We start from the raw sequence: 107,717 nt of genomic DNA on the forward strand, positions 1-107,717 counted from the left end.
CAGGGACTCCTAGCATCGTACATAACTATGATGCTAGGAGCCCGACTCCCTGCACTGTGTTCGGTCCGGGACTTGCGGCCGAAATACGTCCGTATATTACGGACGTAATTAGTGTGTGTGCACATACCCTTACAGTGTCTACGCGAAACAGCTGTTGCCTATTAGTCTCCGGCTATACACGTTTTTTTTATTAAGCAATAAAGAAAACGTCAAACTGGGTGAGTGCCACTCTCTTTCTTTACTCTTCATATGCAGTGAATGGTCATGCTAGTTGCATGAACAAGAAAGAGAAGTTTTAACGCTCCTCGCTCTGTGATTGTAAGTGCCCTAGTGTTTTATCACTGTGCAAGGTCCCTGAATCTCTGCACTGACCACTCCCCCTGCACTTGAGTGACAGCTCTAGGAGACTGCTAGCGCAGTAGGCTTCAGGAGACTGCTAGCGCGGTCACTCAAGAGTAGAGGGATTGTCCAGTGCAAAGGGCCCAGGACACTGCACAATAAGGGAACACCAAGGCCACTTGCGATCAATCACAGCACGAGCTTGGATTAAAACTTCTTTTCCTCAGTCATGCAACTAGCATGACCATTCACCTCACTTAGACGTCACCTATCTATTTGGCAGCAGTTTTAAGGGGGGGGGGAAAACTGCTTACAGTCTCCCTTTAATGAGTGCCTTCCTTACACAGGGCGGCAGTCTGTGCATACTAAATATTTCTCGCCGGTCTCCTCCACTACGGCGCCTCAGAGAGTAGAAGACAGGGTTGGAAGATTCAAGATACACATACTGCCGAACGCCGCACTGTGTATGGAGGGAACTCATTAAAAAAGTAATGGTATAGTCGCCTTAGTGTGGCTTAGGGGTCCGGTTGCAACCGACGACCCCTATAGCGACGCCTCTGATCTATAGGATGTGCTGGAAAAACAAGTCCAATCGATAGAGGCCCCATCTCGCAATTTACAGAATATGCTCATAATGCCTTGGCGCTAGATACCACAGCACACCTTCAGAGGTCTCGTGGAGTCCATGCCTCGCCGGGTCAGAGCTGTTTTGGGAGGGGGACCTACACAATATTACGCAGGCGGTTTTAATGTTATGACTGAATGGTGTATAATGCCCACGTAGGACATTTTCATAAATTTGTTGCAATTTTCTCCTTTTTCGCTGACGGGAAATTCATACATCCTACTTAACTAGTAAAAATGATACATTTCCCTCAGCTTGCCTAAAGTGTGGTTTTCAGTCACATAAGGAACATTTACGAAGACTGGAGCATCATCCGAGTGGTATGCCAATCTGTGGAAGTAATACATACCACTTCCACTAACCTATTCCTCCATTTGGTGAATATTTGCAGATGAATAAAGAGCAGGTTTCTGAGAAAAGTGGAGGGAAAAACTTAGTGTGTTGCATCCTGCCACATTCCCCACACATGATACAACTGACTGCTGTGGTAAAATTTTGTACCCGCCAAAATAAAGGGTTATACCTAGAAGTGGACATGAAATAATGTAATAAAATGATAATATACTATACGATAAGTAATAATGAAGGCACGCAAAGCTATAAGGAGGGCACCACACTCTACAGTGAGAAGCACGAAGCTCCTTCTAGTCAGACAGACAGAAGGCGGGAAAAAAGGGAGGTCCGACCCTGACACAGGAGGACGCTCCGCCATCACTTCCTTTCCAGCTTTCCCCTCCCCGCTGCTTCCACATGACACTGAGCTCTGCACCCTCATAGCAGAAGGGAAGAGAGGACACCCCAGTACGCGCCTCGTCTCCAGCCACAGGACCGCGGTCCTCTCCACTGCATTCTTCCCTTCTGCACTGGGCTCACTCCCGGGTGCTCAGCTCCTCTTGAAGCTCTGTCTCTGCACGCAACCGCCATGCCTAACATCGTGCTGTTCAGCGGCAGCTCTCATCAGGATCTCTCCCAGAAAGTAGCGGACCGCTTGGGGCTGGAGCTGGGCAAGGTGGTCACCAAGAAGTTCAGCAACCAGGAGACCAGGTGAGCAGAGCTGGGAGGGTAATGTCCCGTCAGGTTGATGCGTAGCTGCGATTTCTCAGTAGGAATAGACGTGATAGCATTGCATCATCCGCAATGTGAACATGGCCATGCTGAGCCCGGGAGTCACATTGTCCTGTAGCTGCCAGTGTCTCAAGGGGGAGACCCATTCATAAAGATTATGCTCTCTAGCTGACGACCCTAAGTCAACTCCGTAGACGGAACGGATATAGATGGGCGCGCTAATCTCTAGGTAACCTGCAAGTCTCCTATAAATGATACCGTAGAAGTGATGTGTACAGTCTGCATGTTCTACTGCATGTCTCATCACATTTCTATGCCTTCCTTTTTCCAGGCATCTCATGACCTGGTTGTGTTTGTGCTGGGTCAGTGAATGATAAAGTTCTAATTGCTATTAGGGTTACCGCTATGAGTGCGTTTTCCAAGCGGTTTTATAGTGCTACATGGAGCTTTCCTTATTAATTTCCCATTCATTTGGTGAGGCCTGATCAGACCACATGCTTTTACTGTTTGGTTCCTGATCAGCACTGGCTAAGGCTGGAATTTATCGTCTACAGCCCCAGGGGATCTAGAGGGAGAGGGTCTATTATATTCAGTTACTGCTGTTCAACTCAAGTAACCTTCTCAGTCCAGCCACCATTGTAGATGGATTTAGTTATCTTCAGAACTTTGGAAGACATTTTTGTATCGATCTAATCAGTCAGGGCCGAGCAAATCCCAGGAGCCAGGTAGCCAATGCGCTTAGAAATAGGCTTCTGGTGCCTAACGGTTTGGGTTGCTTTCTATTGATGTCTGGCAGTTTCTATTTCCTGGTTACTAAAAAAAAAATCACATAGAAGATATCAAAAATAAATTGATCAATTCAAGGCTGGATTCATGTTTATTTTTTTGTTCTTTATGAAGTTTTTAAAGCCAAATCTGGGAGTGGATACGAAAGACAGGAAAAATCTTTCCTCTACTTTTTTCTTTTATTTTTTAACTTGTTTCCATGCCTGGCTTTGGCTCCAAAAAGCGGCGCCAAAACTGTGTGAATCCAGTTCGAGGGCCTCCTGCACGCGACCATAGCTGTGCGCACGGTCCGTGATTACGGCACGTGTGGGCAGTGGAGTGTCATCTGCGAGCTGTCCGCAATCACGGTCTGTGCAAACACAAGATGCACAGTCTTTTCAACGAGCCCAGACCGCAGTTGCGGACCGTATAATGGCGTCTTACTTTTTTTTTTTTGTGGTTTGGGCTCCCGGCAATGCACGGACAGTGGAAATCACGGTCGTGTGCATTATCCCATAGGATAGCAGGTATTCTATACTATCCGCAATTGTGTATAGTATACGGCTGCAAAACTACGGTCATGTGCATGACGCCTAAGGCTCACAATCTAGTTTCCCGGTTTCATGTACACACAATAGGTAATATCATAGAAAGCTATTATTGTTGTGTTTTGCAGCATGAGAACCAGAGGCCTTGGAGGAAATCCACATAAACACAGGGGAAATGCAAACTCAAGGTTGATGTTGCATTTATTTGGATTACAGCAGTGCTCCAAGATAATTCTTCTGGTCGTGTAGATATCTAATAATATATTTAAGTTTTTTTTGTAATGTATGGGCAATTAATTATTTTTTGCACTAAATGCCCTTTTTTTTCTTGTGTGGATTTTTTTTCAATTTTTTTTAATTTTTTTTAAATCCCATAAAGGGATAGTTTTTCTTTGTTTTTTTTAAATTTTTTATCAACTTTATTTTTTACTTCTAATACAGGGTGATTCAAAAAGTATGGTGCAAAACTAAAGGCCTGTAGTTCAAGTAGCATCAGTGATAAATGGCCAGTGACTGAATCAAAGCAAAACTTGGCTTAGTTGCCCATAGCAACCAATCAAAGTGCAGCTTTCATTTTAAAGAGCCAATTTTGAAATGTGTTTACATATTGTGACGTAATATGGTGACATTGAAGCAAGAAATAGCTTTTTTTTTGCATGGTAGAATTTTCAAGAACGGGGTCTGTGGGAGTACAGAAAAAAGTTCAGAATAAATTTGGTAAATGTGCTCCGCATAGAAAATGTATTTTGCGTTGGGTGAAGCAATTCGAAACCACTGGGTGTTTGTCGCGGAAAAAGTACGGGCACCCCAAAGACTTCGGAAGAAACCGTGAACAGGATTCGAGCCGTGTACGAGCGTAGTCCTTGTAAGTCGACCAGGCTGCAGGTGCCACAAAGCACAGTATGCCGTATTTTAAGAAAACATCTGTGTTGTTAGACATACAGATTGACTCTGGCATTGACTTGCAGGGCTGATTGGAAGAGGATGAATTCGCTGACAGGCTGGTGTGCAGCTGTCTTTCAACTCAGTTGGAAAGGTCAGTCGCCACAATGTTAGAATTTGGCGCTCAGAAAAACCATGTGCCCTTATTGAGCACATGAGGGACTCACCCAAAGTAAATGTGTTCTGTGCAATGAGCAGGCCCAAAGTCCACAGCCTCTTCTCTTTTGCTGAGGATACTATCACTGGCCACCCCTAACTGGATGTTCGCCGATACCTGAATGACACTACCGGAACGTTGGATCTGCCACTCCGGAACGATTCACCAATGTTGTGCTGTCCTCCACGATCGCCAGATAGAACACCCTGCGACTTTTCTGTGGGGCTACACCAAGGACTCTGGGTGTATCTACCCCCCCCCCTCCAGCCCAGAATCTGAAGGCCCTTAGACAATGCATCGCTGAAACCGTGTGTATTCGAGGATATACTGGCACGCATCTGGATGGAACTGGACGACCACCTAGGTATCTGCCGTGTCACCAGTGGAAATCACTTTGAACTTTTGTAGCGTATGGATAAAACTTGGACATAGTGTCTTCATGTTAATAAATTTACGTTCTTGGTTATGACTACCGAGGCTATAATTTTGCACCATCCTTTTTGAATTCCCCTGTATGCTAATACATTACTGTCACTATGGCACATGCTGCTGTAAGGGCAACACTTAGTATGGCCTAACAGCAGGCTTACAGAACAGATGGCACTGGGGTCCTTTCTCGGACCCCAGGGCTGGCTGTAAAGTGTTCCCCCAGTTTCTGATCGGGTCACCAGGAAACCCAGTGACGCGAACTAAAGGGAATCCCCTTTGATCAATGCTGCGTTCACAGACTGCAGCTATCAAAGGGTTGAACACCCGGGAATGGAGTTTCCTTTAATCTCCGCTGCTGTCGGGAGGCAGCTGTAAATAAAGCCTTTTCTACAGAAGCGCCAAAAGACGTCTCTATAGACTCACGACATGCGGCGTCCGCCGTCAAAATGCGTCTGGGAAGGGGCTAAAACAGCACAAGTAGTGTCCATATCCTGGTGGTCCCACAGTTCTTTAAAATCAAGCTCCATCTACAAAGAACACTTGTCCTCCCATCTGAAGTTAAGAACTGGGAGCTGGAAATGCTGCAGTGGAGGGTGGGCAAAATGGTTGCGAAGTCAACGGATGCTAAAGGCTCACCTGCACAGGAGGCTATGGCATCCTACTGTTGCATTAGCAACTGGCACGCCCTGCCTCCCCCGCAGCATTTCCAGACGTCCATTCAAAACTTTAGCCTGGAGAGGTCGGCGTTCTTTGTAACTGGAGCTACACTTTAAAGGAAACCCTTCACTAGCCCATACATGTGCATCATGTAATAGTCACTGCCACACAGACCTTGTCACTTTAAACTGTTTCTAGCCTCCTTTTCCGTTTTTTAGGTCTCGGTGTCGTTATGTTTGGCGCCCGATATGTAAATTACCCCCTGTGCTGTCAATGGGCTGTTTCTTTTCTTGGAAAGGGCAGACGGGCATGATACTTGGCGCTCTAAAACTGTCAAATCTGCTACGGACAGTGTTAGGGTGGCTTGTGCCGTGTAATCAGTCTTTCCTTCACTGTCTGACAAGAGCTTGTGAGAGGAGAGTGCGCACAGCGCCAGCGCCACTATGGAACATGAAGAATTAATTCTTCTCTTCTTTTCTGCTGCGCACGCTCTCCTCTCCAGCTCTTATCAGACTGTGAAGGAAAAACTGTGATCTCACACTTAGGCTAAGTTCACATTAACATTGTTTCCCGTTTAGGTTTCTTCCGTCAGAGGAAGAGATGACCGAAAATCCAAGCATCGCTTCCGTTTGAATTACCATTGATTTTAATGGTAATTCTGCCGCAGACTGCACTTTTGCTTCCGTGAAAAAAACTGAAACCTAGCGAATGGAGGCTGAATATGACAAACAAAAGAATTACCATTGAAATCAATGGTCATTCAAAAGGAAGCAATGCTTTCCGTTTAGGTTTCTTCTTTAAGAGGAAGAGCTGACCGGAAATCCAAACGGGAGAGCTCTAACGATATGTTCACACGGCCTATTTTCGTCCGTTTTTCGGGCTGTAAACGGCCGAAAAATCGGTAGCAGAACGCCTCCAAACAAATGCTCATTGATTGCAATGGGAAAAACGGCGTTCTGTTCAGACGGGCCATTTTTTCGCACGGCCGTTTTGAATAACGGCCGTGTAAAATAACTGCCGCAAGACTTTTTTGGAGCCGTTTTTCATACTCTATTGAAAAGCGCTCCAAAAACGGCCGTAAAAAACGCGGGTTGCTCAAAAAACGTCTCAAAATCAGAAGCGGTTTCCCTTAAAAGCAGCTCCATATTTTCAGACGTTTTTGAGTTTGCGTGTGAACATACCCTGAATGTGAAGCCTTAGTCTGCTGTATTCATGAGTTGAACACTCATTCTGTTGTGCCGTTTGGCTAAGGGCCTGTTCACATCACCATTCGCTTTCTGTCGGAGGTTTCCGTCGGGTGAACTTCGCAACGGATAGTGAAACTGAAAGCACAGCTTCCGTTTCAGTCACCATTGATCTCAATGGTGATGGAAACATCGCTAATGCTTTCCGTTCGTCACCATTCCGGCTGGTTTCAGGTATTCCGACGGAATCAATAGCGGAGTCAACCGCCCCCCCCCCCCCCCCCCCCCCGTAAAATATAGAACATGAAAGGTGAACTCTGGTGTGCAAGCACCTCCCTTTTTTTTTTTTTTAAATACATACTGGGCCACATGTAACAAATCAACGTCTCAACACTCCAACCATTGCTAATGCTATACTGAACCATGTGACGGGAGTTCTTCTTCAGTGATGCTATCTTTTGCTAAATGCTTAATTAATTGATTCACATGAGCTAGGGTAACTATGAATGTAAACCTTGTATGAATGGGAGCTGCCTGCTTGTAGCCTGATCTGTCATATCCGCTTGCTGCTGCATCCTCATCATGCTTTCGCAGTTAGGCCATGGACAGAACAAGCAGAAATAATGCGCCGCAAAATTCGCAAGGGTGAAATCCATGGCGACAATTCAGCTTCAGTTTTCCAGGATAAGGAACACAGGACACCGCATTTTTTTTGCTGGTTGGTTTGACTGTTTTTCTCAACATATCTGTAAAATATGTGACTACAAAAAATACCAGGGATGTCATGTGTTTTTTCTTAAAAGCCAAAAAAATAGATGCCACAAAAGTGTGTGAAGGAGGCCTTATAATTTTCTTCCTTTTTAGAATTCATTGGCTAAAAAAACATGATACATCAAACACTGCACCAAACTCTCTGAATTAGGCCTAATGGTAGTTGAATCTGAAGTTTCAGGCTTCTGAGAAGTTAGAATTTCTTAGAAGTTGCCTTGGTATTGTATGTGTTGGCTTTTTGCCTGCCAAGACTATCACCGTTAAGAATAATTTTTAAAGGAGCAATCAGTCATCTGTTTGGCAATGGATCCCATTAACTTCTCAAAAGATTCAGGTTTTTGTTATTCCCAAAACTGGCACATGACAAAGAAATAACTAATGCAAGTGTGAGCAGAGCCTAAGAAACACTCTTCACCGGTTCAGGACCGGGCTATTTTAAACCTTCAGGACCAGACACCGTTTAGCCATTTTTAGCACACGTTCGTTAAACGGATATCACTTTATTTGTTGGCTAGTGACATAATTTGTGTGTGTTTTTTTTTTCGTAGACCATGCTTATCTTTATGCACTTTTTATTTTTTTGCTCTTAGAATTTCTAGGCTTAACGTTTGAAAATAGTAAAAAAAAACAAATTTACACTTCAGCTATTTTTTTCTGGTTATTTAGTTTTACCCTAAAATAGACCTTTTTATTTGTGATCATCAATGTTTACCGTAAATTTTGATATAGCTAGCGTTACGACAAATTACTAAAGTGGTTTTCCCAGAAACCTTTATGACCTATCCACAGGTTGTCATAAAAGTCAAATGTGGGACCCACCACTGGGACCTGCGTCTATCTCTAGAACGGGGCCCCCTAAACCCTGTTCTACCTTTTTCTGCTCCCTCTTCCTCCCCGCCACTTACCGACTATATGGTCGGGAGTTAGGAAAACTGCGTAGCTTGCTGCGCTGTTTCTGTAACTCCCATACTAGTGAATGGCCGGTACAGAATCCACGTAGCTTTCGAGATACGATGTTTCCGTAACTACCATTCAGTTCTATGGGACTTACAGAAACAGCGTAGCTCAGCGGCTCCTAATTCATGGTAGAAATTCACCTGCTTCTGCCACAACACGGCGTCAGAACAGGGTTTAGGGGACCCTGGTCTAGAGATAGGAGCGGGTCCCAGAAGTGGGACCCGCATCTATCTGACATTTGACGTATCCTGTAGATATGTCCTAAATCGCCCTAATGGGGAAAGTTTTTTTTTTTTTTTTTTTTTTTTTTTTTTTTTTTGTTTTTTTTGCACTTTATTTTATTTCTTTAATTTTTTATTATGGTCTGTCTAAAGTTCAGAAAAGACCTTTTGGGGACTTTATTATTTTTTTTTAATCTTTAACTCTGTTTCCACTAATTGCAGCCCCAGTTACAGGGGAAATCCACCCCCTTAGGTCTTATGCAAACGGCCGTAGCAGCAAAAGCTGCTTCTATCTTCTCCGGGTCCCCTGAAGTCACAGACTTCCGGAGACCTGATGTTCATCTGCCCGATCGCTCGGGCAGCAAGCTAAAGCCTGTGACGTAAATACTCTATGGCGTGCGTCTTAAGGACCCCCAACTGCTGGACGTTTTATGTACAGCCGGCGGTCGGGAAGCAGTTAAAGGGGTTTTCCACCTTCTGATGACCTATTCCCCGGAAAGGTAATCCGTACATGATCTGTGTGGGTCAGACACCCGGGCCCTGCACAGAGCCGCTGGTCCGGTGCCTCTGTGCACCAGACATACATGCCGGAAGCTGTTGGCTCCAGCCACGGAATAGCGGCTGAGTGCAGTACTGCAGCTCTGCTCCTATTCAAGTGAATAGGAGCGGACCTGCAGTACTGCAGCACGGCCGCTATGCTACGTACGGAGCGAACTGCTTCTCGCTCTGTACGTAGCATTATGTGCCATAACAGGCTACCGGAGCGGCTCATCGGTGCGGGGTCTGGGTATCGGACCCGCACCGATGATATACTGATGACCCATCCGGTGGATAGATCATCAGTTGTCATAAGGTGGACAACCCCTGTACAGGAAACCTTTTAGCAAGATCTCCAGCAGCCCCATAAAAAGGTGAATGGGAGTGGTGTACTGCTCCATTGACATGGGGTGCTCTGGGACCCCTGTTATCGGAATTGGTGGGTATCCCAGTGGTCGGACCCCCACTCATTAGGCTTTATCACCTGTCCTGTGGATAGGTGATAATTTATCATTATGAGAGAACCCATTTAAGTGCTTCAGGTTCTCCTCACTGAATGCTGCCATCGCCTCCTCTCTGATATGAGTGATGGCTCTAGCGGTCTCCTGATTGGAGGTTTCTAAGTTAATACAGAATACAATGTCTCCTCACTGATGGCATGGACGTTACATGACTTGTCAGAGCTCACAAGCAAGAGATATGGGTTTTCTGTTTTTGCATTGCCACTAGCCGCTTATACTTTGTTTTATTTCTTTATCTGAGACCGGAAGAAAACCCACATTTTTGCACTTATTCGCCAATGTGTGCATAGAATCAGAATAAAACCCCATCTACATATACCAGAAACTATCTGCGTGGAAATCAGGTCATACTGCAGATTTTTTTTTTTCCACCGTGTCTGTACTTAACCTTAGGGTATGTGAATACGGTGCGGTCAAATCGCAGTTAATTATCACAAAATTGCCAGCAGGTTTTGCAATACCGCAACAGTGATATTTGACCGCACTGTCTGACTAGAACATTATTATTTTTAGTTTCTCTGTGTATACTGGAGACACCTGCCTAGGGGCCTGCGTCCGCTTCAGTTTACCTCCAGCATGTTGAAGAAAAGCCAGAGGCAAACTGATGCTAGAATGGATTCCATAGTTTCTATGGGATCTGTTCTGGCACGGAGGACATCCGTTGTGGCGCCGGACCTCCCTGGGAGCCGGATCTAAAAACGTTACCTGCAGAGTTTTTGGTTCCGGCTCCCATGGAGGTTCGGCGACGTATCTTATCTAGTTTTAATGGTGGCCGGATGAACGCTGGGTGCTGTCTCATCCACCTTCAGGCATCACCCAGCGGGAAGGTGGATGTGAGCTAGGAGTGGAATCCCCGGTCATAGCACTGCTGGTGATTCCGCTCCAGATGGAGACCATAAAACCCTCCCACCCAGGGCCAATCTTGGGGATGTGCGACCTGTGCCATTGCACATGGCGCATCACCCCTGCATGTGGAAGGGGGTGCTCCGCTGGCTCCCTTCCCCTGCTTGTTTCAGAAGCGCCCAGACCCGGCGACTCGGCAGTCTCTTTTCTGCCCGGCCGCTTCTTCACTCAGTGGCGGCGCTGCTGTTGCCGCTAGCAGCCGCTATGGCTACTACGACATCAGGCATGAGGGCGCCCATCAGGACAGGTGATGGGATCCCCCCATGGCCTGTGGCGCTGCTAGCAGCCGCTGCATCTGCTACAGCGGTAGCGATGCTCTATCTTCTAGCACCACTGTAGCTCCTTGAAGGAGCGTAATCCCCGTGTGGCCGGGGATTCCGCTCCTGGAGCACTCCGCTTGACGTGTCTGTCCATATATGGACTGTGACCTCAGGGGCAACTCCTGAAGCGGAATCCCCGTCCACAGCGTTGCCAACTCTGTGACCGGGGATTCCACTCCAAGATAAGCCAGTTACGTCACTGTCCATAAAGGGACACTAACGACGGGCTTCTCCTGGAGTGGAATCCCCGGTCACAGAGTCGGCAACGCTGTGTACGGGGATTCCGCTTCAGGCGCTGCCTGCAAGTGGGCTGTGCGGCGCTGCCTTCAAGTGGGCCATTATATCCAGAGGGCATTGCGGCATTATCTACAGGGGCATATGTGGGGGGGGGGGGCTGTATGGCACTATCTAAAGGGGCCACTGCGATATTATCTACAGGGGTGTGTGGCACTATTTATAATGGGTGGCACTATCTAAAGGGGCCACTGCGGTATTTACAGGGGGTGTGGCATTATATACAGAGGGCACTGCGGCATTAGCTACAGGGGGTGTGGCACATCTACTGAGGGCACTGTTGCCTATAGACATTTACTACTGTGTAAAAATAACAAATCTTAGGCCTCATGCACACGACCGTAGCCATGCGCACGGCCGTGATTTTCGGGTCGGCCGGGGGCGGAGTGTCACCTGCGAGCCGCCCTGAAAGCATGGTCCGCGCACATGGCCGCGGCCATTATTTGATATGAGCCTGGACCGCAGAACACAGCCGTAATAAGACCTGCCAGTTCTTTCTGCGGTTTGGGCTCCTGGGCCATGCACGGACCGCGGAAACCACGGTCGTGTGCGTGGCTCCATAGGAATGAATGGGGCCGTAATTCTCCCGTGGATTTTCGGGGGAATTGTGGCCGCAAAAGCACGTTTGTGTGCATGGGGCCTTACTGACTGCTTATTGAAGTGTGGGGGTTTTTTTTTTGGTGTATTGACTCTTTTTACATGTCATGCATTTGCTATCTACTGCGAAAGTATAAATATTCAGATCAAGTAGTACTGTGAACTGATAGGAACGTGTTCTTCTACGCTAGTAAATATTAGTTTTTAAGCAAGGATCCCGGGTGCCTTTGGTTGTTCACACAAGATTAGTGTCACAGGACCCGCAGCCGATCCTAAGAATTCATTTTACACAAATCTGATGGCATTTGTGCAAACTGAATTAAAAATTTACATTTTTATGTTATCAGTGTGTACTAATGCTTGGCATAGTGTTGTTGTTTTTTTTAAAGAAACTTTTAAAATGCATTAAATTTAATAATTGAACAAAAAAAATAATAGCATCCTTGACCATGATACTTTAACCCCTTCCCTCTTTAGCCACTTTTGACCTTCCTGACCGAGCCTCATTTTTCAAATCTGACATGTGTCACTTTATGTGGTAATAACTCCGGAATGCTTTCACCTATCCAAGCGATTCTGAGATTGTTTTCTCGTGACACATTGGACTTTAAAGGGGTTTTCCAGAAGTAAAAAATAACTTTTTTAATTAAACGAAACAATAAAAAACATTTAACTTTGTAATGTACTTACGTTTGATTTGCTGGATGTATCGTCGTATCCCCTCTTCCGTCACGTGACCGCTTGTCCATGTAAAATTTGCACTTCCTGTGCATACCCGTCCATTCGCGCCTAACTTCCGGTTTGCGGCTTCCGGTTTTCACAGTGTACGGTTACGTCATAAATGACGTAACTGTACCACGTGTTTTCTCAATCTGCTTAGAGCATGCGTGGTTGACACTACCACGCATGCTCTGTTAAATTATATGGCTGCGTCTTCAGCAGCAGTGTTTCATTGCGCATGCGCAAGTTTTAATATGTGGTGTCTGTGTGCACTGTGACGGCCGTGTCTGCCGTAGCTCGCTCTCTCCTTCTCCTCCTCACAGTCCGAAGCGTATGTGGGGAGGAGGAGGAGGGTGTTTATTTGCTCACTGTAGGAGCGGAATCCCCAAACCCGGGATTGAGGATTCCGCTCCAGGAGAAGTCACAGACTTCACTGTGTCCATATATGGACACAGTGACTTCTGAAGCGGAATCACCGGCGACTTGGCAGGGGATTCCGCTCCAGGAAGAGTCACTGACTTCACTGTGTCCATATATGGACAGTGACGTCAGGGAATTCTGAAGCGGAATCCCCGCCGATGTGGCCGGGGATTCCGCTCCAGGAGAAGTCACTGACTTCACTGTGTCCATATATGGACAGTGACGTCAGGGACTTCTGAAGCAAATCCCCGCCGATGTGGCCGGGGATTCCGTTCCAGGAGAAGTACCTCACTTTACTGTTCATATATGGACAGTGAAGTGAGGGATTTCTCCAGAGCCGTCCCCTACAGGAAAGTACGGAGGGTGGCATTGCCTACAGGGGGGGGGGGGGGGGGGGCTATGTGGCATTACCTACGGGGGGGGGGGGGGGGCTGTGTGGCATTACCTACGGGGGGGGGGGGGGGCTGTGTGGCATTACCTACGGGGGGGGGGGGGGCTGTGTGGCATTACCTACAGGGGGGGGGGGGCTGTGTGGCATTACCTACAGGGGGGGCTGTGGCAGTATCTATAGAAGGTAGTGTGTGGCATTATCTACAGGGGGCAGTGTGTGGCAGGAAATTGACAAATGAAATTCATCCGTTTTTAAAACGGACAAGGAAAAAAATGGGTGCAAAACGGGTTAAAAACGAAAGCATGGCCCGGAACGGAACAGATGCAAAACGGCCGAGAAAACTGACCAAAAACCGCCGTTTTTTAATAGGCCGACACTCAGACCCTCTCGTGTGAATAGAGCCTAAAGGTAGTTGATGACGCGCCGTGTCTTTACACAGTCGAAAGTGCTATCTTAGCAAAGACATGGAGCGTCATCAATCACAGAACACGCCCCCTCCTCTGACAATCTCGTCGTCCACACCTCATCCTTCTTCACACTTGTAGTTCCCGCAGTGTGTGTGTGTGTGTGTGTGTGTGTGTGTGTATATATATGTGTGTGTGTGTGTGTGTGTGTATATATATATATATATATATATATATATATATATATATATATATATATATACATACATACAAAATTTTATATATAAAAATAGTGAGACACACTAAGGCCTCATGCAAACGACCGTAGCCATGTGCACGGCCGTGATCTTCGGGTCGGCCTGCCCCGGAGTGTCACCCGCGAGCCACCCGCAAATCGCGGGCCGTGCACATGGCCGCGTCCATTATTTTCTATGAACCTGGACCGCAGAACACGGCCGTACTAAAATGTCCATTCTTTCCGCGGGGTCCAGGGTCCTGGGCCTAGCACGGACCTTGGAAACCACGGTCTTTTGCATGGGCCCATAGAAATGAATGGGGCCGCAATTCTCTCGTGGATTTTCGGGGGAATTGCGCCCACAAAAGCACGTTAGTGTGTATGGGGCCTTACATACATTTATAGTAAATTATGTAAAAAAAAAAGAAACGTTTTACCATTGTTTGGAGTAGTGTTTGGCGTTTGCTTCACTGTAAGGCCCTGTTCACACAGTTATTTGCAGGCAGAAAATTCTGCCTCAAAATTTCGCTTGAATTTTCAGCCAGATTTTGATCTGCCTCCATGCCGTTTGCCACGATTTTCGCCCGCGGGCATTGAGCGCGACGGGCAAAAACGCTGCGAAAAACGCTTTCTCTGCCTCCCATAGATGTCAGAGGAGTAAACGCCCGAAGATAGGGCATGTCGCTTCTTTTTCCCTCAATGGCCGCGGGCAAAAAACGTGGCAAACGGCGTGCAGGCAGGTCAAAATCTGCCTCCAAATTCAAGACAGAATCTTGATGCAGAATTTTCTGCCAGCAAAAAAACTCAGTGTGAACAGGGCCTAATACAGGATCTATTGAAACAGATCCAGCAGCAGGTGAGGTAAATGTGCTGACTGGATTGTGTGTACCAAGATGTCGGACTTAGGTGGAGTGGGCAGACTTAGGGCATGTTCACACTGCCTATTTTCGTCCTTTTTCTGGCCGTAAACTCCCGAAAAACCCGAAGCAGAACGCCTCCAAACATCTGCCCATTGATTTCAATGGGAAAACGGCGTTCTGTTCCGAAGGAGCGTTTTTTGATGTGTTTTTTTACACATAAAAAAACGACCGCGAAAAAGAAGTGCAGGAAGCCTCTTGAGACGTTTTTGGAGCAGTTTTCCATAGACTGTAGTGAAAAAAGCTCCAAAAACGGGAGTAAAAATCGCGATTTGCACAAAAAACTTCTGAAAATCAGGAGCTGTTTTCTCTTGAAAACGGCTCCGTATTTTGAGACGTCTTTGCCTGTGAACATACCCTGACATTTATCAGGCTGTGGAAGGGGCGGGGGAGGGAGATGGGTGCCTGTACTTGGATCAGGGATAGATGGAGGCACAATGGATAATGATGATTATTACGGTGTAAGGGCTTATTCAGACGAACGTGTAATGCGTCCGTGCAATGTGCGTGATTTTCACTCGCCTCGCACGGACCTATATTAGTCTATGGGGCCGTGCAGACTGAGTTTCATGCAGCGTGTGTCCGCTGCGTAAAACTCATGACATGTCCGATATTTGTGTGTTGTACGCGCATCACGCACCCATTGAAGTCAATGGGTGCGTGAAAAATCAATCGCAGCACACGGAAGCACTTCCGTGGTACGCGTGTGATTCGCGCAACAGCAGTAAAAAGTATGAATGAAAACAGAAAAGCACCACGTGTTTATAAACATACAAACGGAGTGTCATAATGATGGCGGCTGCGCGAAAATCACACAGCCGCGCATCATACTGTGCTGACACGCGGAGCTGTTATGTACCTTGTGCGCGCACAAAATGACGTGTTTTTTGCGCAAGCAAAAGGCACGCTGGTGTAATCCGGCCTCAGACAGTGTGCAGGGAGGGAGGAGCGTCTGCCTGTAATCTGGAATTAGAGCAGGGAAGGACATGTGACCATAGAAGGGGCGTGGCAGTATGCAAATAGCTGAGGTGCTTTGGAGGAAGGGGGAGGGGATGCAACTGTCTCCTCAGATGCAGCCGGGGATCATGGGTATAGTGGGTTACAAGACAGGAAACAGCCAGTAAGGGATGTAAACAAACAGCAAGGGATGTAAACAAACAGAAAAAGCAGCAGTCACGATGGAAATCAAACAGAAACTGGTTAGAAGTTTAATAGGGGGTATTAGGGAAGGCAAATCAAGGCTGGGGGACATTTTTTAGAATTTTTTTTTTTTCCTGGACAACCCCTTTAAGTTACTTTAAGTTACTGGCAAAATTTGCTCGATATGTTCAGTATTTAATTGTGAAAAACACCAAAATTTAGCGAAAAATTGCAAAAATTATTATTTTTCTCAATTTAAATGTATCTGCTTGTAAGACAGGCAGTTATACCACACAAAATTGTTGCTAATTAACATCCCCCATATGTCTACTTTAGATTGGCATCGTTTTTTGAACATCCTTTTATTTTTCTATGACGTTACAAGGCTTAGAACTTTAGCAGCAATTTCTCACATTTTCAAGAAAATTTCAAAAGGCCATTTTTACAGGGGCCAGTTCAGTTGTGAAGTGACTTTGAGGGCCTTATATATTAGAAACCCCCAAAAAGTCACCCCATTTTAAAAACTTCACCCCTCAAAGTATTCAAAACAGCATTTAGAAAATGTCTTAACCCTTTACACATGTCACAGGAATAAAAGCAAAGTAGAGGTGAAATTTACAAATTTCATATTTTTTTTATAACACAGAAGGTTTTACCAGAGAAATGCAACTCAATATTTGTTGCCCAGTTTCTGCAGTTTTAGGCCTCATTTACACGAGCGTAATATACGCGCGTGCTTTTCACGCGTGTCGTACGCACCTATATTACTCTATGGGGCTGTGCAGACGATGCGTGAATTTTGCGCTGCGCGAGTGCGTGGCGTAAAACTCACGACATGTTCTATAATCGTGCGTTTTTCACGCATCACGCACCCATTGAATTCAATGGGTGCGTGTAAAGCACGCATGCCGCACGGAAGCACTTCCGTGCGAACTGCGTGATTCGCGCAAGAGCTGTCAAACTGAATGTAAACAGAAAAGCAACATGTGATTTTCTGTTAACAAACATCCGAACGGAGTGTCTTAGACATAAGCGAACCGAACTTTACCGGGTTCGGCCGAACTCGTTTTGACCGAACCCGGCAGGAGACAGTCACTGTGCAGGGTGCTGAAAGAGTTAAACTGGTTCAGCACCCTGGACAGTGACTTCCGATTCCAATATAAGTGAACGTGTCAAAAAAAAAAAAAAAGTTCTGACTTACCGATAACTCCTGGCTTCTTCCTCCAGTCTGACCTCCCGGGATGACAATTCAGTCCAAGTGACAGCTGCAGCCAATCGCAAGCCAAGCACAGGCTGCAGCGGTCACATGGACTGCCGCGTCATCCAGGGAGGTGGGGCCAGATGTCAAGAGAGGCGCGTCACCAAGGCAATGGCCGGGAAGTTCTCGGTAAGTACGAACCTCTTCTTTTTTTTTTTTTTTTTAAACAGGTTACGCGATATTGTGTTCGGCATTCACTGTCGAGGGTGCTGAAAGAGTTACTGCCGATCAGTTAGCTCTTTCAGCACCTTGGACAGTGACGGGTGTCGACTAGCCTCATCTCTATGATGGCGGCTGCGCGAAAATCATGCAGCCGCGCATCATACACGGATGACACACGGAGCTGTCAAGTGCCTTTTGCGCGCGCAATACGCGGCGTTTTTTGCGCGCGCAAAACGCACACGCTCGTGTAAATGAGGCCTTAGGAAATATCCCACATGTGGCCGTAGCGTTCTACTGGACTGAAGCACCGGCCTCAGAAGCAAAGGAACACCTAGTGGATTTTGGGGCCTTATTTTTGTTAGAATAAATTTTAGGCACCGTGTCAGGTTTGAAGGGCTCTTGCGCTGCCAAAACAGTCAAAATCCCCCAAAAGTGACCCCATCTGGGTAACTACACACCTCAAGGAAATTATCTAGGGGTACAGTGAGCATTTTGACCGCACAGGTTTTTTACAGAAATTATTGGAAGTAGGCCGTGAAAATTAAAATCAACATTTCTTCAAAGAAAATGTAGGTTTAGCGATTAAAACAATACCCCACATGTGGTAATAAACGGTTGTTTGGAGACACGGCAGGGCTGAGAAGGGAAAGAGCGCTATTTGGCTTTTGGAGCTCAAGTTTAGCAGGAATGGTTTGCGGAGGCATCTCACATTTACAAAGCCCCTGAGGGGACAAAACAGTGGAAACCCCCCACAAGTGACCCCATTTTGGAAACTACACCCATTGAGGAAATTGTCTAGGGGTATGGTGAGCGTTTTGACCCAACAGGTTTTTTGCATAAATTATTGGAAATAGGCCCTGAAAATGACAATCTAAATTTTTTCAAAGAAAATGTAGGTTTAGCTAATTTTCTCATTTTCCACAAGGACTGAAGGAGAAAAAGCACCGTAAAATTTGTAAACCAATCTCTCCCGAGTAAAACAATGCCCCACATGTGGTAATAAACGGCTGTTTGGAGACACGGCTTGGCTTAGAAGGGAAAGAGCGCTATTTGGCTTTTGGAGATCACATTGAGCAGGAATGGTTTGCGGCGGCCATGTCACATTTGCAAAGCCCCTGAGGGGAAAAAACAATGAAAACGCCCAAAAAGTGACACCATTTAGGAAACTACACCTCTTGAGGAATTAATCTAGGGGCGTAGTGAGCATTTTGACCCCACAGATGTTTCATAGAATTTATTAGAATTGGGCAGTGAAAATAAAAACAATCCTTTTTCTTCAATAAGACGTAGCTTTAGCGCAGATTTTTTAATTTTCGCAACAAATAAAGGAAAAAAAGAACCCAACATTTGTAAAGCAATTTCTACCGAGTACGGCAATACCCCATATGTGGTCATAAACTGCTGTTTGGGCACACGGCAGGTCTCAGAAGGGAAGGACCGCCATTTGGAGTGCAGATGTTGCTGGATTGGTTTCTGTGCGCCTGTATGCCCAAAACAGTGGAAACCCCCAGAAGTGACCCAATTTTGGAAACTACACCCCTCAATGCATTTACCTAGGGGTGTAGTGAGCATGTTAACCCTGCAGGTGTTTTGTAGAAATTAGTGTGAACTCGATGTTGCAGAGTGAAAATGGGATTTTTTCCACAGATATGTGGACAATATGTGGTGCCCGGCTTGTGCCACCATAACAAGACAGCTCTCTAATTATTATGCTGGGTTTCCTGGTTTTAGAAACGCCCTACATGTGGCCCTAATCCAGGGGTCAGGAACCTTTTTGGCTAAGAGAGCCGTAAACGCCACATATTTTGAAATATAATTCCGCGAGAGCCGTACAATATGTTTAAAGGGCCATTGACAGATCAATCGCTCCAATGTTCACTTAGTACAGCAAGGAATGCTCCTCCCTGCTGTATAAAGCCACAACTGGACTGAAACAATGGTAATTAGCAGTAAAAAAATTAAATAAATAACTTACATTGTGAGCTTGCGATGCATGACATCAGTCCAGCAGTCTGGCTTCTTCTTTTTCCTGCGCATGACTGGAAGCTGGCATTCTTCCCACCTGATGTTGAGAGAATGCCAGCTTTGAGGCATTCGCAGAAGAAAGAAGCTGGAATGTTGGACATGTCACACAACGCATTGTCAGTTATGTCAATTATCTATTTTATTATTTTACAGCGAATTATTGTTTAGGTCCAGCGGTGGCTTAGTGCAGCAGAGAGGAACACTCCTTTGTGTACTAAGTGACCGCTGGAGCAATTGTATCTGTCAGTGGCCCTTTTAAAAGTGTTGGTCTTACAGAAAATGAACAAAAAAGAGAGGCTCAGACCCATCTGGGAGACCTCCAGAGCTGTAATAAAGCGCTCAGAACAGATTTTTGCCCTGATAGTGGTCCTTTAAATCAGTTTCTTATGCCCACAAGAGATTAATTTAAAGCCCCCAAGAGTGTAATATGGGTGGCAGATGTTTTTTAAGGCCATATTTTTATTTTTTTTTGGGGGGGGGGGCTATATTATGGATTATGTGGGATTATTTTCAGGGGTGAAGTGGGAAGGGGGGGTTGGTGGGACACACTGTATTACACAGCCCCTTTATTGATGCAGCTCACTGCTGCTGACCATGAGGCTGTGTAACAATTTCCATGTTATAATGTTCACCTTCAAAGCAGCAGCACAGCCAGGGGTTTCTGGAACGTCCAAGGGAGACACAAGGGAGGAGGCAGATGCCGCTTCACTAGGGGACGCAGGTGCGTGCTTGCAGACGGCGCGGCTATGCAGGGAGTTATGGGAAATGTAGTCCATGCTCCCTGCCGCTCACCACTGCCGCCAATGCTTATCAGGCCATCAAAGAACTACCGTATATGTCGGCGTATAAGACGACTGGGCGTATAAGACGACCCCCAACTTTTACCCTTAAAATATAGAATTTAAGATATACTCACCATTTCGTGCAGGAGCGCTTCACTATGGCCATCGGCGGCAGGACCCAGGACTCTCTGTCTCTTTGAACTCGCGCATGCGCAGATAGGCGAGGTACATGATGGGGTTAATTACTATTAATGTGAGGAACATGGAGGGTAAATTCATCGCACCTCGCGCCTCACATTAATAAGTGAATGAAAGCCGTGTTTATTTCATTTTTTTACAGCGTACACATCATAAATGATGCAAAAACATTGTTGTCCGCGCCATTACTGAATGTGTGTATTTTATGTATTGAGACTTATTTTAATGTTTATTGTAAAAAAGGTGAAGGTGTATATTTTTTTAAAAATGTAACCATACTTTGTTTTTACTTTATTTTTAAACTTTAATGTACTGACATATATCAGATATGTGCCAGTACATTAGCCTGTGGACAGATAGCACACAGGCTGTTGTTAGGACATACTTGGGTATATCCTAACAACAAGAGATATGGTCAGACAGCCCTGGGGTCCGTTAATAGACCCTGGGCTGTCTGCCCATATATGGTATGGCCCTCGATCGCGTCACAGGAATTCCCTGTGATGCGATCCAGGGGCATCCCCCCTTCTCACTTTCCCCTGAATGCTGCAGTCAGCTGTGATCGCAGCATTCACGGGAATAACGGCGGAGATGAGAGGTTCTCTGATCTCCGGCGTTATAGAGCGGGGCTGCGGCTGTGTAATACAGCCATTGCCCCGCTCCTGACAGGAAGTGCGCGCGCGGTCAGCATGAGGAGATGCGGCCGGCGCTGCACTAATGAGCGGCAGTTCAGGCACTGAAGACAACATGGGGGTGCTTTGTAGCGCGCCCGCCATGTTCTGTCTTCAATGCCGCAGATCATTAGTGCAGCGCCGGCCGCATCACATGATGCTGACCCCGCGCGCATATGTCAGGACTCAGGAGCGGGGCTGTGGCTGAATTACACAGCCGCAGCCCCGCTCTCATAGTCATGTGTACTATACTGAGCTGTGCGGCTGCAACGTGCATCCCTCCCATAGACAGGTAGGAGCCCTGTCTGCGAGCCAGATACGGCCATCAAAAGAGCCATATCTGGCTCGCGAGCCATAGGTTCCCGACCCCTGCCCTAATCTCTTGCCTGGACAGTCGACCAGGCTCAGGAGTGAAAGCGTACCATGTAAAATTGAGGCCTAATTTTGGCGATTTACAAAGTATTGGTTCACAACTGCAGAGGCTCAGATGTGAAATAATAAAAATAAACCCCTGGGAAGTGACCCCATTTTGGAAACTGCACTCCTCAAGGCATTTATTAAGGGGTGTAGTGAGCATTTTCACCCCACAGGGCTTTTCCACAAATGAATGCGCTGTGGATGGTGCAAATTAAAAATTTATATTTTTCCCTAGATATGCCATTCAGTGGCAAATATGTCGTGCCCAGCTTATGCCACTGGAGACACACACCCCAAAAATTGCTAAAAGGGTTCTCCCGGGTATGACGGTGCCATATATGTGGAAGGAAACTGCTGTTTGGGCACGCTGTAGGGTTCAGATGTGAGTAAATGCCATTTGGCTTTTGGAGCGTGGATTTTGCTTGGTAGTAGTTTTGTTTGGAGTCTTACTGGTGTTTCCGTTTATAATGTAGGGCATATGTAAGCCGGGCGGAGTATATAAGGGGCATAGTCAGGTGGTATAATAATGGGGTAAAAAAATAACAATTAAATAATCCATAGATGTGTGTTACGCTGTGAAGCAATCCTTTCTGCACAGGCCGGTGTCGCACTGATATATGGCGTCCTTTATTATCCCCCTTTTGATCCACACTCCGCGCCTTTGTAGTTTGGGGAATTTTGCTAGGAAGTGTTGTCCTGGTATAATACGGGCACCGTCGCTTCCAGCGGATATGTTTGGGCGCTCCCTTTCCTGGTTCCCTAATTTTAGGTCTTTGATAAATCGCCTCTTCAAACAGAAGAAATGTTCCCCTCGGGCACAACTGCATATTTTTTTATTTCCTGACTTATTGGAGCCATAACTAATTTTATTTTTCATAGACGTAGCGGTATGAGGGCTGGTTTGTTGCGGGACGAGCTGTAGTTATTATTGGTACCATTTTGGGGTACATCAACTTTTTGATCACCTTCTATCCTATTTTTTGGGATGCCAGGTAAACAAAAAAAAAACGCAATTCTGGCACAGCTTTTTTCGTTTTTTTTATACAGCGTTCACCACGCATTATAAACTAGGGATGCACGGTGCATCGAAACTTCGATACTGTTTCGATACTGTGCATCCCTAAACGGTTCGATACCGTTATTTCCTGTATTTCGATACTGAGCTGCGCAGCCGCACAGCTCAGTATAGTAATACATGAATGTATGGGAGCGCGGCTGCGGCTGTGTAATTCAGCCACAGCCCCACTCCTGAGTAATGATAAGTTTGCGGGGTCAGGATGATGCAATGCGGCCAGCGCTACACTAATGATCTGCGGCACTGAAGACAGAGCATGGCGGGCGCTCTACAAAACACCCCCGTGTTCTGTCTCCAGTGCCTGAACTGCCGCTCATTACTGCAGCGCCGGCCACATCACCTCATGCTGACCACGCGCACACTTCCTGTCAGGAGCGGGGCAATGGCTGTATTACACAGCCGCAGCCCTGCTCTATAACGGCAGAGGTCAGAGAAACCTCATCTCCGCCGTTATTCCCCTGAATGCTGCGATCACAGCTGACTGCAGCATTCAGGGGAAAGTGAGAAGGGGGGATGCCCATGGATCGCGTCACAGGGAATTCCTGTGACGCGATCGAGGGCCATACCATATATGGGCAGACAGCCCAGGGTCTATTGATGGACCCCAGGGCTGTCTTACCATATTTCATGTTGTTAGGACATACCCAAGTATGTCCTAACTGCCTGTGTGCTATCCGTCCACAGGCTAATGTACTGGCACATATCTGATATATGTCAGTACATTAAAGTTTAAAAATAAAGTAAAAACAAACTATTGTTAAATTTAAAAAAAAATACACATTCACCTTTTTTACAATAAACATTAAAATAAGTCTCAATACATAAAATATTCACATTCAGTAATAACCTGCACAACAATTTTTTTGCATCATTTATGATGTGTACGCTGTAAAAAAATGAAATAAACACTGCTTTCATTCACTTATTAATGTGAGGTGCGAAAATTTAACCTCCATGTTCCTCACATTAATAGTAATTAACCCCATCATGTACCTCGCACATTAACCCATTATGACTGAGAAACATGATGGGATTAATTACTATTAATGTGAGGCACGTTCAAAATTCATCACACGTCGCGCCTCACCTCAGAAAACGGAAGATTTTTTTTTTTCTATTACTGTTGGCAAAAGTATCGAAATCGCAATACTAAACAAAGTATCGGTATCGAAGTCCAAATTCTGGTATCGTGACATCCCTACTATAAACTACATGTTAACTTTATTCTGCGGGTCAGTACGATTCCGGCGATACCTAATTTATAGCACTTTTTTTATGTTTTACAACTTTTTGCACAATAAAATTACTTTTGTAAAAAGAATGTATTTTTTCTGTCGCCAAGTTGTGAGAACCATAACTTTTTTTTATTTTTTTTATCGACGGAGGTGTATGAGGGCTTGTTTTTTGCGGGACGAGCTATAGTTTTTATAGGTACCATTTTTGGATACGTGCGACTTTTTGATCACTTTTTATTCTAACATTTGTAGGGCAAAGTGACTAAAAAACAGAAACTCTGGTAACGTTTTTTACGTTTTTTTTTACGCTGTTCACCGCGTGCAATAAATAATATAATATTTTGATACCTCAGGTCGTTACGGCCGCGGCGATACCAAATACATATCGTTTATTATTTTTCAATAATAAAGGACTTGATAAGAGTAAAAGGGGGATTGTGTTATATTTGATTACTTGAAACTTTTATTGTTTTCAAACTTTTATTATTTGCACTTTTTTTTTTACACTTTTTTATACTTTTTTTTACACTTTTTCTCAAGTCCCACTAGGGGACTTGAAGGTCCAACGGTCAGATTTTTTTTTTCGTAATACATTGCACTACCTATGTAGTGCAATGTATTAGATCTGTCAGTCATTCACTGACAGCAAGCCGATTAGGCTTCGCCTCCCGGCGGGGCCTAAATCGGCTTCCGTAATGGCAGAGCAGGAGACCATTGTGTCTCCTGTTGCCATAACAGCAGTCGCCAGTCCTGATTGCCTGTCAGGGCTGGCGATCTGCTAGTAACCGCTACGATGCAGCAATCGCTTTCGATTGCTGCATCGAAGGGGTTAATGGCAGGGATCGGAGCTATCTCCGGTTCCTGCCGTTACAGGTGGATGTCAGCTGTACAGTACAGCTGACTTCCACCGCTGATGACGCCGGATCAGCTCCTGACCCGGCGCCATCTTGCCGGCAGCTACGGAAGCCGATCAGGCTCCGCCTCCGGGCGGATCTTGACCGGCTTCGGTGCTAGGCAGACCGGGAGGCCAGTATTAGGCCTCCGGTTGCCATTGCAGCCACCGGAACCCCGGCAATTTCATTACTGGGGTTCCGATGAGCTGCAAACACCTTAAGTGCAGCGATTGCGTTTGAGCGCTGCACTTAAGGGGTTAATGGCGGGGATCGAAGCTAATTTCGGTCCCCGCCGTTACAGCCGGATGTCAGCTGTAAGATACAGCTGAGATCCGGTGATGATGGCACCGGCTCAGCTTCTGAGCCGGTCCCAAACATTTGGCGTACATGTACGGCAAGATGCGGGAAGTCAATGCTTTCCATGACGTACATGCATGTACGGCAAATGTTCTCTCCTTTAATACAATACAAATAAAAGCTTTAGCCCTAGTAGGTGGCAGGTACATTTTAGGACAAAACACAATTTGCCTAGAAGGCAAATAACCCTATTTTCCACACTGCTAACAGAAGGTATTGAATTGTTCTATTCACAGAATTCTTAATAATGAAAATAACCTTTTATTAAAGGCACATAGCCTATATTCTAAAATCATCCCATCAGCCCAGAAAACGTTATCACTCATATATAGATGTAATTACCTGTTTCTACTAACTGTCTATACTAGAGGGAAGCTTGTTTCGCTGATATGGCTTCCTCAGGGGTGCCATTGCCCTATTGTACCCCTGAGGATGCCATCTCAGCAAAACATGTCTGGGGGGGCTTTATTGAATGTTTTTACCATACTATCAGTTCGGAATCCATTCTGGGATAGCGGTCTGCAGGAGCTTTCCTCCAGTATATTAATTCTATTCGCATGTTCTGACCATTACATCTATACGAGTGATAATGTTTCTGGACTCATGGGTTGTCTTTAGAATGTAGGCTATGTACCTTTTTAATAAAGGTTATTTTCATGAAGAATTATGAGAACAATTCAAAACCTTCTGTTAGTGTGGAAATTAGGGTTAGTTGCCTTATGGGCAAATTCTGTTTTTGTTCTCCCCTTTTAGCGCAAACAGTCATACAGCAAGTTCTCCCAACTAGAGATGGTCAAAGACCCCCCTCCTGAAATGTAATGGGAAACGAAAGTCCCCTCATCTCTGTATACATTTGAAGAGTCGGCAAAACTGAGCTTCACTCCCATAGCTGACCCTTAGGCCTCATGCACATGGCCGTGGCCATTATTTTCAATGAGCCCGGACTGCAGAACAAGGCCGTAATAAGACATGCCCGTTCTTTCTGCGGTGTGGGCTCCTGGGCCATTCATGGACCGTGAAAACCATGGTTGTGTGCATGGGCCCCATAGGAATGAATGGGGCCGCAATTCTCCCGTGGATTTTTGGGGGAATTGCGGATGCAAAAGCACGTTCGTGTGCATGAGGCCTTAGTAGAAATGGAGGGGTTTAGTAGGTGATGGACACCTGGTTTTTTTCTGCCAGAAAGTAGCAGTACCACTAGTCTTTGGACTGACTGCAGCAGTCAAGGCTACATTCCCACGACTGAAAAAAAAAAAAAAAGGTCATTAACTGGTTCCCGGCCGCTGGCTGTGTATTTACAGCCAGCGGTCGGGGTCCTTAAAACCGGCGCTATAGACTATTTACGGCGCGGGTTTTAACTTGCTGCCCGAGCAATCGCGCAGCTGAATGTCTGATCTCTAGCCGTCAGTGACTGCCGGGGACCCTGAGGAGAAGATAGAAGCAGCTTTCGCTACTTCTGTCTTCTCCAAACTCTTTTACACAGCACTCAATGAGCGCAGTGTATAGGAATAGGCAGCGGCCGCTCCGCTGTCTCTATTGGTCCCGGTGATCATGATCGCCGGGGTGCCGTTGGTGGCAGACTGCTGCTTGGTCTTACTAGACTCAGCACAGCCCTATTAGTGACAATAGTCACTATAAGAGGGCTGACTTCCCCTTTAAGGGTATGTTCACACGTACTGTTTTCAGACGTAATTCTGGCGTTTTACGCCTCGAATTATGCCTGAAAAAACTGCTCCATTACGCCTACAAACATCTGCCCATTGCTGTCAATGGGTTTTACGATGTTCTGTTCCCGCGAGGTGTAATTTTACGCGTTGCTGTCAAGACGGTGCGTCAAAGTAGTGCATGTCACTACTTTGGACGTTTTTGGAGCAGTTTTTCATTGACTCCATTGAAAAACAGCTCCAATAACGTCAGTAAAATACGCCGCGAAAAACGCGAGTCGTCAAACGTCTGAAAATCAGGAGCTGTTTTCAGGCGAAAACGGCTCCGTAATTTCAGACATATTTTGCAGCCCCAGTTACAGTGGAAAAAGATGGTGTAAAAAGAAATAATATATATGTGTGTCCCCCCAAAGGTCTCTCTTGACCTTTTGAGGGACAGACCATAGTAATAAAAAAATAAAAGTAAAGAGCAAATTTTTTTTTTATAATAAACATAAAATACCCACCCCAAAAAAAAAGTCCGTCCCCCGCCAATCCTTGTCGTAACACTAGCCCTGAGCCAATTGCCCTAATGTAGATATGTAACATATTAAAATTTCTGATAGACGATGACGAATACAAATAAAAAATTTTAGGGTAAAACTATGCTATTATTATTTTGTTTTTGCTATTTTAGTATTTTTAGGCTTAGTTTGAAAATAGTAAAAAACAAACAAAAAGGATGATAAAAAAAAGAAACCTGCATTGTCTACGGAAAAAAACATTGCAAAAATCACATCGCTAGCCCAACAAATAAAGTTCTAGCCATTTAACTAACGCGCGATAAAAATGGATAACCGGTGCCATGGCCCTGAAGACTCAAAATAGGCCGGTCCTGAACTGGTTAGAGGGGTTTTCCCCACGAGGGACATTTATGACATATCCACAGGATATGTCATAAATGTCAGGTAAGTGTGGGCCCAACCTCTAGGACCCTCACCTATCTCTAGAACGTGGCCCCCAAACCCCGCCCTACCTTTGTGTTTGTTGGCTGATTTCCGACCATTAAAGCGAAAACAGCATAGCTCGCTGAGCTACGCTGTTTTCGTAAGCCCCATATAACTATGGGAGTTACGGAAACAGCGAAGCTCAGCGAGCTACGCATTTTTTTTAACTCACGACCATAAAGTCAGGAAGTGGCCGTGAGTCGGCGATACCAGACAAAGCTAGAAGGGGGTTTAGGTGGTACTGTTCTAGAGAAAGGTGGGTCCCGGATCTATCTGACCGTTATGACCTATCCTGTGGATAGGTCATAAATGTCTCTCATGGGAAGACCCTTGTAAGGGATTGCTACCTAAAGGCAGGGGGGGGTGCTATCTACAAGACAGGACTCCCCGGCCAGAGATCTTGCGGTGCTCTGGCCAGGGATTCCATTGTTGAAAGCCCTGACTTCACTGTCCTTATATGGACAGTAATGTCAACGGCTTCCCTGGGCTCAGCGCTCAAAGTAGCGCTGTGTGCGGGGAGTCCTCGGCCAGGATTAGTTTTTACCGGCCGCTACAAGGATTGATTCCTGAAGAACGGCCGGTAAAAACTGATCCGTTGACTTCTATGGGAGCAGTCTGGCCGTGAAAACGGGCAAAAATAGGACATGTCCTATTTTTTGATTGCCGTTATTCACGGGCCGTTAAACAAAAAACAAAAACGTCTGTATGAATACACCCATAGAGCTTCATTGTTCTGAAAACGGCTGTGCCGTTTTTCACTGTCATGTGAATGTAGCCTACGGCTCTATTCACACGACAGGGTCAGAGTGTTGGCCGATTAAAAACTGCAGTTTTGGTCGGCCGTCTTGCATCCATTCCATTTCCGTTCCTGGCCGTGTTTCTGTTTTTAACGACCGATTTTTAACTCGTTTTGCTTTTTTTTTTTTTTTCGCACACTGGCATTACCTACAGAGGGCACACACTGCCCCTACCTTCCTGTAGATAGCGCCACTGCAGGAGAAGTTCCTGACTTGAATGTCCATATATGGAGAGTAAATTAAGGGACTTCTCCTAAATCAGTATCACTAGCCGCAGTGTCGGGGATTCCCTGACGTCACTTTGTCCATATATGCACAGTGAGGTCAGTAACTTCTGCATCGGAATCCCTGGCCACAGCTTCGGCAACGCTGTGGCCGCGGATTAGGGATTCTGCTCCTACAGGGAGCAAAAAAATACCCTCTTCCTCACATGCACTTCGCACTGTGAGGAGGAGAAGAGAGCGGGCGGCAGAAAGCTCGGCCGTCACTTGGATCGAAAAATTATGGCATGTCCCATTTTCACTGCCCGGTAAACAATCGGCCGTGTGAATAGCCCTATTTGGGGTCCATTGTTCCTGCTGCGGCCGTGTGACGGCTGTTCAGAAACAGGCCATCACACGGCTGGGAATCCCTGTCGTGTGAATAGGGCTTAAGTAAACAACACTAATATAGTGGAATTGGTGTCCAACCATTCAATTGGCATAGATGCCATATCATAAACACCAGTCGGACCTTCCTATTGAAAGGACATTGCTATCTGTTATGAACCTGGTTTGAACCATATCGTTGTACTCTGGCTGAGTACACGGGGCTCTGTCACAGTTCTCTGCTTCTAAACCGCCAAGAAAAGCAGCATACGGCCATGTCTCTCTGGCAAGTAGTCAAACCAAACAATAGAACTGTTAATGGGACCTGACCGAGAGTAGCGCAGCGGCCGGTGGGAGTGATCTTGGTAGTGGAGATCCAATTTTTTGTGTGTGTTTGATCCACCAGACAGAGCCTCACAACCAACAGGGAAGTGCCTCACACTTAGGCCCAATCACATAAATGTATAATTAGTCCGTAAATGTGGTGTCTGGTCAATAGACATGAATGGGTCCGTAATTACGGACCCATTAATTTTTATTGACCAGACACCTTTCCGTATATTTACTGGAAGGTGTCCAGGCCGTAGAAAGCCGCCGCAAAAGTATCTTGCTTTTTACAGGCCCTGCTCCTATACTTTGTATGGGATCACAGGCCGAAAATGCAAGTGGCTGTTGCTGGCCATGGCTTCAATCATGGGCAGGGATTATGGGCACAGCAGTGTGTGAGGTCTTACCAATCAGAGGCTCGCTGGCACTTGTGCCAGAGCGGTGGCCCGGCTTGGGTTTTGGCAGACGCGCCTAAGGGCATGTTTAAATCGGCGCTTGCTTCCATTCATCTGTTCCGTTCAACCTTTCCGTCAGAGGAACCTCAAGTCAAATGAAAACTATAGCTTCCGTTTGCATTACCATGGACTTAAATTGTATTTTTTCAGTTGGTATCACTTTGCCTCAGTTCCGATAGGTTTGAATTGTTTTTTACGGAAACATAGCGTAGTTGATGGAAACCTAGCGGAATGGATGCAAACAAACCCAAAAAATAGCATTGAAACAAATGGTATTGCAAACGGAAACAATACTTTCCCTTTCTTTCTGTTCATCTGTTACTCTGTCAGCAAGGTTGAACAGAACAGCGCTGATGTGAATAGGCCCTCTTTTTTTTCTTTTTTTTTTCAGAGTTGTGTTTTTTGCGGCGGAATCGCAGATTTTGACGGAAAAAAGACCACTTCTGCTTGTTTTCGTGCGTTACCTCCCTATTAACCCCTTCCCGCGATTGGGTGTGACTGTACGTCCAAATTCCAAGTCCTTTCCCGCACTCGGGCGTACAGTCACGCCCTGGAGATAAAGCGAGCACAGGAGCTGTGCGCGCTTTATCTTCAGCGGCTGTCAGCTGTTATACACAGCTGACATGCTGCTGCGATGGCTGTTACCGCCGATCGCAGCCATTTAACCCCTTCAATGCGGCTGTCAATGACGTCCGCCGCATTGAAGTGGTTTACAGAGGGAGGGAGCTCCATCTGTACCCCCCGCGATGGATCGCGGATGGCAATGGTTGCTATGGCAACCAGGAAGCCGTTGCCCAGGTACGGAAGCCTATTATGTCCTGCCCTAGGCAGGACCTAATACGCGAACTGTCAGTTGATGAATGACCGTTACAATACACTGCACTACATAAGTAGTGCAGTGTATTGTACCGGGGATCAGAAGATCAGATCTTCATGTCCCCAGGTAAGTGTAAAAGAAAAAGTAAAAAATGTGAAAGATAAATAAATAAATAAATAATAAAAACACTTGCCCTGTTTCCCTGATCAACTCCTTTATTAGAAAAAAAATGAAAACCTGAAAAAACCTATACATAATAGGTATCGCCGCGTTCGGAACGGCCTGATCTATAAAAATGTCACATTATTTTTACCGCACGGTGAACACCGTAAAATTTTTTAATGAAAAACAATGACAGTATTTTATTTTTTGGTCATCTTGTCTCAAAAAAAAATTTAATAAAGTGATCAAAAAGTTGCAAGTAACGCAATATGGTACCAATAGAAACTACAGTTCGTCACGCATAAAACAAGCCATCCCGCAGCGATATCAACGAAAAAATAAAAAAGTTATGGCTCTCAGAAAACGGCGAAACTAAAATATGATTTTTTTAGAAAAGAGTATCTCATGTCCCCCAAAATGGAACCAATAAAAATTACAGCTCGTTCCACAAAAAAACGCGCCCTCGCACAGCTCTGTCAATGGAAAAATAACACGTTATGACTGTCAAAATGCAATGATGCAAAATGACGGCCCAGACTAATTTTTTAGGCCCAGTAGAATTTCACTAAATACCCCATTGTCATTTGCTGGACCCCACAGGTGGACCTTGTAGATGCAGCGGAGATGAGGAAACTTTAGGGCCTTGTGCTGCTTATAGGGCTAATGAAGAAGTCCAAGATTAGGCAATACTGGAGCGCAGATATTTTGTATATTACCCAATAAACCCGGCCTGTGCATAAAGGATTGGTTCAAAGCGTACCACACCAATCCATGGATTATTCATTCTCCCCATTATTACATCATCCTATTATGACCTGATGTACTCCGCCCAGCTTACATATACCCTGATGTACTCCGCACAGCTTACGTATGCCCTGATGCACTCCGCCCAGCTTACATATACCCTGATGCACTCCGCCCAGTTTACATATACCCTGATGCACTCCGCCCAGTTTACATATGCCCCCACATTATAAGATAAAATACCACTAAAACACCAAGCAAAATCTGCGCTTCAAAAGCCAAATGGTGGTCCAACTATGCATGGCAGTGTGCCCAAACGGCAATTTATGACCACATATGGGGTATTACTGTATTTTGGAGAACCTGCATAACAATTTATGGGATGTGTGTCTACGGTGGTACAAGTTGGGCACAACACATTGTGCACTTAAATGGCATATCTGTGGAAAGCAGCAATTTTCAATCTGCAACATCTATTGTTTACTCATTTTTGCAAAACACTTGTGCGGTCAAAATGCTCACTACACCCCTAGATAAATTCTTTGAGGGATCTAGTTTCCAAAACGGGGTAATTTATCGGGGGTTCCACTGTACTGGTACTATAGCTCAATGCAACATGGTGTCAAAAAACTAATCTTGGGCGTGGCTTGGCAGCCGAGAGACATGGCAGCTTGAACTCGGAGCTCCGGCAACATCAAAGCTACTTTCAAAGCCAGGCTCTTATTCAAGTGATTTCGGCACTCGAAAAGTGGTTATAACCGCTCATGATGACAAGGGGCAAGAGAAGCCTTAAGCAACAAGGCAAACTGGACTTCTATTTTGAGAAAGACCGGGAGGGAGATGACGGGGCTGCTGGCCTCACATTACTTCCTTCTTCTTCAAGCCCGGGAAAACCAGCTTCACCTCACTCCGCAAGCTCTTCCCAGAAGATGAAACGATCCATACTTACTTCAACGGAATCTAGGAGGGCAACACAGACGATAATTTCAGGATCCCGATACAGTCCGTTGGCAGGGGATTCCTTGGAGGAGGTTAGTGACGGGGGCGCCACGAGGTCGACGCCATCTTCCCCTTCACTCAGCCCTGAGAAGCAGCGCCTCAAGTTACAGGAGCAGACAAGTCGAGGTGCCGAGGTAAGAGAGAGAGACTCTCACTCCCGGGGTTCGTCTTCGGGGATTCAACCACTCAGGGACATCCCCACAAATGATAGTCCAGCATCGGGCACCCTGATGAAGGAAATGCTGACGGCGTTTAGCACCTCTATGCATGCAGAATTCACTGCCTTACTAGCCCCCATTAATGCTACATTACAGGGACTGGGGCAAAGAACTCATCATATGGAACACAAAATGGGAGAGTTTGCGACATCTCATAATAATCTAGTGGATTCACATTCAGACATGGCAGCAGAAATTGAAAGTTTGCAAGCCAAAGTAATTGATCTGGAAGATCGTTCCAGGCGGAACAATGTGAAAGTGAGAGGAATTTCGGAGGAGATTCAAAACGTGGATCTCACCAAACATGTGCAAGCACTCATGATGGCAATATTACCATCAAGCTCAGCTACTGACATCATAATAGATAGGGCACACAGATTGCCAAAACCGAAGCACTTACCGGAAACTTTGCCTAGGGATGTCCTTATCAGGATCCATTACTATCACGTCAAAGACGCGTTGATGGCCGCGGTACGGTCAATGGGAGATATACCAGCACCATATCAACATATCAAATTATATGCAGATCTCTCTTTAGCCACTCTACGCATGCGCAAAAGCTTGGCACCGATAACGGCAACTCTACGTGATCACAATATCTCATATAGATGGGGTTTCCCGGTTAAAATTTTGATACGACATAACGGAACATTCCATGTTATCTCAAGTCTAGAAGAGGGACGAAAGTTCTTACAATCTAGAAATCTTCCCTACCCGGAGAGGATGGAGGATCAGGAGCGGTTGCATAGTCACATTGGGCAAGACTGGCAAGTGGTGCCACCACGAAAGAGACTTCCTCGCTAAAGAGTCTTCAATTTAACGTGAAATGGTTGCCATGTGGGGTTCTGACATGTCTCTGGGATTCGAGCCCTGAGAAATAGTCCCAGTTTCCATCAGCAGCTTATGCAGCTGTATATGTGTTCAAAATGTTTGTATGATTGGTGCGACCCTGATAGGGTCATGAGGCACCCAAATTTGTTGATTTGTTATCAATGTTGTTTAAATAATGCATTGTTGAAGTTGGAAGATAATACCATAGACATGCCTAGGCCTAAAGGGAGAAATACAAGGTTGTTGTATAGGGGTAAACAAGCAGTTCCTCTCAGATCAGATAAACAGTTAGGACCCATAGGGTCACAGGCATACCATAGTATGCCTCAAGGTCATACTCCCGCCTCTACTTTATACTGCAATGGTTAAATTTGTGTCTATGAATGTGAAAGGCTTGAACAGCCCTCACAAAAGAGCGTTTATGTGGAAAGAAGCTTTGTCCTTGAAAGGGGATATACTCTGTGCGCAAGAGACCCATATACTAGAACAGGATGCTCACAGAATAAAACATCCTCAATTCCCCAACATCATCCTTTCACACTACAATAAAAAACAGAGAGGTGTATTATTGGCAATAAGAAATACAGTGGCTTTCAACTCAATAGCGTTCTTTTCAGATCCAGGAGGGAGATACATTATCCAGATAGGAGAGCTCAATAATGTGCTTTTTACAATAGTGGTGGCATATGTCCCAAATACACATCAAATTCGATTCATTAACAAATTATTTACAAAAATTAATAAGGTTAGAAGAGGAGAATTAGTAGTTTGTGGAGACTTTAACACTATCCATGATCCCACATTGGATTCCACGAGTGGCCATAAAACCCAATACCAATCCTTAGCACCTGTCTTACTTCGGGAAAATATATATGACATCTGGCGTATTCAACATGACACAGAAAGGGACTATACCTTTTATTCCCCAGTACATAAGTCATACTCTCGTATAGATCTATTTCTAGTGGGCCGCTCCTTGATACAAAATGTGGAAAAATCCTCTATTGAATTGATTAAATGGTCAGATCATGCGGCTATTACTATGAATATTAGAGATGTTCATAGCACAACATCTCACTTCTTATGGAGAAACAATACATATTTGATGTCTAATCCTAAATATAAGGAGGAATTAGGTAAAGGAATAGAGGAATATTTTAAGCTGAACAAGAATTCTGTTAGTGACCCTTTTATTATATGGAACGCGCACAAAGCGTTCATGAGAGGTCTTTTTATAAAGTGGGGTCATAGAGCAAAAAAGGAAAGAGAGAGACAATTTGATGAAACGACAACACAATTGCGCCAAGTAGAAACCCAGAATAAAGTGAAGGTTTCCCAGTCCAACAATGAAAAGATAAGGAATCTTAGGATTAAATTAAAGGATTGCTTAATGTACAAATATGAAAAAAACCTGCAATCCATTAAGGCACAGTACTACTCTCAAGATAATAAAGCTAGTAAGCTTCTGGCGCATAGATTAAAGGCTAGAGCGGTGAAAAGTAAAATACCATTTCTAAAGGACCCAATAGGTAGCACTAAAAAATACTCACCTGAAGACATAGCGCAGGAATTTAAAGAATACTATGAATCCCTATATAATCTACAGTCTCACTCAGCAAATCCACAACCAACCCAACAAGTAGTCAAGGATTTTTTGACTAACTTACAACTCCCACGTCTATCTCCCCAGCAATTAGAAGATCTCAACCTTCCCTTATCAGAAATAGAGGTTTCCAAAATAATTAGGGCTCTTCCGCTCCATAAGGCCCCTGGACCTGATGGCTTATCTGGAGCCTATTATAAAACCTTTGAAGAAGTTCTCCTCCCTCATCTGTTTGAAATCTTGAAACACGCAATTTTAAAAGGTTCTTTTCCGAAAGAAATGTTGAGTGCAGTGATAGTGACACTTCCGAAACCAGGGAAAACACCAGATACACCACAAAACTTTAGGCCCATTTCACTCCTTAATTCTGACTTAAAAATCAATGCCAAAGTATTAGCAAACCGCTTATCAGATGTAATCCCACTTTTGGTCAACAGGGACCAGGTTGGTTTTGTCAAGGGTAGGCAAGCCACGGAAAATACCAGGAGGGTTCTTAATATATTAGACTATGTAGACAGGAAAGGAACCAAAGCAGTTATGGTGACTCTAGACGCAGAAAAAGCTTTTGACAGGGTTAATTGGTCATTTGTCTTTGCAGTTTTAGAAGAAATGGGATTTGAAGGTTCTATTACAAACGCAATCAAAGCTTTATATACAGTCCCGTCGGCAAGAGTTTTCGTTAATGGTGCCTTATCTAAAGATTTTGAAATAACAAACGGGACAAGACAAGGATGTCCATTGTCACCTTTGATTTTTGTCCTCTCTATAGAGCCTCTGGCTCAAGCTCTTAGACAGAAGCAGGAGATTTCAGGGATAAACATAGGAGGGCGTGAGCATTGTATATCCTTATATGCAGATGACATAATATTAACCCTAGAAAAAACAGAAACCTCAATGGCAGCAGCATTCCAGATCATACAGGAATTTGGACAAATAGCGTTTTACAAAATTAACATGGGGAAATCCCAAGCTATATCTTTGAACTGCTCACCAGCGGACAGCGAATTTTTGAAAAAAGAATTCCAGTTGGATTGGCAACAATCTCACATAAAATATCTGGGGATAAATATCACTCCCAAAATATCGCAGTTATATCAAGCCAACTATCATAGTATGTTATCCCAAATGGAATTAGAACTGAAACAACTAACAATAAATGAAGTCTCATGGATAGGACGCATAGCAGCTTTTAAAATGCTAGTACTTCCGAAATTACTATACCTGTTCCGGACACTGCCGATTAAAATGCCCTTTTCCTTTTTTAATAAAGCAAATAAATTGTTAAACGCATATATTTGGCAGAAGAGGAAGCCGCGAATAGCGGCTAGGATTTTGAATAAAGGGAAAAAATGTGGGGGCTTGAGTTTACCAAATATTCAGCATTATTATCTAGCAACCCAGATATCCCAATTGAAAGACTGGTGGGTGGGAGACACCTCCAAACATTGGGTACATATTGAAACATCAGTATCCCCCATAACCAATTTAAAAGCTCTTCTGATAGGAAAGCTACACTCCAATGCGCATCACTCTCACTTGCCATATTTTCTTGCTACCTCCTTACAAAATTGGAATAAATTCCACACACTTAGCGTTACTTCTACATTCTCTATACTCCCAAATGCACCGATAGAAGTACTAGAGCTCCTTATACCTGACCTGAACCTACGGTCTTGGAAGGAAAGGGATATGACACAGATGTCATCTTTGATAGAGGATAACCAATTGGTACAATTTAATTTCTTACATATCCAATTCAATATCCCAAATACGGAATTTTATAAATTTCTGAGAATCGGACATCTCATGCAAACGGATTGTCCGTTTGAGGTTACAGCCAATGCGGACATATTCAGAATGTGGTCTCAAACCGGAAGGCATTTTAAAGGACTGAGGCCTATATATGATCTTTTGGGAGCTAAAAATACATTTGAAAAGTCTTCATCCTATCTAGCTTGGGAGAGAGAACTTGGGAAGGTACATTCGGAGCAAGAATGGACTAGTGCACTTACTTTCATAGCAAAACATCTGAAATGTACTCTTCATTATGAATCAGGGATGAAAACGATACTTCGGTGGTATTACACGCCAGATAAACTTCAACGCATATATCCAGAGGCCTCACATTACTGTTGGAGGAATTGTGGAAGTAGAGGCACCTTGATACATATTTTATGGACTTGTCCATTACTCCAAAGCATATGGAGAACCTCATTCCAATTACTGTCAGATATAGTAGGGATAACACTAATTCCATCCCCTTCGCTAGCACTAGTTTTTTTAAACATTGAAGATATTCCGAGAGAATTTAGAATAATAGCCGCTCACATATTCATTGCGACCAAAGTAGCAATAACCAGGTATTGGAAAAGTATAACAATACCCTCAATGACAGAAATTATCGCACACGTTAATAGCACATGCTCACATGAGAAGATGATGGCATACAAGAATCATTCAATACCTAAATATGAGTCAGACTGGGATCCATGGTTAAAGAGTGTTCACAACATTATTTCTTAAAAAGGACAGAAAAATTTCTTAAATAGGAAATGCAAATTAGAAGAGAAGAGAATAGAGAAATAAAGAGAATAATTTGCTAAGCTTCAAAAGATAAGATAAGATAGTACTCACTACGGAAAGGAATATTGTACATCTCATAGGTAATGGGTTATCTCAAATGTAAGGCTTAAGTGCAAAGTTATAGTGTTTTCGCCTATTGGACTGTAACTTGATATGGTATGTCGGTATAATATAGTATAATATAAAATATTTGTCAGATGATGCAAGTTTTACATACCTTATGCATTGAATAACAAATGTCTGTTAAATATGTGTTGAAAAATTTCAATAAAAATTTATTGAGTTAAAAAAAAAAAACTAATCTTATAATATCTCCACTCCAAATACTAAATGGCGCTTCTTCCCTTTAGAGCCTTGCTGTGTGTCCAAATAGCAGTTTATGACCACGTGTGGGGTATTTCCCTACTCTGAAGAAGGTGCTTTACAAATGTTACGGTGCTTTTTCTCTATTTGTTGAGAAAATGAAAAATTTTGAACTAATGCTGCGTCTTATTGGAAAATGTAATTTTTAATTTTCACTGCCCATTTCTAATAAAATGAGACACCTGTGGGGTCAAAATGCTCTCTACACCCCTAGATATATTCCTCAATGGGTGTAGTTTGCCAAATGGAGTAACTTTTTTTTGCACTGTACTGGTACCTTAGGAGCTTTACAAATGCGACATGGTGCCGAGAAATCAAACCAGCAAAATCTGTACTACAAAAGCTAAATGGCGTGCCTTCCCTTCTGAGTCCTGCTGCTTGCCCAAACAGCAGTTTATGACCACATGTTGGGTATTTCCGTACTCTGGAGAAGTTGCTTTACAAATGTTGGGGTGCTTTTCATCATTTATTTATTTTCACTGCCCAATTCTAATGAAATCTATGAAAGACCTGTGGGGTCAAAATGCTCACTACACCCCTAGATTAATTCCTCAATGCGTAAAGTTTGCCAAATGGAGTCACTTTTGGGTAGTTTCCACTGTACTGGTACCTAAGGGGCTTTGCAAAAGCGACATGGCGCAGAAAAACCAATCCAGCAAAATCTGCTCTCCCAAAGCCAAATGGCGCTCCTTCCCCTCTGAGCCCTGATGTGTATTCATACAGTACTTTATTAGCACATATGGGGTATTTCCGTACTCTGGAGAAGTTGATTTACAAATGTTATGGTATTTTTTCTCCTTTATTTGATGAGAAAATGAAAATTTTTTACCTAAAGCTACGTCTTAGTGGAAAAAAATTACATTTTTCATGTTTACTGCCCAATTCTAATGAAATCTATGAAACACCTGGGGGGTCAAAATGCTCACTACACCCCTAGTTGAATTCCTTTAGGGGTGTAGTTTCCCAAATGGAGTCACTTTTGGGGGGTTTCCACTGTACTGGTACCTTAGGAGCTTTACAAATGCGACATGGTTCAGAGCAATGAATCCAGCAAAATCGGCGCTGCAAAAGCTAAATGGCGTGCCTTCCCTTCTGAGTCCTGCTGCTTGCCCAAAAAGCAGTTTATGACCACATGTTTGGTATTTCTGTACTCTGGAGAAGTTGCTTTATAAATGTTGGGGTTCTTTTCATCATTTATTTGTTGAAAAAATGAAACATTTTGAGTTAAAGCTACGTCTTATTGGAAAATGTAATTTTTCATTTTCACTGCCCAATTCTAATGAAATCTATGAAACACCTGTGGGGTCAAAATGCTCACTACACCCCTAGATGAATTCCTCAAGCGGTGTAGTTTCAAAAATGGGGTCTTTTTTGGGGTGTTCTTTATTTTTGCACCACAAGACCTCTTCTAACCTGACATGGTGCCTGAAATATAATTTAAGTAAAGGAAGGCCCAAAAATCCTCTAGGTGCTCCTTTGCTTCTGGGGCCTTTGTTTCAGTCCAGTAGCGCACTAGGGCCACATGTGGGATATTTCTAAAAACGTCAGAATCAGGGCAATAAATATTCATTTGTGTTTCTCTGGTAAAAAACCTTCAGTATTACAGGAAAAATTGATCAAAATGGAATTTCTGCAAAAAAAAATGAAATTTGCAAATTTCCCTTCCACTTTGCTTTAATTCCAGTGAAACGCATAAAGGGTTAAGAAACTTTCTAAATGCTGTTTTGAATACTTTAAGGGGTGCCGTTTTTAAAATGGGGTGATTTGTAGGGGTTTCTAATATATAAGGCCCTCAAAGCCACTTCAGAACTGAACTGGTCCCTAAAAAAAATAGGCTTTTGAAATTTTCTTGAAAATGTGAGAAATTGCTGCTAAACTTATAAGCCTTGTGATGTCCTAGAAAAATAAAAGGATGTTCAAAAAATGATGCCAATCTAAAGTAGACATATGGGAGATGTTAGCTAGTGACTATTTTGTGTAGTATAACCATCTGTCTTACAAGCAGATACATTTGAATTTAGAAAATGCTAATTTTTTGCAAATTTTCTCTAAATTTTGGTGTTTTTCACACAAATATTGAAAATATCGACCAAATTTTTTCACTAAAAGTACAATATGTCACGAGAAAACAATCTCAGAATCTCTTGGATAGGTAAAAGCATTCCCAAGTTATTACCACATAAAGTAACACACGTCAGATTTAAAAAAAATGAGGCTGTGTCATTTGGTCCAAAAGTGGCTGGGTCCTGAAGGAGTTAAATTCAATGGGAAAAATACTAATGCCTCATACATACTACCATTGTGCCACTCGGGCCGTTTTTTGATGCCATCCGAGTGGTACCTGGTAGTCTTCACGGACCCATTCACTTTAGCGGGCAAATCGGGTAGTTTGAAAATGGACGAGTCTCCGATCCGAGGAAAGATAGAACACGTCCTATCTTTCCTGGGATCACTGACGGGACTCGTACAGCACACACGGCCGTGTGCATGAAGCGTAAAGCAGCCATTACGTAAATACAATTGACATTCTGTAGATTAAAAAAACGCACCGCACATCCACTTCTGAGCGTTTTTTTTTATGTTGATCATTTACACAGCGTTTGTTCAAATCGAATCCACTTTGCTGCTACGGTATTATGCTGTGGATTTTCCGCAACGAAGTCTGTTGCGGGAAATCCTCAGTATTTACGCTGCGTGTGTACTTACCCTTAGGGTGTACTTACAGTACTAGTTTATACTGGGGTTTTCTTTTACAAAAATGGCTGTTTTGCTGTCGTTATGAAATATGCTGCAAAATAATTTGAAAACTCCAGTAAATACGCCTTTTTATCTTGGATGAGGTAAAAAAACACTGATGTAACCAGCAAAGCAGTATACATTATGGCCTATGAAAAACTCCTATCGCTGTAAGGCCCTGTTAACCGTTTTTTTTTTTGGCGCTGATTTTGATGTGGAAACCGCTTCAGAATCGGTGCCAAAATCGCCCTCACCCCATTGATTTCAATAAGAGGCAAAGGCGTTTTTTCCCATATGGCTTTTAGCCGCTCACGGGGGAAAAAAATGGTTTACACCTCCGACCTCCCATTGAAATAAGTGGGAGGCAGAGAAAAACCTGTGATTCTAGTTTCCAAGCGGTTTTTGGACCGGTCCCTGCATTAGCTTCAATGGCAGCGGGCATAAACCGCGTCAAAAAGCGCAGGCAAGTCAAAATCTGCCTCAACGTTCCTGAAGGGAATCTGAGGTGGATTTTTTCTGCCTGCAAATAAAAGGTGTTGACAGGGCCTAATAGGAGATCAAGACTTAACTTTATTTAACAAGTTTAAATGCTAGGTGATCTTTTCCTTGCTTCTGTAGTTGCCTTATACGGTGCCACGCAGAGGTACACAGTGCCTTTGGCTCATTTGTAAGGATCTGCCTCAGTAAATGCTTCATGTCAAGAAATAATCTTGGTGAACAATTGTAATTTAGTTTTTTAACTTTTAAGTGACCTTATCTTCATTTTGGACTCCACGTTGATCACAATTATCATCCTTCAGCTATGCTCACTCTCCACTCTACCACGTCCTTAGCTAATCTGGTTTAACAGCTTCAATCCTGCTCTGACTAGTAGGTATTGTTCTCCCTGATAAAACCAGAAAGTGCAATGGTTGGTAAACTGTACACTTGCACTTCCAAAGTAAGTGATACAATGAATACGTTTGTAATGAAAATCTTAAAGGGAAGTTGTCATGGTTTTTTTTTTTGTTTTTTTTTTTAGTAATCTTGCTTTTTATATAATGTAAAGAAATAAAAAATTTTTTATTTATGTTGTCACTTTCAACTTTTTAATGTATTAATACTTTTACTTCATGGGGCTGCCATTTTTTTCATCTCTGTATGTGTCGATTAACGACACATGCAAAGATTCTATACGGCACATACAATCCCATAGAGAATGGGAATGGGAGCCGTTCAGTTCTCAGGAGCGTACGCCGTTTGTGTGAGGACTGCGCTTGCGCAGTTCACACACAGACCAGAACGAATCTCGTTCCTAGAGAGAAATCCGGCGCCATTCTCATGTGGAACGGAAGCAGCTGCTGGACAGTAAGAGGACTACTTCCGGCCACAGCTTCCAGCCATATGTTCAACGAAGCGAAGGCGCAAGGAAAGGAAGAGGAGCGTAGGCGGCAAGAACTTGCTAAGACGCTCATAAAATGGCGGCACAGTGTAGGCGGTTTGAAGACCTTCAAACCCCTCCCCTGCCTGGCACTAGCCAGAAGAAGGGAGGGGGGGGATTGTCTGAGGACACTAGAGGAGTGTGTGTCCACCCCAAATTTGTGGTAAAGCAACCTCGTTGATTTCTGCTGCAGTGACCATGCTGCAATTTTGGGAACTGCTCCCTCTAGTGGCAAGCACATGGGGATATTATAAATTAGAATCTAATTTCTAATATTTTCCGACTATACTCATTGTTTAACTGAAAAAAAACCAAAAACAATTTCTAGCGACACATTCCCTTTAAGGAGGCTAGAAGGAAGCTACATTTCTGCTACATTGGTCTAGAATAGTTCTGTTTTGTTCCCTGGCTATCAGGAGTTTCAGTACTCTCAATTGTTGGTTCTGTGGTGTTTTTTAATCTTAAAGAGACTCTGTCACCAGATTATAAATGCCCTATCTCCTACATAATCTGATTGGCGCTGTAATGTAGGGAAGTGTTTTTTATTTTGAAAAACAATCATTTTTGAGCAGGTTATGAGCAACTTTGATTGGTCACTGTCATACACTTCTCTTTACAATGCCCACTTGGTCAAAAGTTAAACGCCCAGTTGGGCATTAAGAAATGAATTAGCATAAATGTAAAATTGCTCATAACGTGCTCAAAAATGATTGTTTTTCTAAATAAAAACCACTGTTATCTACATTACAGCGCCGATCACATTATGTAGGAGATAGGGCATTTATAATGTGGTGACAGAGCCTCTTTAAGTGAATGACCTAAGCATTTCACATACAGCTAGAGAAGCGTTATTTATCTAATCTCTTTACAGCATTACTAGCCTGGTCTTGCCTTAGCAAATGAATGCAAATGTTAAATTGCTAAAATTGTGTTTTTGAAGTCCTAATTTGAAAGTAAAATTCACCATGATGATCAGGTACAACTGCAGTCTACTTTCAGAATACATTTGGCACAACATGAGCACCTGCTACAAGGTCTGTCAGCAAGTAAAATAAAAAAAACGTGAGTAGAGCACGTGAAGCTGGCCATAAACCTGAGATCTCTTGTCTGAACGAGCAATTCTATCCGTCTCCACACTAGTTCAGCCATTTTTGGCATCGTTTTTCAACCATGGTCCACATACTTGTTTTCAGGATTTCCTTCGTATTGTACTGGTGCTATAATTGTCCATGTATTAATAATTTCTACAGATGTTCTTTCTAGGAGGTATCCTTGAGGACCGCAGTCGAGAATCGCTGCTTTACAAGAAGCAGTTACGCTAATTAAATGAAGGGTCCTATTTTTTTTTTATTTTTTATTTTTTTTTAAATCCTTACCTATTGGCTATTCTACATTCTCTTCAAAACTAGATGTGCCAAGGCATAGTGTTTTAGTAAAAGTGTGATAAAATTAAATTATTTATCCTAATGACCTTAAACGCTATTAGGAGTACAAGCACATCTTGTCCTGTTCCCATGTTTTCGCTGCTGTGGTAAATTTAACTCTACCGCTGCCATTGTGGTGCATACACCCTAATATTCTGTGAATCATGTCCCCTTCTGCCTTGTTTTTTTATCTTCAATTTGAGTTCTGTCACATTTCTGTAAGAATATTTTTCTAAAATGTTAAAAGCGATGTAACTTCTGAAAATTGGCCTGGAATTAAACAAAATGTAAATGATGTATGGTCATTTCAAGTTTCTTCTTCTGTACTAGTGTGTTTTGTGCAGTCAGTAATGTTCTTCATTCTCAAAGTGTAAACTGTAACTGACCAAGGTTAGTCGTGCTGTTTCCTTCGAGTTCAGAAAATTTGCCATGGAAAGACTAGACTAGTTTATATAATAAAGCAAAATATAGGTGTGGTGGACTTGGGTTCCTCTAGCCAGAAGAAAAGTGCAATAGTAAATCCTGCACTAGTAGTAACAAAAAATCACTGGGGTAGGACTGGAGTTTTGCTTAAAATAAAACTATTACTGATATAAGGTTAAAAGAACAAACGTACAAAAATACGAACTATTAGATGTTTGACCAAATTAAAGGTCCTCTTTCACTCCTGACTGTAGGAACAGTGGATGAAGTGGTTAGACCTTTCACTTGTTGATAAGGTATACACATATGAATGGCTATAGTGTATAAATCTTAGTTATACCACATGCTCCAGAAAATCAAGAATTCAAATTTATAGGGACCGTAGGTGTTAAAGTCAATCGTGTACGCACATAATACACGCCCAGTTGGACTTTTACATTAAACATGCCCAGTTGGACTTTAGCAAGCCTCATTTGCATAAATACAAAAATGGTCATAACTTGACCAAAAATGCTCTTTTTTTAAAAATACGTTACTGTAATCTACATTGCAGCGCCTATCTGCTGCAATATCAGATAGGGGTTGCAAAATCTGGTGACAGAGCCTCTTTAAAAAAAAAAAACGGCAACTTTTTTTTTTCTCTGACATTTTCTTTCGTCCTGAATTAATCAGGGGAGATATGGCCAAATAGCCCATCGAGCAGGCTTCATAAAGTATTTTTCAGCTGCTCTGCAGTGGCAGGAAGCTTTTACAACACCTGTTTCTCTCGTGTTGGTGGAACGCCTATTTCAGCGTCTAATGGCATCACTTATTTTTTTATTTTATTTTTTTGAAGCGGAAATTCCATCCGAAAAACCGACGTGGTGCGTTTTATTTATTTCCCAACCCCCCCCCCCCCCCCCCAGATGGAATCTTTTGCGGGATCCAGGTCTGATACGCTACAGTTTTTACGCAGCGTATCTGACCCTTGGGAATCCGGCCTAATGGCTTGCCCAAGAGCTTATTGGCAGAAGGTGTTTCAAATAAGGAGATAAGATTGGAAGTGAGTTTCACAGGTGCTTTGCCCATTAAAGAGGACCTGTCACTAAGTCATTTAAGTTTCACTGGTTTACTGATAGGAATAGCGCTGTCTCCCTGATTCCACAGTTTGTTTTTCTGGAGGTCCCCCCATTTCAGAGATACGGCCACCTGTTGTGTTGGCTCTCTCTGTGAATTTGCTGTAGTTCGCCAATGGGGTGGAGCTAGCTTCACTGCCTTCGATGCTGACCAGCTCGAGGCAGCTTGAGGATACTTCACACCCAGTTGGCTAACTTCAGCAACTTCTCAGAGAGAGCCATCACAACGGTGGGCCATATCTCTGGAATGGGGGTAATAAAAACAGCACTGAAATCTGGCAGATGGCACTATTCAGGTCAGTTACACTTGTATGACCCAGTGGCAGGTCCTCTTTAAATAAAGGCACACAGTCTGGTTACTGACTAATCTGTTCTTCAAAATTTGTTCTTGAAACAAATAGCCATGCATAAACCTGGAAGAGGCTACAAAAACATTGCAGACAAAATTAGGAAATTCAGGACTGTTGCTATCCTCCCTTGGAGTGGGCGTGCAGTTACGATCACTCAGATTACAACAGGTAAGATGTGGAAGATAACCCAAGCGTTACGGCAAAAGACCTACTGAAGACTACAAACTGCAAAAGTCTGTTTGATCCACACTTAGAAAAACAATGCACAAGAATGGTGTTCATGGAAGGACCCTACGAAGGAAGCCGCTGCTGTCCGAAGAAAAAACATTGCGGCCTGTCAAGTTTGCCTGAGACCACCTGGATGTTCCACAATATGCTTCTGGGAAAATGTTCTATGGGCAGATGAGACAAAAATTTAGCTTTTTAGCACAACGCTATGTTTGGAGGAAAAAACAATCCTGCAATTCAGAGACACCAGTATCTGCTGGCACTGAACCAGTCAGTCCTGCGGACCTGATGGGTACAGGATTCAGCATAGGACACATCTGTGCTGTATACAGAATACAGATCAGCTGTATCTCAAAGTAAAAAAAAATATTTAATTATAAAGCTGCACAAAACAAAAATAGCTTTTGAAGGTTTACATAGCCTTTAACCCCTACCCGCACCAGGACGTAACTGTCCGTCGTTGCGGGAGGTTACTTCCCGCACAAGGACATATAGTTACTGAGTTTTTCCTGGTGCACACTGTTGGCGACAGTGTGCACCGGGAACCGGGAGGTCAGCTGTCGCCGACAGCTGACACTCCCCTCTTGCCGGCCAGCGGTCCTTTGCCGCTGATTTCGGCGAATTAACCCCTTAAATTCGGCGATCGGGTGCAATCGCCGAATTTGAGGGGTTTCTAGCATATCGGCAGACCCCCGTCCGAAATCGCGGGGTCTGCCGATAGTTAGTATGGCAAACGGAAGCCAAACAATGGCTTCTGGGTCTGCCATGGACGGAAGCCCATCAGGACCAACCTACAGCTGGTCCTGATAGGCTTCCTGTCAGTGACAAAGTCACTGCCGTTATTGCGCACTGTGAACGCTGTAATAAATAAAGAATTTAAAGCGCCAAAATTGCTGTTTTTTGGTCACCTTAGCTCTAAAAAAGATCCTGAGGGGCCAAAATGCTCACTATACCCCTAGAAAAAGTCCTTGAGGGGTGTAGATTCCAAAATAGGGTGACTTTTTTTGGGGGGTTTCCATTGGTTTGGTCCCTCCGGGGCGTTGCAAACCCGACATGGCACTGAAAACCAATCCAGCAAAATCTGCGCTCCCAAATCCAAAAGGCGCTCCCTCCCTCCTGAGCCCTGCTGTGGGTCCAAAGATCAGTTTACGACCACATATGGGGTATTGCCATAATCGGGAGAAATTGCTTTACAAATGTTGGCGTGCTTTTTCTCCTTTATTCCTTGTAAAAATGAAGAAATTCTATGTTTCCACAGAAAAATAGGTGATTTTCTTCTTCACAGACTAATTCCACTAAATTCTGCAAAAAAACTGTGGGGTCAAAATGCTAACTCTGCCCCTAGAAAAATGCCTTGAGGGGTGTAGTTTCCAAAATGGGGTCACTTTTTGGCAGGTTCGACTGTTTAGGTACCACAAGACCTCCTCAAAACCAGACATGGTGCCTAAAATATATTCCTAAAAAAAGGAGGCCCCAAAATCCACTAGGCGCTCCTTTGCTTCTGAGGCCGGTGTTTCAGTCCATTACGACACTAGGGCCACATGTTGGATATTTCTAAAATCTGCAGAATCTGGGCAATAAATATTGAGTTGCGTTTCTCTGGTAAAACCTTCTGTTACAGATTTTTTTTTTTATTACAAATGAATTTCGGCAAAAAAAATGAAATTTGTAAATTTCACCTCTACTTTGCCTTAATTCCTGTGAAACGCCTAAAGGGTTAAAATACTTTCTGAATGTGGTTTTGAATACCTTGAGGGGTGCAGTTTTCAAAATGTGGTGATTTATGGGGACTTTCTAATATATAAGGCCCTCAAAGCCACTTCAGAACTGAACTGGTTCCTGAAAAAATAGCCTTTTGAAATTTTATTGAAAATATGAGAAATTGCTGCTAAAGTTCTAAAGCCTCGTAACGTCCTAGAAAAATAAAAGTACGTGAAAAAAAATGATGCAAACATAAAGTAGACATATGGGGGATGTTAACTAGTAACTATTTTGTGTGGTATAACTATCTGTTTCACAAGCAAATACATTTAAATTTAGAAAAATGCAAATTTTTGCTAAAATTTGACGTTTTTCACAAATAAATATTGAATTTATCGACCAAATTTTTTCACTAACATAGTACAATATGTCACGAGAAAACAATCTCCGAATCGCTTGGATAGGTAAAAGCATTCCGGAGTTATTACCACATAAAGTGACACATGTCAGATTTGAGAAAAATCATCTGTGTCCACAAGGCCAAAACAGGCGGTGTCTTAAAGGGGTTCTGTATGTTTAGGTTAAAGTGTTTCCCCACTCAAAATGCATTGAATGGTAAAGCGGAAAAATGTTATGGTAACCTTTTACAATTCATTTAACTCTTCATCCTCCTTGGGACTGTTTAAATTGTAACATAATGCAGAATCCAAAGGCCCCTGAGCAGCTGTCCTTTTTTTAAATACGAAGTAATGCCACGTGAGTGGCCACTGTAGGTGTCATTGCTGCGTACACAGATTAAGAAGTGACGTCTTTTAGTTTTCAGTGTAGGCAGACGTCTACTTCTGCATTAGTAGGATTCTGGGTAGGGCTGTCATGTGACTGACCCTAAAAGACCAGCAAAGGAAAAAGCTAAATGTGTCCCAAGTTTTTTGTATCAATAATTTGCACTCTTCTCCAGTCAACTCATTAAAGGGGGTTTTGGGGCTGAGGAAATAAAAAAGGAAAAGTCCTACATACACTAGACCGTATTCGTGGATGTAGTGAAGCAAATATTTTTTTTTTATTTTTTTTATTCTTACCAGTTCCTACTGCTCGCCCTAGTTTCAGTGATGCACTGGTTACTACATTTCCCTATGATGCTTTCTTCCCCTCTGCTTAGTGTAGAGCTATCCCATGTGCAGTACAACGGGGGGATTGAGTTTGTCATTAAGCATTTGTCGGAGCTAGAGTGGTGCATGCTCAGCTCAGAAATCTAGCCCTACCCAGTCCACGGCGTGTGATTTATGACGTGACATATGTTGGGTGAGTGTTTATGGTGCAGTGTATCTGGCGTAAATTCTAGTGGTAATCGTGCCAACTCGTAGGTGAGGTGCATTTCCCTTCCTTGCGCACAGACAGCAGATGCACCTCTTAACAAATAAGTCGCATCTTAGGCTGGGTTCACAAGACCTATTTTCAGTCGTAAACGAGGCGTATTATGCCTCGTTTTACGTCTGAAAATACGGCTCCAATACGTCGGCAAACATCTGCCCATTCATTTGAATGGGTTTGCCGACTTACTGTGCAGACGACCTGTCATTTACGTGTCGTCGTTTGACAGCTGTCAAACGACGACGCGTAAAATGACTGCCTCGGCAAAGAAGTGCAGGACACTTCTTTGCAACGTAATTTGAGCCGTTCATTGAAGTCAATGAAGAACAGCTCAAGATATACGAGTGTCACAGACGCCTCGCATAATACGAGGAGGGGCTTTTACGTCTGAAACGACGCAGCTGTTTTCTCCTGAAAACAGTGTCTTTTCAGACGTAAAAGCCACTTATCGTGTGCACATACCCTTACTCCCATGGGCTTTGTATTTAGACAGGCGTATGAAGCGCCAGTCTTGGTAAATCTGCCCTTTTTGTATCTCCTGTTTTGGAACCGCACCTATGTTTGGCTCATAAGAACTACATGTCTTTTGTAGACCCTACATGGCAATATTTCTGTCTCGCCCCAACATTTAATGGCTGCTCACATAAAATAGGTTGAATTCAATGCATAGACTTAATGGCATTGCAGTGCTCGAGTTGAACTGGTTTTTGTTTTTTTAAACCTATTGACACTACTGCTTGTGTAGGGAAATTATTGATATCTTATCTCGCCGTGTTCTCTACACACACTTGTTCAGGCGTAGTACAGTAACGAGGAGTCCATAAGATCAAGCCTGGTACACCGTGTGCAGTTACGTTTAAAAGCTTCAGTGTCAGGCGCTACTCTATGGAGTTGTAAACTTTCTTGCTTTGCTTTTTACGTGTGTGTGTGTGTTCCGTACTTTAACACCTTATGGTATAAGGTGTTGAAATATGGTCTATTCTTTTGCAGATGTCTTTAAGATGCAGTCAGTGGAGAGAAGTTTTAGGCCTAGTTCACACTTATAGTATATACTTACAGTATTTTGCTGGCAGGATAATAGTACACCGCTTATCCACCCCGGCCCCTGCAGGGAATTCCAGCTGAAAAACAGTGGTGCAGATTTTTGGGCAGAATGTCGGCTGAAAAAACTTTGAGGGTATGTGCACACGATGAGAGGCTTTTACAGCTGATATGACACTGTTTTCAGGAGAAAACAGCTGCCTCGTTTGAGCCGTAAAAGCTGCTCCTCGTATTATGCAAGGCGTCTGTGACGCTCGTAAATCTTGAGTTGCTCTTCATTGAGTTCAATGAATAACGGCTCAAATTACGTTGCAAAGAAGTGTCCTGCACTTCTTTGCCGAGGCAGTCAATTTACGCGTCGTCGTTTGACAGCTGTCAAACGACGACGCGTAAATGACAGGTAGTCGGCACAATACGTCGGCAAACCCATTCAAATGAATGGGCAGATGTTTGCCGACGTATTGTAGCCCTATTTTCAGGCGTAAATCGAGGCATAATACGCCTCGTTTACGCCTGAAAATAGGTCGTGTGAGCCCAGCCTCATGCTGCGGATTAAAAAAACACAACAGGTCAATTTAGTAACTGTTTTTCGGCGTTTTTTTTTTTTTTTTTACTCCGCGTTTGGATGATTTGCTCAAATCGCATCCACTTTGCCACTGCTGTATTACGCTGCAAAGGTGTTTTTAAAAAAAAAAAAAGTTTCGTTACACTTTAAGACTATCTATCAATCTAGTTTCAATATTAGGCAAACATAACCCAATTAAACATAAAACGTGGTTTTTAAATGGTTATTTATCGAAGGAAGACTTCTGTTAAGGCCCTGTGGGGAAAAAGTAATTGCCCCTTATCTACTAAATCAATCAGTTAACCAAATTCATTTGACAATTGGGTCTAATTTCACTAGCCGCACCCAGGCATGATTATTGACAGACCTGTTGAGTATAAACATCAGTTAAATGGAACCTGTCTGACAATGTGCAGCAGGCAAGAAGGCCTCCTAAAATAGCAAATGATGTTCTAAAGAGATACAAATTCAGATGTGAAAGTCATTGAACTCTACCAGTATGGAAAGGGTTACAAAGCCACTGCTCAGGTTCTGGGAACCACCGTGAGAGCTATTATCCAAATGGATAATACTTGATACAGGGGTGAACCTTCCCAGGAGTGGCTGGCCTGCCAAAATTTCACAAAGAGCGCATCAACGCTTCATCCCGGAGGTCACCAAAGAACAGAGATGAATCTCTAAAAACACTGCAGGCCTCACTTGTCTCTGTTAACCCCTTCCCCCTGCTTGCATTCTGGGCCCTAATGTCCAAGCCATTTTTTACATTTTTCCATTGTCACATTCGAAGAGCTGTAACTTTTTTTTATTTTTGCGTCAGCATAGCTGTATAAGGTCTTGTTTTTTGCGGGACGGCTTGCAGTTTTTATTGGTACCATTTGAGAGTAGATGCGACTTGTTGATCACTTATCACATTTTTTTTAAGTCAGGATTAACAGAAAACAGCAATTTTTCCATTGTTGTTTTATTTTTTACGCCGTTCACAGTGCGGGTTAAATAATGTAACAGCTTTATAGTCGGGGTCGTTACGGACGCGGCGATACCAAATATTTGTAACTTTTTTGCTTTATTGTAGTTTTTTTTAATAGTAAAGCATTTTGTAAGGGGAAAAAGTGGGTTTTTCATTTTTTTCTTTCACTTTTTTTTTTTTTTTTTTATTAACTTTATTAAACTTTTTTTTTACTTTTTTACTAGTCCCACTAGGGGACTTCACTATCCTCCGATCGCTATTATAATACACTGCAATACTTTTGTATTGCAGTGTATTACTGCCTGTCCGTTTAAAACAGACAGGCATCTGCTAGGTCATGCCTGCGGCATGATCTAGCAGGCATTTGCTCCAGGCAGACCTGGGGGCCTTTATTAGACCCCCGGCTGCCATAGAAGACAGACACCCGGCGATTTTATCGCCGGGTGTCGGTGGGAGAGAGTGATCTCCCTCCCTCTCTCCAAAACCATTCAGATGCGGTGCACGCTATTGTGCACCGCATCTGAAGGGTTAAACGGGTGAGATCGATACTAACATCGATCTCACCCGGCAGAGCAGGGATGCCCCCAGCCCTCAGCTGCCTCTGGCAGCTGAGAGCGGCTCCCTGTTCTGTTTACTTTTATTCTACAGCAGCGCCGTAGAATGGCGGCGCTGTAGAATAAAGCCCATTAATGACCGCCGTGAAAAGGCTTATCGGCGGTCATTAAGGGGTTAAAGAGGCTCTGTCACCAGATTATCAAATCCCTATCTCCTATTGCATGTGATCGGCGCTGCAATGTAGATAACAGTAAAGTTTTTGGTTTTTTTTTAAAAACGATAATTTTTGGCCAAGTTATGAGCAATTTTATATTTATGCAAATGAGCTTTTAAGTGGACAACTGGGCGTGTTTTTTTTGTTTTTTCGTATTTCCAACTGGGCGTGTATTGTGTTTTTAACAACTGGGCGTGTTTACTTGTTTTACTAACTGGGCGTTGTGAATAGAAGTGTATGATGCTGACAAATCAGCATCATACACTTCTCATCGTTCCCACCCAGCTTCTTTCACTAAAGACACACAGCGTGACGTCACCCACAGGTCCTTCAACCTTGTCGTCGGACAAAAGATACATCGGCTGAAAGGCGTCTAAAAGGTTAATATGCTCGTCTCTAGGGAGTTTGCTATGCTTACCTGCACATGGTGATGCTGCTGCAAATTCAACTGTACGCCTGGAGCTGTGGTGCCTTCTCTCTTCCGACGCCAAGGTTGAAGGACCTGTGGGGGACGTCATCACTCCCAGCCAGCTTCTTTCGCTGCAGACACAGCGGGACGTCACCCACAGGTCCTTCAACCTTGGCGTCGGAAGAGAGAAGACACCACCGCTCCAAGCGTACAGTTGAATTTGCAGCAGCCTCACCATGTGCAGGTAAGCATAGTAAACTCCCTAGAGACGAGCATATTAACCTTTTGGACGCCTTTCAGCCGATGTATCTTCTCTGACCGACGCCAAGGTTGAAGAACCTGTGGGTGACGTCACGCTGTGTGTCTTTAGTGAAAGAAGCTGGGTGGGAACGATGAGAAGTGTATGATGCTGATTTGTCAGCATCATACACTTCTATTCACAACGCCCAGTTAGTAAACACACAATACACGCCCAGTTGGAAATACGAAAAAAAAATACGGCCAGTTGTCCATTTCAAAGCTCATTTGCATAAATATAAAATTGCTCATAACTTGGCCAAAAATGATTGTTTTTAAAAAAAATAAAAAAAAACGTTACTGTTATCTACATTGCAGTGCCGATCACATGCAATAGGAGATAGGGATTTGATAATCTGGTGACAGCCTCTTTAAGCTCAATGTACACGATTCCACGATAAGAGACGCTGGGCAGAAATGGCATCCATTAGAGAGTTGCAAGGTGCAAAACACTGATGACCAAAAAGAACACAGGCTCATCTTACATTTCCCAAAAAACATCTACTTGACCCCTCAACTTTGTGTTTTGTTTTGCGGCTGAATTGCTTCAACAATGCCGCAAATAACGCAACAACTGCTATTTGTTGCAGGTATTACCTCCCAATTTAATTCAATGGGGAAAACCCGCAACAAATAAGTAGCGTTTACGCAAATACAATTGACATGCTGCAGGAAAAAAGTTTGCACCGCATGTTTCTTTCTGAGCGGTTTCTCCGCTTCGTATTTACGCAGCGCGTGGATGAGATTTGTTCTCTCATATCCACTTTGCTGCTACGGTATTATGCTGCGGATTTTCCACAACTAATTCCGTTGCGGAAAATCTGCAGTATGTATGCGATGAGTCAACTGACCTTTAGGCCAAATTCAGATGAACATAGGATACGTCCGTGTGACGACCTATTAAAACAACGGCCGTCACACGGATGCATGTATTTCAATTGGGACGTTCACTTGGCCGTTGTTTCAACGGACCATGTGAAGGGTCAGTTGAAAAATAGAACATGTCCTCTTCTCTTCCATTTTCACTGATCCCTCGATAGACTGAAGTCCATGGGGATCTGTGAAAATGGAACCCGCACGGGGGCAACTCTGACGTGAAGAACAGTCCTTTTGTCACGTCAGTTTCCCCACGTTCGTCTGAGGTGTCAGCTGACCCCCATGGTGTATGGAGTGGCCTAATTCCATTAGCCGGCTCCGTACTTCCCTACAGGATAGGTGAAAAATGTTTGCTCACTAGGACCCCACCACTGGGACCCCATACAAACTGGGGTTGAGTCCCCTGTTCCTCCTAACCTACACTTGAGTGGTCTGTATGAAGTGGCGTTCGAGCATGCTGTTTACGCAACTCCCACTGAGTGTCTATTTTTTTTTTTTTGCTTAACGGCCGTTCCATACAAATTCCTCACCATGTTCACACGGGTGAGGAGAAACTCTGGACTTGTGACTTGTCCATATTTGATAAATGTGTGCTTGTTGGAAAGCCCCTCTTGAAATTGCTGTAATTTTACCAAATTCTCTTGACCAAGAAGTTCTACAAATGCTGGACATCAAGTTACAGCATTTGTAAGTATTATTTGTTTAGTGCATTGTGACCTTTCCATATTCTTAGTGTACATTGGTAACATTGAGGCGCCTACGGTGTATAACATTACAGCGGTGCTTTAATCCATTAGACCACGCCTCTTCCCGTAGTATAAACTGAAGACTAATCCTCTTGGATCGGCACACGGTTTTAGAATGTTTTTTGCACACAAGCATTTCCTTTTGAAAAGAGAATTAGAACATTACGATTGCGCTGAATGAGTTGATGGAATGCTGGCTTCGGCTCGTGCATGAGTAACATTTGCTGTGCCAACCCCAGAATTGGCTGTTTGCGTGGCAAAGCATGTAACTGTGAAATAATGCAAGTTTAGATAGGAAGTATTTTTCTCCAGCTGAATCCAAGCATTCCTTTCCAGTAAAGGTGCTTTCCATCTATTACTACACGAACAGTCTTTAATAAACTGCCATCTACTGTCTTTGTATACTCTACTGTGTATTTTACGTTCCTTTGAGGAGTTTGGCAACTTTTAGATAGTGGAAACTTTGCTTTTTGCTTGGCAACAGCTTTGGTGGTGGTGAATGTATGAAGCGATCCTCACCATACACTTAATGATCAAGTTACTTGGAAGAATGTAGGACTCCAAGGAATTAATCTAGGGGTACCATGAGCATTTTGATCCTACCCACAGGTTTTTTGCTAAATTTCTGATCAGATTTTTTTTCCGGCTATGTGTGGATGGGGTTTTGAAACCCCAATCCACCACGTATTGTACTGTACATTGTTGAGGATTATTTTTTTGGGCAGAATCCGAACTTAAAATCTGACCATTCCACCGGGCCTGAACATTGCCTTAAAAAGCGCATAGCTAGAGATTTAACAAAACTACTGTAAAGGAAAGTTGTCCATACCAACCAATCAAAAGACCTATAAAAACTAGATTAAATCTGGTTTCTAAGGGCAACTGTTTAGAGAGGCTCTGTCACCACATTATAAGTTCCCTATCTTTTACACAATGTGATTGGGGCTGTAATGTAGATCACAGCAGTGTTGTTTTTATTTAGAAAAACTCATTTTTGACGGAGTTATGACCTATTTTTGCTTTATGCTAATGACTTTCTTAATAGACAACTGGGCGTGTTTTACTTTGAGTGGGCGTTGTGGAGAGAAGTGTATGACGCTGACCAATCAGCGTCATACACTTCTGTCCATTAATTTAGCCAGTACATAGTGATCTTACTAGATCACTATGTGCAGCCACACACACACACACACACACACACACACACACACACACACACACACACACACACACACACACACACGTTACTGACGTGTCCTAAGAGTTAATAGACATCACCTCCAGCCAGGACGTGATGTCTAGTCACAATCCCGACACTTCAGTAACGTTTGTGTGACGCACAGCACATCGAGATCACGCTGGGCTGTCACTTACAGCGTTGCGAGATTACGCTTGCTGTGCTGTAAATCCCACACAAACGTTACCGAAGTGTCAGGATTGTGAAGAGACATGTCCCGGCTGGAGGTGATGTCTATTAACGCTCAGGACACTTCAGCAACGTTAGTGTATGTGGCTGCACATAGTGATCTAGTAAGATCACTATGTGCAGAGTAAATGAATGGAGATGATTGGTCAGCGTCATGCACTTCTCTCCAACGCCCACTTGGTCAAAAAGTAAAAACATGCCCAGTTGGGCATTAACCCCTTAAGGACACAGCCTGTTTTGGCCTTCAGGACACAGCCGATTTTTTCAAATCTGACATGTTTCACTTTATGTGGTAATAACTCCGGAATGCTTTTACCTATCCAAGCGATTCTGAGATTGTTTTCTCGTGACACATTGGACTTTATGTTACTGGCAAAATTTGCTCGATACATTAAGTATTTAATTGTGAAAAACACCAAAATGTAGCGAAAAATTGCAAAAATTTGCATTTTTCTAAATTTATATGTATCAGCTTGTAAGACAGATGGTAATACCACACAAAATTGTTGGTAATTAACATCACCCATATGTCTACTTTAGATTGGCATCGTTTTTTGAACGTCCTTTTATTTTTCTATGACATCACAAGGCTTAGAACATTAGCAGCAATTTCTCGCATTTTCAAGAAAATTTCAAAAGGCTATTTTTACAGGGGCCAGTTCAGATGTGAAGTGGATTTTAGGGCCTTATATATTAGAAACCCTCGATAAGTCACCCCATTTTAAAAACTTCACCCCTCAAAGTATTCAAAACAGCATTTAGAAAGTTTCTTAACCCTTTAGATGTTTCACAGGATTTAAGGCAAACTAGATGTGAAATGTTCAAATTTCTTTTTTTTTTTGCAGAAATTCATTTTTCATCTATTTTTTTTGTAACACAGAAAGTTTTACCAGAGAAACGCAACTCAATATCTATTGCCCAGATTCTGCAGTTTTTAGAAATACCCCACATGTGGCCCTAGTGCGGTAATGGACTGAAGCACCGGCCTCAGAAGCAAAGGAGCACCTAGAGGAATTTGGGGCCTCCTTTTTATTAGAAAATATTTTAGGCTCCATGTCGGATCTGAAAGGCTCTTGCGGCACCAAAACAGTGGAAATCCCCCAAAAGTGACACCATTTTGGAAACTATACCCCTTGAGGAAATTATCTAGGGGTATAGTGAGCATTTTGACCCCGCAGGTTTTTTGCAGAAATTATTGGAAGTAGGCCGTGAAAATGAAAATCTACATTCTTTCAAAGAAAATGTAGGTTTAGCTAATTTTTTCTAATTTCCACAAGGACTAAAAGGAGAAAGTGCACCACTACTTTTGTAAAGCAATTTCTCCCGAGTAAAACAATACCCCGCATGTGGTCATAAACGGCTTTTTGGACACACGGCGGAGCTTAGAAGGGAAAGAGCGCCATTTGGCTTTTGGAGCTCAAATTTAGCAGGAATGGTTTGCGGAGACCACGTCGCATTTGCAAAGCCCCTAAGGGACCAAAACAGTGAAAACACCAAAAAAGTGACTCCATTTAGGAAACTACACCCCTTGAAGAATTCATCTAGGGGTGTAGTGAGCATTTTGAACCCACAGGGGTCTCATAGATTTTATTAGAATTGGGCAGTGAAGATAAAAAAAATCCTTTTTTTCCAATAAGACGTAGCTTTAGCTCAACATTTTTCATTTTCTCAACAAATAAAGGAATAAAAGAACCCCAACATTTGTAAAGCAACTTCTCTGGAGTACGGCAATTCCCCATTTGTGGTTATAAACTGCTGTTTGGGCACACGGCAAGGATCAGAAGAGAAGGAGTGCCATTTGGCTTTTGGAGCACAGATTTTGCTGGATTGGTTTCTTGACACCATGTCACTTTTGCAAAGCTCCTAAGGTGTCAGTACAGTGGAAACTCCCCAAAAGTGATTCCATTCACAAAACTACACCCCTTGAGGAGTTCATCTAGGGGTGTAGTGAGCATTTTGACCCCACAGGTGTTTCATAGATTTTATTAGAATTGGGCAGTGAAAATAAAAAAAATCCTTTTTCTTCAATAAGACGTAGTTTTAGCTGAAAATGTTTCATATTCTCAACAAATAAATGTAAAAGAGCACCACAACACTTGTAAAGCAACTTCTCCTGTGTATGACAATACCACATATGTGGTCATAAACTGCTGTTTAGGCACAGAGTAGGGCACAGAAGGGAAGGAGCGCCATTTGGCTTTTGGAGTACAGATTTTGCTGGATTGGTTTCTGGGCGCTATGTCGCATTTGCAAAGTCCCTGTGGTACTAAAACAGTGGATCCCCCCCAGAAGTGACCCCATTTTGGAAACTACACCCCTCAAGGTATTCACCTAGTGGTGTAGTGAGCATATTAACCCCACAGGTGATTGGCAGAAATTGGTGTGCACGTGATGTTGCAGAGTGAAAATGGTTTTTCAATAGATATGCCAATATGTGGCGCCCAGCTTGTGCCACTGGAGACACACACCCCAAAAATTATTAAAAGGGTTCTCCCGGGTATGGCGATGCCATATATGTGGAAGTAAACTGCTGTTTGGGCACACTGTAGGGTTCAGAAGGGAGGTAGAGCCATTTGGCTTTTGGAGCGTGGATTTTGCTTGTAGTAGTTTTGTTTGGAGTCTTACTGGTGTTTCCGTTTATAATGTGGGGGTACATGTAAGGCGGGCGGAGTATATAAGGGGCATAGTCAGGTGGTATAGTGGGGTAAAAAAAAAACAATAAAATAATCCATAGATGTGTGTTATGCTGTGACACAATCCTTTCTGCACAGGCAGGTGTCGCACTAATAAATGGTCTTTACTTATCCCCCTTTTGGTCCGCACTCGGCACCTTTGAAGTTTGGGGAATTTTGCTGGGAAGTGTTGTCCTGGTATAATACGGGCGCCCTCACTTCCAGCAGATATGTTTGGGCCCTCCCCTTCCTGGATCCCTAATTTTAGGGGCCTTGATAATTCGCCACTTGAAACAGAAGAAATGTTCCCCTCGGGCTGCACAACTGCATATTTTTATTTCCTGGCTTATTGGTGCCTTGACTAATTTTATTTTTTCATAGACGTAGTGGTATGAGGGCTGTTTTTTTTTGCGGGACGAGCTGTAGTTTTTATTGGTACCATTTTGGGGTACACGCGACTTTTTGATCACTTGTTATCCTTTTTTTTTTGGGAGGCCAGGTGACCAAAAAACAGCAGTTCTGGCATATTTTTTTAGTTCTTTTTATACAGCGTTCGCCACGTGTTATAAATTACATGTTACCTTTATTCTGCGGGTCAGTCCGATTCCGGTGATACCTAATTTATAGCACTTTTTATGTTTTACAACTTTTTGCACAATAAAATAATTTTTGTAAAGAGAATGGATTTTTTCTGTCGCCAAGTTGTGAGAGCCATAACGGTTTTAAATTTTTCGTCGGCGGAGCTGTGTGAGGGCTTGTTTTTAGCGAGACGAGTTATAGTTTTTATAGGTACCATTTTTAGGTACATGCGACTTTTTGATCACTTTTTATTTCAATTTTTGGAAGACAAAGTGACCAAAAAATAGCAATTATGTCAGTATTTTTTAGTTATTTTTTTTACGGCGTTCACTGTGCGGAATAAATAACATAATATTTTTATAGTTCAGGTCGTTACGGTCGCTGCGATACCAAATATGTATGGCTTTATTATTTTTTTCAATAATAAATGACTTGATAAGGGAAAAAGGGCGATTGTGTTTTGTGTTATTATTTGAAACTTTTATTGTTTTTTTTACAACTTTTATTTTTACTTTTTTGACACTTTTTTTGACACTTTTCTTTAGTCCCACTAGGGGACTTGAAGGTCCAACAGTTTGTTTGATGTTCTAATACATTGCACTACCTATGTAGTGCAATGTATTAGAACTGTCAGTTGTTCACTGACAGCAAGCCGATCAGGCTCCGCCTCTGGGCGGGGCCTAATCAGCTTACGTAATGGCAGACAGGAGTCCATTGTTAGGGCTCCTGTTGCCATGGTAGCAGTCGCCAGCCTTGCAATCGCGTGGCAAGGCTGCCGATTTGCTACAAACCTCTAGGATGCAGCGATCACAATGGATCGCTGCATCGAAGGGGTTAATGCCAGGAATCGGAGCTAGCTCCGGTTCCTGGCGATAGATCGGGGTGTCCGCTGTAACATACAGCGGACACCCACTGCTGATGACGCCGGCTCAGCTTCTGAGCCGGAAGCTGAGCCGGCGCCATCTTGCCGATGGTACCGGAAGCCTCCTGGGCCCCGCCGACGACGGGGCATAGGAGGATTCCGTTGCTGGCGGAACGGGAGGTAAGCATTAGCCCTCCGATCGCCTTTGCAGCCACCGGCAACCCAGCGATCATGTTGCTGGGGCGCCGGTGGCTATAAACTCCTCACATGCTGCGATCGCTATTCAACGCAGCATGTGAGGGGTTAATCGGTCGGATCGGAGGCTAGCTCCGGTCCTGGCCGATACCTCAGGGTGCCAGCTGTAACATACAGCTGTCACCCGGCGGTGATGTCGCTGGCTCAGCTCCTGAGCCAGCTTCATCTCCATGACGTACAGTTACGTCAAGATGCGGGAACAGTCCATCTCCCATGACGTAACTGTACGTGATTTTGCGGGAAGGGGTTAAGAAAGTCATTAGCATAAATCTAAAATCGGTCATAACTCCGTCAAAAATGATAGTTTTTCTAAATAAAAAAACACTGCTGTAATCTACATTACAGCGCCGATCACATTATGTACAATATAGGCCACTTATAATGCGGTGACAGAGCCTCTTTAACTTTTTTTTCCTTTGCACCAGCTTTGACAGTTTTCACATGGGACTTGCCCTTATTTGCTTTAGAAAGCGGTTACCCAATATCGTAGCATGTCAATTTGTAGAACTGCTCATGATGTGCATTTCCATTCATGTGACGTACCAAGAAGAAAAAAAAATAAATTTTGTTTCTTATGTAACACAAAATACAGCTAAACTGAAACATATTAAAAGTTGTCCACTTACCTGAGCAAGTACAGCACCCAAATTTTCTGCAGTGAAGCTGTTAAATATTGGCATAAACTAACGTTTTCTGTTATGTTCCCACGGGAGCAAGGAATGTGCATCAGATTCTCAAAAAACTGAGTTTGAAGTAGGGTTGTCACGATACCAGAATTTGGACTTGGATACCGATACTTCATGTGGCAATGTGAATTTCTATACCAAAACGATACATTGCCAACAGTAATAAAAAAAATTGCACGAGGTGTAATGAATTTTGAACGTGCCTCACATTAATAGTAGTTAACCCCATCATGTTTCTCAGTCATAATGGACAACATTGGGTTAATGTGTAAAGTACATGATGGGGTTTATTAGTATTAATGTGAGGCACATCGATGTTAAATTCCTCACACCTCGTGCCGTGCATTAATAAGTGAACTAAAAGTTTTTATTTTTTATAGCGTACACCTCAGAAATGACGCAAAAAAATTGTTGTGCAGGTTTATGACCACGCCAATACCGAATGTGTATATGTATTGACTTATTTTAATCTTTATTGTAAAAAATGTTTGTTTTTTTTTTAAATTTAACATCGCTTCTTGTTTTTTTTTGTTTTAAACTTTATTGTACTGGCATATAGCTATATGCTGGTACATTAGCCTGTGCACTGATAGTACACAGGCAGTTAGGACATACTGTAAATGCTGTGAAATTACCGCACAGAGTTCTGTTGCAGAAATTCTGCAGTGTTTTCACTGTGGGAACCCGGCCTTAGGCCCCATGCACACGACCGTAGAATTGTCTGTAATTACGGACCTGTTTGCTTCGATTGCACTAACACCTTCCCGTATATTTACGGGAAGGTGTCCGTGCCGAAGAAAGCCTCTGCAGAAGATAGGACATGTCTTATTTTTTTTGCTTTTAGGGACCGTGCTACCATACTTTATAATGGGATCACAGCCTGCAGATGCGAGTGGCTGTATGGGCAGGGTCGTGGGCAGGGGGCCTTAGGGTGCAGTCACGCTTCAAATTTTGTTGCAGAAATTTCTTCAACTGAAAATCTGTTCAATTCATCTGAATGTAGTTGTTTCTGCAGCAGGTGTATGGATTTCTACAAGTTCCATTCAGAAGATCTAGTGAATTAATCAGCTAAATCCCTTGTATCTGCCACTAAGTATATATGGGATAAATATTTAATTTACAAAAGTGAGACTCAAGGTTTCCTTGTTGAGGGATGGCATATAAAGTAATTGCACTAAATCCTTGAAGCCAAATTTTTATTTATAGTAAGTAACACCTTGTTTTGAACACAGTTCTCATGGTATTGAAGGAGAGGCACTCTAAAATCTTTGTAACCTCTAATAATCATAAGGCCTCATGCACACGACCGTAGCCATGTGCACGGCTGTGATTTTCGCGTCAGCCGGCCGCTAGTCACCCACGAGCCGCCCACGAATCGCGGGCTGTTCACCTGGCCGCATCCTTTATTTTCTATGAGCCTGGACCACAGAACACGGCCGTAATAAGAAATGTCCGTTCTTTCTGCGGTCCAGGCTCCTGGGCCATGTACGGACTGTGAAAACCACGGTCGTGTGCATGGGCCCATAGAAATGAATGGGGCCGCAATTCACCCGTGGATTTTCGGGTGAATTGCGGCCACAAAAACACGTTTGTGTGCATGGGGCCTAATACTGTGAATTAACCCCTTAAAGAACAGTGTTTGGATGGATTAGATGTATAATATTAGGAAATTTCATAAATGCCAGTTCAGAAGTTCATTCCACTCCTATGGCTTTTTGTCACGAGTTTTATTAGTCCGGCCACTTGCAGTTCTAATTCTGCTTGGGGCAATTCAAGACTTGTATACATTTGTTCTTGTTATGAGGTCTAAATGATTTATTGGTGGCACTTGCTTTAATTTATTTTGCCGCTAAATGTAATTACTCATTCTTTGTACCCTGCAAATATTTTTACGTATTTGTATTGCAGATTTATTTTCATTAAGCATTAATAAATCTATTGCTCATGTTCTATTCTTGTAGTGTAGAGATCGGTGAGAGCGTGAGAGGGGAAGATGTGTATATCGTACAGAGTGGCTGTGGTGAGATCAACGACAACCTGATGGAACTGCTGATCATGATAAATGCCTGCAAGATTGCATCTTCATCCCGCGTTACCGCTGTCATTCCATGTTTTCCATACGCTCGACAAGATAAAAAAGATAAGGTATTTTATTTTTTTTAAATCTAATCTATAATATGTTTTACATAGGTTTGAGCCTTTGGTGCAGCAGAGCGGCTCAACATACACCTCATAATAGGGGAGACATTTACAGTGTCATACAGACTCTTAGACCTTGCTAAGATTTGTGCAGGCCTTGCAGTAGAGGCTACTGGTGTTGTATGGTCGTACTGAGAACTTTGCAGCATCTCTGCTTTTGGCGTCATAAGCTTCAGAACCAGCCCTGCCCCATCTGCCAGCTGCATCATCCTCCATCACAGTTAAGCTTCTGGTCGGAAAGTCTAAATTACTGTAGGTACCCCAAATAATCCAAATCACTCTGCTTTTAATTTAGTATTTGCAAAATTCTAGGTTAATAGTAAGTTAGTCGTCGTCGTTTTTCTGGTCAGTTGCGGATTGTAGATTGTCTTCACACAGAGTTGACCTCGGCAAATTATTTAACCTGTCTCGCTTAGACATTCAGCTGTTCACTTAATGCAAAATGACTAACAGACATCACTGAGTTAATGATTGATTGAGTTTCCTGCTAAACTAAGAGACCCTAGTGAGGGACACTGACTGTAAATGCTCAAATTAGGAGCTAGATCTGCCTTTCACTGCATAAAGTGGCAGCGTTTTTGTTTGGGGGGGTTATTTATTGCATGTTCTAGACAGTCAAGAGAAACAAAGTACACCCTTTTTGAATTCTATAGTTTTATGTATTCGGACATATTAATTAAAACAACAAAAAAAAGCAGGTAAATTGGGTGAATACAATCTCAGAAGTCCTTATTTATTTAACAAACTAGGCCAAAATGAAAAAGCCATGTGTGGAAAACTGAGTACTCCCTTACTGCTTCCATAGGTATTAAGAGGAGAAGTATCAGCCAGGTGAGTAATTGATCATCAGGAAGTGTGACCATCTCTCTCTAAAAGTTTGGGCAGTATTTTGGTCTGAAGCATTTAGGCATGTGTTAACACTGCCAAAGAGGAAAGACACCAGCAATGATCTTAAAGAGGCTCTGTCACCAGATTTTGCAACCCCTATCTGCTATTGCAGCAGATAGGCGCTACTATGTAGATTACAGTAACGTTTTTATTTTTAAAAAAACGAGCATTTTTGGCCAAGTTATGACCATTTTTGTATTTATGCAAATGAGGCTTGCAAAAGTCCAAGTGGGTGTGTTTAAAAGTAAAAGTCCAACTGGGCGTGTATTATGTGCGTACATCGGGGCGTTTTTAATACTTTTACTAGCTGGGCGTACTGATGAGAAGTATCATCCACTTCTCTTCAGAACGCCCAGCTTCTGCCCGATCACGCTGTGACGTCACTCACAGGTCCTGCATCGTGTCAGACGAGCGAGGACACATCGGCACCAGAGGCTACAGTTGATTCTGCAGCAGCATCAGTGTTTGCAGGTAAGTAGCTACATCGACTTACCTGCTAACGCCGATGCTGCTGCAGAATCAACTGTAGCCTCTGGTGCCGATGTGTCCGACACGATGCAGGACCTGTGAGTGACGTCACAGATCTGCACTGCCAGAAGCTGGGCGTTCTGAAGAGAAGTGGATGATACTTCTCGTCAGAGCGCCCAGCTAGTAAAAGTATTAAAAACGCCCCGATGTACGCACATAATACACGCCCACTTGGACTTTTACTTTTAAACACACCCACTTGGACTTTTGCAAGCCTCATTTGCATAACTACAAAAATGGTCATAACTTGGCCAAAAATGCTCGTTTTTTAAAAATAAAAACGTCACTGTAATCTACATTGCAGCGCCTATCTGCTGCAATAGCAGATAGGGGTTGCAAAATCTGGTGACAGAGCCTCTTTAAAGAAACAATTGTTGCTGGCAATCAATCTGGGAAGGGTTATAAGGACATTTCCAAACCATTTAAAATCAATCATTTTACAGTGAGAGGATTATTCAGGAGTGGACGTCCCAGCAAATTCACCCCGAGGTCCGACCGTGCAATGCTCAGAAATTGCAAAAAAAAAAAAAGCCAAGAGCTACTTCTTGGACACTACAGGCCTCTGCATGTGAAATGTTCACATTCATGTGTCAAATTTAAAAAATACTGAACAAATTTGGCTTGTTTGAAGGGTTGCCACGAGAAAGCCTCTTATTTCTAAAAAGGACATGGCAGCACGGCTTAAGGTTGCAAAGTTGCACCTGAACAAACCACAAGACTTCTGGAAGAATGTCCTTTGGACAGACAAGACCAAAGTGGAGATGTTTGGCCATAATGCCTAGCGCCACGTTTGTGCGGATATGCTGCGTTTTGGTTTTCAACAAACACCTCATACCAACTGTCAAGCACGGTGCTGGAGGGGGTAATAATTTGGGCTTGTTTTCCAGCCACAGAAACTGGGCACCATGCAGTTGAGTCGACAATGAAATCCTCTGTATATCAAAGTATTCTAGTCAAATGGGAGGCGATATATCAACCACTAAAGCTTGGCCAAAACTAGATCATGCAGCAGGACAATGATTCCGAGCACACCAGCAAATCTACAACAGAATGACTGAAAAACGAATCAAGGTGTTGCAATGGCATAGTCAAAGTCCAGACCTTAACCCTGTTAAAATCTGTGGCGCGGACTTAAGAGAGCTGTACATAAACAAATGCCTACAAATGTCCATTAACTGTAGCAAAGTTGTAAGGGCGGATTCAGACTAACGTGAGCATTTTGCGCGCGCACAAAACGCTATGTTTTGCGCATTTGGCAGCAGCATGTCCGCTCTGTGTGTCCTGTTCATATGGATGCGCGGCTGCATGCTTTTTGCGCAGCCGCCATCATTATGACACTCCGTTTGGATGTTTGTAAACAGAAAAGCACGTGGTGCTTTTCTGTTTACATTCCTTTTACCGCTGTTGCACGAATAACGCGTGTCCCACGGAAGTGCTTCCGTGGGGCATGCGTGATTTTCACGCACCCATTGACTTCAATGGGTGCGTGATGCACGAGAAACGCCTAAATATAGAACATGTCGTGAGTTTTATGCAGCGGACTCGTGCTGCGCAAAACTCACGGACTGTCTGCACTGCCCCATAGGCTTGTTTAGGTCAGTGCGACCCGCGTGAATACCACGCGGGCTGCACGGACGAAAATCACGTTCGTCTGAATCCGCTCTAAAGAAGAGGCCCAAAATCCCCCCAGAACGATGTAAGAGACGGATAGTCCTACAGAGAACAATTACTTGAAGTAATTGTTTCGAAAGGTGGTTCTACAAGATATTGATTGGGTGTACTTAGTTTTTTCACACAGCTTTTCCATTTTGGCCTAATTTGTTAGAAATGAAACTGTGTAATTTGTCATGTGTTGATGTGGTTACCTAATTTTAAGACCTTCTAGGGACCAGATTTTTTTAAATTTATTTTATATGTCCTGATACGTAAAACCATGGAAATCAAATAGGTTGTACATTTTTGTTGTACTCATGACTATATAGTTTCATAGACTGGCTAAAAAAGGCATTTCTTCATGAAGTTGAACTTTTCTAAGCCCTAGTTACAGTGAAGGAAATAAGTATTTGATCCCTTGCTGATTTTGTAAGTTTGCCCACTGTCAAAGACATGAACAGTCTAGAATTTTTAGGCTAGGTTAATTTTACCAGTGAGAGATTGATTATATAAAAAAAAAAAACAGAAAATCATAGTCAAAATTATATATATTTATTTGCATTGTGCACAGAGAAATAAGTATTTGATCCCCTACCAACCATTAAGAGTTCAGCCTCCTCCAGACCAGTTACACACTCCAAATCAACTTGGTGCCTGCATTAAAGACAGCTGTCTTACATGGTCACCAGTATAAAAGACTCCTGTCCACAGACTCAATTAATCAGTCTGACTCTAACCTCTACAACATGGGCAAGACCAAAGAGCTTTCTAAGGATGTCAGGGACAAGATCATAGTCCTGCACAAGGCTGGAATGGGCTACAAAACCATAAGTAAGACGCTGGGTGAGAAGGAGACAACTGTTGGTGCAATAGTAAGAAAATGGAAGACATACAAAATGACTGTATCGACATCGATCTGGGGCTCCATGCAAAATCTCACCTTGTGGGGTATCCTTGATCCTGAGGAAGGTGAGAGCTCAGCCGAAAACAACACGGGGGGAACTTGTTAATGATCTCAAGGCAGCTGGTACCACAGTCACCAAGAAAACCATTGGTAACACATTACGCCGTAATGGAATAAAATCCTGCAGTGCCCGCAAGGTCCCCCTGCTCAAGAAGGCACATGTACAGGCCCGTCTGAAGTTTGCAAATTAACATCTGGATGATTCTGAGAGTGATTGGGAGAAGGTGTTGTGGTCAGATGAGACTAAAATTGAGCTCTTTGGCATTAACTCAACTCTCCGTGTTTGGAGGAAGAGAAATGCTGCCTATGACCCAAAGAACACCGTCCCCACAGTCAAGCATGGAGGTGGAAACATTATGTTTTGGGGGTGTTTCTCTGCTAAGGGCACAGGACTACTTCACCGCATCAATGGGAGAATGGATGGAGCCATGTACCGTCAAATCCTGAGTGACAACCTCCTTCCCTCCACCAGGACATTAAAAATGGCTCGTGGCTGGGTCTTCCAGCACGACAATTACCCGAAACATACAGCCAAGGTAACAAAGGAGTGGCTCAAAAAGAAGCACATTAAGGTCATGGAATGGCCTAGCCAGTCTCCAGACCTTAATCCCATCGAAAACTTATGGCGGGAGCTGAAGATCCGAGTTGCCAAGCGACAGCCTCGAAATCTTAATGATTTACAGATGATCTGCAAAGAGGAGTGGGCCAAAATTCCATCTAACATGTGTGCAAACCTCATCATCAACTACAAAAAAACGTCTGATTGCTGTGCTTGCCAACAAGGGTTTTGCCACCAAGTATTAAGTCTTGTATGCCAAAGGGATCAAATACTTATTTCTCTGTGCAGAATGCAAATAAATATATATAATTTTGACAATGTGATTTTCTTTTTTTTTTTTTTAGATAATCTATCTCTCACTGGTAAAATTAACCTAGCCTAAAAATTCTAGACTGTTCATGTCTTTGACAGTGGGCAAACTTACAAAATCAGCAAGGGATCAAATACTTATTTCCTTCACTGTATTTGATCCATAGGATTACAGGAAGTCTAACAGGAAATTTAGCAAAGTTAACATTTAATCATGGGAAAACCCACTTGATGGCTGTGGCCCCTTCAAAGTTTTTCCCTACACATTGGTGCTCCCAGACAACCGCTGTACGGAGAACTGCAGCACAGCCCCATTTACTTTGTTCTTGAAATCAGTGGGGGTCCAAGAGCTATTGTGCAATCAAAATGGTATAGCTTGTACTAGTGAGATGCAATTACATGATTGTTACTCGGACTAGCCGATTTTGGCCTAAATCACAATTAATTGAACATGTAACCTCGTTTTACGATTAATAAACTATTTTAACCCACACCCCTTTTGTGTGCCACGCCCCTATTTGCATGCCACACCATTGAATTAATATACATCCCTAAGCCTGCAGTATATAATATACCCCGTGATGCTGCCCCCCACACAGGGGATAGAAAAAAAACCTGCAATTTCGCCACACTTTTTTGCGTCCTAAGTTTATGCCGTTTACCGTGTGGTATAAATAACGCAATAACTTTATTCAGCGGGTTGCGATTCCAGCAACACCAAATTGATATAGCTTTTGTATGTTTTACTACTTTTATACCGTGAAAACACTTTTTTTTTTTTTTTGCATCTCCATATTTGAAGAGTCGTAACTTTTTTTTATATTTTTTTTATTTTTTTTTCTCGCTGATGCGGTTGTATGAGGGCTTTTTTTTTTGCGCGACGACTTGTAGTTATCGGTTCCATTTTGGAGTACATGCGACTTTCTGATCACTTTTTATCACTTTTTTTTTTTTTTTTTTAAGGCTGGATTCAAAGAAAACCGCAATTATTGCATGTTTTTTTTTATTTTATTTTTTACAACGTTCACCTGGCGGGTTAAATGATGTAATACGTTTCTAGTTGGGGTAGTTACGGACGAGGCGATACCAAATGTTTAACTTTTCTTTACTTTACTTTGTTTTTTAATAATAATAATAATAATAATAATAATAATAAAGCAGTTTGTAAGGGGAAAGTGTTTTGGTGTTTTTTTTTTGTTTTTTTTCTCCACTCTTTTTTTTTAAACTTTTTACCTTTTTACTAGTCCCACTAGGGGACTTTAATATGAGATTATGCGATCGCATTTATAATACATTGCAATACTTCTGTATTGCAGTGTATTATGTCTGTCTGTGTAAAACGGACCGGCTTCTGCTAGGACATGTCTCTGGCATGACCTAACAGGCATACACTACATGCAGACCTGGGGGCCTTTATTAGGCCCCCGGCTGCCATCGGAGGCAGACAGTGATCTTATCGCCGGGTGTCAGTGGGATAAGAGGGAGCTCCCTCCCTCTCCAAAACAACTCGGATGCGGCACTCGCTATTGAGCGCCGCATCGGAGTAGTTTAAACGGGTGAGATCGATACTAATATCGATCTCACCCGTTCGAGCAGGGAAGCTGAGAGCAGGGAGATTTAGCGGCTCCCTGCTCTATTTATTCCGATGCAGCGCCATAAGGCTATTGCATCGGAATAAAGCCAACTAGTGGCCGCTGTCAAAACTCTATGGGGCGGCCACGAACGGGTTAAAGCAGACAGCCTGACTATTGCGACTGTCTTGATGTGCTGTTTGCACCCATGTTCACTTGTATAACTTTGTGACAAACAGGAGTACGAAAAAAATGCATTCGGACAGGTATGAGTTTTAGCCAAATGTAAGCCGAGGATTACACACAACAATGTAAAAATAATAGCCCACGGTGTGTGCGAAGTTCATGTATGCCACATACATCTATATCAAGACCTTGTGCTCTCAAGAACATTAAAACAGAGGCCATGGAATATTGTCCGTCAACCACAAACGTGTTAAGAACATATACTGCAAACTGCTACTGTGCAACCAAAATTGCAATCTTTTTTTTGAGAGGGCACAGTATACGGTATATAAAAATTAACTCTTAATTTATACACAACCACCTTCACTCAACTTTGCATCAAACCGTGATTATAAGCAAAAATTGCATGAAAATTCTACTATGCTTGCATAAGGGGGCTGCTTGAGTACGCATTTGTCAGAGTATACTCTGCATAGAAATGTAAGTAGTTCATATAAACCACACGTCTACATTCACAGGTGTTTTGCCACGATTCTATGAAAATCGTGACGAAAACACTGCAACCTGTGAACACAGCCTAATCAATAATCACAATTCCCTAAACTTAATCTAATGTGTTGACACTTCTTTGTTTTTTTTGCTCTGCAGGTTTTTTTCCCCATTGAGTTATATGGAGAAAAAAGCCGCAAAAAATAGCAAATGTGATTGATTTAAAAAAAAAAAATTGCTACCTAAAAGCTGCAATTCTGCTGCAAAAATAGCAAATCTGAAAAAAACAAAACAGCCTTTTTTTCTTTTATATTGAATAAAAATAGTCTATATTTACCACCCCTGGCATTGTCCTAGCAATGGCTCCTTGTTCCTGATGCTCTCTGTGCAGCCCAGCCTCTTAGGATGAGGTTTCAACTTGTGATTGCTGCAGCCAATCACAGGCTATAGCGATCACTAGGGCTACAGCGTCAGGGTGTAGTTTCCAAAATATGGCCACTTCTTGGGGGTTTGTTTTACCATTTGACTTCAGAGCCCTGCTATTGTGGGTCAATTGTCTAGAAGGGGTTAAAATACTTTTAAATCTGGTGCATGCTATGTCATTTTATTTTTTTTAACCGCATTCTGGCACATTTTTCTTAGCAAATGTCCTCCGTGTGAGCTAGGAATAAGATCATAGGACTTTGTGGACTACCAAACTAGCCCTAACCTAAATGTTGTTGTTGGGACATGTTAGGTGCCCTGAATTAAAAATAAAAAAAGTGTATCTGTATGATTAGTGCAACTTTCTAATGACTTTTTTTATTTTATTTTTTTTTAACTTTACTTTTTGAGGTACAACTGCTTTTTATGCTATATCTAGCACTGAAACCTGTATCCGTCAGGTCTGCGGGACTGACCGGTTAAGTGTCAGCAGGTCCTGCGTGTCTGACACGCAGGATCGAGCGGTTACCGATCACATTGGTAACTTAGAACTGATCGATAACCGGTGAATCCACACTCGGGACCCGCTGACACTGAACCAGCCAGAGCCGCTGACCTGACAGATACAGGTTTCAGCGCTAGATACAGCTGCTCTGTATATAGAATAAAAAGCAGTTGTTTCAAAGTGAAAATTAATTTTCAATACAGTAATTAGAAAGTTGCACCAAACTGAACTTTTTTTATTTAAGAAAAATGTCTACGGTTTACATAGCCTTTTAAAGTTGACTGACCTGCACGCATTATTTCCTTTAACTAAATTAATAGATAAAATGGGATATTCATTTAGTCTCGCTTCAGATACATCTGGAAATGTGCTAATATTATACAAATATTTTTCACACAAGAAATTTCATGTTTGAAGTATCTTTGAATATGGGATGTTTACAGGCAATAGAAGTAATTTACTGCGGTTTAAAGAAACTAGATGACCATTTTCAAGGTCCCTTCTAACAAAGGTAAATATTGTTAGAATAATTGTTACAGAAAGTGGAGAGAAAACGTTGTCTAGTTCTTCTCAGACTGCAAGGCTGTTTTATCAGTCTGCAGCTGCATTATTTCCAGCAAACTCACATGCTCAAACTACTGCAATTGTTTACTCAGTGTTGTAAATATTTTATTTTTTACGGGACGACTTTTGTGTTGTAAAGAATGTGGGGAAAACGTTTTTTTTTTGGGGGGGGGGGGGGGGTGTGAACATTCCCATGCATGTTACATAGACTGGTTGTATTCTGCTATATACTTCCTTCTTGTGCCCAATCAATTGGGGGCCTTCTGCTTAGTTGTTTAGTTATCTGCACTACAAAAGTTTCAAAAAATGGTTTTGTAAATATTTCTATACAGTGGCCAACCCCTCTAAGAACAAGAAATTAATAAGCCGAAATAGTTTCATTTATTTAGAGGCCAAATTATTATTCAAGAGTAGACATTCACTTTAAAGGATGGTGCTCCGCCGTTGTGGTAGAAACACTCAGATAATACAGTGCTCAGCAATGCATGCTTAACCCCTTACCGCAAAATCACGGAATGTTACGTTGTGGGCGCTAGTGTGTTGGCGCTTTCTCACATTTACTGTACGTGATGGTAATGGAGCTGGCTCAGAAGCTGAGCCAGTGCCATCACCGCCGGGTGTCTGCTGTATATTACAGCTGGACACCCCGCTGTAACGGCCAGGACCGGAGCTAGCTCAGTCTGACCGTTTTAACCCCTTAGATGCAGCGATCAAAAGCGATAGCTGCATCTAGGTGGTTTCTGTCTGCACCCCTGAGATGTATTCAGGGATGCCGATGGTTGCCATGGCAACCGGAGGTCTAACAATGACCACTCCTAGTTTGGCGGGGTCTAAAAGGCTTGCTGTCAGGGTCAAGAAGATTGCTCAGAAGCTGATCATGCGCCATCAGCCGTGGGTGTCCGCTGTTTGTCACAGCTGACTGCCCGCTGTAATGGCCAGGACTGTACCTAGGCTCCAATCCGGCTGAAAAACCCCTTAGATGCAGCGATCAAAAGCGATCGCTGCATCTAGCTGGTTAGATCGCACCCGATGGTTGCTATGGCAACGATGGGCTGCCGTTGGTTGCTGTGGCAACCTGATGCATAACAAAGGCTTTTGTACTAGGCCAATTTGGCTCTGCCCAGAGGCTAAGCCTAATAGGCTTGCTGTCAGTGAATAGCTGACCGGTCTAATACACTACACTATGTAGGTAGTGCAGTGTATTAGAATAGCGATCAGGTCTTCAAGTCCTATAGTGGGACAAAAAAATGTAAATTAAGTAGAAAAAAACTTTTTTTTTTTTTTCTTCACATATGGGGTATCACCGCATCCGTAACGACCCCAACCGTAAAAATAAAAAAAAAGATTATGCAAACGCTACAGAACAGAGCAAAAACTATATACTTATGATAGCGCCAAAATCGTATCTACCTGCAGAATAAAGTACCCTATTTTTCTGACTATAAGACGCACCCAATTTTTAGACAACCGAAAATTGTAAAAGTAGTAAAATATGAAATTTTTTCCTAAGAAAAAAGCGATAGGTTAAAAAAACATTCTGAGAGCTGTAATTTTTATATTTTTGCATTGTGTGAGCGCTTATTTTTTTTGAGGGACGAGCTGTAGTCTTTATTTGCAACATTTTTTTTTGGTACATACGATTTTTTTTATTTTTATCGCTATGGTGACTAAAAAACGATTCTGCAGTTTTCCTTTTTTTTTTTTTTCTTAACGCATTTCACTTTGCGAGTCAAATAATGCAATGGAAAAAAATTTGACACATTTGTTATCGCCACGTCCGTAATGACCATCTATAAAGCTATTAAATTATTTAACCCGCTTGGCAAACGCCATAAAAAAGCAAAGGAAGAATTGCTGTTTTCTGTGCATTTTATTGTGCCTTAAAGAGGCTCTGTCACTAGATTTTGCAACCCCTATCTCCTATTGCAGCAGATCGGCGCTGCAATGTAGATTACAGTAACGTTTTTATTTTTAAAAAACGAGCATTTTTGGCCAAGTTATGACCATTTTTGTATTTATGCAAATGAGGCTTGCAAAAGTACAACTGGGCGTGTTTAAAAGTAAAAGTACAACTGGGCGTGTATTATGTGCGTACATCGGGGCGTTTTTACTACTTTTACTAGCTGGGCGTTCTGATGAGAAGTATCATCCACTTCTCTTCAGAACGCCCAGCTTCTGGCAGTGCAGACACAGCCGTGTTCTCGAGAGATCACGCTGTGACGTCACTCACAGGTCCTGCATCGTGTCAGACGAGCGAGGACACATCGGCACCAGAGGCTACATTTGATTTTTTAAAAATAAAAACGTTACTGTAATCTACATTGCAGCGCCTATCTGCTGCAATAGCAGATAGGGGTTGCAAAATCTGGTGACAGAGACTCTTTAAAAAAAAATTGAGTGATCAAAAAGTTGCATGTACTCTAAATTTGGTACCAATAAAAACTGCAAGACGTCCTGTAAGAAAAAAAAAAACTCATGCAACTGCATCGGCGGAACAATAAAAAATCACAACCCGCTGAACAAGTTTATTGTTTATACCACGTGGTATCAATAAATTTATACGTACCCCATAATGGTGCTATTAAAAAATACAACTTGTCCTGCAAAAAAAAAGACCTTATACAGCTATGTTGACGCAAAAATAAAAACGATGGAAAAACAAGAAAATAATTGCTTGGTCATGAAGGCCTAAAATTGGCTGGTCACTAAAGGGTTAAAAATTATATTTGCTTGCCAGCCCATTGCTGTAAAATATAGAAAGACCTAAAGCATTGTTTAAATGCGCACTGGGAAATTCCCCCACGTATTACTTTTTTAATTATTTTTTTTCCCACTGTATTTTATATCTTACTCATACATGTAAAACATCCTACGTTTTTTTTTTTTGTTTTTTTTTTTACCTGGATAGTTCCTATGGAAAACCACAAAAATGTAGGAAGTCTAGCTGGGCAATGTTCCAGATCAATACAAAATTGTGTGTGGTTTGCCCACTAGATGGCAGTCTATGACCATAAAACTGAAGAGCAGGGCTGTCCAAAAAAGGATATTTAATAAAAATGTGCTCACATCTTTCAAGTTTGTTGTTTTTTTTTCTTTTCATTGACCCATCAACCCCTGACGTGTATGTGTTAAAAAAATTTTTTTGTATATTATATGTATGTTTAATTTGATAGTTAGGGTTCAAACTCGTGTCAAAGGAATATCATGCAAAGAAATGATGTTTTCTTCAGGACACCTTAATGACACGTTACGGGACCTGTTGCATACAACTTGGGAGGTAACTACTGAAGCACTGCTAATGTTGCATGTGGAAGGTACTAGGAGAACACAACACAGATGTATTGTTGACAAACCTGCCAGGCTCTTGTCCTATAGTGTGGACCCACAACCAGCATATGCACACATTGATTCCCAATTCCTGCAATAGCCTAGGGACAAATTTTAAAAAATTTGAGTATAAATTCACACACATACGAAGTATCCTGTGGAGAGAGAATTTTTTTATTTTTTTTCCATGTACTATTGCTGCATATACCAATAAAAATTGACTCCCACAACCATGATTGCAGCATAGCCACGTCGAGCTGCACGTGTGACCCGATACTTCCATACTAGATGTGTAAAAGCAATAATGGCGTTTATTTTCATGTCTTTATTTAAACAGAGCCGTGCCCCGATATCTGCCAAGCTGGTAGCAAACATGCTTTCTGTTGCTGGAGCTGATCACATTATCACCATGGATCTCCATGCCTCTCAAATACAGGTACTTAGTGTATAAATGGCAATAGAAGAACCATTACTTTTGGATTCACATTAATTAGATCTTGTTGATCCAGAATAAAGGCCTATAAATTGTGTGCATTCTGTTACTAAACCAATGATTTTAATCTAGAATGAAACATGTAGTAGGTACAACATTGGACACGTAGATCCTGTGCTTCCAAACCTGCTCCCCTCGTGTCATTCCACTGGACCCTAGATTGTCTTGTTTTAGATACATTAAGAGCATTGAACAGTGTGCCCAGTGCCAGCATCCACATGTGACCAGAAGAAATGACTATACATAAGATCAGTGTTTTTTTTGTTTTGTTTTTTCCCCAGGTAATATTTAAAAAAAAAACTATAAAAAGTATTCGCCCTTCTTTCAGTTGTTCCCTTTCACTACCTATTAGTCACTCCAATCCTAACAAAAATGTAATATTAGACAATTCTAGTACTTATGGTTTTAGAATTTAAATACATTTTGGATAAAACTAGAGTCAAAGGGGTTTTTCCCGTGAGACATTTATGACCTATCCACAGGACATGTCCGATAGATGCTATATGGCCAATAGTCGGTTGTGAGTGATGCAACAAAGGATAGGCAAATTTTCTGTGCCACACACTGCAGCACTCGGCTCCCCTCTGATTTTGCTTGGTCTACTGCTTCGTAGCTGAGCTGTTACTCTTAGATGCTTTGGCCTCATTCACACTTGCATGTCAAACACTGCAGAGGTGCGAATCTTTCCATTATTTTTTTTAAATCTGTTGTGTTCCATTACTTGTTTTGGCTTACAAATACTGACCAACATACATACAAAGGGGAATGAGGCCTTCCACTTCACAATAATACTTACATTAACTAGGACACATCAGGAATGTCCGGAACTGACCTGTGGCATTCTATGACAGTGCCACCTTTAAAGAGAATCTTTCACCTCCCCATACATGTGCAGCATGTAATGGGCAGGGCTGCACAAACCCTAGGGCACTTTAAATTTTTTTTTCTACCTCCCTCCGTTATTTAGATATCGGTGCCGTTATATTTGGCGCCTGATATTTAAATAACCCCCTGAACAGTCAATGGGGCGTGTACTGTCAAGGGGGCGTGTTACTATGCCTGTGACACTGTCCAATCCGATATGGACAGTGCCACAGCATGAGTGTGCGCGATTGCATTATTTTCACCCGAACAGGCAAGGGGGCGTGTCACTGCTACAGACAGTGTGAGCTGGATAGGAGAGCGCTCATCTCTTCAGCTCTTGTGAGAGATCGGTCTTGTACTTTGTCTGCCGAACTGTATGAGCTGGGGAGCGCTTCCACTGTCCGTAGCAGGGACACACCCCCTTGCCAGTTCGGCAGACAATACAAGACTGATCTCCCACAAGAGATGAGAGCTCTCCTCTGCTGTGTTCGTCGCAGCGTAAAGTGCCTCCCATTCGTTTCAGTGGAGGCCAGAGGTTGAACTGTGGCAGGAACAGACATGGCACTTTTTTTTTTTTTTTCTGCAAGTGGCTTAAAGCCGCCCGGGAAAAAACGCCTCCGCCTCCCATTGACATCAAGGAGGTGGATTTGGACGTTTTTTGGCGGATTCAGGCTGTGTTTCAGTCAAAATCAGCGCCAGAAAACTTTGTGAATTGGGCCTTATACAGCTGAACTTTTATCTTGTTAAGATCTACTTTCTTAATACTATTCCTTTTTTTTTAGGGTTTCTTTGACATTCCTGTAGATAACCTGTACGCTGAACCTGCAGTACTCCAGTGGATTAAAGAGAACATCCCTGAATGGAAAAATTGTATCATTGTGTCTCCTGACGCTGGTGGTGCCAAGAGGTACTATGATTATTTTAGGATTAAAAATGAAATATTTATTAAGAGATTGCATTTAAAGCTAAAATAACCAACTGGTAGAGGTAATACTAGACTAAAAAGTGAATCCGATCCTTCTGATAAGTAGAAAGTAATCCCGTATGTAATTGTGGTTGCTTCTTGCCTGCCTTTCTTCTTCTTTTTTTTTTTTGTTAAATGTTGGAAGCACCACTGTCCACTAGAGGTCATCGATTTTCCTTTTACTTCTTTACATTATCTGCACGTCATACAACTTTAACTAAAGAGAATGTTTACTGTCCTGTTAACTGCAGAGCTCCACAGTGATACAAGTTTATTATGCATAAAGCAAATTATGTCTTTATTGGTTTGCAGAGTAACTTCAATTGCGGACCGACTTAATGTTGAATTTGCACTAATCCACAAAGAACGGAAGAAAGCCAATGAGGTGGACAGGATGGTGTTGGTTGGAGATGTGAAAGACCGGGTTGCTATTTTAGTGGATGATATGGCTGACACATGTGGCACTATATGCCATGCTGCTGACAAGTGAGTCTTGGCAAATTCTATATCAAACACGTTTATGAACCATGTGATTGACAGCAGACCTATCGTGGCAATAGCTAGGATAGACGATCACTCGGAGCTTCACGTGTTTAACCCCTTAGATGTTGTGCTCCATAACGACCGTGGCACCTACATTCTATAAATAAAGGGAAGAGCTCCCTTTGAGTAGTAATTGCCGAAATCTATATTCTCTCTTCTCTACACCACCCTTTGGCTGGTTTACTTTACTCCAATATCTTGCACCAAAATTGTGGTGCAAGCTCTTAACCCCTTAAAGGGAATGTGTCGCTAGAATTTTTTTTTATTTATTTATTTATTTTTTTCAGTTAAATAATTAGTATTTAAGTTATTACACATTTGTTTTAAATTGTTTCACAAGTCCGGAAATATAAATCTGATTCTAATTTATAACATTTCCATGTGCTGGCCACTAGAGGGAGCAGTTCCCAAAATTGCAGCATGGTCACTGTGGTAAAGCAACCTCATTGATTTATGCTGCAAATTTGGGGTGGACACACTCTCCTGAAGTGTCCTCACACAATCTCCCCTCCTTTCTTCTGGCTAGTGCCAGGAGAATGAAGGGTTTCAATGTCTTCAAACCTCCTACACTGTGTGCCGCCATTTTCTGAGCCACTGCACAGTGTAGGAGGATTAGATACAGGGCTCAGCAGACAGTATTAGGGTATGTTCACACGGCCTATTTACGGACGTAAATCGGGCGTTTTTGCCCCGAATTACGCCCGAAAATAGCGCCTCAATAGCGCTGACAAACATCTGCCCATTGAAAGCAATGGGCAGACGTTTGTCTGTTCACACGAGGCGTATATTTACGCGCCGCTGTCAAATGACGGCGCGCAAATAGACGCCCGCGTCAAAGAAGTGACCTGTCACTTCTTTGGCCGTAATTGGAGCCGCTATTCATTGACTCCAATGAATAGCAGCGCTAATTACGGCCGTAATTGACGCGGCGTTCAAGCGCCTGCACATGCCGGTACGGCTGAAATTACGGGGATGTTTTCAGGCTGAAACATCCCCGTAATTTCAGCCGTTACGGACCCCCGCCGTGTGAACATACCCTTACACGAACATAATACACACATCATACGCGAACATAAATTACCTGCTGCCGCCGCCACCTCCGCTGGTCTACGCTCATCTTCCTTGTGCCTTCGCTTCGTTGAACATATGGCCGGAACACATGCGTCATTTACTGTCCGGTAGCGGCTTCCGGTCCACATGAAAATGGCGCCGGATTTCGCTCTACGAACGAACTTCGTTTTGGTTTGTGTGGGAGCGGCGCATGCGCCGTTCCCACACAGACGGCGCACGCAACTGAGAATTGAATGGCTCCCGTTCGCATTCTCTATGGGGTTGTATGTGCCGTATTCCATCTCTGGGTGTCGTTAATCGACACCTACAGAGATGAGAAAAAAATAAATGGCAGCGCCCATAGAGAAGTAAAAGTAAGAATACATTAAAAAGTAAAACATGAGAACACCATTAAATAAACTTTTTTAAAATATTATATTAAAAGCAAAACCCCTTACCTCTTTGGCCACTTTTGACCTTTCTGACAGGCTCATTTTTCAAATCTGACATGTTTCACTTTATGTGGTAATCACTCCGGAATGCATGTACCTCTCCAAGCGTTTCTGAGGTTTTCTCGTGACACATTGGACTTTGTTACTGGCAAAATTTGCCCGATACATTCAGTATTTAATTGTGAAAAACCCCAAAATTTAGCGACAAATTGCAAAAGTTAGCATCTAAATTTAAATGTATCTGCTTGTAAGACAGGCAGTTATACCACACAAAATAGTTGCTAATTAACATCCCCCATATGTCTACTTTAGTTTGGCATTGTTTTTTGAACATCCTTTTATTTTTCTAGGACATTGCTGCTGAAGTTCTAAGCCTTGTAATATCTCACATTTTCAAGAAAATTTCAACAGGCTATTTTTACAGGGGCCAGTTCAGTTCCGAAGTGGCTTTGAGGTCCTTAGATATTAGAAACCCCCAATAAGTCACCCCATTTTAAAAACTGCACCCCTCAAAGTATTCAAAATAGCATTTAGAAAGTTTCTTAACCTTTTAGACATTTCGCAGGAATTAAAGCAAAGTAGAGGTGAAATTTCCATAGTACATTATTTTTTTCCAGAAATTCATATTAAATCCATTTTTTTTTGTACCACAAAACGTTTTACCAGAGAAATGCAACTCAATATTTATTGCCCAGGTTCTGCAGTTTTAGGAAATATCACACATGTGGCTCTAGTGTGCTACTGGACTGAAGCAAAGGAGCACCTAGTGGATTTTGGGCCTCCTTTTTATTAGAATATATTTTAGGCACCATATCCGCTTTGAAGAGGTCTTGTGGAACTAAAACAGTGTAAACCCCCCAAAAGTGACCCCATTTGGGAAACTACACCCCTCGAGGAATTTATTTAGGGTTATTTTGACCCGTCAGTTTTTTTGCAAAAATTTTTGGAACAAGGCCATGAAAATGAAAATCTAAATTTTTTTCAAATACTATGTAGGTTTAGCAAGGACTAAAGGAGAAAAAGCACCATCAAATTTGTAAAGAAATTTCTCCCGAGAAAAACCATACCCCACGTGTGGTAATAAACGGCTGTTTGGGGACACGGCGAGGCTGAGAAGGGAAAGAGCGCCATTTGGCTCTCAAATTTAGCAGGAATGGTTTGCGGTGGCCATGTCGCATTTGCAAAGCCCCTGAGGGGACAAAACAGTGGAAACCCCCAACAAGTGACCCCATTTTGGAAACTACACCCCTTGAGGAAATTATCTAGGAGTACAGTGAGCAGTTTGACCCCACAGGTGTTTTACAGAACTTATTGGAATTACGGCGTAAAAATGCAAATCTACATTAATTTATTTTTTAAATGTAGGTTTAGCTATTTTTTTTTTTTTTCATTTCCACAAGGACTGAAGGAGAAAAAGCACCATAAAATTTGTAAAGCAATTTCTCCCGAGTATGACCACATGTGGGGTATTGTTTTAAACGTCTGTTTGAACACACGGTAGGGCTCAGAATGGAAGGAGCACCAGTTGGATTTTAAAATGGTTTCTGGGCGCCATGTCACATTTGCTGAGCCCCTGTAGTACTAGTACAGTGGAAACACCCCAAAAGTGACTCCATTTGGGAAGCTGCACCCCCTGAGGAATCGTCGAAGGGTATAGTGAAAATTTTGATCCCAAAGGTTTTTTGCTGAATTAATTAGAATTAAGCCATGAAAATGAAAAAATACATTTTCTTCCAATAATTTGTAGTTTTAGATCAAGATTTTTCATTTTTATAAGGAAGTGAGCAGAAAAAGCACCCCAACATTTGTAAAGCAATTTCTCCCGATTAATCGGCTGTTTACATATATGGGAGCATTCAGAAGAAAAGGAGCGGTATTTATCTTTTGGAGCGTAGATTTTGCTGGAATGGTTTGCGGACGTCATGTTGCATTTACAAAACCACTGATGTACCAAACAAAAGTGACCCCGTTTTAGAAACTACACCCCTAAAGGCATTTATCAAGGGGTGTAGTGAGAATTTAGACTCCACAGGTGTTTTTCAGAAATTAATACGCAGTGGATGGTGCAAAGTGAAAATTAAAATTTTTCCACTGATCTGCCTATTCACCGCACAATATGTTGTGCTCCTAGAGAATCTTACCCCATAAATTAAGCGAGTTCTCCCGGGTATGGTAATGCCATACTTGTGGACATAAATTGCTGTTTGGGCACACTGTAGGGCTAAGACGGGAAAGACCGCCATTTTGAGCATGGATTTTGCTTAGTAGTTTTGTTTGAGTTTTGCTGGTATTTCAGTTTATAATGTGGGGGTATATGTAATCTGTGCGGAGTACATCAGGGTATATGTAATCTGTGCGGAGTACATCAGGGTATATGTAATCTGCGGAGAACATCAGGGTATATGTAATCTGTGCGGAGAACATCAGGGTATATGTAATCTGTGCGGAGAACATCAGGGTATATGTAATCTGTGCGGAGAACATCAGGGTATATGTAATCTGTGCGGAGAACATCAGGGTATATGTAATCTGTGCGGAGAACATCAGGGTATATGTAATTTGTGCGGAGTACATCAGGGTATATGTAATCTGTGCGGAGAACATCGGGGTATATGTAATTTGTGCGGAGTACATGAGGGTATAATAATTGGGTAAATAATACAATTATCCATAGGTGTGTGGTACGCTATGAAGCGATCCGTATGAATCTGACCAATCAGCGTCATACACTTCTCTCCATTCATTTACACAGCACATAGTGATCTTACCAGATCACTATGTGCAGCCACATACAGACACATTAGGGTTTGTTCGCACGATTAACAAAATACAGAGCTGTTTTCAAGGGAAAACAGCTCATGATTTTCAGGCGTTTTTTGAGCAACTTGCATTTTTGCTGCGTTTTTTACGGCTGTTTTTGGAGCTGTTTTCAATAGTCTATGGTGTTCTGCCTCCGGCATGGCCTAACAGACATTTGCTGAAGACAGACCTGGAGGTCTTGGTTAGGCCCCCGGCTGCCATGGAAACCCGACGGCGACCCGCGATTTCTCTGCGGGGGTGCCGATGGGGTGACAGAAGGAGCTCCCTCCCTCTGTCAAACACATTAGATGTCGCTATTGACAGCGTCATTTAATGGGTTAATCTTCCGGAATCTGAGCGTGCTTCGATTGCGGCAGGAGCCAGGCTGTGTATAACAGCAGTGTTCCTGCCGCTGATCGCGTGTGTACACTGTCCGTACCCGCGCGATCAGAGGACCGATATATCCGTCGTCCTGCGCGAACTAGCAGCTGCAGAGGACTGATATAGCCGTCCTTCGGTGTTGAGGTTAAGGATGCAGCCTTGTTTGGACCTTAAGGCTCAGAGCCCATTTTTCAAATCTGACATATTTCACGTTATGTGGTAATAACTTGGGAATGCTTAAACCTATCCAAGCGATTCTGAGATTTTCTCGTGACACATTGGGCTTTATGTTAGTGGTAAAGTTTGGTCGATATATTCAGTGTTAAAATGTTGCAATTTTTCACAAATAGAGAAAATTTAGAAAATATTGCATTTATCTGAATTTAAACGTATCTGCTTGTAAAACAGATGGTTATACCACCCAAAATAGTTACTAGTTCATATTTCCCATATGTCTACTTTAGATTTGCATCATTGTTTGAACATTCTCTTATTTTTCTTGAGCGTTACAAGACTTAAAAATATGAGACATTGCTGTTAATGTTCTAAGAAAATTTCAAGCCTTTTTTTTTTAACCCCCTTCCCGCATACTGGCGTGACTGTACGTCCAAAATCTAAGTGAGTTCCCGCACTCGGGCGTACAGTCACGCTATGCAGATAAAGCGAGCACAGGAGCTGTGCGCCCTTTATCTTCAGCGGCTGTCAGCTGTTATACACAGCTGACATGCTGCTGCGATGGCTGTTACCGCCGATCGCAGCCATTTAACCCCTTCAATGCGGCTTTCAAAGACGTCCGCCGCATTGAAGTGGTTTGCAGAGGGAGGGAGCTCCCTCTGTACCCCCCGGGCCTCCCCGCGATGGATCGCGGGTGACTATTGTTTCTATGGCAACCAGGAAGCAGTTACTAGGCTTCCTGGTTGTCAAGGTACGGTAGCCTATTAGGTCCTGCCAGAGGCAGGACCTAATACGCTAACTGTCAAATGAAAAAGGACAGTTACGATACACTGCACTACATAAGTAGTGCAGTGTATTGTACCGGGCATCAGAAGACCAGATCTTCAAGTCCCCAGGTCAGTGTAAAAGAAAAAGTAAAAAATTTTAAAAAAAATGTGAAAGAAAAATAAATAAATAAAAGTTAATAAGTAATAACACTTGCCCTGTTTCCCTGATCAACTCCTTTATTATTAGAAAAAAAACGACCTGATCTATAAAAATATCACTTTTTACCGCACGGTGAACACCGTAAAAATTTTTAATAAAAAACAATGACAGCATTTAATTTTTGGGTCATCTTGTCTCAAAAAAAAATGTAATAAGTGATCAAAAAGTTGCAAGTAACGCAAAATAATACCAATGGAAACTACAGTTTGTCACGCATAAAACAAGCCCTCCCGCAGCGATATCAACGAAAAAATTAAAAAGTTATGGCTGACAGAAAATGGCGACACTAAAACATGATTTTTTTTTTTTTAGAAAAGAGTATTTTTATTGTTGGATTGTAGTGAAACGTAAAAAAACTATATCAATTTGTCGCTGTAATCGTATCGCCCCGCAAAATAAAGTTAACATGTTGTTTATACTGCACGGTGAACACTAAAAAAAAGAAACTTGCTAGAATGGCTGTTTTTTGGTTTCCTCATCTCCCAAAAAATGGAATAAATAGTGATAAAAAATCGCATGTACCCCAAAATGGAACCAATAAAAATTACAGTTCGTTCCACAAAAAACACGCACTCACACAGCTCAGTCAACGTAAAAATAACACGTTCTGACTCTCAAAACGCAATGATGCTGAATGACGGCCCAGACTAATATTTTAGGTCCAGTAGAATTTCACTAAATATCCACATCGTCATTTGCTGGACCCCACAGGTGGACCCTGTAGATGCAGCGGAGATGAGGAAACTTTAGGGCCTTGTGCGGCTTATAGGGCTAATGAAGAAGTCAAAGATTAGGCAATACTGGAGCGCAGATATTTTGTATATTACCCAATAACCCGGCCTGTGCATAAAGGATTGGTTCAAAGCGACCACACCAATCCATGGATTATTCATTCACCCCATTATTACATCATCCTATTATGTCCTGATGTACTCCGCCCATCTTACATATACCCTGATGTACTCCGCCCAGCTTACATATGCCCTGACGTACTCCGCCCAGCTTACATATGCCCTGACGTACTCCGCCCAGCTTACATATGCCCTGACGTACTCCGCCCAGCTTACATATGCCCTGACGTACTCCGCCCAGCTTACATATGCCCTGACGTACTCCGCCCAGCTTACATATGCCCTGACGTACTCCGCCCAGCTTACATATGCCCTGACGTACTCCGCCCAGCTTACATATGCCCTGACGTACTCCGCCCAGCTTACATATGCCCTGACGTACTCCGCCCAGCTTACATATGCCCTGACGTACTCCGCCCAGCTTACATATGCCCTGACGTACTCCGCCCAGCTTACATATGCCCTGACGTACTCCGCCCAGCTTACATATGCCCTGACGTACTCCGCCCAGCTTACATATGCCCTGACGTACTCCGCCCAGCTTACATATGCCCTGACGTACTCCGCCCAGCTTACATATGCCCTGACGTACTCCGCCCAGCTTACATATGCCCTGACGTACTCCGCCCAGCTTACATATGCCCTGATGTACTCCGCCCAGCTTACATATGCCCTGATGTACTCCGCCCAGCTTACATATGCCCTGATGTACTCCGCCCAGCTTACATATGCCCTGATGTACTCCGCCCAGCTTACATATGCCCTGATGTACTCCGCCCAGCTTACATATGCCCTGATGTACTCCGCCCAGCTTACATATGCCCTGATGTGCTCCGCCCAGCTTACATATGCCCTGATGTGCTCCGCCCAGCTTACATATGCCCTGATGTGCTCCGCCCAGCTTACATATGCCCTGATGTGCTCCGCCCAGCTTACATATGCCCTGATGTGCTCCGCCCAGCTTACATATGCCCTGATGTGCTCCGCCCAGCTTACATATGCCCTGATGTGCTCCGCCCAGCTTACATATGCCCTGATGTGCTCCGCCCAGCTTACATATGTGCTCCGCCCAGCTTACATATGTGCTCCGCCCAGCTTACATATGTGCTCCGCCCAGCTTACATATGTGCTCCGCCCAGCTTACATATGTACTCCGCCCAGCTTACATATGTACTCCGCCCAGCTTACATATGTACTCCGCCCAGCTTACATATGTACTCCGCCCAGCTTACATATGTACTCCGCCCAGCTTACATATGTACTCCGCCCAGCTTACATATGTACTCCGCCCAGCTTACATATGTACTCCGCCCAGCTTACATATGTACTCCGCCCAGCTTACATATGTACTCCGCCCAGCTTACATATGTACTCCGCCCAGCTTACATATGTACTCCGCCCAGCTTACATATGTACTCCGCCCAGCTTACATATGTACTCCGCCCAGCTTACATATGTACTCCGCCCAGCTTACATATGTACTCCGCCCAGCTTACATATGTACTCCGCCCAGCTTACATATGTACTCCGCCCAGCTTACATATGTACTCCGCCCAGCTTACATATGTACTCCGCCCAGCTTACATATGTACTCCGCCCAGCTTACATATGTACTCCGCCCAGCTTACATATGTACTCCGCCCAGCTTACATATGTACTCCGCCCAGCTTACATATGTACTCCGCCCAGCTTACATATGTACTCCGCCCAGCTTACATATGTACTCCGCCCAGCTTACATATGTACTCCGCCCAGCTTACATATGTACTCCGCCCAGCTTACATATGTACTCCGCCCAGCTTACATATGTACTCCGCCCAGCTTACATATGTACTCCGCCCAGCTTACATATGTACTCCGCCCAGCTTACATATGTACTCCGCCCAGCTTACATATGTACTCCGCCCAGCTTACATATGTACTCCGCCCAGCTTACATATGTACTCCGCCCAGCTTACATATGTACTCCGCCCAGCTTACATATGTACTCCGCCCAGCTTACATATGTACTCCGCCCAGCTTACATATGTACTCCGCCCAGCTTACATATGTACTCCGCCCAGCTTACATATGTACTCCGCCCAGCTTACATATGTACTCCGCCCAGCTTACATATGTACTCCGCCCAGCTTACATATGTACTCCGCCCAGCTTACATATGTACTCCGCCCAGCTTACATATGTACTCCGCCCAGCTTACATATGTACTCCGCCCAGCTTACATATGTACTCCGCCCAGCTTACATATGTACTCCGCCCAGCTTACATATGTACTCCGCCCAGCTTACATATGTACTCCGCCCAGCTTACATATGTACTCCGCCCAGCTTACATATGTACTCCGCCCAGCTTACATATGTACTCCGCCCAGCTTACATATGTACTCCGCCCAGCTTACATATGTACTCCGCCCAGCTTACATATGTACTCCGCCCAGCTTACATATGTACTCCGCCCAGCTTACATATGTACTCCGCCCAGCTTACATATGTACTCCGCCCAGCTTACATATGTACTCCGCCCAGCTTACATATGTACTCCGCCCAGCTTACATATGTACTCCGCCCAGCTTACATATGTACTCTGCCCAGCTTACATATGCCCCCACATTATAAGCTGAAATACCACTAATACACCAAGCAAAATCTGCTCTTCAAAAGCCAAATTGTGGTCCAACTGAGCCTGGCAGTGTACCCAAACAGAAATTTATGACCACATATGGGGTATTACTGTATTCTGGAGAACCCGCTTAACAATTTATGGGATGTGTGTCTACGGTGGTACAAGCTGGGCACAACACATTGGGCACTGAAATCGCATATCTGTGGAAAACAGCAATTTTCAATCTGCAACATCTATTGTTTACTCATTTTTGCAAAACACTTGTGCGGTCAAAATGCTCACTACACCCCTAGATAAATTCTTTGAGGGATCTAGTTTCCAAAATGGGGTAATTTTTTGGGAGTACCACTGTACTGGTACTATAGCTCAATGCAACATGCTGTCAAAAAACTAATCTTGTAAAATCTCCACTCCAAATACTAAATGGCGCTCCTTCCCTTTAGGGCAGATTCACACGAACGTTGCGTTTTTGCGCGTGCAAACAACGCGGCGTTTTGCGAGCGCAAAAACCATTTGACAGCTGCGTGTGTCATGCGTGTCTGATGCGCGGCTGCGTGATTTTCGCGCAGCCGGCATCATAGAGATGAGGCTTGTCGACGCCCGTCACTGTCCAAGGTGCTGAAAGAGCTAAATCTTTCAGCACCCTCGACAGTGAATGCCGAACACAACAGCGAAAAACCTGTAAAAAAAAAAGATAAAGTTCCTACTTACCGAGAACTTCCCGGCCGTTGCCTTGGTGACGCGTCCTTGGTGACGCGCCTCTCTTGACATCGGGCCCCACCTCCCTGGATGACACGGCAGTCCAAGTGACCGCTGCAGCCTGTGATTGGCTGCAGCCTGTGCTTGGCCTGTTATTGGCTGGAGCTGTCACTTGAACTGAAGTGTCATCCCGGGAGGTCGGACTGCAGGAAGGAGACAGGAGTAATCGGTAAGTTAGAACTTCGGGTTTTTTTACAGGTTCATGTATTTTGGGATCGCAAGTCACTGTCCATAGTGCTGAAACAGTTTAACTCTTTCAGCACCATGCACAGTGAATGTCTCCCGACGTCGCGGACCGGAAATTTTTTGGCCGGCTTCGGCCAAAACGAGTTTGGCCGAACCCGGTGAAGTTAGCTTCGGTTGTCGGGGTTCGCGCCTCGCAAAGACACTCCGTTTGGATGCTTGGAAACAGAAAAGCACGTGGTGCTTTTCTGTTTCCATTCATCCTTTTGACAGCTCGTGCGCTGTTCGCACGGAAGTGCTTCCGTGCGACCTGCCTGGTTTTCACGCACCCATTGACTTCAATGGGTGCGTGATGCGTGAAATACGCAGTTATTGAACCTGTCGCGTATTTTGCGCAGCGAACAAACGCTGCGCAAAATACATGGACTGTGTGTACTGCCCCATAGACTTCTATAGGGCATTGCGTGCCGCGCGAAAACCACGCGCCCTACACGCTGCCAAATTACGCTCGTGTGAATCCCCCCTTAGAGTGTTGCTGTGTGTCCAAATAGCAGTTTATGACCACGTGTGGGGTATTTCCGTACTCTGGAGAAGTTGCTTTACAAATGTTATGGTGCTTTTTCTCTTATTTGTTGAGAAAATGAAAAATTTTGAACTAATGCTTCGTGTTATTGGAAAATAATGTAATTTTTCATTTTCACTGCCCATTTGTAATAAAATCTGAGACACCTGTGGGGTCAAAATGCTCACTACCCCCCTAGATGAATTCCTCAATGGGTATAGTTTGCCAAATGGAGTCACTTTTGGGTAGTTTCCACTGTACTGGTACCCAAGGGGCTTTGCAAAAGCGACATAGTGCAGAAAAACTAATCCAGCAAAATCTGCTCGCCAAATGGCGCTCCTTCCCTTCTGATCCCTGATGTGTATTCATACAGTGGTTTATTACCACTATTGCCGTACTCTGGAGAAGTTGCTTTGCAAATGTTACTGTGCTTTTTCTCCTTTATTTGATGAGAAAATGAAACATTTTGACCTAAAGCTACGTCTTAGTGGAACAAAATGTAATTTTTACTGCCCAATTCAATAATCTATGAAACACCTGGGGGGGTCAAAATGATCACGACACCCCTAGATGTATTCCTCTAGGGGTGTAGTTTCCCAAATGGAGTCACTTTTGGGGGGGTTAACACTGTACTAGTACCTTGGGAGCTTTACAATTGAGACATGGTGCTGAGAAATTAATCCAGCAAAATCTGCTCTCCAGAAGCTAAATGTCGCTCCTTCCCTTCTGAGCCCTGATGTGTATTCATACAGTGGTTTATTACCACATATGGGGTATTTCCGTACTCTGAAAAAGTTGCTTTACAAAATGTTATGGTGCTTTTTCTCCTTTATTTGATGAGAAGATGAAACATTTTGACCTAAAGCTACATCTTGGTGGAAACAAATGTAAATTTTACTGCACAATTCTAATGAAATCTATGAAACACCTGGGGGGGTCAAAATGCTCACTACACCCCTAGATTAATTCCTCTAGGGGTGTAGTTTCCCAAATGGAGTCACTTTTGGGGGGTTAACACTGTACTGGTACCTTTAGGAGCTTTACAAATGCGACATGGTGCAGAGAAATCAAACCAGCAAAATCAGCGCTCCAAAAGCTAAATGGCGTTCCTTCCCTTCTGAGCCCTGATGTGTATTCATACAGTGGTTTATTACCACATATGGGGTATTTCCGTACTCTGGATCAGTCGCTTTACAAATGTTGGGGTGCTTTTCCTCATTTATTTGTTGAAAAAAATAAAATATTCTGAGGTAAAGCTACATCTTATTGAAAAATAATGTCATTTTTCATTTTCACTGCCCAATTCTAATGAAATCTATGAAACACCTGTGTGGTCAAAATGATCACGACACCCCCTAGATGAATTCCTCTAGGGGTGTAGTTTCCCAAATGGAGTCACTTTTGGGGGGTTTCTTTTTTTTTTTTTGCACCACAAGACTTCTTCTAACCTGACATGGTGCCTAAAATATAATTTAAGAAAAGGAAGGCCAAAAAATCCTCTAGGTGCTCCTTTGCTTCTGGGGCCTTTGTTTCAGTCCAGTACCACACTAGGGCCACATGTGGGATATTTCTAAAAACTGCAGAATCAGGGCAATAAATATTCAATTGTGTTTCTCTTGTAAAAACCTTCGGTATTACAGGGAAAATGGATTAAAATTGAATTTCTGCAAAAAAAAAAAAAATGAAATTTGCAAATTTCCCTTCCACTTTGCTTTAATTCCTGTGACACGCATAAAGGGTTGAGAAACTTTCTAAATGCTATTTTGAATACTTTAAGGGGTGCAGTTTTTAAAATGGGGTGATTTGTGGGGGTTCCTAATATATAAGGCCCTTAAAGCTACTTCAGATCTGAACTGTTCCCTAAAAAAATAGCCTTTTCAAATTTTCTTGAAAATATGAGAAATTGCTGCAAAAGTTCTAAGCCTTGTAACGTCCTAGAAAAATAAAAGGATGTTCAAAAAATTATGCAAACATAAAGTACACATATGGGAAATGGTAACTAGTGACTATTGTGTGGTATTACTATCTGTCTTACAAGCAGATGCATTTGAATTTAGAAAAATGCTAATTTTTGCAAATTTTATCTAAACTTTGGTGTTTTCCACAAATAAATATTGAATTTATCTACCAAATTTTTTCACTAGCATGAAGTACAATATGTCACGAGAAAAGTCTCAATCGCTTGGATAGGTAAAAGCATTCCAGAGTTATTACCACATAAAGTGACACATGTCAGATTTAAAAAAATGAGGCTGTCCAAAAGTGGCTGGGTCCTTAAGGGGTTAAGGTATCTGTTCAGTTCTGAAGTGGCTTTGAGGGGCCTATAAATTAGAAACCCCCATAACACCTTTTTAAAAACTAGACCCCTCAAATTATTCAAAACAGCATTTAGAAAGTTTTTTTTTTTTTTTTTTAACAGTTTAGGCATGTCACAGGAATTAAAGCAAAGTGGAGGTGAAATTTGCAAATTTCATTTTTCTTGTTGAATTTAATTTTTTTTTATTTTTTTTTTCTGTAACACAGGAGGTTTTACCAGAGAAACACTACTAAATATGTATTGTCCAGATTCTGCAGTTTTTAGAAATGTCCCACATGTGGCTCTAGTGTGCTCGTGGACCAAAACACGGGCCTCAGAAGCAAAGAAGGACCTAGTGCATTTTGGGGCCCCCATTTTTTTTTTTTTTTAGATTATATTATAGGCAGCATGCCAGGTTTGGAGAGGTGTTGAGGTTCTAAAACAGTAAGAATCCCCCAAGTGTCCCCATTTTGGTAACTACACCCCTCAATGAATTCATTTATGGTTGTTGTGACCATTTAGACCCCATAGTCTTTTCACAGAATTTGATTGAATTGGTCTGGGAATTTTAAAAAAAAAACACATTTTTTTTATTTATTTTTTCCAATAAGATGTCGTTTTGGCTCGATTTCTTATTTTCACAAGGAATAAAATACCACACTTTGTTGCCCAATTTGTCCTGAGTGTGGCAATACCCCATATGTAGTGATAAACTCCTTCTGAGCCCTCCCATGGGCCCAAACGGCAAAAGACCACCATTTGGCCTACTGGGGATTTTCTGGTGTGAAGTCATGTATGCAGAAGCCCCTGAGGTATCAGTGCAGTTGAAACCCCCAAGAAGTGACCCCGTTTTAAAAACTACACCCTTAAGGCATTCATCTAGAGATGCAGTGAGCATTTTGACCGGAGACATACACCCCATAAACTGTAATGTGGGTTCTCACGGGTATGGCAATAACCTACATGTGGCTGTTAACAGCTGCCTGGGCACACAGCAGGGCTCAGAAGGGAAAGATGAGGGGGATAAGCTGTGCTTAGTGCATCAGGGTAAGTAAAACTGGGGTAAATTAAAAATCAAGGGATGTATGATAAATGTTAAAACATTTTCATACAGAGCCCTGGTTTTTCGGGACACGTGTCACTGATATATTGTGTCCTTCCTTATCCCCGTCTTATAGCAGACTTTGCACCTCTTTTGACTTTTTCCCTTCTTGCCAGTTTGGGGAACTTCTCCTAGAAAGTGTTGCCCTGGTACAATGCGTGTGGCCTCTCTTTCAGAAGTACTGGGTGCCCCCCTTCCTGGTACCTAAAGATTAGGTTGATAACCACCTCTTGAAATTCCAGGAAAGTTCCCCTCTGGCCTGTACATCGATGTACCATGTACGCATTGTACAATGCCATCTGTATGATGTACACGGCCAGCTTCTTATACCACACCGCATGGCGCTGTAGGGCTTCAGGACATGATCTGACAAGTCCACCCCTCCAATGTACCTATTGTAGTACAGGATACAGTCTGGTTTGGGGGTCTCTGTACTGGTACACGAGTACTGGTGTGGCCATGTATTGTCAATACAAGGACATATCTCGTCCTTGTACTTGACACACAATATGTTGCTGCTAGAATGTGCCCTGCTCCCCCCTTCTGAGTGTCTTAGGGAGGCCTCAGGTTTCTTCTAGCCGTGCCGCATGCCACAGTACTTCTGGAAGCGAGGCACTTCAAGAGTGGGGTGCTGGTATAAAAATTATCCAGATAGAAGTGGTAACCCTGGTCCAGCAGTGGGTGCACCAAATCCAACACAATTTTTGCTTTAACTCCCAGTAAGGGGGGGGGGGGCATTCTGGGGGCTGAATACTGGTGTCCTTCCCTTCATATATCCTAAATTTGTACATCTACCCCGATGCACTCTCGCACAGCTTATACATCTTCACGCCATACCTTGCCCTCTTACTCGGCAGGTACTGGCGGAATTGAAGCCTCCCATTAAAATGTACCAAGGACTCATCAATAGAAATACAATTCTCGTGTTGTATGCTTGGCAAAACCGGGCACTGAAATGGTCTAATAAGGGTCTCCGTTTATACAAACTGTCAAAACTGGGGTCATCTCGAGGTGGGCACTGCTCATTACATTTAAGAAGCGAAGAATTGCCTCTATTTATTTATTTATTTTTAGGTTCCAGTTCAGTTCATTTTAGAAACTAGACCCCTTAAAGTATTCACAACTGCATTTAGAAAGTTTATTAAAGAGGCTGTCACCACATTATAAGTGCCCTATCTCCTACATAAGGAGATGGGCGCTATAATGTAAGTGACAGCAGTGCTTTTTATTTAGAAAAACCATCTATTCACCACATTAGGAGTGATTTTAGATTTATTCTAATTAGCTTCTTAATGCACAACTGGGCGTGTTTTTACTTTAGACCAAGTGGGCGTTGTACAGAGGAGTGTGTGGCGCTGACCAATCAGTGTCATGCACTTCTCCATTCATTTAGTCAGCGCATAGTGACACTGGGTTGTTCACGATGTGCTGTCTTATACTGACATATTAACGTTACTGAAGTGGTTAGACAGTGACTAGACATTCCTTCCAGACAGGACGGGATGTCTATTCACAATCCCTGCACTTATTTAACGTTTGTTTGGGTACTTACAGCAGAGCAAGTGTAATCTCGCTGTAACCTGTCATTTCAACCTTCTTGCTTCTCCGTTGCCTCATCGCTCTTAAAGTGGGTGGGGATTAGGTGAAGGGGGATGTACCACTTTTAGATCAATACATGTACTATAATAAATTATAGCGGAGACCTAGGCTAACTCATAACTGCCGTAGATTGTCTTTTCTGGACAGGCAAAGCTGCGGCAGGTTTGTTTCTTAATAAATTTATCCCATGTTACTCCATTTCATTCTTAAACACCAGTCTAAATAAATCTCCCCAAAGTGGTTTTGGTTGTGGCGTTTATGTAGCCTTTTTGGGATGCGTGGCATCTAGGTATTTCCATACCGCCGTATGGAAAGACACCTGTAGAAAATGACACAAAATAAAAAAAGCCACCAACACTACTTACTACTTTTTAAAATGCTGGAGGGGAAAAAAAAATGTGGAGGTTTTATGTAACTGTTGAGCTCTTCAGCATTATCCAATCCACAGCTAAGGCTTTGTTTACACTTGCGTCATTATTTCCGTTCTTTACAGGAGCCATGATGGATGTGTGTGGTTTACTCCATTGACTTATAATGGATCCGTCATGTCTCCATTAGGTATCGTTTATTTTTTTGCTGACTACAATACCAAAGAGCAAGTGATGCCTAATGGAGCTAAGGAGGTGTGAACAGAGTCTAATGTATCTATGGAGATTACATTGCAGGATGTATGATTTTATGTAATTCTTGGCTCTTACTAATGTTCAAATCCTCAAAATAGTTGGGGTGTTCACGTACTTATGACTGTAGTAAACATGCTTTTATTATAGCAAATGTTTTTTTCTTTTTTTTTGTTCAAACAGATTACGTTTTATAAGGGCTTGTTCACATCAGTGTTGTCTTTCCGTTGAAGCTTTCCGTCAGGAGAACCCCTCAATGGAAAGGCAAACGGAAATCACAGCTTCTGTTTGCATCACCATTGTTCACAATGGTGACTGATACTTTGCGAATGGTTTCCGTTTGTCACCGTTGTGGACGGGGTCGATTTGTTTTGACGGAATCATTAGCACAGTCAACAATATTTTAGCCTGCTCTATTTACTTAAGAACATGGGTAATATATTTAGTAACGTAGCTGTGTGCTTTCCTTTTAAAAGGTTGCTCTCGGCTGGTGCCACTAAAGTTTATGCCATTTTAACGCATGGCATTTTCTCTGGACCTGCAATTTCTCGGATCAATAATGCAGCGTTTGAAGCTGTGGTGGTAACCAACACAATCCCTCAAGAAGATAAGATGAAGCACTGCTCAAAGATCCAGGTACCTTATTAACAGTCAGAAAATGCAGTATTTGATCTCCCTGACTAAAGACTAAGTTGTGGACAGTGTGGGGTTAACCAGATGCAGAAAAAATGATTTCTTCGACAACGGACGTAAGGAGTCTGTTTGCATATAAACGTTTAGTGTCCTCTTGAGGCCTTAGTCACACGAACGTGTCAGTTTTGCGCGCGCAAATGTTCAGTATGACATGTATATGGTGCGTGGCTGCGAGATTTTCATGCAGCCGGCATCATTATGACACTCCCTTTTTATGTGACGACACAGTAAAGGAGGGGATTTTGTTTCCCGTCTCTTCTTTACCAGCTGTAGTGCGAATCACGCGCGTCACCCGGAAGTGCTTCCGTGTGCCGTGCGCAATTTGCACGCACCCATTGACTTCAATGGGTGCGTGCTGCGTGAAACACGGGCAAGTATAGGACATGTTGTGAGTTCTACGCACCGCACATACACTGCATAAAAATCACTGAACGGCCCCATTCACTAACATAGGCCCGTGCGACGTGCGTGAAAATCACGGACGTATAACACGTTCGTGTGAATAAGGCCTCATGGTAGCAAAAATCACAATACAAGTTTTACATTTTTGCACTACATTCATCTGGTGCCTCTAACTGTGCCAGGACAGAGGTGTCATGAAAAAAAATGTGCCTTGATCTGTCGTTCTACCTATATGCTAAAAGTCTAGTTGTGATTGGGCAGGATGCTTGTCACCAGCTGCCTGAATGGTCAAGGTCCTTTCTGGTCCTCTTCGTTGTGCAGAAGCCATGTGGGAGCATGCCGGAGAGCTGCTTAGGAGGGTGTTATGTTTACTTCCCTAAGTTCCACAATTGCTGTAGAAGCTGTACTGTCGCGTAATAGTCAAGTCACTAAAAGTCTAATCGGAACATGAACTTTACTAACATTTTTTTCTTTTCTTTTTGTTAGGTCATTGACATATCCATGATTTTAGCAGAGGCGATTAGAAGGACTCATAACGGCGAATCTGTGTCATATCTCTTCAGCCATGTCCCATTATAAACTATGTTACTTGCATGCAACAATCCTCTTCTGATTTTTTTTTTTTTTTATATAAGCAGATTAAACCAAAAGCCAGGTAATAAAATGCCTGTTAGCATTTTAAAGAAACCGTACTTTTCTGCCCATCTTTGGAAGTGTGTGGCTTAGAAAGAAGATAGTATTTTGACCACTTTCTCCCTATGGCAGTGCTGAAACAAACCCCTGGGTTCAAACTGGTCATACCTTTTTTGTTTTATATTTAATAAAATCTTTGTGGATGTTTTGGATACATTTATGCTTGTGTACTTGCACAAGATTTATCGGTGAATATTGCCGGCTAGTTTTGACACTCTGAATGTTACCTTTTCCAGTAAAAAGCTTTGGGGTGTTGAGTTGTTGGGAACAGTAGGAAAATCTAAATCCTATTTTGTACCGTATGCAGCTCTTAATATTGGCAGAAATATAGTAACTGGATTGTCTTTACTATAAAAACCACCCAGTCTGGTAGAGTACTCATGTTTAACTTTATTCTAAATCCTATTCAAAGTAATTAAGAAAATCTAACGCTTGTGGAGAAAATAGCAGAGATTATTTAAGATGAAGTTTTACTGATCTGTGCTCTAAATCATTGCTTCCAAGCACTTTGGAGAGCCACATTATGGATGGACGCTTATAAGGCCTGGACTCCACTGCAAAATTTGGTCTCACGCACAACTTCAATGTTTCCCTATGTGAAAAAAAAGTTGCAACAAATAATCTGACCATAATGTAATCCCTGCAAATGTCGCAGTGGAGCACCAGTCTATTGTGTAAAACCGATTTCACATCTGGCAGCTTATCATTTAAACCTATTCTGACTGAGGATCTATGAGCCAAAGATCCCTATTAATTGTTGGAACAGAGGGCACATGGGGTGCTACTCATCTATTGATACTTCCCCCTTGGTCATGCCATAGACATTTCTATAAGTTATGTTGACAGGTAAACTAATGAGACTGCAATATACATGACATCTTACAACATATCTGAAGATGTTTAAAGGTAATCTTTCTGATCATGTCCTTGTATGTGGTGGTTAAAGTGAAGGAAGGTTGGCCTTCCGTCTATTCTGGTAGTAGGTTGGCAAAATGTTCACTGGCATTTTTGGCTACGTTCTTTTATCTACCATATGTCGGTTACATTTTTTTTTACAGCATAGTGGTGAAGAGAACATTACCAATTGAACATTTATTTAAATATTGCATATAACACAGTTCATAATGTGTTTATCACACAATAGAAGCTGGTAAAGTGGTTTTGATGACAACTGAGTAATGGGTAACAATGGACTGGTAACGGTGGGGGGCAAAGCTGCCAGTGTGCACAGAGGCATTATGACACATTGGGTCTGTGGAAAACATGCAGGTTAAACTCTTACTTTTTTTTTTAGCTTGCCAAGTTCAACCCAATTACATTTTATTGAGGCATTAGGCTTTTAAAGAGGACCTGTCGTGTGTTTTATATATTTTTTTTTAAACCACGTACCTTGCGAGATTTATTTAATCTTCTGCATCTGTTAGGCTGTCCGCTCTTATTAGACAGCATCACAGGTGTGCCGGAGACCACACCTATTGAAGAGCGATGAGGTCTCCTCCTCTCTGTACCTTCACTGACAATTAGCATATTTGGTGTCAAAACGAGGGGGGGGGGGCACTGCTCTGGAATCAGGTGGATGGCAGGAAAAATGAAAGGTATGTGGTTTAAAAAAATGGCAGGTCTTTAAGTTTTCGCAAAGCTTTTGTGTAAATCCCACATGTCCCCTTTTTCCAGTGCTGTTATTTTTGTTAAACATCTATTCACACCTGATGCAATATATACCTGTGTTCACTGAATGCTTAATACATTTTAGCCGTGCAGGTTCCTGCAAGGATCTCATTGACCATAATAGTGATCTCTTCTAAATCGCCTGGGAGACACAAAATCTGAAATTGGGCATGTTCCATGTTTGATGTAAAAATGTTGCAGGCAAGTGAGGATGGAACATGTTATCAGAAGATGGTTGTCATTTGTTTCCAGTGTATATAACTACTGTTTACTGCTCGGATACCATGTATTTTTGACACATTCACTCTTCTTATTGCATCTTCTGATGCTGATTTGTTAATTTAAGAAAAGCAATATTTTCCTCAAGTAAGATGCGTTTTTCTATTAGTGTCAATTTGATAATGCTTTGTACTGACAATGCGTCTGACATACGATGGCAAAATAGTTCTGGGGAGGAGTTGTAATCTTTTCATTGCTCACTTAGTATACTAGAAAATGTATCGTACCAAAGCGGAATCAAGTCAGCGCTGCATGATACATTACCTCTGGTTTGTTTTTTGTTTTTTTAATGTTTGTGGTTTTTTTCTTTCATCTAGGTCTCTTATACAATTCAGTTCAGAATAATATTTTTGCTTAAACATCAATAAATTGTAAGTTGTATGTGGACCACGTTATTTGTGTCTTCTTTTATTTGTGTTTTACTGTGACTTAATTTTACCATTTTATCTTAGTATAGTTAACCCCTTAGTGACCACTAATACGCCTTTTCACGTGATTCACTAATGGGCTTTAGGCTAGGCTGACGCCTTTTCACGTCAGCCTAGTCTAAGTCCTGCACGGGTCTCAAGTGCAGGCAGGAGCCGGGGCTCGGCTGTCTGATGACAGCTGAGCTCCTGCTCCAACGCCCGTGATCGAAGTTTACTTTGATCGCGGCCGTTTAACCCGTTAAATGCCGCCGTCAATAGCGACCGCGGCATTTAACTTTGTTTACAGAGGGAGTGCGCTCCCTCTGTCACCCATCGGCGGCCCGCGAATGCAATCGCGGGTCTCCAATGGGGTGTCATGGCAGCCGGGGGCCTGATAAAAGCCCCCAGGTCTGCCCTGGACATATGCCTGTTAGGACGCGCCGGAGGCACGTCCTAACAGATTGCCTGTCAGATTTACACTGACAGGCAATAATGCTCTGGTATACGAAGTATACCAGAGCATTATAGCAGCGATCGGAACATCGCACAGTAAAGTCCCCTAGTGGGACTAATGAAATAAGTCACCAATGTGAAATAAAGATTATTAATAAAATGTACAGTAAAAAAATCCATTTTTTTCCATAAAGTGTAAAAAAAAAAAAAGTACACATGTGTGGTATCGCCGCGACCGTAATGACTCCATTAATAAAGTTAATATGTAATTTAAACCGCAAATGAACACCGTAAAAAAAAACTGGCGAAATTGCAATTTTTTTCCATTGCCCCCCCAAAAGTCATAATAAAAATGAATCAATAAGTCCCATGTACCCCAAAACAGTACCATTCAAAACTACGTCTTGTCCCGCAGAAAACAAGCCCAAAAAATCACTACATTGATGGAAAAATAAAAAAATTACGGCTCTTGGAAAGCGACGATGCAAAAGCAAATAATTTTAGTTCAAAAGTGTTTTTATTGTGCAAAAGTCGTAAAACATAAAAAAACCTCTACATATGTGGTATCGCCGTAATCGTACCGACCCATAGAATAAAGGTAACATGTTATTTACGTCGCATAGTGAACGGCGTCAATTTAAAAACGCATAGAACAATGGCGGAATTTCAGTTTTTTTTTTATAACCCCCCCCCCCCCCCCCCCCAGAAAGGTTAATAAAAGTTAATATAAAAATTATATGTACCCAAAAATGGTGCTATTAAAAAGCACAACTAATCCCGCAAAAAACAAGTCCTCATACAGCTATGTAGACGAAAAAATAAAAAGGTTATAGCTCTTTGAATGCGACTACAGAAAAACGAATAAAATGGCTTGGTCATTAAGGCCTAAAATGGGCTGGTCACTAAGGGGTTAATGGCCTATATACTGTTTACAATGTAGAAAACCGTTGTAGTCACTGGTTATACCAGCTACCTAATACCCCTGGGACGCGTGACCATTAATGGTGAGCTGAGCAATGGTTTTCAGACAAACCTCATTTGAACAAGTAGACCCCTCCTTTTGAGGTCAGTGTCCCTTATCAATTTTGCAAGACTAATGCTGTTTCATATACAGTTCACTAATTGGCAGGATCGGCCCTGGCGAATCTGATGACTGGCTGGTTTGGTCTATGACATTTTTCAAAACCTCCGTATTGTATTCCCCACCTGATCAGGACTCTGAGCAGGGTTTGTTGGCCACCTGAACTCTGGGTACTAGACCAGATATTTCAGCACTTGCTTAGGACCGTTTCTGAATTGGTATGTGAATATACATCCAGGAAATAATGACAACCGTGCCCAAATAAACCTACCATGCACCCTCACTGCATGCAGGCATACATACATAATGAATACATACATACATATTGTGGGAGTTTATTGTCAAGAGAGGAAGGCACAACGGGCTCTAAAGATAGATACAGTGACACAACGGATAATGTCCAAAAACCAGGCTTACCTGGGTTTATTTTAGCGTCCAGAAAAGCAGCCGCCTTTACAGTAAACAAAAAAAAAATAAGTCCTGGTCGGCTGAGCACTAACTAAGGCCTAATGCACTCAACTGTGCATTATGTACGATCCGTAAATACTGCACGGACGGGCTGCAGAGTGTCAACCGCATTTGCAGACCATGCTTACAGTAATAACTATAGGAGCATGGTTCGTAAATGCAAAAAAATAGGACGTCATTTTTGCGGCTCATTTCTACGGCCCAGACAAACCCGTAAATATATGGGAAGGTGTCTGTGGCCAATAGAAATTGTGTCCGTATTTTATCCGCAATTACGGATCTGTAATTTCAGATAAACTATGGTCCTGTTCATGAGGCCTAAACAATTCAATAGTCCTGACTATAACGGGACCACTCTAAAAGGCACTGAGGACCGTGTCACTTGTTAGGGTATGTTCACATGCAAACGAAAAATCCGTCTGGCGAAAACAGCTCCTGAATTTCAGACTTTTTTGCAAGTACTCGCATTTTTCACGGCGTCTTTTACGGACGTAATTGGAGCTGTTTTTCATTGAGTCAATGAAACTGCTCCAAAAACGCCTGAAGAAGTGTCCTGCACTTTTTTGACGCAGGTGTAATTTTACGCGCCGTCTTTTGACAGCGATGCGTAAAATTACACCTCGTCTGAACAGAACATTGTAAAATGGGCAGATATTTGCAGACTTATTGGAGCCGTCTTTTCAGGCGTAATTCGAGGTGTAGAACGCCCGAATTACGTCTGAAAATTGGTCGTGTGCACATACCCTTACTCAGGTTCATTGTAGACAAGTCAGCAGTGACCTGCCCCAGACACAGCGTCCCCCACAAACACTGACTGCACTTTGCTTTACATACATACTGCAGGTGCAACTTATTAACGATCAGTCAATTTCTAATTAAAAAAAAACTATAGATTAAGGATTGGGGAAACTGCCCTACTCTTCCCCAATCCAACTTGGAAAGTCTGCGCTTTCCACTATAGACCAAACATTTCCTGGAGACTACGGGTTCATTCACACGTTGAGGTGTGGTTAGAACCACATCCAAAAATTGTGTGCGCTTTTATAACCGCAATTTGATGGGTTTTTCATTGCGTTATTACGCAACGAGATGGACACTTAAACTACATGCTCACGTTGCGGAATTTGATGTGGAAAATTCACATTAAAACCACAGGTAAGTGAAGGTAAACTGCACTTTATATTGTGTTTTTTTTTGTTGCAGATTTTATGCTGTGGGTTTTGGTGCATATTTTGACAGATATAATTTTGAAACAAACGCCAGATAAATTGACATGTTTCAGATTTTAATATCACTTACTTTGCTGGTACTGCATTGCGCTATGTATTTGCCGCAGGAAAATCTGCATGCCAAATCTACATATAATACGCATTGTGTACATCTGGCATTATGTATTAACTGCAGGTCTTAAAAATAAAATAAAAGAGGCTACACCAATTAAATTCATTAGTCTGAAACCGCTTTTATTTAATTTGTTCTGTTATTGTGGTCTAGATAAAAAACATCAGGTCACAAATATGACTGCCCAGCTTTTGCAGCGGAAATGTTGATTCAAGTTAGGCTTGGGAATATTTTTAAATACCCAAGACACATGCATATAGAGAACTGACTTTGCTTCAGTGAACTTTCATTTGCTGGTGAAATGAAACTCAGTATTTCGGTACACTTCTAGCAGTTTTATATTGGTAATGCCATAAACTATGTAGGGCATTTTGCCTTACATTGAAAAAGAGGGTATTGATCTTAAACCTATTGCTGATTAAGCATGTTAATAAAAGCGTATGACATTAAAAGAATAATATTAAAGGAAATGTCTTATAAAACTTTCATACTTGGGTTAGGTTTTTATTCTAAAGCCAGTTTCTTTAAAAGTGGGCAATATTTTGTTCCAGTGCAGTTCGTGTTCATAACAAATGTTTCAGTATGTAGAAAGTTGTTTTTGTTTTATTTTATTGTTTAACTAGAATCTATGGCCTTTACCTTAGGCCTCCTGCACACTTCCTTCACCGTTTTCACATACGTTTTTAACGGATCCGTGTGTCCGTTATGCTATACGTGTGGCTTCCGTCTGTACTCCGTGTCCGTTCCGTTTTAAATGAACGTTGTGCTTCCGTTTTTAACGGTCCGTTAAAAAGACGGAAGGTATTAAACTTCATTTGAACTTGTCACAGGAAGCACCCAGAGGAAGGTTACATGAGCGTTTGACCACCAAATTACATACAATGGCAAAACAGGTACAAAATAAAACAATTACAGCAAAGTGCAATGTGTATTTACTTATTTTCTGACGCTGTGCACTAGTTCCCTGCTCCCATCTGCGCTGCAAAAGATCCGTGGACAGTTCCTACCACGTTGCGTCCTTTTTATAGCAGTCGTGGTAGCATTCTCACCACGTATCCCAGAGTTCCGGGCGGTCATGCACCATGCTGATCGGTCTCTCAACATCCATCTTGTGTATTGAATGCTGTGAACTTTGGCCCGCCCTTCAGTTGCTTGTCAACGGGTCTGTCAAAAACAGACGACACACACGTCACACTTCCGTTTTTCTTTTACAGTTTCATAGACTTCAATGGGCCCCACGGACAAAAGTAGTACATGTTCTAATTTTTACAGGACGCACGGAACGTCAAAAAAACGGAAGTGTGCATGGCCTCATTAAAATACATGTGTCGGTGCTATCAGTTAAAAAAAACGGATAGCACCCTGAAGAAAATAACTGAAGTGGGCATGAGTCCTTACAGTATTAAAAAAAAAAAAAAAAGTTCAAATCCGTATAAATGCACTAGCAGGAAGCTTTAAGTATTATTGTAGATGACTGCTGGAGGAGGAGGAAGATATTGCATGCAGAGGCTGAAGCTAAACTGAGTGGATTTAAAGGGTAAATGGCAAGAAATGAGGTGTATTTCTTATATAGGCTGACTATTGTGTATTGGTGTCCGGATAACATAATTCAGAAATCATCTCCTGGTACTTTTGCTTTAAACTGGCACTTTTACTGGAATTCAGTTTGGCATTGTTAACCCTCACATGTCGCTTTGATTAGTGGCTTTTAATATGTTAGGGAGGACTAGTATAACTGGATTTCTACATTTGTAAAGACAAAAGTATAATAGGTATGATACCTTTATTGGCTAACCATAAACGTTCTATATGCAAGCTTTCAGAGCACAGAGGCCCCTTCTTCAGGCAGTTTACAAATGAATGAACTGCCTGAAGAAGGGGCCTCTGTGCTCTGAAAGCTTGCATATAGAACTTTTATGGTTAGCCAATAAAGGTATCATACCTATTATACTTTTGTCTTTTTTGACACAAAAGTATTTAACATTTCATATTGTCTCTGGCTAACACGGTACTACACAATTTTTTACTGTACTACATTTGTAAAGAAAACACTCACAATACATTCATATTTCCTGTAACTGCATGAAGCGTCTAATGAATTCTCGCTGCTTTTGTTAGGAAAGGTACTAGTTATACTGTATTTTTCTGCTTTCTATAGCTAGAAAATTCCTTGACTTACTTTTTTCAGTGAATAGGCAATTACTTAAACAGTAATTTTATTATACACTATAATTACTTAAAATGCCTAAGTTAAAAACCTCCTTTTTAATGCATTTCCAAAGTCCCATATCTGCCTGCCCTCTCTTACAGATTATGTGAAATAGCAGTAAATGAATGGGTTCAGTCTGTGGTTAAATAAGGCAGAGGCACAAAAAGTTTGCTCCCACTTTTGACAAATGTGTCAATACTGCACTGATGACATGGCAGAGGTGTTGGGCCCAAATTATTATTATTTTTTTTTAATGCTTTACTACTTTTGCACAATAAAAACAAATTTTTAAAAAAATCATTTGTTTTTGTATCGCCATATTCTGAATAGGCATTTTCCTTGGTAACATTTTAGGGTACATAGAACTTATTCCTCGCTTTTTATTTAGATTTTTAAGAGGCTGGACAGACAAAAAAAAAAAACAGCAATTCTGGCATTTTATAGTGTTAGGCTTGATTCACACGAGCATGTTTGGTCCGTAAAGGACGGAACGTATTTCGGCCGCAAGTCCCGGACCGAACACACTGCAAGGAGCCGGCCTCCTAGCATCAAAGTTATGTACAATGCTAGGAGTCTCGCTGTGCTGTAGTATCACTCAAACGTTTGAGAAGTGTCAGGATTATGAATAGACATCCCGTTCTGGCTGGAGGTAATGTCTATTCATTGTCGGGACACTTGAGTAACGTTAATGTGTGTGTATGTGGCTGCACATAGTGATCTAGTAAGAACACGATGCTGCTGTGTAAATGACACAACGCCCACTTGGTCCACAACGCCCACTTGGTCAAAAAGTAAAACACGCCCAGTTGGGCATTAAGAAAGTCCTTAGCATAAAGCTAAAATAGGTCATAACTCTGTCAAAAATGATCGTTTTTCTAAATAAAAACCACTGCTGTAATCTACATTACAGCGCCGATCATATGTACAAGATAGGCCACTTATAATGTGGTGACAGAGCCTCTTTAAACATTTTTAATAAAAAAAAGGTGTGGTGCAACTTTCTAAATACTTATTAAAAATGTTATTTTTACTTTTTGAGATACAGCTGCTTTGTATCGTCTATACAGAGCAGCTGTATCTAGCGCTGAGTCCTGAATCCGTCAGGTCAGCGGGTGCTGCATGTCTCCAACATGCAGGATCCACCTGTTATCGATCACATCTAAGCTATGAACTTAGATGATAGTTCACAGGCATGCAGGACCCGCTAACATTGAACCTGTCAGTCCCTCTGACATGACGGATACAGGTTTACGCACAAGATACAGCCGCTCTGTATACAGAAAACAAAGTAGCTGTATCTCAAAAAGTAAATTTTTTTTGCACCAAACGTACGTTTTTATTTAAAAAAAAAAAAAACCTTTTTCAAATGTGTACAGAGTCTTTAAGTGGCAGTTGCCCACACTGCATAAATTCTCTGTTTCCTTGTAGCCCATGACCCGACGATACTTCGACTGCTATACCTGAAAAAGCCTTTCAAAATGCACAAATGTTCTGACTCCAAGGTAACTCCAGGTGCTAGACATGCCTCAAATTTTCTTGTCACACAAAATTTTGATCTTTCCTATAACTATGAACCTGAAGTGTACAATATAGACTTAAATTTATCAGAAACTTTAAAATCATTAGAGGTTTTGCGAAACTGTGCTCTCTTTTAATACCTGGAAGACATATCCAGTCTAGTGCCATTGGTAGATTTAGTAAATCTAAGGGTATGTTCACACACACTAATTACGGACGTAATTCGGGCGTTTTTGCCCCGAATTACGTCCGTAAAATGCGCCTCGATAGCGTTGACAAACATCTGCCCATTGAAAGCAATGGGCTGACGTTTGTCTGTTCACACGAGGCGTATATTTATGCGCCGCTGTCAAATGACGGCACGTAAATAGACGCCCGCGTCAAAGAAGTGACCTGTCACTTCTTTGGCCGTAATTGGAGCCGTTATTCATTGACTCCCATGAAAAGCAGCGCCAATTACGTCCGTAATGGACGTGGCGTTCAAGCGCCTGCACATGCCGTTACGGCTTAAATTACGGGGATGTTTTCTCCTGAAAACATCCCCGTAATGTCAGCCGTTACGGACGCTGTCGTGTGAACATACCCTAACAGTTTTAGACCTTGGAACAAATTTTATGAAAGCAGCTGACTTCAGTTTTTAAAAAAAAATTAAATATGTTTTTAACAATGAAATATTTTTTTTTCTGGTAACTCATTTCTTGGATCCTGCTTAGTCACTCAAGGGTCTCCTGCACACTATGGTTACACAAAATGTCCATTATTTTAAAGGGTTGATCCACAAATGAATGTTCTTTTTTTTTGTATAACTAAGCAATTACAATTTTCCAATATACTTTCTGTATTATCACGGTTTTCAAGATCTCTGCTTGATGTTATTCAGTAGGAAAATCCATTATTAACTTCCAGCGGCTAAAATTCTGTCCAGGTCATGTGATGGACACACAGGTGCATGGCTCGCTACAGTATGTGTATCAGAGCGGTGTCTTCTAACCATTCCAGCACCTGTGTGTTCATCACATGACCATGGACAGAATTTTATCCACGAGGTAAATAATGAATGTTCCTGCTAAATAATAACAATCAAAGATCTTGAAAACCGTGAGGAATTAACAAAAAAATATATTGGAAAATTGTATAATTTCTATTTAAACAAAAAATTACATTCATTTTCTGAACTCAAACAACCCCTTTAATTATAATGAAGTGCATAACATATGGCCAAATTTTAGACTTAAATCAAAATAAATATATTTTTTATTAGGTCCAGTCACTTAAAAGACTTTTTATGAAATGCCTCTGGAATTGCAATGAGCCAGGCCTTAAATGAAACAGAATTTATAAACCTGAGACATCTAAAATATTTAGATTTTGCGAACAATCGTCTTGATATCTACTATTCAATTATAATTGAGGGGCTTGTAGAATTAGAAGTCTTGGACCTTAGTCCTTCTATTAGGAAGTAATGTTTGTTAAAACTGACACACATGTTGAATTTCACAGGGAATGTAAAGCATCTAAATAAGGTAATGATGAACTGGAAGGAAACCTCAACCTCATGAAATAGACATGGTTAGTTAGTTAATTAATTAATACATACATTAGAGTTAAAGGGGAACTGCTTAGATATTTTATGGCAAGATGGTGATGATAGATATTATTTATTCTTTTAGCAGTTAACTAAACTTCACAAACCAGACATTTCCTTCATTCCGTTAACATTTATACCTGCAGAGGTATTTGACGACATGCCGCCGAATCTCGCTGAACTCTTAAAGAATTTCAACTAGGAATAGCTAATTATGCTAAGAAATCTAAAAGTGCTAGACTTCAACAACAAGTAGTTTACCTTGATC

The 107,717-nt window shown here is 42.5% G+C and overlaps 1 protein-coding gene across 1 annotated transcript; it reads left to right on the forward strand.

Moving 5' to 3' along the window:
- Positions 1 to 1,622: 1,622 nt before the first annotated feature.
- PRPS2 (phosphoribosyl pyrophosphate synthetase 2) lies at positions 1,623 to 98,774 on the forward strand. Its single transcript, XM_075852759.1, has 7 exons — positions 1,623 to 2,008; positions 63,148 to 63,331; positions 75,689 to 75,787; positions 77,491 to 77,615; positions 77,985 to 78,158; positions 95,129 to 95,288; positions 96,234 to 98,774. The coding sequence occupies exons 1-7, from the start codon at positions 1,887 to 1,889 to the stop codon at positions 96,324 to 96,326; spliced, it is 957 nt and encodes a 318-aa protein (XP_075708874.1). The 5' UTR covers positions 1,623 to 1,886; the 3' UTR covers positions 96,327 to 98,774.
- The last annotated feature ends 8,943 nt before the right edge of the window (positions 98,775 to 107,717 follow it).

This window comes from Rhinoderma darwinii, chromosome 2 (assembly GCF_050947455.1).
Source record: "Rhinoderma darwinii isolate aRhiDar2 chromosome 2, aRhiDar2.hap1, whole genome shotgun sequence".
Lineage (NCBI taxonomy): Eukaryota > Metazoa > Chordata > Amphibia > Anura > Rhinodermatidae > Rhinoderma > Rhinoderma darwinii.

Excerpts from the sequence above, each read along its gene's own strand:
- PRPS2 (XM_075852759.1), top strand. The coding sequence starts at position 1,887 with ATGCCTAACATCGTGCTGTTCAGCGGCAGCTCTCATCAGGATCTCTCC. Across the intron at positions 2,009-63,147 it reads TTCAGCAACCAGGAGACCAG|TGTAGAGATCGGTGAGAGCG; the intron begins GTGAGCAGAGCT and ends CTATTCTTGTAG. Across the intron at positions 95,289-96,233 it reads AGCACTGCTCAAAGATCCAG|GTCATTGACATATCCATGAT; the intron begins GTACCTTATTAA and ends TCTTTTTGTTAG.